The 114,847-nt window shown below is 44.4% G+C and overlaps 2 protein-coding genes across 6 annotated transcripts; both read right to left on the bottom strand.

Annotated features, from left to right (window-relative positions):
- Positions 1-5,267: 5,267 nt before the first annotated feature.
- LOC138117311 (monocarboxylate transporter 2-like) lies at positions 5,268-40,412 on the bottom strand. Of its 4 annotated transcripts, none has more exons than XM_069027452.1 (5): positions 40,158-40,412; positions 39,672-39,929; positions 16,378-16,521; positions 9,646-10,521; positions 5,268-7,196 (listed from the first exon to the last, which is right to left on the bottom strand). In XM_069027452.1, the coding sequence occupies exons 2-5, from the start codon at positions 39,886-39,888 to the stop codon at positions 6,904-6,906; spliced, it is 1,530 nt and encodes a 509-aa protein (XP_068883553.1). In that variant the 5' UTR covers positions 39,889-39,929; positions 40,158-40,412; the 3' UTR covers positions 5,268-6,903. The 4 variants fall into 4 exon arrangements, with proteins under 4 accessions (XP_068883553.1, XP_068883551.1, XP_068883552.1 ...); XM_069027450.1 differs by lacking the exons at positions 39,672-39,929; positions 40,158-40,412 and adding exons at positions 29,980-30,227; positions 30,741-30,845; XM_069027451.1 differs by lacking the exons at positions 39,672-39,929; positions 40,158-40,412 and adding exons at positions 29,980-30,227; positions 30,497-30,674.
- An 8,292-nt stretch (positions 40,413-48,704) lies between these two features.
- KBTBD8 (kelch repeat and BTB domain containing 8) lies at positions 48,705-58,079 on the bottom strand. 2 transcript variants are annotated; one of them, XM_069027915.1, is made up of 4 exons: positions 57,977-58,079; positions 56,450-56,660; positions 54,702-55,816; positions 48,705-52,436 (listed from the first exon to the last, which is right to left on the bottom strand). In XM_069027915.1, the coding sequence occupies exons 1-4, from the start codon at positions 57,990-57,992 to the stop codon at positions 51,973-51,975; spliced, it is 1,806 nt and encodes a 601-aa protein (XP_068884016.1). In that variant the 5' UTR covers positions 57,993-58,079; the 3' UTR covers positions 48,705-51,972. The 2 variants fall into 2 exon arrangements, with proteins under 2 accessions (XP_068884016.1, XP_068884017.1); XM_069027916.1 differs by lacking the exon at positions 57,977-58,079 and adding an exon at positions 57,067-57,688.
- Positions 58,080-114,847: the final 56,768 nt, after the last annotated feature.

Below are 114,847 nucleotides of genomic sequence, written 5' to 3'. Positions count from 1 at the left end.
CTAGGGATTAATGGCCAGACCAGTTTAATGGCTCTCTGCTGAACTTCAGGCTATCAACTTTTCACAGCCTATCATTAATCCCTGGAAAATATCTAGGTTCATAGCAGATATGAGTGAAAAATAATACACATGTGAAGGTAAGTCTAGTGTTATATATATTGGGATTGGTGAAGGTAGGTTTTTAATCATGTACTGGCCCTAATTGCTAACTCCAGATGCACTTCAGAATGCAAGTAAATGAGGTACAGCTCAGTTACACTGTAATTACAAAGCAGCTTCACTGCACTTCTATTTATATGGTGTATAATTACTATCTTCTCTGGCTGAAAGCTGAAATTGTAATATCATTGTCCCTCATGTTTCATACTGAAATGTGCTACAGAATACTGTATTTTGAAGGATATCTGTAACAGGTAAGTCAGAGGACAAATACCTACTCAGTAAGTTAATTCAATTTATTTCTAGCCACTGCACTCACAGTATTTTTTGATTTAAAAAAAAAGTCTAAAGAAATAAGAAATATGAATCAACATACATCATGTCCCAGGTCATGAGCTGTGAACAAACTTTATTATACAGTTTGTCCTGCCTGGAAGAGTGGAAAGGGGAGCCCAGACATGGAAAGCAACCTGTGTTCCTTCCTCAGTCCCTGGCTGTGATCTGGAGGTGGGGTGGTGCTGAAAAGAGCTCCCCTTTCCCTTCCCATTGCAACTGGCACCTGGCTGGGATCAAAGATGCACCACCAAAGATGCTTTGAGGATCCCTCCTGACACCAGATTTGAGTGACTCAATCTTTTAACACATCAATCCTGACATCACAGAGGAATGCAGCCCCTGCATCCCAGCCTTGAGCAGGAGGATTTTCCCTTCGATCTGTCAGAGCAATGCTGGGTGTGGGTGCATGCACGTGCACACAGGGTAGGGCTATCTCAGAAGCCTGAAGCACATCACAGAGATTTCCCTCCCCACGCTGCCTGTGCAGGAACAGGGCTGTGGAGGTTTCCATTAGACTTGTAGAAGTGCCAAAAAAACCTCCACAGTCTGCTGGGAGAATAATTAGAGTTGGCAAGTTTGCTCAACAAGCACTCCTTATACATAGTATTAATGGGTGATAGGTAGAGTCTGTGGTTTTTTCACTTAATAATGCATGGAACTTCCTAGATATTCTAAGGATCTCTCTCTGGAGTTGTGCTTTGTGATCAGAGGCATAACTAATGGTCGCGACTGATTACATACTGATTAAAACTACTTAAGAATCTCATCTGTCCAGGAAGGGAATGCCAGGCTTTGCAGCAGGAGGCAAGTCCCTATTTCATTTCAATTGTACCCATTCATCTGATTTGCACATCAAACAGGATCCAGGATTCATAAGGAATCTGATGTGCCAGGATTAGACCTTGAAGCTGGTATCTTTGGTGGATGAATATCTTCCCCTTCTTGGAAGCCAATGGATTTGACCAGGAAAGTGTAGAAGCACATTCTTGTTTGGTGCCTATCCCAAACAGCAGTGTTCCCACAGGAGGTGGGAATTTCTTCTTGTGACACATTTTGGTGGGATACCTTTGCGCCCAGCAGCCAGAAGTCTGAAAAACTCTGGAGAGCCTATGGAAAGCCTATGTTTCCCTGTGTCTCTCTTTCCATGGATTTAGTCTGGTGGGGAAAATGAAAAATTATGGGCTGGGGAGTTGGACCATGGGCTGGACCACTCAGAGATGATGAGGGTGTAATGGTGGGCAGTACCAACTGAGGTGTGTAGACCATTAGACTGTCATACCCTGTATGAAGTAGATCCAGGCTTTGGCTCCTAAGGCCAAAGTGCAGGACTCTGTCCTGTGTGTGCATTGAGGGACATCCCTGTCCTTTCCAGCATAAGATACACTGGCAATAGATCTATTTCCTTCTTAACCCTCCTAAAAGCTTCTGGGCACGTATGCCTTGATAGGTGAGACATAACACAGACCTGTGTTCACCAAAAGGCTTTGAACTCTATGCTGGCCTGTTGGGATTGCCTCCAGCCTTTTCCCCAGTGTGGGCTGGGAAGCACAAACTCTGCCACCTGCAAGCTTCTGGTGTGACATTAATAAGCCTTTGCAGAGGAGGTGCTGGACATGCAGTTTCTGAAGAGGCTTTGCAGCCCTAATGATCTCCAGAGGTCCTTTCCAATTTCAGCAATCCTGTGATTGTGTGATTCTGTTATAGCTGACACAGACAGCCTTGGGCACCAAGTATCTGTCACTGACTTACCTGTGAAATCAGAGAAATCAAAATGTGAATGCGTCTTTTGAACACTGGGAGGGACTGTTATATCTGGAGGCTACAAACCTGGGTGTCCATGCCAGACTCTCCGTGAGTTGCATGGTCCCTGCATGGTGCTGCTCCTCTGAAGCTGTCCCTGTCTGACTTGTGCTGTAACAAGCTTCTTAGGCTGTCCAGCAAACTGCATCTTGAAGAGCTGACTAAAATATGATCTACAACTCTTAAATGACTTTGTAGTGCTTCAGAAATGTTGGAATAGGGGGACAACATACTGTTAAAAAGTATGAAAACTGAACGTTATGACAGCCAAGTGCTGTGTAAAGTTAGTACAGCTGAATAAGGGAGTTTAAAAAGACTGAGGAGAGGGAAGTCATTAGAGGAAGCATTTGCAGTCCAAAATCATCAGTAATACTAAAGTTGAAGACATGTAGAGCACATTTCAGAAAGTAGTAACATATAAACAAACAAATACTAAAAAAAATAGATAGTTTTTAACTACTGTCCAAATTTGTGCCTTTTTAGAGGGAGGGCACATATAATTTTCCCCTTATATAGACATTCTCTCTAACAGTTTGATTGATGGGCTAAGGGCTTGGATATCTCAAGCCATGTGGGACTGGGTTTGTTTGAGCCTTTAGACACCTGCACTGTAAACATGGGGAGCTTCAGCCTCTGCAGAAGGTGCAGCACAAATGTTGTCACAGGGTCACACCTTGACCAGTGCAGGGCTCTGCAGGACAAAGGGTTGTAGAGTGTATCCAAGGGAATTTTGTGATGCTGCTACTGGTGATAGCAGGTTCTTGAGAAGATCCCATTTACCCATGGATGTTCATTTTTCTGGTGTCAGGATGTAAATGAACCTCTTTCCGAGCCCAAACTAAAGCACAGCAATACTTCAGTGAGTGTCAGAGCAGACAGAAAATCAAATCTGTGTTTCTGAGCTGCACTGCCATTGTGGCAAGCTTTGCTGACAGTTATGAATGTCACTCATCAAAATGCCCTCACACAGCTCTGATAAGTCTAAATAATACTATTTTATAGACAATGTCACTGTCACTGCAGAGGGCATGACAGTCATCTTTTAAATTCCTTCCAGATGTAATCTGAATGCACCTGTATTGTCTACAAGGTGTTTTCTGAACGCAGCCAAATAAATTTGGTGTCAGCTGCCATGGGAACTGTCCTTCTGAATAATCTCCTGTGTCACCTAAAATGATTGCATATTTCAAACATATAGGTTGGCACTTCATTTGTTTGTTTGCTTGCTTACTAATTTTTAACACAGTTACTACCAAGTTGCCTCTACTCATTCGTGGTTCTGGACTTCTCAAGTCTCCTTGTGTGTTTTGCACTTTCTAGACATGCTTCATTCTTTCTATTTAAATGATGTTTTTTGTGTGGGGCAAAGCAGCACCTGGCCCAAGGTGTGATGGCAGAAAATGTCCCCTTCAAGTATCATGACACTCCATTGTGGCAGAGTCACTGCTCTAACATGCTTTTAAAAAGGGAGGTGTACAAATTTTGCCACACCAAAGTAGTGAAATATTTGAATTCTACCTCTGTGCCTTTGAATTTGGAAAGCTAGATATGGGAAGGGTAAAGTAAGGGGAACTGTAAATAGAAAACAAGCTCATGGGATAAATCTAAATCCAATCCTTGGTACTTGTCACACCTCCCCATCGAACACCACTCTGTTGGCTTCTTTTGAGGTTGTTGGGAATGATGGTTCAGCATCCAAATCAGGTTCTTGATGAAGTTCAAGCAGCCCTGGAAACAATGGGCAATAGCTTGTAATAAGGTCACAAGTTAATGAAATATGAAAAAAAAGTCTTGTAACTGCACTCCAAAGAAAGTGTTTGCAATCATCCCAGCATATCTGATATCCCAAATATCCCCCACGTGCCTAGTACGCATATTTATGGCACAACACTCACACCTCTTGACTTGTTTACACAGGTGCTTTCCAAACCTAAGCAAATATGAATATTGTGTTCAATCTGCCACACAAATCACTAAATTAGATGCACAGGCAGCTTCTACTCCGTCACAAGAGCTTTTTGTAATGGTTATTTCATATTGCACTAGTCCTTTTTAATAACTAAAAATGTTCTTAGAAAACTTTGAGAGCTTTCCAAGAAAGGATTACAGCTTGAGTCTGCAAGGTGTTGCATTCATGGGATTTGAGTCAATGAAGCATTTCTAGGTCTACTCACAGGCTTATAAGTACAGAGTTATTTGGCATTGCTTTGCTGCAGTGATTAGTGGGATGTCATGATCAGGGTGTAGGGTGGCAGGAGGAACAGGTAACAGGGAAGAGTCAGGCCACCCACCACTGAAAACCGGCCATAACCACCAAAATTGTCTTAAAATAGTCAGCTTCCTACCTGACAGAAATAATGCCATAATCTCAAAGGCAGTGTAAGTTTCTTTGACAGGAGGGTGATTAGGTTAAATGAAGTAGCTGCTTCATGTTAGAAGAATTCTGAAGCTTTAAAGATCTACTTATCCAATGAAACATTTTTTGCCCTCGGGGGCAGTTTAACAAAGGCGTCTTTTCAGGAGGATTTTCACAGACAGCTGAACAGAATGACTTTTTATTAAAATTTTTATCTGTATTAACAAAGTTTTATGACTTAAAAAGCTTGCTTGGGGTTTCTGAGAGGCAAGGAGCCTGAGTATCAGCTCCTGCTGTAAGGACAGCTGGGCATCTGGGTCATTGCACTGAGGATTAATTGATACAACCTGGTGGAAAGGTATGAAAATAATCTTGTAAGGTCCCTGCCAGGTCATTCTGCACTGCTTTTAGATTGCTGGGCCCACACAACTGGAGGTGTGAGTCAGGCTGGCCCAGGCCACCGAGGATGTCAAAAGAATCCAAATCAACAAGAACATGAGGTTGTGACCAAGAGTTGTGCAACCATGTGCATGGAGCCAGGACTGGAAACTCTCTGAGGATAAACTCCTTACTGAATCAAAAGGCTGCATGACACACACAGGCAAATGTTAACTCATTTAATTTTTTAAAATAGTTTTATTAAGTATATGACAGCTTCCAGAAGGCATATTGGAAAATATTCATGACCTTCTATTAATGCCTTTTTTAATGAAATAAGACATAGATATTTGACAGAAATAAAGGATATTAAAAACAAGCACTGAAAGCCTAATTATTTCATATAGATTTTGGATTTTTCAGATAAAATAGAAGTTACAACATTAGGCTAAAATTTAAGTCCTACTGAAGTCAAAGACCACTATTCAAAGAAATAAAAAAATTCACAGAAAAGGTTTTGTACAAGAAGATATGAATGATTTAATTTTAATAGTACAGTGTATTATGGAAGTATTTTTACAAGCCTTTCTTCATATTGTGTACACAAGTGACAAGAAAATACAGTTCTTCAAAGACAAAACCATGAAAAAAAAATTATCTGATCACATATGAGTAATGTTGAAGCAAAGAAAAAGGAGAACTAACCTTTGGACTAGTTTTATATTTGGATTTGGGTGATCTGCCTGAAAAGTCCTTGTTTTCATCTAATCAAATCAATGAAATTCCTCAAAAGTTTGATGGTTCAACTGCATGATGTCATGCTCAGCATCCATGGCTCTTGGGCAACAGCTGCTTGGTATAAAATACATCAGAGTGCAGATCTTCCCAGCTCAAAGTTATCAGCACAGGATGAGAGCCTCCTAAGTGCTCTCACCTCCATCACTGACCTGGGCAAACTTTACTTAATGCAACAGGACAGCATGAGGCCAGCAGGTATTGCAGTGCCAGCACCAGGGAGGTGCCTACTCCAGCCCAAACAAGGGGGAAGCAGCTGGGTTTGGATTCCCTCCAGGATGGATGCAAGTTAAGCAGGTTAAAAAAATATAGCACAAGGTCCCAGCTCTGAGACAGTGTTGAAAATCACTAATCCTGAGTAGTATGAGGCACACAGTGAGCAAACTGCGCTGCAGAGTGGGCTGTGGTTTAATGCACTGCTATCCATGGTATTCCCTATTTTCTAGGAAGGGGATACCTGTGCTCAGCAGGGCTTTCAGGCATCTAACTCAGGGCAGTGGATTCCATTTCAGTTCTGCCACACCTAAGCTTTGTTCACTGACGCCCAAAGCTCCTCTGTGCTTCAGTTCTTCACTTGTACAATTAATTAATAGTGGCAACACTTACTGTCTCACCAGGGTGTTGTAAAGAAAAAGCTCACTAGAAATGACTCAGAAATTGGATAAGGACTTTGTAACCTCCTAAGGAAAATTTAAATTTGCACTGTTGGAATGTAGATCAACAGTTAAGTTTAAGACTAAATTTCTGCCCCGTGCACACAAAGCACCTGAAGAAGGATTCCTGTATCATGTTGTCCTTGTGCTGGCTGCCTGCACAAAATCACCTTTCCCTTTTCTCTGGGAAATGGGAAATATCTAAAGGAAAATCTTGCAGGAACTTTGCTGTGCAAGTGGATACTGCAGTGTCCCAGCAGTTTATAAGAACCAGGACTTGTTTCTGTTCTAGTCTTCTCCTACAACAAAGAAGAGGATGCACATGACAGAGAATAGAGTAAAATTTAAAAACCTAGTGTGATTTCACAGCTGGCACTCACTTGAGCAACCCAGAAGTCATTTCCCATTTAGCCCATGAGAACAGGTTTAAACTTCCTTTGTGCCATTCATTTCCTTCTTTACTTCTTCTCCCTCTTCACTCAAAGGTTCCAGCTCAGGCTCCTCCTGTGTGGAGTCTTTGCTCCAGTTTTTTCTGCCTTCATTTTCTGTCCTTACAGATTTAGGATCCTCTTCTTTTGTCTTTCTTTCCTTCTCCTCCTTGGCAAGCATACGATAATTATAATAATTCATGATGAACAGAAATGTTCCTGCCAGGACCATCACAGCTCCACATTTAATGAACATATATTTATAGTCCCCAAAGGTATCAATAAGAATTCCTGTAAAATATATATATTTAAAAAAAAGGAAATTTAGAGATAAAGGCAAGGATATCGTGTTTTTAGATCCTATATATAAATACCCTTGTGGCTTTAGGATAAGACATTCTCTGAACTTCTGATCTCTTCCACAAACACCCTGGGCCTGCAAATACTGAACATGTGTTGCAGTATACAGCCTGTGGGTAGTTGGCATTGGTACAGGTAATGATAATTTGCACAGTTCAGTAGAAGGGGACAGAACCTACACTGCTAAGTCTGGACTTTTCCAGCACACCTGTGTTTTCCATGCTGAACTATTCCTCTGATCACAGAGCCTGCAGGCAGCCTTTCCACTGACTCCAGTGATCAACTACAAGGAAGTCCATTTGGCTTGGCAGTCAAATAGTGGGAAGTCTTTTGGGAAGACTTTCATGAAAAGGCACCTGCCCACTGGGTCTTGTCTCAGGTTCTTGGCAGAGACCCTCTGATTTTTTCCACCATGGGTCACTCACCAGCATTAGAGGGAACCCAGCTTTTGGTCACAGCTGCCCTTTCTGCATTTGCACTCATGATCTTAAGTGGAAAGGGCACAGCGTGAAACTGGAAAACATTAGTTCCAGGGAAAGCAAAGATGATGCTGTCAATGTCAGATAATTTCAATGCCAAGACAAATGTGACAGGTTCCTCTCAAAGGTTAATGCCTCTGCTACGGAGTTACAGAGTAATTGAAGGGAGATGGCTTAATTGAAATGTCACCATTCTCCATTATGTCAAAATGTAATGCAAATCTTATTGGGATTATGATCCTGAGCATTAATTCCCATTTACTGGGCAACACAGACCATTCTTAACATTCCAAATCCTAATTAAAGTAAGACCCACTCCTAACCTGGCCTTCACAGTACAGACAATCTTCCCTGAAACTGGCCCATCATCCATTAGCTCTCTGACTTTTTGGAATATGTTCTCCTCCTCAAAAAGAGGGACCTTTAATTACTTCCTGATTGCCCCTTAATGTTGAAAAGCTGATGATTAATTATCCCACTGCATTGCACTAACAAGGGTTTTTATGGTCACCAAATGGATCTCCTGATCACAAAAATAATAATTTTTAACTGGTTTTGGACAGTGTTTTTTCCTGAATCATCCCTAGCTGACTTGGTACACCATTTTCAATGTGCTGTGTTTTTCATGCTACTGGTGAAACATCAACCAAATGCTAATTGCAACAATTTTTCCTTTTCTGCTCATCAGGATGACCTAGAGGTCTCCTAAATAGTTTGCAATGAGAGTTTTAATGAGTAGAGTATTGGAAAATTCAACAGTAGGATAGTCTTGCCTCTTTTCCTTTGAGAATAAGATAAAGTCATAAAACACACTGGGAACAATTTACTTAGTTCATTAAAGCAGAACCCTGCAGTAGGTTATTAAAATGCCAAAGAACCAATAAATTTCCTGCTTATTAAAGTGGTGGGGAAACCCTACAAAACTAATATTACTGATTATTACACAGAACTGTTTTAGCCTCATTAGCAATCTCTGGTCATTAACTTAATCTCCCACACAGAAAATTATATAATTCAGAAAATGGTCATTTTAAAACTGTATTTTCTTTTGTTTGTCATTAATTAAATAATGAATCTCTAAGACAGCAAGAGGGTACAGCTGCTTCTGTCACACTGTATGAGCTACATAGTAATATGAAGAATTAAACAGCTCTGCAGGATGTGTCATATGGAGCATTAGCCAGATCCCAGTTTTGAATCCAGGAAAAGGGTTCAAACTGCAAAAGGAGCACATGCTATAGAGGGAATACTAAGGCTGTTAAATCAGAGGAGATCACTGCCCTTACTTATCTTTAGATGACTGAAAGTCCTCCTGGAGATTCAATATTGTCCACATGGACCTTTGTGGGCTCTGCCTTTTGATATTTCAAACCATGCCATCCAAAATAAATCTTTCTTAAATTATTTTTAGAACAGACTTAAATTTTTCAGCTGCACTAAGATGACTGAAATTCCTAAATGGTGTACTCAGAGCCTTAGAGACAAACAGCAAGGTTTGAGTCAACAAGAGGCTTTCATAGAACTGCTGTGTTTTACTTAAATTGTGGTGGACTCCAGCCTTTTGCAAAAGGAGGAATCTCCAGGAGGAGTTGTCTGAAGTGCAAGGTTCTTGGTGTTGTAGGAAGTCCCCCTCTGCAAGTTTAGTTCAAGTGTTTGAAGGGATCCAGGATTAAAAGATGACCCTCCAAGACTGACTTCAACTACAGGACTACACAGAAAGGAGGAAAGAGGAAATGCTGGAGAAGACATCAAGGACATCCTTTCCTGTCCAGTCACTAGTGGAAAAATAATGATTGGGAGGCAGAGAAAACACATTTAGAATAATTTCCTGCAAACTGTGCTTGCAAAAGTCTAAATCCAAGTGACGACACAGTGGCAGCAGAGGAGGAAAACACACTCACCTCCAATAGGTGGTCCCAGCAGTATCGTGCAGCACTCGGCGATGGTGACGAGGCCGACAGCACTCGTGAACCGGGCAGCTCCCACCAGGTCCATCAGCGTCTCAAAGAGCATGGCACACACCATGCCAAAGGCCAAGCCAAAGAAGCTGGAGTACACCATGAGCCCTGTGTAGCTGGAGGCCAGCGGGCACAGGAGGTGGCAGGCACCGTTGAAAGCAATGGCGAAGCTGAAGAAGTACTGAATCCGTGGCCTCACCCACTTGCTGTTTGCAACGATGCCGGTGGCGGGGCGAGCAACCATATCCACAATAGCAAGGATGGAAAGGAGGAAAGCGGCTGAATATTCATCGATGCCAGTGTGCTTTGCATAGGGTGCCAGGAAAACGATGGGGGCAAAGAATCCCAGGAACATGAGCACATTTCCGATCAGGTAAATCAAGAACCCTCTGTGTTTAAAGAGGGAAAAATCAAGGTACTGATTGACTTTTTCAAAGCAGTCCTTTTCTCCTTCATCTTCTGTTTTGTTCTCCATGGGGACGTTCAGGGCTCTACTCATTTCCTTGCCATCTTGAGTGATCTTTCCTTTCAGAGCACCTTTCCCTTCCTCAGTCACCTGGGTTTTGACCAGTGCTGTACCTGCCCCGATGGGTCTGAAGAGAGCTCCTGCCACACAGCAATTTAATAAAATTGCCCCAAGAATTAAAAAGCTGCCCCTCCAGCCAAAATTGTCAAAAAGGAATTGGTTTAAAGGTGCCAGGGTGCAAAGCATCACAGGGCTCCCTGCCATAGCAAGGCCATTCGCAATGGGTCTTCTCTTCAAGAAGTATTTCCCTACGATTATCACTGATGGCTGAAGGTTGAGAGCAAGGCCAAACCCTGGGAAAAGGTCAGATAAACAAAGGAAGATTAGACACCCATTATCTCCTCAGCTCATTGTTTAAGGAAATTCACAGTCAATTGGTTCACTGGTGGCTCTTCAATGCAATAATCTGGATACAAATGTTGCTCTACTGAATGCGGGCTGCGGTGCATCGGTGCCGCGTTTGTCCCTGCTGGGTCCCTCGTGGGCCGCTGAGGCGGCGCTCTCCCGGCACCCACGCGTGCGCCCATCTCACCCTCGCAGGTGGTCACGAACAGCCGCTCACAGCCACAGTCTGGGCACGAACCGGAGACACAGAGGCGAGAGCAGCTCTCTGCATGCGCTTCCCAGGTGTTTAATGGCAACACCCCAATGGGAACAGAGGCAAGAAAAACACAAAACCAAAAGCACCCAAAGGCGGGCAGAGCATCCAAAACCAATGGTCTGAGGGCTCGGGGGCAGAGGCAAGGCTGAGTGACAGAACAGGGGCCATGGGAAAAGGGGTGGGAGGGAGAGAGGGCCAGTGACCAGCAGGATCCAGACAAAGGGAGAACTTTCTAGCACAGTGTTGTAGGGAGAGATCACTTATAGGGTAACTTGGGGGGTGTAAAGTGGACTTGGCCACCGCAACATCGTTCAGGGTGTCTCTGAGTTCTGGCTGTCACATTTGGGTAACCAGACCCCAGAAACAGTCAGTCAGAGAATGCCCCTTCCTTTTGCACTGCAAATCTCTTGGGTGGCAAAGCTAGCACCAAGAGTTTGCTTCAGAGTGAACACAAACTATTCCCTTATGGAATGCTGGTGGGTTCTGTCCAGATGCAGCAGCCTTGCTGGGGGAGAGGATGGTTCTATTTTTAAAAAATGGCAACTCCCAGTTTGAGGAAGGTTGTTTTGCTTGGCCAGTGCCAACCAACAAAGTACATCCATCAAGGGCTGGCCTTCCCTTCCATGGGCACCCAACTCTGCTGCCGGGCAGCCAGACCTGCACAGAAAATAACATCACCCTCCTCAGCCATGACTGATTTGGTGCTGTGAGCAATTCAGGTCTGATGCAAAAGATTAAGAGGTCTGCAAGTACACAGCAAAACTGCTACTGAGGATGCTAATTACACAGGACCCTAGAGTGTTTCTTTTAATTAGAATTTATTTTTATTGCATTTAGATATATAAACGCCATTTTAAATCTGTATTGCCAATTCAGTTGGCTAATTCAATTCCACCTTCTCCTGCACGGGTGGAATCTGAAGGCAGAAATACCAAATGCTGTGATGGTCTCAATTTTCTATGTTTGAGAGCACTGCCATATAGAACCATGGAATCACAGAATCAGTAAAGCTGGCAAAGACCCCTAAGACCACAGAGTCCGACCTTTGATCAAGCATCACCTTATCAACTAGACCAGAACACTGAGTGCCACATCTAGTTTTTTCTTGAACACTTCCAAGGATGGTGAATCCACCACCTCCCTGGGCAGCCCATTTCAATGTTTAACCACCTTTTCAGTGAAAAATTTCTTCCTGATGTCCAACAATTCTTCCTGATGCTCAACATCAACAATCAATAATCAAACATCAATAATATTTTCAAGCATTTCTTTGACATGCAGTATTTTCACAAAAAGTTAATTTTTCAGAACTCCATCAAAATGGCATTTAAAAGTCATGCCACATATTTTCCACTCCATCATCCAGGAAAGAATGAGCCACATTAGAACAAAGCAGAAATGTAATCCTTGAAGTGATTATATTAGAGAACATGAATCCTGAAAATAGGGTCATGCAGATTTTTTCTTGTTCATTAGTCGATATAATTAGTTTGTTTAACTGTGCAGTACATAATTAGGCATATTGCTTTACAGAAGAGAATTTACAAAGGTCAAGGTCCTCAAAATTAATTAAGGAGCACTATCATTAGTCACTGATAGAGTAGAATCCAACTGATGCAGCAGGATCCAGCTGATGCTGGATAGCTTCATTTTAAATGGGTTTACAAAATTATGATTTTTGCCAAGTCTAAATTTATTTTTTTAATTACTTTGAAGTTTACAACATTAAAAATAAATTGAAATGGCAACATATTAAAATAAATCTGGATACAAAACATTCTCAGCATGAACTTTTTTAGATAGTCCATATATTGGGCAGGGCACATCTTTGGGAAGTGCAGCCTGCTTATAATGCATTTAAGGCCAAATTCAGGGTGACCTGGGAACCACAGAGGAAAACCACAGCCCTGGTTAAAGAACACCCTTGGACAGTGCTGAAATAAAGAAATGCATCTTCTTTCACCTGAGAAGATGCAGCACAGCAGGTGAGAGTTTGCATTAACTCCCCACTTCCCAGGCTGGTCACTAAGGGCAGAAATTGAACCATCATTTCTACAGAGTCATTTTTGGTAGGAACACACCACATGTCTTCCAAAGGAGGAAAATCAGACTGGATGCCAGCTACCCACTTAAACAATAATCGACTCAAATTTTTTATTATGTGAACATTAATTTGCCAGTCAGACAAATCTAATTTAATATTACCTCATGCTCTTCCCATTAATTAAATTTGGAGAGTTTCAAATTGAATAACTGGAATTTCAATTTACTTTAAGCTTTTGGCTGAATTTAGTAGGAAATATTTACGTCCATTTTATTGCAGTTTTCAGAAACTACAGCAGCTTTTCCATAGCTGGAATTGTTACTCAATAACCACATTTTCTCCCCAGGGATACGACAGAGAGGTCTGTCAGTGGTGTTGCAAGAACAGAAGCAAACCTGTGCCAGAGGGAGTGTCCTTTCCTGTATTAAATACATCTCACTCATATTAGGAGGAAATAAGTGGTGCTACAGGACTCAGCTGTGTAGTTATTGATCTTGTTTTTACTTTATTAGTAAGGAACAATCTGACCAGGTATTTCAGTGCTCAACATTTACAGCCATGGCAAAGACTCTACTCTCATTAGTCCATATGCCTCACCTAAGATCCCATTTTATTTCATGGCAGTCTAATTGGTGCAGATTGAACTAAACTCTGGCCAGTCATTACAACCTTGCAATTTGCTTTGGAATTTGCTGTTTCTACCTCAGACTTCAGAAGAGGTTGCATGTTGAAACACCTATTTAATGCATTCAGGCTGGCATCTGTCCAGGTAGACAGCTTGGAAACCCCATTTCTTTTTCTAAGCACTGTAGGGAAACAAATGGGAAGAGGCTGTGGGGTTTCCAGTGCATGCAAGGTGCCTTGTGCAGCCTGGAGTGCCATCAAGGACAGAGCTGCCTCCACCAGCAGAGCCTGGTTCCTGCTCTGCATGCAAATGGAAACAGGCATAATCAAGTCAGGAACTGAGATTACCACATCTAATCCCTCCACTGCAAACAGATACTTCCTGCTCTGCTCCTCTGAAGAGATTTCTATTAATATGCCAAAGGCACAGGACTGTAGCAGACACCTCCTCGTACCAAGACCTTGTTTTTACCTCCATCCTTGTGATTTACATGAACACAGACTTTTACATCAGTCTGTTTTCTTTCCAGGCTAGTAGGAAGGAGGCTAGAAAGAGTGTGATGTTCACAGGTTGCTTTACAGTTGCTGCAAATGCCCTTTACAAAAGCCTCTCTCCTCATGCAGCAGCGCTGCCGCAGCCGCGGCGTCGTAATTGCCCTTGAAGGGTTCCGTGTTAGGCCTGACCAGCAAAAATACTTCAAGCTTAATTAGAGACATCAAGCATGTTAGCAGGCTTACAAGCATCTTCTCTTCTCTGTCAAGTTAATATTCCTTGCCCAGCACACACCCTGTGCCTGGAGATGATGGGTTATCAGCCAACACCTCATCCAAACAGCTGCCCTTGTTCAGCAAGCAGGAGGAAGAGATGCACACAACAAAAGATGTCCTCTGCTCAGAGGAAACAACACAGCATTGCAGAGAGAGAAATGTGGGAGTTTTAGCCCTGTACCTCGGGGCTGGCATGAGGGTCACCTGTGTGCACTGAGCACTGCCCACACTATCAGCTCTCTGCAGTGGGTGATGGACCAGACTTGCAAACACATTCAGGGGCAAGCAAGAGCAAGGTCTTTATCAATCCTAGGTCCATTGGGGTTATGCACAGAATTCCCTCCTGTCAGGTTTTTAGCCAAGTGCTTTAGAACAGAGAAGCTGGTGCCTTTCTACAGCCGTTTCTTGCCTGAGTCCTTCTGCTCACCAAAATGCATGGAATATTTTTTGCAAAGGACTTATGGTTTCCATGTGCTAATTCAACATTAGTCAACTTAGAATGAAAGAATGGCTTGGGTTGGAAGGGACCTTAAAACCCATCCCATTCCAACTGCCTTGCCATGGGCAGGGACACCTTCCACTAGACCAGGTTGCTCCAAGCCCCGTCCAACCTGGCTTTGGACACTTCCAGGGATGGGGAAGCTACAGCTTCTCTCTCTGCAAACTGTCCCAGGGCCTCACCGCCCTCACAATAAAGAATTTTTTCCTAGTATCTAACCTAAACTGCCCTCTGTCAGTTTAAAGTCATTCCCCCTTGTCCTGTCACTTCCCCCTTGCCTTCCTATTTGTTTAGCAGAAAATGATGCAAGCTCATCCATTAATAAATATTGGGAGACATTGGTTATTTTTATTTCCCATTACTTTGTTTCTGGAGTCTCTTTCAAGGAATCTGCAAGATTTACCCATCGAATAATAACACAGCTTCATTTAATTACAGTGACAGTCCTTAGGAAGAGTAAGGTTTAAGAGAGGGAGTCCTACACAGGGATTTATTCACTACTGTACAGATTTAATAAAGTAATATTGATATAGAAGAACAGGGTGACAAACTTTCTCTCCCAATTTACTTGCTAGTGGCTGGTTTTATTGATTTTAAATGTTGAGCTCACATTTTTACATTCAGAAAGCAGCAACACTTAATGCATCTGAGGAGAGATTGGGAACATTCATTAAACTATACACCTGGCAACCTCAAAAGCCAATTTTGAACTCATTGTGTCATGTTTTCAAGCAGATGTCCTAGCTGCACTGGAAGAAACTTTCACTGAACTTTATCCAAAATAATAAAACAAAAATACTTACAATTAAGCATCTATAGTCACACAGGTGGAGAGCTCTAATCCATCTACCTCTAAAAGCAATAACCTGGCACCTGCAGGCTTTAAAGACACTGGACTGAGCCTATGCCTTATCCCATTTGAATTTCCAATATAGAATTTCATATTTCAATACAGGCAATTCAAACTGGAACTTCAAGAAGGAAATACAGTCAGTTTTTTCACAACAGGGAGATTGTTGCCTATTTTCAGACTACTCCAGCAGTTCTTACCTTCACATAAAGGACCTCCTCACCTTACAAGCTGGCAAAGGGCAAGTAAACTAAAGCAAACCCCTGAAATCTCATTTCATGTATCTCACAGAGGAAAGATAACACACAGTAAAATAGGAACATGGGTGCTTTCTTTATAGCCACACTTGTATCCAGAAGGACATGCCTTGCCCAGGGCAGAGCACCGTCAACCTGGGTTTGCTGCAGGGGGAGCTGAGGGCACTGATGGTCACCAGGGGGACACCCCATTGTCCCCAGCACCCTGGCCCACAGCACTCAGCTGCAGAGAGTACAGCCCTGCCTGGATCCCACACAAGATGTCCAGGCAGGAACATGGCGCCGAGCAGGGAATGTGCTCTTTGCTAAAATTCATCTGGAGCATTGATAAGGAGGGCCCTTGTCCCACCAGCTTTTTACCTCACCAGATTTTTATCTCACGAGCTTTTTATCTCACCAGCTTCCCACTGTGTTTGTGTTGGTCCTCACATCGCCCAGGTGTGGAAATCCCAAGCCATCAGGAGGGAGCCTCACGTGTGGAGGGGAAGGAGATGCTTTGTTCTCACCTGTGATGAAGCCCACGCAGATGTAGAGCTGCAGGATGCTGGTGCAGAAGGCGGCTGAGATCATCCCCACACCACACAAGAGGCCCCCGAACATGACCACGGGGCGGCTGCCATAGCGGTTCACTAAAATGCTGCTGATGGGACCTGGGGAAAGAGGGCAGAAGGGACCTTGAGGTCGTATCTTCTGACAGAAGGGCATGTTTGACACAAAGCAGGTAAAACTCTGCAATATCAATGGCCCTGAGTGCTGCTGACAGCTTCTAGGGTGAGTTCAGGAAGAAAATGCGAAAGCAGAGATGAACCACATGGAGATGGCAGCATGTCCAATGCCACAGGTGACAGCTCCTGCCCCCAGGACTTTCAAGTGTCACCAGAGAAGGCAAACAGCAATAACAAATCATGTGAACACAGGACCCCAGCATAGGAGCTTCTTGATTTATGATGATGTTAAACTACACACACAAAGCAGGGGTTCATATTGCAAGGCTGATATCACCAATGCTGTTGCATTTTTAATGCCTCTATTTAATGCAATTCCAATACTGCTGACCAGAACTGAAGCTTCACAGAACAGTTGTTAATTAAATCTTAATAGCAGTCCATGTAGGTAGAAAAGGTTTGGGATGATGGATTAGCCAGAGCTCAAAAGAACCAGTTTGGACTTGCATATATGTAAAGAGAAGGTTCAAGAAAGTGCAAAATTATGAAAGAGGGAAATGGCTTGACAAAACCTGTGCACACTGAAACAAAGAATTGAAATTTGAGGAAGTGAGACCAGTAAAAATCAGAATCACAGTATGATATATTTTGGAGGGACTTTGATAGTACCTCAGGACCAACCTCCTGCTCAAAGAAAAGCCAGCTCTGAAATCAGAGCAGACTGAGAAGCCACAAATAGAGAAGGCAAACTGAACAGGAAAGAGCAGTCCAGAAGTCCAAGCTGTGAGATGTAAGGAAAAGATTCTGTATTACTCAAAAATCCTGAATTAAAATGCTTCAAAAGTGATACTGGAAATGAGGAAGGGGAATACAGGCAGATTTAATATCTGAACTTACCTGGCTATTTGTGGTGCTACTCATCATACAGTAATGGCATTTCAGAGCCCAGTGAGCCTGTTTGCCTTCATTCCTGCCCCTTCCCACACCAGCCACACACACAATACTGGAAACAGGTATTTTAAACTCACAGGCATCTCTGAAGAGTTGGGCTGTGGGACCCACCTTACCACAGAGCCATGGCAGGATATTTACCTTTGCTTAAATAATCTCAGCCAGAAATAGCTCCAGAGCTCTCTCCAGACCCTGCAAACCACAGCACTCCTGATCACAGGAACGAAACCCAGAAACCCCAACACTCCCTCAGCATGGCTGACAGCATCTGAACAAGTTCTCAGCTGTTCTATTGTGCAAGAATAGAAAACAGTGGGTATGGCTGGTTTAATCTGGCTTCATTCGCCCATAGAAATACTTTCCACTAGATGTCTCTACATCAAGCAAGTCAAAACACTTATAAATTAAATGCACACAAACACAGTCTCAACAACATCCCTGTAACTGTGTGATCTGTGATCTGGTCCCATCAAATGCACCATTCAATTAAAATTTCTCTGTGTGTAATTATGTGGAGAGTTTTTCTGCTAATCTTGTAACTCGATTCACACACCTGCATCCTTTTGCTGCACAGCACACTACAGAATTCAATGAGGGGAAAGAGATACATATTTCAGACCAGCACAGTGAGAAAGAGACCCCCTTCTGTCTGAGTTTCCCCCAGTCAGCGCCTAAACTTGCATCGTGCTTGGGCTGGTCTCAGCACGTCCTGTAATTCAATAGATCGAGCCAGTGTTCCTCAGAAAGGCACCAACATATTCATCTGCAGCCTAAGGGTATGCAACTCTTCCATTTTTCAATTTTCCACATGTCCGCATTTCTGCAGAATCAATCTAATTACTCAACTAAGAAAATGTGGTTTCAATTACCTTCACCCACTGGCAGAGGGCTTTCACCCTATAGGATGCTGTACCATGGAGCAAAGCATTTAAAGCCTGCAATATTCCTGCTAAGGCTTCTCTCCTGCTCTGATCTGGGACAGCTACCATGGAGAGAAGCCCATGAGAGAAAAAACAGAACTGCTCACATATGTCCCACTCTTGCAGCATCCAGCTTGGGAGAAAGGAAATAAGGATTAAAGTCCCTCTCCCATCAGTCCATAAATGGTTGGCTTCAGCCATCAGGAAGGATGTGTGTGGACCATGACAGCAGATAATAAACTGGAAGGGGCTAAGGGTAGGACACATTCTGCCCAGCTGTGGGGACAGCCAGGGTAGAGGCTAAAGAAGAGGAAAATAAATGTTTGTATCCCAACTACTGGCTTTACAAATGAGAACAGCCTTTCTGTGTCCCTGGGGACACTCCATGAGTGTGCTGTGTCCTCAGCTACATCCCAGCTTTCCAGAAATCACTTATTAAGCCATGAGTTGCTCCCTGTTCTTGTCATGTGTGATCTCTCAGCAATGTTTTACAGCAGGTCTGCATGACCTTCAGCAAACAACCTTCATCTGCTGTAACCAGAACAATCAGTTTTACAAAAGTCCCATGTTTGCCTGTCCAGGTGGGAGAGCTGTGCTCTCAAAGATGTCACCTGCCTGGGCTGGGCTGAGCTCACAGGGAACTGTGACAAAATTCAGATCCACAGAAGCCTTTCTCCTTCACAGCCTGAAAGTGTCCAGGCCCTGTGAGCCTGCTTCGGTGAAGAGCCACAGCCTACAGGATCACAGCACATGCCTGTGATTGACAGCACTTGATCTCCCTACCAGCCTCACCCACACAGCACTGGGGATCAGAGACCTCTCAGATACTGAGTGCATCCAGTTAGAGGAGAAAACAGGAGCAGAACATCTGGACTAAACCTTCTCAACCACAGATAATCCACAATGAAAGCCATGAGGAGCACTCAACCTGCAGAAAAAGCAGGGAAAAGCTAGACCTAGCAGGAAAAGCTAGACTTACATTAGACACCAAAAAATCCAACCCAAAGCCTCAAACAGTTGGGAAATCAAACTTCCCTGAGTTGTTGCTCAAAGGCTGAAGAGTTTGTAACAGTCCTGAGCAGACCTTTCAAATGCATTGAAGCAAATGCAAAATCACATCCCCAAATTTACTTCCACTTAAGTCATTTGGGCCTACAGAAACATCCACAGGCTTTAGCAGAGCCTTTCAAAACCTGTCCCATCTCTGGGCAGAAAGTGGCACACGCAATCTGTCACATTTGGGAGCTGTGCACACTTCAGCTCCCAACCCTGCCAGCCTGGGCAGGTGACAGCGTACACACACGGACCTCTTCACCCTGCCCAGGTGTCTGCAGCGATCAGCATCACACCCAGCAGATCTGAGTGCACCCTCCTGCCCTGCTCTGCCCCATGCCACCCGCAGTGTATTTCTTGGGGGGGAAGTGGATTAGACATCAAACATTAGATAAGTTTAACAGCAGCATTGTGGGGAGCTTCAGAAAACATTAAACAGCTCAAGTCGGGGCAGAGGACTGAAGAAGAGGGAACACAAAGCCAGCACTGCAGGTGTGGGAAATGGGAAACACAATTACTGCTATGCTTGCAGCTATGGCACAAATTAAAAGCGTGACAGGCCATGGCAGCACAGTGGAATTGAAAAGCAGGACCTGTCATTTACCAGTTACTCAGCTGGCATGGAAAGAATAAAGATATTGTATATTACCACAGAGAAACCATTTACGGTACCAGCGCGTGCAGCTTAGATCCCAAGGTACCTTTAGTTGCTAATACCTGCCTGGTCAAATGTGCAGGAACCACAGGCTCCCTGTCCTGGCATCCAAATGAAGTCATTGTTCCCTCCTGCAAGCCTGCAGTGGGAGAAGCTAACACGAGTCAGGGTGATTTTTGCTTCTTAATTTACAGCGTCAGGTGAGAACAGGGCAAGAGAAACAGCTGGCAAAGCTCTCAGAAAGCTCCCATTTTCCAGGCTTGACCTTGCAGGAGCAGCCACACAAATGCTGTGCAAGTCCCTGAAAAGTCAGAGCAAGGAGCAAAAGCCATCCCAGCTGCCAAGAACGTCCCCAATGCACTGAGGCTTCTCAGGAAGAGGAGCAGCCAGGGCTGTCCCCACAGCCCCACTACCATGACAGCAATGCAACTCCTAATGGTGAAATTGGAAGTGTCATTTAATTAACCCCTTGCACCCAAGGGGTGCAATACATTCCAATGACAAGAGTGCTGACATTCGGGTGGTGTGTCAGTGCAGGAAGGGATGGCATTCCCACCCACCCAGCCTCAGGAGACATGGCAGCCCCTTCCATGACCCAGTGACTTCCTCCCCTCTGATGAACTTCCAGCCATGGCCATCTTTTATCATCCATTGCAGGGGGACGACACAGGACAGAGAGGACACAGTGGGGACACTGAGCCTCGTCCTGCTGCTGGCTTCACTCAGAGCTCTGCCTGTGGCTCTGCACCTCCCCTAGCTCACACGGACACGCTCTCCAGTGTCTCCATCAGCCTGTGGTAAGAGCAAGGAACGTCCACTCAGAAGTGCTTCACTTTACACCCCAAGCCCTTGCAGAGTAGGGTGCACACCATGAGGCTTCTGCTTCTGCCCGCAGTAAAACTCTGCAGCCTGGAAAGCAACAGTTCACACCAAATATCCCCAAAAGATGCAGCTGGGATCATGCAGCCCCTGGAAGACTGATGAAATGTAAAGCACTATACTCAGCCCATATAAATCATGCTGGTTTAGTGCCTGTCCTGTTTAAAGCCTCTCTTTTCTCATACCTGTGGCAGATTTCCATTCTTTGTTAGTTGGTACATGAAAGGCCATGTCAAAGAGGCTGCTCTTGGTGGCAAGAGAAACAGAGACTCGCCAGTGGGGAATGCAGCAAGCCTGAACTCATTTGTTAGCTTGTCCAATTACTTTTCACCTTGAGTTTTGTGTTTGCAGAAGTGAAAAGGACTCTGAAGAGGAGACTGTAAAACCATAAAGAAAAGCCAAAATACCCTGGACTCTTCTCTCTTCTCCTCCACAAAGCCAGGCCACCTTGTCATTCATTCTTTTTCAGTCACTGAACTATGATCCAGAGAGGATCATATTGCAGAGCTGGCATATAACAAGAAATATCAATCCAGACTGGCTTAAACTCTTGCAAGTATGACAGTGCTCAAAAAATAGACACCTGAATTGCCTTCCTGTTTTCCTCAACAAGCCTTATGAATTTTTTATGAGCTGCAAAACTTCCAGTGCCAGTGTGAAACACTGATGTGTTTCTAATAGGGACTAAAACATTCTTCTCTCCCATACCTCTGACCCCATGTATATTCAGATATCCCTTATCTGTAAGGTTTGGTTTGTCTTTTTTTTCTGACTTAACCTAGTACTAACAGCATTCCTCCTTTTTGGTGGAACTTGTCTTGGATGAATTTCTGCTGAAATATTTCTGTGTAAGGCTCTCAGATAAGCAGCTAAGAGCTGAGGCCCTGAAAATCTGTAACCCAGAGGCTTCCAGCAATGTGTGTTTTTTTCCAGGTTTCACAACACTGACCTTCTGACAGTGTAAAGTGGCACAGAGCCACTGCAAATGTTCAAGGTCTGCTGGTAAGAACATTTGATGACCACACAGGTGATAACATAGCAACACTTTAAAATACTCAACTGCACGGACCACAGTGCTGGAAGATTTGGGACTACCAGTGCCCCCATTGCTGGGGCTGCAACATGCAGCTCAGCTTTTTCTGCTTTTCCACAGTGGCAAGTGGCTCTAAAGAGTTGTTCCTGCACAGGGACATTGGTCAGCACCAAAAGAACTGCTCAGACAGTCAATTTTTTCCAAATTATTATGAAAACACAAATAGGAACTCAGCATGCCATGATTGCCATTGACTGTGGGGAATCACTAGGGACATAAGGAGTGCAACATACTCAGCTGAGAGGGAAAGGGGGGGAAATCGTTTATACTAATGAAACAAAGTCTATTATTACACCAGTAGTAAAACAACGACAGGAGCAGGCCTGCAATTTCCTCAGTAATAATCTCACTCCCTCCGTGGAATAACAACACTGCCTTTGGCTTCGTAATTTATCCACCAGGGTAGCAGCCCATTGTAACAGAGCAACCTCCTCATTACCCCCAGAATGAAAGCAAGTGCCCCCACGTTATTAACGTGCTGCCAGAACACACCAGCCTCTGGAGACGGGGGGGATCAGCCACCAGCCCCTGGTAACAATGCACAGCCTGAAAGGCAGGTAGCCAGAGAAAACACGGGGCCCAGTTGCAAGTGGGGGGAAAAGGGATGAGAGGGTTAAAACCTGCAGCTTTTCACTCTTTGTCATGCCAGAAGAGACTTGGATAGCTCATGCTTTTAAGTGTTTGTGTCACCAGAGCGGGGAGAACTGCTGCTCCCCGACTGCCCCACAGTGACTGAGCCCTGCACCTGCCTTCTCCAGATCACCAGAGAACAACTGGTGGTACCTGCCAATAATGAAGTGTGTTATTAGTCTCAGCTGCTTGGTTCAGATGGTTTGGTTTGCACCTGCATTGGCTGAGGAGCCCACAGACAATCAGTCCTTCCTCAGGCAGTGCTGCTGGAGACAGGATGGCCACGCACCGAGGACAAGTGGCAAGCACACGCCCCAGGTAACAACCACAGTCTCAAATACTCCTCTGCCAGACCTGACAGAGCAGCTTCCAAAGACCTGTCCACACCCAAACCACCCTGATGCCTTCTATTAGTGTCACTTTGCATTGCAAATAATCAATTTTAAATAAGGAGGCTGAAATCTAGCACATGGCACAGCAGCTCCAACAGCTAACCTGGCCCCAGAGATGCTTCACTTGCTTCCTCATAGGTGAGGAAAACAGTCAGTTCATTTAAGGGGTAATGGCGGCAGCTTCAGCACAAACCCTGTGAGATGATACATAAGCCAAGCATGGGAGAAATTGTCTGGACACACATTATGCAGTCATCAAACTGGTCAGTCCTGTGGTGCTGGGTCCTCTGGGCAGGACTGGCACCTTATTCAGATGGGAAGGCAGTGAGGGCAATGATCCACTGCAGCAACCAGGCTGCAGCAATCCTTCCTCCCCTGCACCCACCAGGCATGCCCTTGGGAACACAGGGACCCTGACCTCCCATCAGAAACACTTACATTTGCCACAGCCTGATGTTAAAAAAAAAAAAAAAAGAAAGAAGAAGAAAAACAAAGCAGACAAGGCCCAAGCTTCTGAAAGACAAAGTGTTCTCCTCCTTATCCAGCAATCTTATCTGATCAGTGCTCTGGCATTTCAATTTCCAGATTACCCAGCTGACACGCGCTGCTCCTGCGGCACACGGAGGAGCCACAGGCCAACAGCTCCCAAACCGGGGCTGCAGCCAAGGTCCTTCATGTCACTTCATATTCAGGCAATTAAATAACCTCTCCTGCAAGGGGACAACACTCAGTGCTTTCCCCAGCTGCAGGTCTGGATGTCACCACACAGCAGATCACAGCCGCTCACCTTCACAAGGTCATGACATCGTGGTGTTTGAGTTGCTTTCCCGTGATTTCCTTAGCTGTCCTTTTGCCTTGGCAGGACCACTGGCTTTTATCCCTTCCATCACTGGAAGCCCAGCTGCAGAACAGGAGTTCCCTGTGTGGCTGGAACAGCCATTCCCAGAGGTCAACAGCTCTTCACTACCACTCTTCACACGCTGCTCCACGAGCAATTCAGCCCCTGCCTGCCTGTGATGTCCGAAGGGCTTTGCCCACCCCTGGGAAGCCCTACATGACTTGACCAAGAGACCAGTTACACTGGAGAGCCCATCCAGGGGCAGAAGAACTGCAACACTCTGGGACAGGTTGGCATCTGGGGAAAGAACCTTTCACATGTTTGAATTCCACTTGGGGGGAATGGATTAGAACTTACTCCTGTTAACACCATTAACAACCCCTCAACCAAAACTCTTCACTTCCTTCTTCCTAGTTCTTATTAATCTTGGTTTTTATTAAGTCCATCACATCTCTATTACTGCTGCCTGGTGACCTTGATAGCTCCAATGAAGGGCAAAATGATAAAGCTTTGTGACCAAGTCCACGAACACAGAAATATTTCACCTGAACCTATAGTGCTATTATCGCTCTTAAGTAGAACAGAGCTATTTAAAAAAATAAAAAATATAAGCCCATATGTGGTGACCTTGCAGAGCTGGAGTGCTCTCTGAGAGTTGGGAGAAGTATATGAATCTGCAGCACCATTCATTACAGAAATCAGATCATTCCTCATCCAGCTTTCTTATCAAAATCCAGGATTGTAATGGTGCTGCTACCCTGGGGATTGCCCCTGCACAGGAAGATGTCTTGTTTCCACAGCATGGGGACGCTGATTGAGTGGGACCCCAAGAGGTGGGGAAGGTAAGAGAAAGGTGAAATCCAGCATCAGGCAGCTCCAAGGAGCACCTGCCAGGGCTTAAGCCAGGATGCTGGGTATCCACTGTGAATAGAGAGAAAAATATTCCTCCTTTTGTTTCAGCCTCCAAAAAATACCCAGGTGGAAAAGCACATGCCTAGGGAAATCCTAGTAAAAGCCCCACTTGAGAATGAATGTTTGTTGAACCAGTGCTGTAAGTACAGCAGTACAGAGAGCTGACACAGGTGACGCTGCTGTGAACATAACCTTGTCCATGAAAAAACCCACCTTGCTCCCATGCCTCAGTTTCCCCTCGTAGTGCTGTGGTGCTTCACAGCCATTTGAAGGCAATTGGGATGGGTGGAGAGCCCTGGGTGGGCTCTTCTGGAGACAGAGAAGGTTTTGATAGAGTCTGGACCAGAGCAGGAGAGAACATTGGCAGTTTTGATTAAGTTAAAAACTGCAGAATCAAACTCATTATTAATATAGCTTTACACCACTGCATGTTGTAAGGCGCTTTCTAAACCTGTCACTGCAATTTATCATGCTAGCAGTGTAATAAAACACAGCTATAAAATTTTGGATTAAATGTTCAAGGTCAGTGGTGGACTTTCAGCTTCCCTATCTCTTCCTTGCTGCTTTAGCAGATGCTCTATTAAGCACTTACAAGCTCTGCGAGAAAGTTTCTTTGGAGAAAAGATTCTGTTGTGGAGCATTTCCAGAATTAAATCTTCAGGTAATTTGATCTTCACCAGATTACAAACCAATAAATAATGAGACTAATAAACACTGGTTGGTTTCAGGGGGAGGCTTTTTCACCAGAAACACTCTAAATTTTCTTGTGTTTGCGAAATGTGGCTCTCTGATGCTGTCTTTGTAAAATAGACAGAAGGTGATTCCTTAATTTTAATGGAAATATGGATGTGTTAGAGCAGCACCCTGGAGATTTTGGGGAGGCGTTTACAGCAGGATATAGTGAGGCTGAAACAAGACTCCACTGCAGTACATTGTAAATAAAAACAATGCATGGTGCTGATGCAACTGAGTTTTTTATGTATTAAAGGACAACAGAAGCAGCACATATTTATTTACCCCTATAAGCTGTATACAAACATGCACAGCAATTGCAAAAGAGTGAAATTCTTCAAAATTACTAAAAAGATGCTCCAACGTCCCCTGGTGTAGCCCCAGCTATTCAAGCCAAGCAGTTGAAATTACTCTGCAGGAGGATCTGCTCTTTCAGTTTCCCTTGGATGATTCCTGTTATTCCATTATAAAGATGAAGGAAGCATTTGGCCACACAGTCACCATCAAAAAAATAAAAAAATGAAAATGCAGATCCTATCCTAGTATTAAATTATTCCCTCTATTCTGGCACATGTGCCAGGAGGCTGACTTGTTGTTCAAGCTCTAACAGTTGGCCATAATAAAAGACATTATTTCTTCCCACAATCCTTACCTCTTTTACAGCCTTACAGGAGAACGTAACAGCTACAAGAACATTGCTGCTATTAAATTAGTGGCATCACTATTTCTTATTTTTAGAATGTTTGGCTGTTTCCCCTGATGCTGAATAGGGCAACTAATTTACTAGCAAATTAATACTGCTTATCTTTTCTTTCCTGAGAGCTCAGTTGCCTCCTGCTTTCCCTTGGTAATGGCTATCCCCAGGGACACATCTGTGGCCTAGCTTGAAATGTATCACCCTTAGAAGTGGGACAAGGGCAGCCCAGTTCAGTGTTGTGAACCTGGCACCACCACACAGCCCAAACTGGGAGGTGCAAAGGCCAAAGGCTTTTGGCTTTGCAATGAAATTGTTTCCTAAACAAAACTCACCCCCGAACATGAGGCAAAACCTTGGGAATCTTGGTCTTGTGTTGGCATAGCAAAGCCCAAGAAGGCAGCTTGCAAAAGAAGCCACGGCCAGGGCATCTGGCAGCACAATTAGTGCCCTGTGGTGCATCATGTTTTGGGACATTTGCTGGGTCCTCCTGACCCCCAGAGCCTGTTACTGAGTGCTGAGGTGCAGCTGAAAGCACCTTTAGGGAAGGATGTTGCCATGGCCCCTGGTCCCTTAGAGAATCATTAAGGTTGGAAAAGACCTCCAAGATCATTGATCAGATCCTTTTTCCTTTTCTTTCCATATATCAAAGACTCTGTTCTGTAATACCTTTCTCATTTGAGGTAAGGAATGAGCTCCTCACCTAGGACAAGGAAAAAAAAGAAGAAACACTGTAAAACAAATCCTTCTTTATCAGATTGATAGGGCTTCAGCCTGTGGGATTTGGTCAGAGGAAAGCAATGTTCCCTCATGCTCTTCACTCTCAAACCTCCCAGTCTGCCCTCTGCAATTGGAAATGTGGAACTGCTGAACAAGAGCTCTGGCAAGAACTACAAGTACCCCATCATAAAGTCTAGGCTATCCACTTTACTGCACAGTAATCTGTTTTACTACTTGTATTATAGTGACAGAATTGTTTTCTGCAACCTAGTTCAGATTAAGAAACTGGGGGATAAGACACATTAACTTCTGTAATATATATTGCCAGAGCCTTGGCTGGTATAAAACAACTTCCTGGGGGAATTCAGCAGAAAGTGAAGGGCAGAAACAGTCTTGGCTGCTGATTTTCAGTTTTAGTCTGAAAAACTGGAACTCCTCTGGTGCTACAAGCAAAGCCTCAGGTGGTCACTGTAAATCTGCATCCATGCTGTCAAAGTCAACACAGCTTCTCAGTGGAGATTTGGGTTAGTTCATGTATTTTCAGAAAATAAGCTTCATTTGCATTATTTATGAAATGCAAACATAAGCTCTGTTACACTGTAAGCAGCACAGCCAAAAAACAAGACCTTAGACCAATGAGAACACCCAGGAAACCAGGCACTGTGTCCTGGGGATGTTTGCAAACAAAAGCTGTGGTCAGTGGAAACATTGGCCTCTGCATGCCCTGCCAGGGCATGGGGCAGTCGTGATGCTCCTGGGGATGGAGGGAGCTGGGGTGGGTCAGTCCTCATGGGGATTTCCTTCCATGGCTCTGATGCCCACACCTGACACCAGCAAATGCACCACTGGCCCCTCCAGCCCCTTGGGAACATGTTCTTCATGTAGGAGATGCTCAGTGCCCCCACACGGTTCCCACATGGCTGCAGACAGCATCACCTGCACCTCCACACAGCCTGTGACTGTTCTGCATCACCACTGATTTGGGAAAGGAAGAGATGGACATGCTATGGCAATAATCACCTGGTCTAACAACTCTGTTAGTTATTCAGGAGTATGTTAAAAGCTTGGTGTCTTTAGAATTTCTTTTTTCAGAAAGATTAGCAAAAATCCAGTGTTAAACTGTTTTCTAGTTTTTCAGCAGAGTAAATCAAGCTTTGCAGCCTCACAGCTCTAACAGGCACTCCAGTAGAGCAAAACTTGGGCAACTCAGAGGAACTGTCCTTTAATGAGAATTTCCAAATCACTGGAGTCATTCATAAGCTAACCCCGCTCCAGCAATAAATGCCCAGTCAATCAAACCAGACGTGTTAAATACGCTCTTGGGCACCCACGTTTCATTGACTCTGTGTTCCTCCAGCTCCCACCACAGCCCTGTCTGCAGCCACTGTGAGACTCAGCACCACAGCCAGGGTCACTGTGGAAACAGGGAGGATCCAACAAGCATCAATCTTACTCCAGAGCAGAGCAGAGGAGGGGACGACCGGTAACTGGACATAACTGAGCAGCTGCAAGGCAAGTGTGAAGCTACAAAGGTACAGTCACCTGCAATTCAGCTGTATCATCCCCCACATCATCTTGAAATAGCATTAGGGAGGGTAAAGTTAAAGCTCCTGCAAAAAGGCAGGAGATGCTCAGTTAATTAGGATAAAAGTCCACTACAACATCCCAGGTACAGAGCACACAGCACTGACTTGAACTCTTGGAGAGACAGAGAAGAAGGTGGGGTGGAAAATGAGCAGTTGGAAGGAGGCAGAGGTGATCAGAGCAGCATTTCACCTGCTCCAGCACCAGCTCATTGGCCATGAGCTGAGCCCCAAGAGGCTCAAGCTCCCCATCTAAATCCCTGTGAGCAACTTAAGGTGCTGCCAGGTGCAAGGCTAATCTGCAGAGCATGTTCCTCACTTGGTCATGGTCAGACACAAAGCATCTCTTCCATACAGCCGAGGGGACAACATTTTTTATATTGGAAGACAAAGCAGAGCTGCGAACAACTCATAGAGGCAGCCAGGGAGCCCCCAGCTCAGAGGCGACTACTTTGGCACATTTACTGCAGTGTAATGGGACAGCCAATGGGACAACAGCACTGGCACAAGCTGGGGATTTCTCTTTCTAAATCACTGCTTGGGTTTTGCCCTCCAAGTGCTCCATTTGTGGGCTCTTGTATAGGAACTCAGCTTTTGCAGAGCTCATCTCTGTAGGAGCGAGTCTGGGTTACAACAGAGTGGATTACAATAGGTTCTGACTCAAGCCTCATTTCCACCTTACAAACTTATACAAAACAACTTTATTTTCTTTAGCAACTGTGCTCTTCAAAAAGCACTACAATGCATTATTAAGGGGAAGAAAAAAAGCCCCTGTAAAAACAAAGATTATTTTCAGAATTTGTTTAATAGACAGGATAAATATTGATGAAATATTTACTCTGCAATTGCAGAGTGTGGTTCCTGTCCACCTCCAATTGCAGATTTAATCAAGGGCAGCCCAAGTATTTCACTGAGTCATGAAAGTGATATTGAAATCATAAAAAAGAGCCAAGTTACATGCACTGCTTTACAGCTGATAAGAACGACTGACTCTGGCAATTTCATTGCCATGATTATCAGCTGCCACAATAAACAAGCAGCTACTTCATTTATTATTCTACTCCACGCTCAGCTCTGGCTGAAACCCAGACCCAGTTATTTCACACCAGCCTATTCTCAGGGCTTTTTCCCTGATGCCCATAGAAAGTTTTCATAGGTAATCTTCTGATTTCTGGGTAGGAGCCCCTTAGGCTCTACATATTACTTGTCTGCCTAAACAAACATTTGGAAACGTGATCAGAAGGCAAATCTGCGGATGGTGCCCATGCAGATGGACACTGTGGTTGCTCTCCCTCTACTCTGGCCCAGAGTGGAGATTTCTGGCTGTTGTAAGAGCTTTTTCCTGCTCTTACAACACACCGTGCCCCAGGGGCTGGTGCAGGATCACTCACCTGCACCGTATGTCGTGGCCAGCATGATGGAGGAGACCCACGCGATCTCGCTATAGGACGTGCCAAAGAAATCCTGGATTTCTTTGAAGAAGATGGCCAAGCCTTTGGGGAAGGCGTAGGCAAAGCCGATGGAGACAAAGGCGCCGAAAACCACCACCCACCCCCAGCCGCCATCCGGCGGGCCGGGGGCTCGCCCTGCCTCCGCGGGGGCCGGCATGGCCGGGGGGGCCCACGCTCCTCCGGGAGCCCTGGAATACAAAGGGCAGAGTTGCGGGGTCGGTCCCAGGGTGCTGCTCCCTTGGACCCCCTCGTCCCAGGATACTGCTTCCCAGATCCCCAGTAAGGAGATTCTGCTCCCCTGGACCCCCATTCCCAGAATGCTGCTCCCTTGGACCTTTAGTCTTAGGATGCTACTTTTGTCCCGACCTCAGTGTTGGGGTGTTGCTCCCTAGATCCCCAGTCCCGGCATGCTGCTCCCCCGGACCCTATCCTGCAGCGCAGCATCGCCCCAACACACCTTCATTCTAGTGAGTCCCGCGTAGTGTGGAGCCCACCCGAGCCCCCTGCGTGGCCACTGAACGCAAAGAGCCCCAGCCGCTGGCAGCTGTGCCGGGGCAGCGGGACGGGGCAGAAATGCCACGTGGAAGTGGGGAAAACCAGAAACAGCGGCTCCAACCCTCTGCTCCGCCCCCCCGATGCCTGCCGAGCTCCCGGGACACGCGTGGGACGCGGGAGCCCGCACACCCCGCGGCAGGACCCACCTGCGGAGCGCGGCGCTGGCGCGGCTCTGGACCCGCGGGACGGGACGGGGCGGCGGAGGGGCCGCACCGCCCCAGGCGGGACCAGCCCGCCCCGGCCCAGGGGACACGCTCCAAACACCCACGGGAATCACATCCCTCACTCCAGCACCCTGTCCCCTCGTGTTTCCTCGCCCCCAGCCGAGGCAGCAGCACCAGCCACGCCGCGGGCATTAATTAAACCACCCCCAGTTACTTAAACGCAAATTGTTCTTTTTTATTTCCCCTGTGTTTCCACCTGCATCCCCTCCTCTTGTCTCCTCCATACCAAGTTGCAGGCTGCTCTCCTGCCCCTATAACATGTATAACATATTTGTTTTATAAACAAAAAAAGGAGAGTGATTTTTCACACGGGTGGATGCTGATAGGACAAGAGGGAACAGTTTTAAACTGCAAGAGGGGAGGTTTAGATTAGATGTTGGGAGAAAATTCTTCACTACGAGTGTGATGGGGCACTGGCACAGGTTGCCCAGAGAAGCTGTGGATGCCCCATCCCTGGAAGTGTTCAAAGACAGGTTGGATGGGGCTTGGAGCAACCTGGGATAGGGGAAGGTGGCAGCGGGGTTAGAACAGGATGGGCTCTAAAGTCCCATCCAACCCAATTCAGAATTCTATGATTCTGTGATCATTGTAGACTTCTGCCCCCTGTTCATGTCCACCAGTTTGCTGGGTATTCTAGTATTTACATGGAGCTCTGGTTGGGAAAACATTAAGCCGTGTTTGCTCTGGCTGGGAAGGTCCAGTTTCACCACAAACATTGTGTCTTACTCAACCTTGCCTCCCCCTGGCTTAACTAACAGCCCCGTGTGTGTCCCATTTTTCTCCACGCATGATGAAGCAACTGAGAGGGGGAAAAATCAGGGCCTTGCTCTGCAGCTTACCTGGCACAGTTAATCTGGAGCTTTAAAATCTCCTCACAACTGTAAGATATTTTATTACTGCCCTTTCTTTCTTCCTATAAAACTGAGTAAACTCAAAATGACCAGAAACCTTTACTCTCATCTGTGGGATCACAGTGTGATGACTTGGAGAGTTTTTTTTTGGTACAGCCTTGACCCACTTTATGGGCTGTGAAGATACCAGCATTCAGTTGTTTCAGCAGCTGCTTTCTGTGTTCTGTTAAAAATCAAAAACAAGACCAAAACAAAATAAACACACCCAAGATTGAACTTGGCACATCCCTAACAGCAGCATGGAAGGTGGGAGGACACACAGAAAGCTCAGGGAGCAGAGGGATGAAGAAGCAAATACAAGTCCAGCCATGGAAGCAGCGAGAACTCTCAGCTGGAAGATGAGAATTTCCTTCTCCAGAACTACTAAATTGTGTGTCATGCTAAAAGCAGCCAACCCCAGCAGGGCACCTCTGGGTAAACTTTCACACAAACTCGTGGCAAACTCAGAACTGGGGCAGGAAACCAGTTGCAACAGGTGATATTGGGGGCAAACAAATGATTTCTAAAGATGTCTAAATGTGATAAGTTTTTGCACTGCTGTTGCTGCTCTGAAGAGAAGCTCACAAGCAAATCAGAACAGCCCGAGGGCAGGGGGTGGGAATGACACTGGAAATCCTGGGCTCACTAGGTCAAAAAGGCCGGGCTAGCGATTTAGGGAGTCTTGGGCTCAGCTCACAGCAGCTGCCTGTGGCAGTGCTCCCCCTCCCTGTCGGCACCACAGACTCTCCCCCGGGACCAGGCTCCGCTTTCTCATCCTCTGACAGCAGACACTTTCTAGAGGGCAGGTTTTTTAATTTGCTGGCAAGCAGCAACAAAATTGATTAAAATTGCAAAACACCTTTTCAAATGACTCATTTCCCTATCACAGCACTCCATGTAAATGAGTGGCTGCTGTTGTAATTCCCAGAGCTCCGCTCCAGAGCTGTTGAAAGAAGAGGGGTACGCCGGGAACAGGGGCCAGGAGCCAAGCAGAATCTGAAACTCTTCCTCTCTCCCCGTTTTCCAGTTTTCACAAAGCTTTCTGTGACAGTTCCCAGGTCATGACTTTTTAATCAAGTGAACTAACAACCATCACTTATTGAAGTCCAAGGTTTGATGAACAATATTTAAAATCACAGAACCACTGAATGGCTTGGGAGGGCAGGGACACCTTCCACCAGACCAGATTGTTCCAAGCCCCATCCAACCTGGCCATGAACATTTTCTGGGATGGGGAAGCCACAGCATCCCTGGGGAACCTGCATCAGTGCCTCACCACCCGTATAGTGAAGCACATAAGTTCCTCCCTCCAAAAGTGACTAGTGAGGACAACTTGAGTGTTTTTTCTTGTCTTGGAAAAAGAAGAAAAAAAACAGGGTGGGGGGAAAAACGCTGGGCTCCCTCAGGAATTGAAAACATTTCTATTTATTTTCAGTGAACCACTTTGGTATTTGGAAATAATTTTATTCAAAGCATTTTATGCAAAGCCTTATATGGTAGCCAAAGGTAAGAGCTACAGCTCTGTAACTCCAACAGAGTTTTTTCTTCATTGAGTCTTTTCAAGTCAACTAAAGTCTTTAGAAATTACTTCCACATTAAATAAAAAAATCCATACCTAGCTCTGCTACATGAAAACAGCATCTGGTTAAGTGCCAAAAGAGGCACCTCTGCACTTCTTTGAAGGGTCTTTAATGGCACACCCCATTTCTTAAAACTGCTCTACTGTCATGTTCCATTTGCTCATAAAATGCAGCAGCAGTGAAATCCAGTCCATAACCACAGTTAAAATGGAGCTCCTGAATTAATGAATGAGAATATAGGCAGCAATTTTCTGCAAATCCAAAGGGCTGGACCCATACAATACCATCACTGGAAGATGAGAATTCCCTTCTCCAGAAATACTAAATCGGGTGCCATTCTAAAGAATGGCCCCTGCAGTTGCCTTGTGTGACCTGTCTTAGGAAGGAGACATCCCAGTCCTCAAAAAATAGGCCCATATATTTATGTTCCTAATAAAATTCTTAACTTTTTCCAAGGGATCGCTCCATACAGATACAGATTAATACTTGAGAGTAGAGTTCAAGTCACCAAAATTCTTGTCCCTGGACCCCAACCAGATGCCACCACAAAATGCCAGCTGGGGGACAAAGCATCACTCCTCTTCCCAGTAAGCACAGAATTACCCTTATACCCTGTGTTCTCCCCACCACTGAGCACACAGGCTGATAAAACACATTCCTCAGTGTTTAGCCACAAGACTCCATCATTCAAGGATTTACCACTAATATTTTCATGCCTGAGTTTTTAATTAAAGGGAACCTAACTCTGGCTGGTGGCTCCTAGGGCACTGAGCAGCAGGAGGGGTGCAGGCAGCACCCCACCAACATGTTCCAAGTGGCATGTGTTGGTCAGACATGGTCAATCCACAGCCCCTGACATCTCTGTGGCTATTTGGGAGGGGGGGACCTTTAATTTCCATGCAGCCTCTTTGCTGCTGAGTGAGATGTTCTGCTGCAGGCAGAGCCACCAGCCCCTCACCCCCCTGTACCTGGTGATGGGGTGACACTGCACAAAGCCAAGTGACATCAGTGCTGGCACTGAAACCACCTGGGACGCTGGCAGAGCCTCCTGGATTTTTCACTGAGTAATGTTTTACAAGGGGGTCAAGGAGAGGTCAAAATAGAAAGTTATGAAATGTCAAAGTTGCTTTTTGCTAAACCCCGGTATTAATAGCATGAACTCCAGACAGGCAGAGGGATTCATGACATGAAATAAGTCTCTCCAGAGCCAGGAAACCTCTCAGACAGCCCCAGCCCTGTGTCTATGCCATCAAACCAGACAGGTACATGAAGCATCACTGCAGGATGTGCTGGTTTCCTGGAGAAAACAGAATAAACCAAGCAGTAACATCACTTCTGTTTTTCCCTTGTTGCAGGAGTTTAATCAGCAGCTCAAACCAAAACATTCTTGTTGGTAAAAAGATGGTGACAATCTAGATCTAATAACTGGAATGTTTTCACTGGGGAATTAAAACTAATTATTCCTTTGCTATTGCATCTTTGTCTCATTTACATTTTAATCCCAGAAGGAACTTCCTCTGTTATATTTGGAAAATGACTGCATAGAAATGGAAAAACAACACGGTTGAAGTACTCAGAGATGCATCAAGAATTTAGCTATTAACTTTTATGGCAGAAGTCTGGTTATGCCAAGCCCTAAATGGCTGAAAATGGGGAGAAATACTGTGTTTTTTTCCAACCACTGCTGAATGCAGAGCCTGAAGGCATGTAAGATTGTGCACACAAAGGCAAACAAACAGCTGGGGCAGGAGGTTGTGTTGAAGGTGTAATTACACATTAGCCAGAGCAGAGCAGGTCACTCTTGCATTTGTACTGGAAGTAAGGGGGACTCCAGTGGTGACACTGTGTGCCGAGGGAAACCTCTGCCTTCCCCACCCTGTGGCTCTCCAGTTCCAGACTCAAGCCTTGCTGTCCTTGCTGTGAGGTTTTACCGCAGGATGACGAGTCCCTACATTTTTTACAAGGTAAACTTGTAGTGAATAAAGACTCGTTAGCGTTGTTAAAGTAAAATCAGTGTGGTCTCCCACCTTATCCCAGTCGCTCTTACCCACTTAGCCTGCCTGTGATTTCCAGTGGAAATATTCCTGTGAGAGTTTCCTTACTCCCTTCAGTGAAAAGGAGCCAGGTTAGCAAAGATCTGCAGCTTATACTGCCAAAACTAATCCTATGAATTATGACACATCCAGCCTCCCCACAAGCACCATCTCCAAGGCATGGCCCTCAGCAGCTGTGGCACATCTGGGTCCAGAAAACCACTGCTGCCTCCAGCTCAACTCCAAGTAAACTCTCAAGTAGTTGTCAACAGGGCAGAAAAAGGATCAGCTGCCACAAGGCTGCCTGAATAACACTTCACCAAGTTGGAGAGCTTTAGATCTCATTAAACCCTCATGAGGTTTGAGAGAGGAGAGATGTTGCAGGATCACCATGAAGAGTGATTCCCACTCCAGAGCAGCAAAAACCTGGAATTGCACAATGTTGGCCAAGCCCGAATTGAGGGTCAGTGGCCTGGGGACAGGTGGATGGCACACCAGTTTGCAAATAGTCTCTGGAACACCACTGTTTGCAGATCATAGTACTCCTTGTCATTACATAACACAGGTATTTTCAAAAAAATTAACCCCACCTCACCCAAGTTTTAAGATAATGGAGGGATAGTCAATTACAGGTACAGAACAAACATCATAAAGCAGCAGCTGGGGCTTTGTTATGGGTTTTGGCTCCCCACCAAATAAAATTGTGACAAGTGATTGTAACTCCATAAGGGCATCTCCTCTTGGCATGAGTTTCCTCAAGACATCTTTCTCTGCAGTGTTCTGGGAGCAGGTACTGCTGTTTGCTGTGTGTATGTAGGACACCTTTGATCTGCTTCAAGGACAAGGATGCTCTGAGCAGGAGCCAGTCTCAGCTGGCACCGCACAGTGCTTGCCACCAGCGAGGCTCTGGGCACTGTAAGAGAGCAGGTGGGAAGCAGTACAACAGGATCAAGTCTGCAGCTACTTGGAACACAACCAGCTCCTCTTGGTGGGGTGAAGGAAAGCCAGGAAGTTCCTCATTACCCTTCAAATTTGGTAAAACGTTGGGATATGGAAATAAGAGACAGAAACAAACCTGGGAGGAGTTGAGTGCACAGATCACACGGTGCAGAGAGCTGTGAGTAACATCCCTGTGCCCTTAACACAGGGTGATGCAATGCACAGGATGGCTGGGGCAAACTCAGCCGGGCTCCTGGGCCTGAATTCTCTGGGTTGTTTTGCCCTTCTGGCTGACCATTGTCCAGCAGATCAAGCACGCTGCTTTAGCGTTAACTTTCAAGGTCTTACACAGAGAGAGCTTAAGGAACTTATTGAACTTTCAACATTGTACATCCCTGTCACCCCACAAGATCAAAAAGAGGAGAGTTTTTGGTCCAAGTGCAGTATTTACTCAAGCCTGCTGTAATCCCAGGTTTACAGACTGACCTTCCCAAGAGCCCCCTAAGTTCCACACAAAGGACTCCTTGTAAGACATGCTTTAAAGATGCACCTGTTATCTAGGTAAGGTTTACAGGGTGCTCCATTACTTCATATTCCTGAAGACCTTTGGGGAAGCCCCCTTTCCCAAAATGCTTAGGGCTGAAATTTGCCAGGCTTCTAGTGCTACAGTTCAGCAGATCAAACTCAGCAGCTCAAAGACGAAATCCTGGCTCCACTAAAGGTGATGGCAAGATGCCTGATTACTTCAGTGCAGCCCAGGCTTCACCCAAAATGATATTCAGCGTTTGTTGAAGCTTTCTTTTTTTTCCTATTTGCTCTAGTGCAAGCTGTCCTAAACAACTGCTTTATATACAGTTAGCTGCAGCTTTTCTGAATTTTGTGAAATAAAATATGAGGTTTGAAGGGATCCCCTGCATTCCTTCAACCACTCTGAGCAGGCTTTGTTGGTGCCTTCCTCAAACACAGCATGCAGCCTCACTGGATGCTACAGAATTGCTGTAGACTTATGCTGCTGTAGCTGAAAGGAAGATCAAACTGAGTATTCAATTACTTGTGCACTCAAAGATATTTATTCCCTGAGATGAAACTCCTAAATGTGTTCTTATTGCCATTCCATCTTCTATTATTATTATTAGCATGCTGCTGCTTTCAGACCTATGGAGATGTCAACACCAGTTACTGGCAGCAAAACTGAAAGATGAGAGCATGACAGGGAAATGTTCAGAATTATGAATCATGTGCAAGAACAGACGAGACACTTGATCTTCCTTAATTCTAGGAGAGTATGCAGGGATTTTTTTCCTCAGATTTGTGTTTTTCCAAGATCTATTTCAGATGCTGCAGTGATTTAAAAGCTGAGTGAGGTGAAGAGCAACAAGTACTGTCTGGGGGACAAAACCCCAGAGAGGAAAGGTGCTCTTGGAGCAATGAACACAGGTGTTTGTGAAAGAGACAGGACACCCCTACCAGCATTGAGTTCTTGGCCCAGAGTCTGTGTGAATATAAATGCAATGCTGAAAAGGAAAAGTCAACTTGCTTCACAGCATCTCATATTTTCCTGCTTGTGCTGCACCCTCCTGTTACAGGTGGTATCTGGGAAAGTCAGGCACTTGCACACATGGCTGTAGTTTATAATAACAGCTCTGCAGCAATATGACTTCATAAAAGTCTGTATTTAAAGATGGGAAGATCAGAAAGCCACAAGTCTCATCCCGTAATGGCTTCTTCCCCCATCAATACCACAGGCAGTTCCCTTGCTGTCCTCTCCTCTGTATTTCCATTTGGATGTCGAGGGCCCTCACTCAGGGAATGTGGAGAATAAAAAGCCAGAAGTCCCAACAACTCTGAGACACATCCAATATCTGGTGCTCAGTTTCAGACATCCAGCTTCCAGAGGGCCCTCAACAGCCACCCTGAGGAAATGAACCCTCTAAATGAATCTCTCTTCAGTCTCTGGCTCTGACTCTGTCAGCCCTCCTCAGCTCTTGACACAAAAACAGCAGAGCCAAACCGCAGCCAGAGGATACACAGCCATTGTTTCAAGGGAAAAATCAGTGTTCAGTAGAGCTGCTGATTTACTCCCCCTGGAAGTGACCCCTTCTGTCCATCTGCACCAGAGGGCAAAGCCCAAAGATCCCAGCAAATCTGCCTCACTGATGGTCTTATCCACTCCAGCCAGACTTGAAAAGGCTCCTTCTGCAAGCAGCTCATCCCTCACACCTCTCTGGTCACATACATCTCCTTCACCTTAATCCATCCCACACCAGCTCTTTTTTTTTTTTTTTGCCATGCAAAACCAGTTCCTAAAGTACATGAGTGTGTAAGACTTCTGTACACAGGGTGTACCCCTGATCTCTGCAATGAGTGACTGAGGGAGCCTCCAAACCACCCTGTCCTGAAGGTGAGAGGGTACCAAGAAGATCCCTCCATCTACAAAATTTTTTGTAATACTCTTGCCCAAAGAGTGCGAGCGACTTGTTTTAGGAGAATACAAGTTTGGGTAGGTGTGAGTTGGGTGGCTATTCTTGTGCTCCTAAGTGTTAATCCTTTTACCTTTCACCCTTGCAAAACAAGCTAAGAGCCACCAGGATCTGCTAAGAGCCCAGGAATAGCTGCCAGCAGCTGCACCTCACAGGCATCAACAGCCTAAAACCAGATGGTCTCTACTAACCATTAACAGCAAGATTAACCAGCTACTCAGATCCAAGGGGCAGACTGATAACCTGGCATCAGTATCTGAGGGAAACATCCCTCGGGGGGAAGCATTCACCTGATGGTTTCATTGTGAGGACAACAGATACCTTCCCACAACATCGACTTTTGCAGCCAAGGTTCAAGTACCCAGTGAACATTTTAATTTAAGAAACTGGTGTATGTATTTGTTCTTTTAGAAAGATTCTGCAAAGAAAAGCCTAAAATATCCTCCCTTACTCAGTTGAAACAAGATTTTTAGCAACAGATTTAGGGAAAAACATATTTCAATGCTATCTCAAGATATGAGTGCACATATTCCATGTCTGTACGTCAGCAAAACTTGGGCTTTGAGTTTCAGTGGCTTCTCTGCAATCATGAGTACAAGTAGCACATTTTTGTTTCAAGAGGAAAGACAAGAATAGGAACAGAAAAAAAGATTAAATTTACTGAAATAACTGCCCACACTCAAATAATTCCAAGCCTCCACTCACCCATGCATAGCAAGATTTCTGATGAAATAATAATTGATGACTTCATATATGTTGACAATATAAAAATCAGTTTTCTCAGTTTTGCCAATGTATATCATCAGAAAACAGAAAGCCAGACTTAGAGTAAGCACTTTCCAAGAACTTTCTCAAAGAAATACATTCTCCCCTTTTGGTGTAGAGATCAGATCTCCTCTTTCCAAAGGAGATACAGCCTTGCTTCACTTACCTCCTCCATAGGTGGTAGCACACATGATGGATGTTGTCCAGGCAATCTGGCTGTAGGAGATGCTGAAAACAGCTTGGATCTCTTTAAAGTAGATTGTGAAAGCTTTAGGAAAGGTAAATGCAAACCCAATTGAGATGGAGGCTCCAAACACCACTGCCCAGCCCCATCCGCCATCAGGGGGGACATAGCCCAGGTCTGAAAGGACTGGAGGAGACATGGTCAGAGCAGATTCCAGAGCAAACCCTGCTTCCCGATGTCCTGCAGAGCAGAGGAGATGTGTTGTACAGAATATGCATAACATGTAGTCAGGCATCATTTTAAAGCAAAATAAAATAATTTAGAGGTACAGAGAATCACCCACTCTTAAAGCCTTAATCCTTTTGCTGCCTTTTAACAGTTCTATTGTTCAATTCTAACACAACCAAGGTCACCCTTCCCTCTCCAGTAACCCTGTCCAGCTCTTCCACCTGTATTTTAAATACATACCCTCAAAATACTCCTATGGCCTCCATGTCCAGGGACAGACCTCAGTTCCAGATGAAGTCAATGCCTCCACTTTCTGTTCTCTCTCACACCCAGCCTGTGGCTCTGTGTCCACCTCAGGAGATGGCTTCTGGAGGTTACTCCTGTCACAGTCCCTCTGGAGAGAACCCGGTGCTGTGGTTGTACCTTTTTTAGGGTGAATCCTTCATTGTGTACTTCTCAGGTGTGGGTGGAAGTCCTCATGATTTCAGGTTATTCCTGCTCAAAAGAGTAATCCCCATGATGTAAACAGCAGGTGATCAGCCCCACAGTGGGCCCAGCTCCCCTGTTCTGCAGGGGGACAGGACTCTTTTGGCTGTTGCTTCCCTCAAACCAACAACCAAACTGAGCAACTGCTTGCAAAGGGGCTGAAGTTTCTTCCTTCTTAGGGGCAGCAATTCCACTTGTGCCTGATGCCTGCCAGGTTACCAGATTATGCTCAGGAACAACACAGATCAAAGAGGGCATTCACTCATTTGCATTCTTCCCATTTTCCCTGGTCATTAAAATAAAATGGGGATAAAAGGAAAAGTAAGTAAAACATACATTTCTTTTCTATGAGTCTTTCAGATACATCAGGGATGAGTTTTAGAATCTCTTTGCTAAATAGTCAGACCTCCATTGAAATCATTCAGTCCTGCCCTGAAAGATAATGGCTGATTTTTGTTCTTGCCATAGCCTGTCTTCACTGTCTTTGTTGCTAGAGTCCGAGACCATTCATCTCCATTTATTTTTAATTAAAGGAAGTTCATGTACGCCCATGTTCAGTGCTCTAAAGACACCACTGCTGGTTCTGGAGGCCCTCAGAGGGTGAGAGGGAGAGGATCACCACACACCTGCTCCATCCTCACCCTCATCCCTTGGCATCCACTCCCTGCCTCTGTGGGTGAGGAGGTATGGTCAGAGCCAGTCTAACAGGACAGAGACTGTCCCACACTTGGCTCCAAGCTTTGATCCACTAAAACCCACAAGAGGATTCACTGCTGTTTACACAGAATCACAGAATGGCTTGGGTTGGAAGGGACCTTAAAGGTCATCCATCTCCAACCCCTTGCCAAGGATTTCACTGGAACACGAGAGGAACTTGACTGCAACTGGAAAAAATATTAGCCCAAAATGTTATATTTAATAAATCCAGTCTTTAGGAACTCTAATGCTTATCTTGATAATATCCAGGGTGGCAAGTTGTTGGGTTTCCTGACATTTCTTTGCTGCATCAAGAGATGACCAACTAAGTCTTTTGCAGTAAAATGATAAATAACAAGGAAAATACCCCGTTACACTATGAGGAATGCTATGTTTTAATTTCAGGATCAAGGAAGATTGTACTTGCAAGTTTCCCTTGCTCTGGTAATAAAGTGGTCTGATAGATATTCGTGAAACATTATTTTTCCATTACAGGTATCCACAGTATATGGAACATTCTGATGCAGTCTATTATACCCATCACCTAAGTCTTTCCATAAAAAGAAATCATTTTCTTTTAGAATTACATTAACTCTACTTCACTACTGTAAGGTGAGATTTTAAAAGGAAAACCTAAGTTAAAAAGTAATAGTGCTGATGTTGGAATGCCTGTCTGTTGATGTTTAAGGGATTTTATTACTCATCAAATTGCACTTCATTTCACTGCTTCTTTCATTTGCGGTTATTCTACCCAATTTAGGCCACTCAAATATTATGGAGAATACCAAGATCCCAAAAATATTGACATATACTAGTGGTACTGAAATTAGGCAAAATAAAACTGATTAAGGGGTGGTTATAATGAGGACACGTTTCCTTATTTAACATTACGTTTGGTATTCACAAATATATTGTTTCACAGTCTACCAAAATTTAGGATATGCAAAATTCTCAGGCCCCTCAAATACAAATTTTTTTGTTAGTCCTTTAAAAAAGGTTGAGCCTGAACTTTATACATAGGATTAAAAAGAAAGGTTATTTTTTATTACTACCAATTCTAAAACTGTGACTAATTATACACCACCTTTATGATGAATATATTTGTGCATTTAATTTGATTTGATGTTTAATGGGAGATATATTGAGAAGACATTATCATAAAATCAGATTACGGTATCAGATCCTTGTCCATCTTTTCTATATCAAGGCAAATTCTTACATAATACAGAAAACCAAAGAGAGGAACCAAAGTTACATGAAAATGTAGTGTACAGTCAAAAATAAAAATCACACCAGCTGAATCTTACTTCCCCAACTGTAAAACAAGGCTTCCAGAGGAAGATTTAAGGGAATCCAATTTGGGGATTATAAAATTTGGGATTATTTTTAGAGGGTTCAAAAGGCTGAGCAATCAGCAGATGGTGATGCGATTCAGTCCCAGTCTCCCGTCATTTCTCCTGTGGCACTCTGCTTTCTGAGACATCAGCATTAAGGAGGGCTCAGGACCATTCTCTCACAGGCATTACCCCTGCTGTTGCCATCCTCTTAACCACAACTTTGCAGTTTTAAAGTGAGAGTTGTCTTTGTCTGGCACAAATTTACTTGTCAGCTCTTTCATTTTACCCCTATTTCCTTTTTGTGAAGTCAAACAAGTCTGGATGTCCCATTTCTCCACTAACCACTCCCTGTAGGCTTCCTGCTTTATTCCAGCTGGTTTATTTAGACTTACTCTTTAGACAGGTATCCTGGATTCTTTCTCCACTATTCTTCAGTCCTCTTTGGGAATCTCTCTAAGGCTACTGACAACAACTTGGAAATAAAGTAATTCCAGGTGTCTTGCACAATCAAGGCCCTTGCATCTCAATCCAGTTGACATTTACCATCCTCTTTCCTTGATTATTGAATTGCTGTCTTTTGGAACCAACACATACAATCACAGTCTTCATTCTGTAACCCAGATCAACTGGGGACTATCCTTGGACTACACAATTATTTTTCTACACCACTTGTTTTATTTGGTTGGGGCTGTTTTTTTGCACCGTGATAAATGAAACCTGAGTCTAATGCGGCTTCACCTGCTGATCCAAGGACTCCATGGAGCCAAGTTCCCCTCAACCCAAGCATGCCACCACACACACACTCACTGACCACTGTCTGATGGCACTGCTCCCTCTCTGGCCAAGGCAGGCACGGCTCGGGCTCCCGTCCCTCGGTAATGCTGGCTGCTGGCTCCGCTGGGAGCGACCTGCTCGCTTTTAAAGCCATCTGCTGACCTCGTTCCCCCACCCCAGATGCTGCTGAGATCAAGGGTTGAGATCAGAGGCTCTACCCTCAGATGTAAAGCCTTTCTGTAACTTGGAACACCCTGTGCCACCTGTTACATCCAAAGGCTACTGTATCTCACATTAACTTCTCTGGGACAGGGGTGGTCCATCACCCACCAGGAACAAATCCAGGGCAAACTCTCCATTTGCAGTGCTTGGAATGCTGGCATCTCTCACCTCCCTGTGGATGTTGATAAATTATTTGTCAGATATCGCTTTTCCTTGTACATATTAACTTATTCTTTCTTTACAGCATATTTTTGCAGGCTCTGCTCCCACTCTCCTCCAGGGAAATTTGCATATGGAGGTCTTTCCCCATCCTGCTACAGGCATTTTACCCTTCTGCCTGAAGTTCTCCTGCATGGCTTCTGGGTCACCCAAAATCCTGCATCAGATTGATTTTGATCACCCAAGAAGTGAAGGGGTTGGCAAGCCACAACAGTACATAGCAAGGGGTAAATGTCACCCTGGAGTGAGGGGAAAAGATACAGAAAATTCCTGATTTTTCTTTGCCAGGTACCAAGCAGTTGACTTGGACTATTAAATGAGCAATGTCCACAATGTGAGTCCATGCTTTGTAAAGGTTAATGTAACCCAATTTCAGGAGGAATGTTTCCACCAGATTTATGTTGCAAATCCCCATTTGAAGGATTTAAAACATTCCCCTGGCGCGTTTATAATCCCAATGCTGCAATGCACTACTGAAGCACATTAAAAAAATAGGGAAAAAAAATGATTGTAGGTGGGCTGGGGAAATGTTTTTATCCAATCTGAGTAGAAAATTCATCAGAAAGGTAAATGGAGACAGAAAAATGATACATCCAAGTTAACTTTGCCAGTCAGCATCTCTTGTAGCCCTATTTCCTGCCTTATAGCCACATGCAGTCATCCACACTCTTTCATATGGCCCCAGCAGAAATATCTTCCTTGTGAGGACACAAGGAATGCCCAAACCCACACACCAGTTCCCAGTCTGCACTAGCACACAAGGCTGCAAATGGTGCTCTCCCAGCCAGCTCAATGTTCTTCTCACAACACAGGACACACAATACACATCTCCCATTTAAAAAGATTTTCTACCAGGCAGTTGTAACAGCTTGATAAAAAAAGTTTCCAGTGGTCAAAAGACATCAAGAGAAACTCTGGGGAGAAATCCATGGAGGGCTATCAAACACAGAGATGTCACCTCTGGCATTGCAGATGGCAAATTGCTGGAGCTTGGGAAGTATTGACAGGCAGCTCCATGCTTGTCTCCCCAGGCACCCACCAGTAATTCAGAGTCAGGGAGAGAATTCCAATCGCACGTACCTTGGGCTGATCGATCATGTGGTCCAGCTCTTTCTGCCTCACCAGTCATGGCTCCTACCAGTTACTCTCTCTAAAAATGTTTTACAACCAGAAATATAAACGAGCATATCTGGTGCTTCTTCTGTCTTCTAAAATTAGTAAATCCTTAAAGGTAGTTATAGGTGCTGTGGGGATTGATTACAGACAGTTGGAGGTGCATGTGGTCCTCTGTGCTCCACCCCATGGGAGGGCACCAGGAGCTGCCTGTCGAGGAGGCTGCAACCACAGCAGAGCTAGAGTTCGTGGGAGTCATATATTGCTAAAGGTGTAGTGTTGGAAGAATGCTATTGTAAAAAAAATGGTATTGCAAAAGGTGGAGTTCCTTTAGATTTTCAGAATAAATTAACTTCTACACTTCCAAAAATGTACTTTGTATTTTGCTTGTGGATACTTAACAGTTCCCTTGGCACTGAGCCATTTGAGACTGGTGCTTTACCAAATCAAAACATGGATTTGCCTTTGTTAGATATTGTCTCTCCTTCCATCTCCGTGTTAATAGCAATTGCCTATTTTTGCTGATAGTTACTGGGCTGTGACCATTTTTAATGCACTTCAGACACAATAGCAATTCACACTATTGAGACTGCTCTTCAAAATCACTTCAGAAAACCTTGGACAACCTCCCTTGTGGCTGAGATGGACAAAAGCAGAAGAAACTCTCCTTTACTATTCCATTGGCCCATGCAAAATTGAAATTTGAATGACTAATCCAATGACTCTTAACACTTCCTCTCCATATACTAGTTTTGATATAAAATGTGGTACAACTTTTATTTAAGAAAAATGTAAATTTGCAGAGTAAATACAATTTCAGCACTTAATTTATTGGCTGTTGGACAAGGTTAATTTGATATTCACCAAATATTCCTGCCCCTGAACTTCTCAGAATCTATAAAGAAATCTGTTAATGAAGGAATATGAACTGAATCAAACTGGAAGGGTTTAAGGTAATTTAAAACATCTCTGCGATCTTTTTCTGCAACTGATGTGTCATATACTGTCTTGAATTCAAAATAATGAATCCAATTAAATTTAGAACTCCGTTTATAGATAAGTAAAAATTAGATATGTATCAAGTAAAAGGATCAAAAGTTGGCACAAAGTGAGCATACAGTTCACACTTCTCACACTTGGGCTGGATGTTGCCAGCATTGTGTGACAGTGAGGGCTGCAAAGCACAGGTCTGCAGATCTAAGGAGACATGGGAACACAGAGGGCATTCCTTAAAATAGACATATTTGGTACTGTTTTGGTTGATGTTTTACGGGTATGTTATCATTGCTAGCACTCAGTGACACTTAAAGGTCTAAATAAGCACATACCATCTGTAAATTGTGGAGTTGATCTGTTAAAAGACAGCAGCTTGAGGTTATTTGGGCACAACCTTCAGTCCTGTTACCCTGGCATGGCTTTGGGGCCAGGCTATGCCTTGGCCCACAGCCACAGAAAGAGGGAGGGCAGAGGAGAAACCTGTGACCCACTTGTATGAGTTACACAGAGGTCCTACCATGCTGGGAAGGCCTCCCCATCACCCAGGTACTACAAAGAGTAGGGCATCATGCTTTACCTACTTCCCTTTTGTTCTTCAGGCAGACCCAGGCCTTCTTCACTCAAAGCTTGTGACATGCAGGAATCCACCTAATCCTTCAAAAACAGCCAAACCCAGCCAAATGTTCTCCAAGTGGGGATTTTTAGCACTTTTTCCATGAGGAAACACAATATTCAGGGTTTTGTACGTGTGCTCAATCACTCTCAATGTCTGCTCACCGCCTGCCCCCCTCCCCTCCCCAGCTTCTCAGGTGGCAAATGCTTTAAATTGCATTTAGTAGAGGGCCAAAAGCTTTCAAAGACAGAGTCTATACAGAATTTGTGTCCTATTGGCTAAAAACAGAGACCCCCACTAGCACCTTCTGAAAGGGAAAGCCTTTGTTGTGCTTCAGAAATTCCACTTGGAGAGATGTTAGAAATCAGTTAGTTTTGCTGCTCCTACTTGTTAAGAAGTAACTTGATCACAGCATCTTTGTTAAAGTTAATAAATACCTGCCTCTTACAGTGGATATTTGCATCATTATTTGTGTAAAACACAAACACAAAAATCAGCAGTGAGGCACTAGGGGACCTTAGTGAGATATTAAGAAATGGGGGAGGTTCCAACTTTGTTGGTCTCACTCTTCCATCTTTGAGAGGCCCAGAGAGGAGAACATGCTGCAAAGAGATAAGGAGAAAGCAACAGCTGGATGGTTATTTCCCCACCTATTGGCTGCACACGAGTGCCAAACTAAGATACACCCCTGCACGCAGCATGCACTTCACAGCTTTGGGGCACAAACATAGTGGATAAGTTCATTTAAGTAATGCTACTTCATTTAAGGGGGTGTGCAGGGGGTTGTGTGTTCCTGTCCTTCAGCAGCAGATGCTTCCAAAATAACTCACTTCCAAAAGGATGCCTGAAAGGAAAAACAAGCCCAGCAAATAATTCCACCCCCAGCCTGCAGACAGAAATTTCTCAAGGGCCCAGCTACTTCTCTCTTCAAAAAAAACCATTGGAATTTACTTTAGTATTCAAAGAAGAAAAATCCTTATTGATGCTTAAAAGAGTGTAATCATCTGCAAACCTGTGGCTCCCCACGTCCCTCAGTTAGCTGCTCATGCTCCTTGCACCCAAGTAGGTTAACCTGACCTTGCAAAGAGATCTCATCCACCTGTTATAGCATTGGCATTGTAACACATGCAACTTTGAAAGGATTTCATAAGAGCTCCACAGGAACTTGGGGCACTGGGGGACAACCCATGTATCTGTTCTTTGCCATGACAACAGAAGAGAAATTAGGGAATCACAGAACACGTTTGAAACACTCCTGTCCCTCTTTTGTTCTGACCCTGCTTCCATCTTCCATGTGTTTCCTACTTATGCAGGAATTGAATTCCCTTTTTACATACACAGGTGTCTTGCCCCTTTGACCCAATTTATCAGGTTGCATCGTTTTAGACCCTGAAGGAAGTGATCTTTGAATATCAACCAGCTCTCTTGGACCCCTCTTCCCTGCAGTGCCAGTTCCCATGGGATTGTTCCAAGACCCCTGAAGAGGCTGCCAGTAGAAAGCCTCATCCAGTTCCTCATTGCCTGTAGCAAACACCCACAGCAGGTCACCCCTTACCAGACTGCCCTATGAGCAGAGCCCATAAGCTCTTGACTCACTCATCAGCCACCCACCCCAAGTGGGTGTATCACCCTTGATACATTCCAAGTGTTGCCACCAGAACCAGGGTGCCTTCCTGTCTTTCCCAAGCAGTGCAGCCCTTCACACCAACACCCCAGTCACACAAGCCATCCCACCCCACCTCTGCAGTCACAGTGAGATCAGAGCCCTGGGACTGCACACAGACGGTGCCTGGAGAACCTGACAACAGCACTGTCCCAAACAAGAGAATTCCATGTTGTTTTCCTAGGCTGCCATGACTTGGCGTCTCCACTGATCACAAGACAATCTCTGGAAGAGAACAAGGGTTCTCAACCAACCAGTATCATGTACAAGCAGCTCTGCTAAGCACCATCACTGCAGCAGAAACCACACAGAATGTTGGAGCTTTGCTTTAAAAGCCAGGAGCCTCTAGTTCTCAGCTCTGCAGCAAGGATGCTGGGAAATTCAATGTAAAGGGGGTTGGGGCATTCCAATACGCAGTATTCTCAGGCTGGAAAGCCTGACTTGACATTCCTGCTGGGATGTCAGCTGCAAACAAAGGCAAGGAGAAAGGGAAGGGAAAGACCATGTTGCCTGTGTGCAAACAAACGCAAAGTTAGACCTGAATAGCCACAAGGAATGAGACAAAAGGACAAAGCACCTTCCATCTTAAAAAAACAAGTGACATTACACACAGGTGAGGCACGAGTGCAGAAACAGAAGAACTGAACAAACGTCAAAAATACATCAGATTAATTTTCAGAAATTTACTAAAATGCACACAGATTGGTCACAAAAACAGTTGAACTCCACTGTATTTCAACAATAGGTTTATTTTAAGAAACATAACATGACATTAAGTAAAAATGCAAAATTGTGCAATTATGGCAAAATGTTTAAAAATCCACACATTTGCCCTCATAGGACTACAGTACTTCTTACTAACATACCTGAGCACTGAATGTTGGATGCCACTTCTCAACAGCCTCGAGAACAGGGAGCTCTTGGATCTCTTGTAGAACATACACACACTGCATGTCTGGTGCACCAAAACTGCTTTGAGTTATTCTCAATTTCATTGATGGAAGCAAGTGGAATTACAAAATGTTTTCTTCTAAAGTAACTAATAATTTTGGAAGAGAGTTACACTCGCCTAAGTTCTTACAATGCTAGAAATTCATTTCATAACAGGAAATAAACCAATGCAAATAAAATTCCAAATGAGCAAAATGTACAGATTACTGTTCAAATATCATCAGTACCTTTGGTGCAATTATTTTTTTTTGTGCTGTGCAAGTTGACTTAAGCCTGACTCTAAAGCAAAACTTTACCAGGAATCTGACTTCCAGCATAACATAGAAGCATTTAAGAATTGGCAAAATGTCACAGCTACTTTACTGTCTCAACAAACTCCTCATGCAAAAGATTTAGTATATTCTACTCCCACAGCAAGTTCCAGGATTTAGCTTTCAAACACATGACAGACTTGGATCACACCCTCAGTTTGAATGGTTAAACAGAATGGAGATCTTCGTACTTTAGTGCAGATAAACAAAATTAACAAACCTACTGCAGAATTAACCACAGCATATTGTACTTCTATACATCACATGACCAGTCAACTGCTAACTCAATTCTATTTCATAGTTTCAAGTAATATATTGAAATTTGTTCTACTAAATAAATATAGATTGTCAAAAAGCAGCAAGAAATCTTGTAAATATTCAACCAAGCTCGGAAAAAAAAAAAAGAAAAAAGAAAAACAAAGAAAGAAACAAGGAAAAAGTTACATAACACATTGCAAAAAAAAAAAAAAAAAAGGTCTTACACACAAATGCAACACTGTTAGGGAGGGTGCTTCAGAAAGCTTGCAGCTAGAGGCCTACAACAGCACAAAGAGAGCTAGCCAAGGACTAAGGATCATTAGTTAAAAACTAAATTAGTAGTACTTTTCAGAAAACCCCTTATTCTTGGCTATGCATATAGATAAAACTATCCAGAAGAAAACTAAACAAAGAAACAACACACTTCAACACTGTTGGAAAACGCAGTCTTAGCAAGAATTGCCAAATTCAGGAAAAAAAAATAAAACGCAGGTGCTCGCATTGGAAGAAGAGTTTGGTGAATCTCTGGAAGATGAGGTATGTAATGCAAAGAGGCATTTTTATTTTGCTTTCCATTTCACAGTTTTTTGTTTGTTTTTGCCTCTCAAACATTTTGTGCAAGAATTAATAAATAGAACCAGGCAAGTATTTTTGTGTATTAGGAAGATTCCATTTGGGAACAGGAAGACCACATAGTAAACAAACATTATCCAAATCCTCAGCCATTCCAGGGGGAAAAACAATGAGCTAAATATTTGGCTGACTGAAATGTCAGCTGTTAAGCCAGATAATGGTAAGCACTTTCAGCCAGTGATGGCCAGTGCCATGTCAAGTTAACTGGTTTACTTAGGTCAACAGGAAAAAATAGGAAAGAGTAAGTTAACTTAAAGCTCTGCAAAAAGTAGAGCTGTAAGAAACCTGGTAAATTACAGCTGATGCAAGTTTTAGGATTCCTCTTTTCCCTTTTAAATCCAATTTTCACTACTGAAGTAGAGGCTGAACTTTGAACTTACTTACTTTTTAAAAATAAGTTAAATGTTAAATACATAAAGAAAAGTGTTGCAATATATTCCTTATTGTGTATTTCACCTAAGATTATTTAAGCCATGGATGCTTGCTGTCAATTTTGCGTTAATACGCTGGATAATGCTGACAGCTCAGTAGTGCAACTTTTCACATTACAGATCAGAATGAAATAGAAGAGAGTTGGGGGCTTGACTGCAGAGAGAAAAGAAAAACAACTTGCAAAGTTAAACCACACTTTTCCAAATGCACATGCCAACTCTGCACATAGCACTGTACTGTAGTGGAGACAGAATGAACACTCCACACAAAGAGAAAAAATAAAAGAGAATCAGTATTATTAAGGCCAAATCCTGTCACCATTCTGTGCAAGAACACCACTGCAGTAAAAATGTTATGTTAGAAAAGACAATCTGATGACAGGACAGGGCCTGGAGACAGACACACACTCCATGGAAAATACCAGGCTGTCTTAAACGGTAGCAGAAGGCTGGCCCAGTTCAGACAAACAAGTATTAAAAATGTACTAGCACCATCAACTTTTGGGTTAAAGCCCTTTACGGGGTGAAAAAAAGGTTTTAATCAGTGTCAAAAAAAAAAACAACCAAAACGTTTTTACAGCACTACATCTATGTGGCAAAAAACAGGTGGTGGGATTTTTTCCCCACTATCATTAAGCTCAATCTCAACAAAAATCCACAGACAGGAACTGGTACAACAATATGAACAGGCCTCCATTCGGGGCAAGGTACTCCACAATCCAATTCTGACTTGAATTTTTCTCCCAAATTGCAGTGCACAAACAACATCACAAACATCTTAGCAGACTTCAAAAACAGTACAAAAAGAAGAGATCATTATGAATCAGGATCTACCATTCCTCTCTATGTACTTTAAATCTAAATTAAAAAAAAAAAAAAAGCAACAAAACTTAGTGATATTGCCTCAAATTTTACCCGTATTAAAAAAAAGAGAAAAAGAAGAAAAGTCACTTCAACACATCTTGGACATCCTTAACTATTAATGCTAGATTTTCTTTCACTGTAGTGCATAGTTATCCTGGCTCTTCCACTTAACTTGCTTTTACCACAAAAAAAAACCTTTAGCATGATATGATTAAGTGTTTACCAGAAATAAAATGCTGATAATTGCACTTTGTAACCTCCTTCTTATTTCCCAGGAAAATATCAGTAAATATGAAACTGAACCAACAATTCCCTCCCCGGACTGCAACCTTTAAAGAGCACCCATCCCCATATACAAAAAACTGTCTGTTTCATCTTACAATAAATACTGACAGAATTTCTTTGTTTTCTCTTAAGACATGTTTTCTCTAGCATCAAATTACCACTGAAATCACTAAGGCCTGTTACTGAAAAAAAAAAAAAAAAAATTAAATAACTTTCTGAAGACACTGCGGATACAATTTAGCAACAACACATTCAAAATGCCGGCCTAAATCCCAGAGCCTGTCTGGAGTCTCATAGACTTTCTGCCATTGGTCAGTGACCTCATCGTACTGGTAGAGTGAATTCTTCCTGCTGGTTCTGAAAACGTGTTCTTCAACAGTGACTTGAGTAGCTCTGACAAAGAGGTGGAGTTTGTTTTTGAGGAGAACAAGTTTTATGTATGGATTAATGGACTGATCGCATGGGAAGTCTTTTTTTCGAGTCCACTTGTTCTGTTCGATGTCGTAGGCCTCGACGGTGAACATGCGCTGATGGTTCCCACAGGTGCCAGCGATGTAGTAGATGGAGTCGTTGTACACTGTTGCCAAGCCTTGGATTCTAGGCACAGTCATTGGGGTTAAAAATCCCCAGTAATCCTTCTGAGGATCGTAGCAAAGGAAAAATTCCCCTGAAAAGAGAAAGCAAAAATAAAACATTACTTATGCTTCATTTCCAGACCAACAGTTCTGCGGCAATTAAGATTTCAAGTACGTTCCTCCACAGACAGGAACGCTCTAAGTTTTCTAGAGCCTGGATCCCAAAACAAACACACCAGCACCATCAACTGCTTTCCTTCTAGTGCATTACAAAATATTAATAGCATGAATAAAAACTACTTTGAGTTTCTGTTTCAGCTGAAGCAGAGGGAAGTATATCAGAAATACATTTTACATAGTTTCTAGGTATCCTCTGTCACTTCTAAATCATGCTTATTAATTTGGGACAAAACCTTTCAAGATTCCAGTCTTGAAATGTCTGAAGTACATCTGTTTAACTCTTTAGCATCTTCACAATGTGTCATCTGCAGATGGGGAGTCTCACAATTACTTGCTCAGGTTTAGCAGCTTTCAAACACTGAATTCTGTCTTACACTACACACAAGTTTTGAAGCCACTCGCATCAGGTGGCTGGGTTACACATTTAGGCTGATTTGCTTAAATGGAGGCCAGGTGAAAACCTGCGTGAAGCTACTGGTTCACAGTTAGGTTTATAAAACACCTCTGCTGCTCAGTGCACAGAGCAGCATCTACAGACTGCAGATGATGGAAGTTCAGATGACCAAAAACTCATGCTCTGTAACATTTCATGAAAAGAACATGGATAAAGACCACCTTGCCTTTTGCACAGTCCAGTGGAAGAAAGGCCTAATATTTGCCAAATACTAGCATAATTCAAATCATATATGATTTCACACAGCTATCTTAAGAATTTTAACCAAGCTGCTGTGTGACCAAGCACCTCAAGTATAACAAAGAATACAGAAATGAGACAGTAAAATTGGTGGAACAGAATTTAAGAGATTAAGTCTTACAGATAATACTAATTTTGATTATTCAGTTTTGTTTCACAGTGCAATCTCCTGTGACTGACACTTGCACTCCTTTGGGATTTTCACACTCTCATCAGTTCTTATTGACTGCTTCTAACTTATGAGTGTTCCCTAGAAAAATTACTAAAAGCTAACCTCTTTGTACTACAGCACAGGGTTTTATCTAGCCACCCATAACACTACTCTTTAGAATTTGCTGGTTAGCACAGGAAGTAGCTTATTTATATGAGCAGTCAGTTGTCACCTAAAGCACTGAAGCACAGAATCAGTGCAGCTAAAATTTGTAAACAAGGTGCACTCTTATTCTATAGATTATAATAATATCCACCTTTTACCAGTTCTAAGAAACATTTAAAGGAACAACCACTAAGCTCAATATTCTTCAGCACTCCTTTCTAACCATCTAAACCAGACATCTGACCCAAAAGAAAGAGATTTAGAGAACTTTTTAGCATAACAGAATTATTTAAAGCCACAACCAACAGGACTCACACATGATACAGAAATGACAGAAGAAGAAGAAAACTCTGCAAGTCACATGGAAGATCATGAATGCAAAGTCAAGAAATCATGTTAACTTCTTCTGGTAAATAACAAGGATCTTACAGTACCCACTATCCTGTTTCTCTCCTGTGGTCCAGCTCTGTATGGAAGTGACCCAAAAAGGATCTGGTGTGCATCTAAGACCCCAACTTGGGCAGGTATTTACAGAGATGGCCCTTAGCAAAACAAAACTGAGACACCTCCCTCTCTTTCTTCCTTTCCACTTTGTGGGCATCTTACCACAGCCTCAAACCAGTCTCAGCACTTTTCAGTGTGCACTGAATGTAAAAACAGCACTGTAATTACTGACCAAGAAACAGAGTTAACTAGGAAAGATGCTTTATCTCTTTCTAGTTTCTCGGGTGACTTCAGAAAGGAGGGCAGGGCAGGAAATGAAGACTTATAGTCATTAATCAACTTTTACAAGTCACCAAGAATAAAGACACCAGGAATTTTCCCAGCTTTAGCCAAATAAAATGCAAAGTGCTTTTTCATAGGACAGTATCTTCAACACTGGTGCATTCACCCAGGTAAAGATTTAATACAGAATTTTCAGAGTTAAATTTAATACTGTATTTTTGACTCAGAATACCACCAAAAACATCATCTGTACAATACCCCAGTACTACAACTTAGTGACACATTTCCATGGGAATTCAAGTAGCAACCTCCCTCTTCCCAGTTTCCCCCCCCCACCACCACCCCGGGGGTTTTTCCAAGTTGCTTAAGAAACCATAGTCAGTCAGAATGAACAATCCCCACTTCCAATAAAACACCACAGAGGCAGCCAAACCACCTTACCCTGTAACACATAGATGTTATCCTTATACTCCACAGCACTATGGAACTCCATTGCTACCGGCATGGGACACACAGCTGTCCAGCAGTTCTCACGGCTGTCATAGCACTCCACAGACTTGAGGGAGTTCCGCCCATCTCCTTCATAAACTCTCCCCCCGATCGCGTACAGCTTCCCACAGCAGTGAACCAACTTGCAGCCTATTCTGGCCCGCAGCAGAGGAGCCTTCGGAATCCACCTGTTGCCGGGATGATCGTACATCCAAAAATCACTCTCTGCTCGGTGGTCGATGGAGACCTCGCTGCTGCTCGGCCTGTAACCACCCGCAATGTAAATATCATTATCAGGAGACACAAGAATTCCAACCTCCCTCAAGTCATTTGGTGGCTTGCATAGTTTAAACACTCTCCCTGTGACCGAATCTAAACAAGGCACTGTTTGCTTCTTTCCTGAGTGTTTGTGGGCAGCATCAAAGCATATGATCATTTCGGAAGCGGTCATTCCAAGCCGTTGTGTGTAGCCATTGGCACTGGGCTGTCCCTTTTGTACACAGCTTTTGGCCATCGCCTGTGCAAACACGGGAGGGATTTTCTCTAAAAACGTCTCGTCCAACAGAGGCATACGGATGCATTTGGCAAATATTTCTGGAAGGTGCACTTCTCTCTTATTTTGTTCATGCTCAAACCACCTTATAATGCTCTCATAAACATGTTCTTCTTTATCTACATTTAAATCATCACTGTTGAGGATACTTATCAGTTGGTCTTTTCTCAACTGAAGAAACTCTTGCTCTTTGGTGACACTCAGAAACTTTTTGCGAATGTATTCTTGTGACCTGTCTTTAAGCTCCTGATGACCATAGTGATCAGCAAAGATGAACACCCCAATGGAGTTCTGTGGGTCCAAATGACTGATCATGTATTTAGCACACTGGTCTTGTATGAAAGGGATCTGGAAGATACTGGCTGCAGTGAACAAAGCTTGAACGTTGGCCTCTGTCAGCGCTATTCTGGAGGTATATGCATAGTTCAACACTAAATGCATGGACTCTGCTTCGACACCAACGATCCGAACTTCTTTCTGGGTACTCTCGGTAAGGCCGCTCGTGAACATTGATCTGCAAAACAAAAACTTTCAGCAGTTTGTCTGTAATTGCCTTTAACTACAGGTAAAAAATTAAATATACTGTGCAGCTAATCCCAACGCGATTGCCCCTCCATCAGCACAAATACATTTATCACAGGTGTTAAACTTTCCTGCTGGAGTACCTAAATTTAAGATCAGTTCTACACTTACTAAAACAAAAGTGGAACTTTTTGCTTAGTTATGTCACTAATCCCGTTTTAAAAGTCACTGGGTTTACAGGCAAAGCTCCTGACATATCCAAGTCTTCGCATTCAACTTTCAACAAGTTATTTCATATGGATAATCTACCATGCTAAAATATGTAACTTTAAAAGAAAAAAAGTAGTTTCAATATGCTCTTACTGTATCCCTGATACCCTCAGTACCGGAGGCAGTTTTATTTGGCTTAAAATGGTGTGACCTTTTCTCCAATGAAACTCTCCTTTGAGAAACAGACACTGGTAATTCACTGACCTTAAGAGAACAATAATCTTTACTTGCTAGGTGCACTCTATTATCTATAAATACATAGAACTTATTTTTGTTAAATGAAAATTTTAAAAAATCATACCTATACTAATATTCTATCTGCTTTGATCACCACTAGAACAACGGATGGTTGTACCTGAAGTAAGGACTGATTGCAGCAAGAACATTCCTATGACACGAAAATGTTTTCCCATGATCCACTTCCACTACAATATCTGTCAGCTGTCCTTCATCATACATGGTCTTCAGCTGCTGGAGAATACTACAAGCATGGAAGGGGTCCATTCCACTGATGACTGGGTTTGAGGGAGGAATTCCATTCAGTGTTTGTGAAAACTGACTTGGTTCTACAAAGCAAAAGTAAAACTTTAACAGAAAACAACTAACAACAAAAAAACACCCTCCAAAAAAATTCATACATGTGCCAAAAACCTGCACATGACCAAGAATTAGCACAAATTAATATTCCATACTTCCTCAGCATCACCATTCATCAACAACAAGCCAAGCATTTTCAAGGGTGAGTAAACATATAAAGATACCTCAATCCTTTTCCTTTTCACAATATACATGTCAGTTACCATTAAAGTATATATCCCTATAAACTATGAAGTTAATATCCATTAACATTAAGGAAAACAATACAAATACTTCATATCACTGGGGAAGAGGAAATCAAGTCAAGAAACACCAACGCTTATTGACTTATAAAACAAAAAGGAACAAGAAAAATAAAATAAGTCCCCAACTTACCCCACCATTACACAAGTCTGTATGTAAATATTTAACTTCACATTGAAACAGGAACTAGCTCCTGCCTTACACAAGTAATGGCTAGTGCAGAGGCTCATGAAGAAATAGCCCTACAGTAAGTCTGTTGGGCAACAAACCTAAACTCACATAAATCTGTAGACACAGTTACATGTTTTCGCTACAAATAAAACTGAATTATAATTTGAATTTTCTCAGGTGTGAAGGAGCTCATATATCACCGTGGAAACATATTTAGTAGAGCATATGCTGCTAAATAACATGTGATAAGCATAATAAAATAAATCCCAAAGTGAAAATTGAGCAATAGCTCAAGCACAAAAATCTGTTTCGTAATAGCAACAAATTTTTTACGCAACAACAACAAAGGAGAGCTCAAAAGAAAAACAATAGGTCGCAAGAGCTGCAAATCAGGTAAAGCTGCTGACTGCAACAGAGTGCTTCCAACAAAATTTGGGCAACACAAAGGGGCAAAGAGGAGAGAGAGCACACCCATTTTCATAGAAGCCTTTCATCAACCCCACTCCCTCTCCCGGCTGCGCTCCCCTCACACAGCAGGGGGTTCCTCATGGGACACCCTCCTTCCACCCTAACACAGCACACTGCCTCGCACACCCCCTCTCCCACACAGCCACCCGCTCAGGCGCCCTCTCGCCTCACGCCACCACCTCCGACACCCGAGCACCGCTGCCCCTCCCAGGGACCCCTCACACCCTCCCAGCCCGGGCACCCCCGAACCCCCTCACACGGTGCTCCCCCCCAGCACAGGCCCAAACCCCCTCTTCGCCCCCCCCCCCCTTTCGCCCAGACACTCCTCAACACAAAGGCTTCGATACCCTCACCAGGACACCCCCCCCCCGCATCGGGCGCTCCCCCGCCGCCCCGCACCGACCTCCCAGCGCTGCCATCCTGGGCCCCGCTCGGGCAGCGGCTCCGGGGGCGGCCCGGCAGGAAATGTCACCGCGCCGCTTCCCCCGCTCACCGCCGGCCGCGCACCCCGCAGCATCGGCCACGCCGATTGGTAGCTGCCCCCGCCGCCTGCCGGGATATGTAGTGCGGGCCGGCAGCCGCCTGCGCGCGGGGCATGCCGGGAGTTGTAGTCCCTCTGGAGCGGGACGCCTGGGAGTTGTAGTTCTCGGGAAGAGGCGGGCTCTGCCGGTCGCGTAGCAACGAGGCGGCGGCGCCTCCAGGCGAGCCGCCATTTTGGGCCCCTGGCAGGGACGTGTGGGCAGCTCCAGCGCCTTGTCCCGGAGTTTTGGATCCTGTTCCCTCCTCACCAGAGACACCCGGCAGAAATGGCTTCTCCAGAGGAATAAATTACCCCCTCCACCCCAAGGTTGTGCAGTTCTCCTGTCAACACTGAGCTGCGGCTCCTGGGGCAAACCCTCCCTAAGGGGAGCGGAGGTGTCACCCAGAGATGGCTGGGCAGCAGGCTGGGCAGAGCTGCCACCACCATCACTGCTGAAAACAGGCAGAAAGGGGGACAGAAATGCCTGCCGACGTCCTAATGCTTCAAGGATGTGGTGAGGGGCAGGGAAGCATCAGGATGGGAGATCCATATCGCTGCAAGGTCGAATTGACCTTTAATGGAAACCAATAATCGGCTACTTGGTCTGTAAGCTTGTTACACCAGGAATATTCTTAGTTTTTCCAGGGTTGGTAACCCCAGCATGCAGCCAGATCAGCCCTACCTGCCCCACAGAGCTGCTGAGTGACTGTAGCACACAAGTGACCATTTTGTTGCCCCTGACCCTTAATACAAAGCACATTTCTCTCTCCCTCCCAGAGGTCAAATGGATGATAGTCACCAGGTTTTCCAGTCTTCTGCAGCATTTAGCCACTGGTCTCATTCTTGGGAACTGAGTCATTATCAGGCATTTGCTGTGGAAGAGGTTTTGAGGTTTTTTTCTTTGTGAAACACAATTAACAAAAGAAGAATTAAAAAATGGAAGCATTGCAAAATCGTGTTTTATTTTTTTATGCAAAATAGATTTAACACAGCTTCACTGCTTTTAGCTGTGAACTTCTGTTCAAAAGAAAAAGCAAACAAAACCAATTTGAATAGTATTTTAAAGTTAATTTCTCATTAACTCTCAGAAATAGTAGCCTGAGTACCTGCCTACTTCTCCAAAGCACGCAAATTTAAAGGTAGTGCCACCCCACTGGTTTTACTTTTGCTTGCAAGGCACAGCCTTCCCCTCACTCGGCAATTATCAGTGGTGTCCAGGCTGCTCCGTTGATAATGCTGCACAAGGCGGGAGTGATGGAGACTCTGATGAAGGAGGTGTAAAAGAAAATAGAACTTCACGTCTGCAAATCGATTCTGCAGTTTTCCAATTTCCCCATTCAGCACCAGCACAGCCTGTGAAATTGTCCCTAGAAATATAAAATGAAGGGATGGAGAATTCCTCTACTCTTACCCTTTAGCAAATGACATTGCCTGATACAGTTCATTTCCTTCAGTGTGGGCATGTAGGCCAGGCTGGATTAGTGTTAAAATGCAGAAGCCAAATGTAGAATGGTTTTTAATACAGATCCCACATTGAACTGGCACTTTGGAGCATGAGCCTTTCTTGAAATAGCTTATCTTTGTATGGTTTCTGGTGAAGCAAGTAAATTGCCATACAAACAGGTTTAGATGTGCTTTAAGAGGCATTGATAGGAGCACTTTTGCTAAGGCTGAAGCCTTTCTTAAGTGGAATAACACCATCACTCTCTCCCCGCCCTGGAAACCCCCATTAGCACTCCCAGGATGTACTACCATGTAGCACCCCCATGGAAGTCCAGGGATCTGCATTTCTCACCCAGTTCTGCACACTATTCCCTGGAACTCTGAAGGGCAGAATGAGATGTGTTGCCTGGGCAAGCTGCTCGGAAATCCATGACAGTCGCACACCATGTTAAAGCTTCACATAAATGGCATTTGCATTACACGCAAATATTTGAGCCTGTTCTTTCAAAATTAAAAGATGCTTAAAGAATTCCATCTCCCTTCTGCCATGTTATTTTCTTTCTCCTGTCATTGTTTTGTCTGTGAAGCGATTAAGGCTCATATTTGAGTATAGACATGAAAAAAATGGGTTCTTAGCTTCATGCTGCCACAAATTTCTTCATGCTGTTGACCAAAAAATTTGATTTCATGAATTCTGGCTTCCCAGGAGACAATGGGGAGCTGTGAATGCATATATTCATGTAAATCCTTTTATCTTACAATATTTTTTGATATGTATTTTGGTACCTTTTTTTTTTTTTTTTTAGTTCTTCTGGCAGCAATGCACTGAAACCTATTTGATGATTTTGGAAGAATTCAAAGTCCTTGTTATTGAGGGACTGAGATGCTTTCACTTGTGCTTTAATTTCACACCTAATTTATCATTCCTGGAGATAGAGCTTGAAAACGTACACTTGGGGGCGAAATTTTCCCATTTGATATTCCAAAGGTTCAAAATAAAAATGAAATTATGTCAACTGATATGGAACACACAGTCCACGTCTGTCTTTTATAAGTGAGTGGAGACATTGGACTCCTTATAAAATCACAATTGGCACTGTGTGTTCTGGGATCCTTGCCTTCAGAATAAAAATGTCTTTGTCATGAGCCCAAGAAAGAAAAGAGGAAAAGGAAGAAGCCTCAGGAGAAAGTGGACAAAATACAAATGTTTTCAGATATTTCAGAGAACTTAGAAGATATCCATAAAAAGAGTTTGACCAAACAATGAAGTTATTGAAAATGTTTTCCTGCACCTGCAGAACAAGTTAATTAGAAAACTGGTTCACCGGGTTGCCTTCAACATAGGGACAGAGAGAACATCCTATCTATGAAATGGTTGGTTTGGGTCACCTGGAAGGAACCTGCCCCAGTGCTCCTGCTGCACAAGAGAGCATGCACAGAGCATTTGGAACAGGCAGCTCTTGCTGCACAGTATTAGGTGTGTAGGAAACTTCCCATGTTTTCTCCTGTCAGCAAAATGAAGAAATGCAACAGGACTAAAGTCAAAGAAATATAAACCAGGGTTTGTTCAAGCAGCTTTAAAAGATAATGATTTTTAATCCACTTGAGTATTCCCATTTTCATTTTGGATATCATGTTTATGTTAAAGCTGTAGGAAGAGGTCACTGCAGCCTATTTTCCTTTTTTTCTTTGCCCTTCTGTTTTTTTCACTGAAAAGAGGGCATAGCCTATTCCCACACGTGCCATATAGCCTGAAAAGAGGAAACCAAGGGCTGCAGAAGCTCTTTAGTTTTTAATGACAACGTTATGAATGGCAGAATTTTTCATGACTCAAGTTTAAACAAACAAACACCCCACCAAAATAACCCCACAGTGATTTCCAGCAAAATTGTTTACCTATAGAATTTAAATACAAACTAGTAAAAAAAACCCCAGTATTACTTGCTAACTCCCAAATATGTCTCAATTACTGTTTACATTTCTTCAGTTATTTGTACCAGTTAATTTGCACTGTGACACTGTGAGAAGTAATAGAGCTGATGCAGCTCCAAAAAGCCCTCATATTTTAATTGGAAAAATCTTGATATTCACTGTGGAACAATCTAACCTTGAAAAACAATCTTTTACCAGGTTGTCTTTAATGCATAAAACACTGCTCATTTTCTACAATTCTGTCACCAAGGGGCACATTAATTTAGTTGCACAATAATTTAATACATCGATCCATTGATTGAAGCAGAGAGCTTTTTCTTTAGTGGTTCCAAGAAATCACACACTTCTTGCAGAATCTGTAAAAAGAGAGTTCTGGCTGCAGTTTAAGTAGGGGGAATTGCTGATTATTAGGGAAAGTTGCCCTTCAAAGCCGATCGATCCCGCCATACTGAGCACAGTGGGCGTTACATCAGGAGAGAGGGCAGACTGGCAGGGGGCAATTAATGGGGCAGATATCAGAGTGCCTTCCCTGATTACCCCATGCCGGACAGTGGGTTTGGCCATGCTGAGCCAGGCTGGTAGAAACAAGAACCCTGATGAGCTATGGCTCTGCTAATGTCAAGAAGTGCCACTTCCTAGCAGCAGGAGCAACTTTATTGAAACCATCTGTTGTTTTGGAAGACACATGTGCACGCACACGCATACCTCCTCCTCCCAAAGTCTTTAACCTTTCTCTTAAGGCTGACTGAAATTGCAGAGCTAATCCCTCCTTAATCTCAGAACGACAGGCTCTGCTGCGCTCAGCAAGTCCCAGCAGCTACTGTAAACTGGGGTGACTGGCGCCATTTAGGTGACGTGACAGTGATGTATCCTGGAGCACTCACGGCAGAACAAAATAGCCATTCTTCCACTGTCAAAATAAAGTTTGGCAGGAGCAGTGTGTGATTACCAGGAGCCTCAAAGAGAAGGCTGGGGTACCTGCACAGAGACAAGAACGCGGTACTCAGCTGGATCTCACTGCTCTGCGCAACACAGGGAACAGGAAAAAGAGACTGAGTGAGTTTGGTCCCCTTGAAAACCTCATTTTTCAGCAGGTATAACCCAAAGCCATCTGAAAGGACACAGCCCTGTTCCAATTTGTCAAGTCTCTAATCACAGTTTTACGGTGATCCTTCCTTAAGACACCAGGACCCTTAAGCTTCTCACGGCTGTGTTAGAAGTGAGCATCAGAGCCCCGGCTGCCAACAGAAAATGTGGCACTACCAGAGCATCCTCTGAGACTGAATTACCTCCAGCCTCGTTGCAAGTGAAGTATGTTTGTTGGTATTTCATGCATATCTGTGTGCTTCTTATTTCTTGTTCCTAAAAATGGTGTTTAAAAGCACCACTTAAAAAACAGCCAGCTTCCCAGCTCTTTGGAACAAACACTTCATAGCAGACCTGGAGTCTCTAAAATCTCTCTTGCTGGCAAACATGACCCATATCCCCCAGGCTACTTGGTCACTCTGTAAAGTAAACCACACACAAACGTCAAATAATGCCCCATCCAGAGCAGGAAAAGATGTGTTTCTGTCCTTGTCTCCGGGATTTGAACAAGTGGTTTAATCTCATCTCCAAGCCCTTCTGCCTATGTCCTCCCTACTTCCAGACAGCCCAGATGAAACAGACCCTTGCAATGATGCAAGAGGTAAGAACAGAGAAGAGCAATGATGTCTTGCTGCCCCTTCTTTCCTCCATCCATTTTCACTTCTGCCTACATGTGGGTTACTGAAGCTCTGCAGTGTGCACGGACAAGCCCATACCAGCCTCCACAGAAATATGTCACTGGTGGCCTGATCCGTGGCAGCAGAGAGCTGGGACTTTAATGCACTACTGTAGACATAAACTGATCTCACTGTGGTCAGAATGGGATTCAACTATGGGAAAGCTGCAGCCACTTCCCGAAGAGCACACATGGATAGAGAAAGGTGAGAGCAAAAATAAAGTGCCATTGTCTGGAACAAGCCCAGAAAGTTAAGAGCAAACTAGTTTTCCTTCTTAATTGTGGGAGCCAGTGAAGCCAGAGGGATCTTTTAGCAGAAAGTAAACTTGAATTACTCAACACCATCCTGTATTCCTGGGCTATTCTGAAGTCATCACTCAGACCTGGTGTGTTTTTGAGCTCTTCAGTAACTTTTTTTTGGTTTTTTTGCATTTTGAAGAACTTGAATATAAAACATACAATCCCCAGAGCTGCAATAGGAAGGAATGTATCATTCCCCTTCATACTTTCAGCCTAAAGAAAACTGGAAGCTTAATAGAAGAATAACTGCAGTGTATCTCAGAATTCCTGTAGCTTAAAAACAATCTAACAAGATGGGGCAGTGTGGTGTTACTCAGAATGCAGAAAGGTAACAACCAGAAACAATCTTAACATCCTGGAGAAGGTAATGGACAGTGTAGGTATTTTGATAATAGAGGAAAGTCCCACATGTCAGCTTCCCTGAGGGAGTAAGTTTAATACAGGGCATTAGTTTGTTTATTTTTTTAAATAATGAAATAATGGGTGTGTTACAGACACCCCAATAGCTGCCCTTATTCGCTTGCCCTATCCAAATTCAGTTGCATAATTTTAATTCTATGGACTATGATTATATTCAATATGGAATATTTGACTGCAAAACTTCAGTTTACATACTTCTGTTTATTGGCAATTTTTACTTCCTGTTTGTGGCTTTAGATCCTTTTCTCCTTGTGGTCAGTATCTTTATTATTGAATGGAGGGACACTGAGCTGAGGTCCAGAATAAATAAGATAACTGGAAGTCAGACAGTGGCTGGATTCCTAGAAATTATGTGCAAATACTGAATTAGAATATACAAAAAGATAGATGACTGATTCTGAAATCTAAAGCAGGAAGATGGGTAACAGGGTTTTCCACCATGTAACCCCACTCTCCCACAAATAAGGTCACACAGGTTTTGCTCACTAATTCTTTTCCCAGGTAAGAATGTGTCTAACTGCAGTCACTCAGCTTTAGCCTGATCCAAGGAGATTCCAGCAACAGTAGAGCTGTGATGATGCCAGCTGGGATATAGACCTGTCACCCAATTTAGGCTCCTAATGCCTCAGTGACTTAAGCTGCTCTTCGGTCCCTGGGCTTGTCACAGCATACCTGGCTGCACTGTCCCCACACATCCTCCCACTGCATCTCTGAAGCAGAGGAACACTTCCAAACTGAATTCTTTTCAGTGTTTTCATTTCCCCTCTACAGCTCTGTCTTAATGATCCATGGGAGATAATTGCCAGTTTAAAAGGCCATTTTGAAAACTGCCTTTTTTAAAGTCCTGACACGGCACAGCTTTAAAGCCTGAAACTGTGTTCCACATACAGGAGGCCTTGAACTCTCTCTGGGCAGACCACTTTCATATCCTCTTGGATGGAACTCTTTCATATCCTCTGAGCTTATGCATTTCATGGTAATAAGCTGTGGGATTTAACTGTGCTGAGAGAACATGCCTACTCTTTAACCTAGTAGAATAAAGAAGAGCTTTCCAAATAAAAATAGTTAAGATGAAATGGTTCATATTATCCTTAGACCTGGCAGGGCATTCACTTTTTGCTATTGGGTGGCAAGGGCAAGACTGCCCAAGGTTTCAATTCTGACATTTTAAAAATTACACCGAATACCACTACCTTGACTACTGAACATCCCTAGGGTGTTTTGATAAACTGACATATAAATAGAAGTAGAGATTCATATATAGCTATCTGGGGGTGATTGGTGCACCCAGTGCACTAGCTAAGAGAAGCCCAGAGGTCTGGTTGTACCCCCACTGATCCAAGGCGGCTTCACCAAATGGGGTAAGCTCCTCACCTGTGGGAGCTGTCTCAAAGCTGGATGGAAGAGCACACGGGAGAAGGTAAAGAAGGAGGGAGGGGACTCCTTGTATAGATTCCACAGAGAAGGTTTATTGTGGAGGGACCAGGAACAAAGAGCCGAAAATGTGAGGGTGTCCAGGGACTTTATAGTGGGGCTAGGATAAGGCGGGGATAAAGGACACAGATTAAGGGAATAATAATAAGATTAAGGGGAAGGAGGTGGGGTTGAAGCTCAGGGAACCAATGGGATTAAGACATAGGAGGGACTTAGGGAAGGAAGCAATAGGGGTGGTGAGGGTAACAGAACTTTCTAGAACTGATGCATAGTTAACTAGGGGAAATGAATATGAATAACTTCATACATAAAACAGGAAGGGTAAAACATTAACCAATCATATAAGAATATGTAGATTACAGAACTGGAGGATTATGGGCTCTCACCATAACCTAAGGGTGTTGTTAAATATTGGTGTCTGATCACCAAGTTGTGGATTTAGGGCGTTCTTGGGGTTAGGGTGACTGTAACTACTTGCCCTACTACAGATACTTGTATTATCCTGCTGTAGCATCCCTTTATAATTTAACTTAATTGTTTTGGTTTGCTTCACAAATTTAAGAGCAATCAGTGAAAGCCCTACCGAAATGGAAAATCAGGATTCTTAGTTGCTCATTTTCCCCAAGCCACATGCCAGGCAAGTACAGGACATATAATTCCCATAGGAAATCCAAGACAGTCACTCTAGGGATGAGGAAAGCACTTGCCCTGGAGGATTGATCACTGCTACATCTGCACTTTTTTTAAAGCCTGATTGTGCCTCCAAAAGTAAACCTGCTGATCAGCCAGAGAGCCAGTGTACGAACTGGTCTGGCTGGGCCAGCGAGGGCCCTGTGTTCCCATGGACTCCTTGTGAAATCTTCAGGCCACTGCAGCAACTCCTCAGCAGGCTCAGCCTGCCCTGCCCACACCTGGCTTGGGAATCGATCCTCCCCCTGCTGGGAAATGACCTTTCTCTCCTGCTGGCCCAAACAAACGGGAAGGGAAAACTTGTCAGCCACGTAAGGAGGCCGGGAACTGAAGGGCAGGGAAAAAGAAAAGAATGTCTTAACTCATTTTCAGATTTGTCATGCTTGCTTGTCATTGGCATGAAAAATTCTGAGTTTGGTTCTTTTTACTAATAGTAGAATAGTACAAATGCTAAAAGGGAAAGTCATTTTATTGCCACTTTGCCACTTCCTTCTTGCAGAGACTGTTCTCATTTCAAGCATGCACTGTGCAGGCAAGATCTCAGGGCAGTACTTCTTATTCACCATTCTTTTTACATTTCAAATTAGGGGAAATTAAATTTTTCCTCTATTTGTCAAAGATGGCAATTGCACTTTGGGGATCTGGTAAGACAATTAAGTACCATTTTTAGCAGCCAGCATAGCCACTCAGCTAAAAGATACAAATCTTTATAAATAAAGATTTTATAAATTCAGATCTGAATAAAGGTTCATCTTTTTATCATTATATATATATATATATAAATGTCCCTTGGAGGCAAAGGGAATGCTGGGAGAAAATTCACTCTGGGCCAGATACTTCTCCACAGAGTAGTGGAGATGAAACTTGGGACAGAACTTAATTCTTTCAGTGACTGAAATATCAACAGTTGGGAAAACAAAAGCATGTACTTGTTGAGGGGGGCTGCTGTCTGCTAATGGTAGTAGTCTTCTGTGTCTTCCTGAATTTATATGCAGGCTATTGATCCAGGCATTGCAGCATTGTCAGGAGTAATGGACCAAAGCATACACACATTAGGCATAATATACATAATTTGGACATATATGTAATGCATTATGTATTGTACCTATTTTCCATGAAATACATAGGCCTGTCATTCAGCTAAACAGAGATAGACCTGGAATTAGATACAACACACATTCTTAAGCGTAAAGCATCTGTTTCAACTAATATATTGAACCCTTTACCTTCGAGCCAGGGGCCAGGCTCAGCTCCTGCCTCATTGTTCTCCTCTCGAGCTGAAATGTGGGATTAGTTCCACTCCTTGAATTCAATGCATAGCTAAGCTTACCTGATGTGACTTGAGGACAGCCCCTCAGCAGGGAGGTTTGAAACCTAATAGTGGAAGAGGAACAGAGAAACTCCCCAGCGCCTCCAGCGCAGCAGTGTGTGAAAGCTGGAGCTGTCACTCCAGCCGTGTGTCGGGTGGGAGCTGTGGACTGGCTCCTGGCAACCACACACAGCAGAGGAGGATGCAGCTCCAGGAGAAGAGGTTGGAACAGTATCAGTGAGGAAAGGAGGAGAAACTCAGTGCCAGCATTTTGGAAAATTAGCTTGATTGGAAAGTTCGAATTGCAAAGTTTGGGATTTAAGACAGGAGTCTTTTCCAAAAGCCATTTGGTTTTTCAAGAGCATCCCGGTTTTCTTTCTTAAATGTTACAGCATAGAGAGGAAAACAAAAGAATTAGCAATGGAAAAAAGGAGATGAGCCAACTCTGAGTGCCAGAGGAAGGTGTGAATGTCACACCACAGCTCTCCACACTCAACAGCTGTGGCCATGTCCTCATTCCTGCCACCTCATCCCCTGCCAGACCTTCCCTGGTGTGTCAGATGAAAATTCAGAGTTAAAGAAAGAGCATGGAAATTGAGGAAACACACAGACCAGTGGAGAGCATAGATGCCTTGCAGAGACAAGGAATTTGTGTCCTGTCCAGTGATCTCACTCCAACCTCTCCTTCACCAAATCTGTCCACAGACCTCTGCACATATCAACATTTCTCTGTGAAATCTGTCAGCACCACAGCCCAAACACTCTCCCATTCAGTGACGCTCTCCTGCCAGCAGGACTTGGCTGCTGCTGCATGCCAGTGATTTTAGTTTGCTCAGGTGCAAAGGGCTGGTGCAGATCCACAGACAAAGGGGATGTGTCACCAGTTTAGTGACTTCTGGGTCAGGAGCAGCTCCCAGACAAGAGGCCAGGGCAGTAGGCTGCCTGCTATCATCATTGTATCAGCCAGTGTATGGCAAACCCCCTGGGTTACCTCTGCTGGGCTCTTTCCATGAGGAATACAGGATGGATGCTTAATGGCATCACTAATTCAAATTTTCACTTTTAATTTATACAAACTAACAAAAAACCCAAAACCAAAAATCCAAAGACTACTTTGCATAACCTTAAGGTGGAAGCAAAGAAAACACACCCCAACCCTGTATTTGCCCAGGCTGGCATTTCCCCCTCACTTTGCTCTGAGCCAGACCCTTGGCTCTTACCTCCATCCTGTTGATTTTGAGGCTGAGTATTTCTGAACTGCAGCTGTGCAGCTCAGCATCACTTCAGAACCTAACAGAGCTTTGCTGTTTTACAGCAGTGGAGCATCCTTAATCAAAGGCAAAGCTCAGGAGAACTGCAGCATGTAATGAATGCAGTCCAGTTTCCAACCAGTAATAGTCATTTCGAGGCCAGGATCTTTCAGCCTCCCTGCACTGCCACGCATTACCTGCCAACCTTCCCACACTTGTGGACTGGAACAATACCAGCAATGTTGATTAGAGTTAGTCAGTAAATAACATGGGATGAAAACAAATTAGGTAGTAAAAGGACCCTTGAGAAATTAGGAAAAGAGCTCTCTAGCCTTTCAGCTTATTCATGATTTACCAGAAAGTTGTATAATGCAGCAGGCCTAAGAGCCAGCTAAAATACTTCTAAGACCAAAATATCCCAGTTTGAATTGTTATGGTACCTACAGAAAGCCTGGGGAAGTGTTTAAAGTAAGTTAAAAAGAAAACTGACACTCTCCCTTCCCCCCACCCCAAACCTTTGATTAAAAAAAAAAAAAAAAGCAGCAAAAATGCTAATCTTCTGTGGTTAAGCAGAAAGGCTTAAGAAGTGGCTGACAAACAACATTAATTATTCAGGGAGAAGGTTACTGCTGTTTCATACACATTGCTCCAGAATGCCAGCCCAAAGCCACACAAGCACAATAATTTCTATGAGTGTTACAGTGATAAAATAGTTTCAAGTAACCTCCTTTAATTGCATCCACATAATATAGCCTTTCTGGATCTTTAATGCTCCATAAAAGACTCTCTAAAAATGAAGGGCCTGATTCCAGCTGAAATTGAACAAGTTTTATATATTATGTGACTTCAGGAGGGCAAGTATTCCACTGTGTTGAATGGGTATGGTTAGAAGCAGTCCCCTTCTGCCATCTGTTACCATGAATCAGATTTAGAGTTTCCATGTCCATAATCATTACTATCTTCCCTAGGTCCACAAGAAACCTTGTCCTGTTGCAGACTGCAGTCATATCTATATATAGGTGCATAGGTACATTTCTTTAGCATGAAAAGGGGAGGAGGAGCAGCCAGTCCTGTTTTAGAGCTCAGTGACCAGAGCAATTACCCAGACCTCACACCACAGGAGGGAACTTGTGCAATACACTCCCTGCACGTTTGGGAGGAGGCATTACAGCCTCCACAAGCCTTCTCTTGGCCCAGCTCCCAACTCAGCAGCTTGGGGACCTGCTGAGAAGCACTGGGACACCTTTGTCTCCATTGTATCTTACTTTGTGACTCACCTGCAGGTCTGTAAACCCTTTGGCGTGCTGTGCCACAGAGCTCATTAAGGAAACGAGGTCTGGGTTGGAGGAATCAGAATAAGGGACTTATTAATGAGCTTTTCTAAGCAGGCTGCAAACGACCCAGCATCTACAAAGCAGGGTCAGGTCTGTGAATAGACCTCTGACCAAACCTACAGAAACAAAGGCCAGTCAGAACCATACTTGCCTGTTAAGGAGCCCCTCAGCCCAGAAAGACCCTTTATTGCCACTCATATCTACACAGTTGTGATTAGACTCTCAAGGGAAACAACCTGGTGCTGGTGTCTCAAGGAAGATCGATCACCTGATGCTGTCACACATCAGGTTGATGAGGAAGCCAATGTGGTTGCAAACAGCAATGCTGTTGGCTGCTCAGCTGTATGCAATGATTTGTCTTCTGTCAGTGGCTTTTGGAAGAGGATGGAAAGTAGAAAAACAGTCACAGAGAAGCTCAGTTACGAAAAACCAAAGGTAAAGCTTCCAATTAAACACATAGCAGTCAAGTTAAAATTATAGGTGACAATTACTGTAACTTGATTAGGCACAATAGCAAATTCACTTCCCTAAATCACTTTCACAACTCTCCTAGGAGGTCTGAAAGATGTAGTATATGAGGTTCATTTAATTTCTAATGTAGTAATTATCACTTCTGAAAAAAAAATAGCGGTGACAGACCCAGGAAATAAATTTAGCACTTGAGGTTTTAATAAAATTTTTATGTGCAACCCCGTTGCTTAGAAATTGTTTAATCAATCTTATCTGGTTCACAGACTTTCTGCTGAGCTTTTGCTTCATGTTATTACAAGGCAATATGCTGCAACACCTTCTCAGCATCCCAAGTTGCAAAGCCACAACACTGTTGTATCCAAAGCCAGTTCAAGCTCCTCTTTCAGTTGTGAACACCCACAGTTTTGTTCAGGTGCCACCAGTTGTTTTCAGGTTATAGAGCTCGTCATAAGAGCTGGTAACTCCAGAGTAGGGTCAAGTTCACTCTGCCTGGTGCTGGAAAGGGTCTCAGCCCTAGATGATATCAGGTATCTAGTGAGCTAAACCAGGTTTTCAAGACAGTAGTGTGTAGAAGACACTGCCAGTCATATCTTTATGTTCCGTATTTTGATACACCACCTTGAGAGGAATCCATCCCAGCCTCTCCTGGCCCCTCCCGGCTCATCCCATGGGCATACCTGGAGACCAGTCCAGTGGTTTGCTCAGGGGTAGTGGAGACAGATAAAAGAAACTAAGCCTCCACTAATCCAGGATTAGTGGAATTTCTGAGGTTTCCCTGACTCCAGAGGTTTTTCCTTAGAATTTGAATTTTCCCAAGCTCCTGGACATAGGTAAAGAGAATACTGAGCCTGGGTCTCCTGTCCTGCTACTTGCGGGGTCACTGGCCTGCATAAATTAAGCTGTAATGGTTTGTTTCTGTTTGCAGACCGGGTCAGTGGGAGTAGCAGAGAAGTTAAAATGCAGTTATGAGTATCTAGGAGGAAAAACCCAGCAGGATCCCTGGACTATATCAGTATTTCTCTTATTTAACCTAAAAAAGTCCAGCTCCTCTGTTACACCAAAGGATTCTCACTGCTGAGCTGCTTAAAACAGTTTTAAAGTGTGCCAGTGTGAATTACTTAGCACCATTTTAGTTGGGTTTTGGTACCATTCCGAAATCCGAGGAACAAGCATGGCACTCCATGGGCTTTCTCCATTTTTGTCCATCACTAAAAGGTCTCCCCTCAGCCAATGGGATTTACCTCTGTTCTTCTCTTTGCTGGAACTGTCTGCCCCAACACACAGAACAATCAATCATCCAAGTTGGGTACTCTCTTTTCCTGTTTGCAGTTAGTACAATAATGATTTCTGGAGTGGCTAACAGGTAAATTGATAGCCCCCGGATCAATTCTAAAAATTCCATAAATATTTGGGCATCACCATAAACAAAATGCATTCAGGGCCCCATATCCCTCTCGTGCAAAGGAGGTTTGTTAGGTGAGAGCATCTTAAAAAGACACAGCCTGTGGCCTCCTGGCACAGCTTTTGGTCCTTGCCACAGTTTCAGTGCTGAATCCCCTGGGGGCCTGGCAGGCAGGAGTGGCAGTGCAGGATTGGCACCAGGGCACAGTGGACAGGAGGCCCTAAAATGATGAAGCCAGAGCCATCCAACATCTTCCAAAACCTCATGAGACGAAGGGCCAAAGATGGAGGATGCCACAAATCCTCACTTACCCACTGGGAACTCCTCAGATGGTCAGTTAGCAATCACTTTAACCAGGCACCCCAAAATCCCCATGACCTTCAAAAATCCTAGGCTTTGCTTTCAGTTGTGAGTGCAGCATCAAAGCCGTAACAAAATGATTATTTAAAGCACACCTGAAGATAGGAATTCTCTTTCTTGACTTTCTGAGTTGGCCTCTGTGTGTCATTTTGACACACTAAGTAACTACAGCAGTAGATACTCGGTGCAATTTTATTTTGACGGCCTGTATGGGAGCTGATTGAGCCCCAGTGAAGGAAAGTACAGAGGGAAAGTGTCCTCGAAAAAGTTGGGATGCAGAGAAACATTCACCGGTGTCTTCACCCAGAGGTGGATCCAAAGGCCACTGCTGCCATCTGGTGTCACTGTCACCGATGAGGAGAGCTGGGACGTCGCAGGCAGAAGTTGCTGGATAAATGAGAGGTGACTTGATCCCAGACACTGAAGAAGGACAAATACTTCCCTGGCAAAGGAGGGCTCTACACATCTGAGCTGCCTCGCATCCATCTCCGTCTCAAAGGAACCAGTTTATGTGCTTGAAGGTAACAGAAGGAGACACAAGAAAAAAGGGAAATTGGTTACAAGACTTTTTGCTGAGAGGAGACACAACCTGGCAGTGTGAGTTACGGATCAGCAGCTCTGGACATCCTGCTCCAGAAAAGCCACCAGGAAATGCTCATGAAAAGGGGAGGTCTGCAAAGCTATGGAGCAGAGCAGGAAATGCAGGTCTTTGGGAGCTCAAATTGGAGCCATGTGGGGAGAAGGAGGCAATGTCTCTGTCGTGAGTCCAAGGTCTTCGAAGCCTTGGCCTTAAGTATGAAGGCAACATTCTCTTAAGGCTAAAATGCGTCCTCACATTTCCCAGAGTGGTATCTAATTATGCCATCCACCTCATTAGATGGGGTTATGGCTCCAGTGTTTTTAGGTAAGTCATGGTACCTGTCAGTAAAAAACCCAAGGGGGATGGGTTTCAGAACTCATCAACAGGCAAGGCCCCCCCAGAGTGGCTCTAGGTTTGGACATTTGAACATTAATCATAACCTGGGTTTTGGTCCTCAAATCTCACCAGGATTTGTCAGCCCCATAGCAACAGACACCTCTCTGCACTTGCATAGGGAAAAGCAGAGGGACACTGCAGCAGTGGTTTAATCCTACAAGGATTTAGACATGGTCTTTACTGTCAAGACAGTAAAGTCAAAACTTTACTGTCAAGCACTGTGAAGAGCTCCAAAAAAGTTGCAGGAGGGTGATAAATAGGGATTGGAGTGTTGGCCACAGGAGGAGCTCTGTTCAATTCCCTGCTTTGGCAGAAATCTCCTGTGCTGTTTAAAGCAAATCATGTAGTTTCAGTACCTCAAAGCCTCATGGGAGTCATCCTTTTACACCCCTGGGGACTTAACCCGAGAGCCACAGCTCTAAAATGAAGTTCCCCTGCCTTCCAAAGGTGCCCTGATGCTAAATCTCATCATGGGACTCGGGTGCAAAGCTAATGAGGAAAGAGGGACTGTCAGTCAGGAGGGCTTGGGGGACACTGGAAAGGCAAACAGCCTGGACAGCCTAGTATAGCCTGGTTAAACCATGAAACTGTTTCAAAAAAAGAATAAAATATCTCTTAGGAGAGTCTGTGTGGATAGAAAAGGGATTTTGGGATCATTCCCTAGCTCGTGTCTGCATCCTCCTCAGTCTCGGTGTGGCCGGTTCCCTGCAGCATCTCCCACTCAGGAGCACAAGATCCCAGTGCTGGGGCAGGATGGGACCAGGAGCACTCACCCCTCTGCTATGCTCCCTGAGCTCTGAGTGAGCTCCAGGTTCCCCAGGCTGTCTTGGATACAGCAGAGCCAAAGAACCCCAAAAAATACATACAAAATTTTCCCAAACCTTCCTTTTGCTGCAATTCCCGTTCTTCAGGCACTGTCCCATTAAAAAAAAAAAAAAAAATAAAGATCCACAAGTTAAGCATGAAATAAAACCAGCAGTAAGGGAATAGTAATTATTTGATCAGCTCCCAGGGTATCAAATGGCAGTAAATTGAGCTTCAGTTTAAAAAGCAGACAATTTTCAGTGTCATACCACGACATTTTTCAAAGCTAATTTAACTATTCCATTAAAAAATGAAAACATATTCAAATTAAAACACCCATAAGATATGAAAGGGGGGAAAAAGCCTTGTTGGAGAGAGGACATGAAATGCATGAGTAATTTCCCATCAGGCTACAGTTCCCTTAACTGACCATGACAGTCAAAGATGAAATAGAAATTTCTATATCAAACAGGAACACAAAGGAGAGCTGACCTTTGATCAAATGTCTGTTTGTAGTTTTGACAAGGAAATTTGCATTAAAATAATTTATGCTGGACACTTACAGGAGAAGTTAACTCCCAGCATGTAAAGGAAGAGAGAGGTCAAACCATCCTTAAACAGCCTGTCAGATGAAAGCCACGCTCTCCCAGCTGCAGAGCTATGTGAAGTTTCCAGCCATTCAGGCTCTTTTTCTAAAATCCCAATGCTGCAGGTTTTGTGATGCAATTTTTCAAAGTGCTATTTATGCAGGGGTGGGAAAAGCCTGTTTCAGGCAAACAAAGGCTTTCTCACACAAAGAAAACCCACTTTTAGTGTAGCAGCAGAAGGCATACAAAAAAATCGAAAAGCGCCAATTAATTATAATATTTAAGCTATAGGCTTAGCTAATCCTCCTTGTCTTCCAGCAAGAAAAAGAAATTTAAAAAAAAGAAAGCAGGCTGAGACAGGAGATGTGGATCTGTTTGGACCCAGAGCACTGCTTTGCCAGGGAACTGCAGAGGGGTGAGTGCTGCCCCTTCCTGAAAGCAAACGTGAGTCCCCAGCTTACAGCTGTACTCTGCTCTGTGAGGTGCAGGTGTTGAAATATGCAGCTGAGAAATAACAGTTGAATGAGGTATTTTGAGATGGTTACATAAATAAGAGGAATTTGTAGAAATCCATAAGAATAGGGGGATGTTTGGCTTATCTTGTCAGGAAAATTACTGCTACTGCTGCTGCTGCTGCTGCGTATTTGAATTCTTACTGCAACTGCACAATAACAACCATTTTCATACAGGTTTTTACAGAAGGTCCTACACTGTGCAGCTAAGAGATTTACCAGATTCCTTCAGGGAATGATGCCCTCCCAAATACATGTGATAACTTCTTGGATTTTCTCCTTTCTTCCTAATACTTATTTAATATTTCCAAGGTTGCCCAGTTTCCTCACAGGCATCATTTTGTGGCCCTTAGTTTTTTACCCCTAATTTTTCCCCAGTAGGAACTGCTGGACTGAGATGGATTTTTGGATGCTTCCAGGTCTCCTTTGTCCCTGTACTGTGATTTATTACTGCAATAATAACTCACAGTCACAGATGCTTTTAGTTTGTTAAAGATACCACAGAAGATCTCCTGCATATTCCCAAAGGGTTGGTTCTGCCTCTTTGTTGCCTTTTAACTGTAAATTGTGCCCTGTCGCTGCTTCCCAGCAGGAGTATTTTCCCAGGGAAGGCGTTCAAGGGCAGCTGGTTCCCAGCCGGCTGCGAGTTGCCTGGGTCTGGCCAGGAGAGGTCAGTGAACACCCACACACAGAGCCCACGGTCTGCAAACCGGCAGTGAAACTGCTGCATCCCATGAAAATGAGCGTTTGGCTGGGGCTGCCAGCAATGGAGGTGAAAATCTCATCCCAAGCCTCTGGGTGCCAGGTGCCCATGGAGAGAAAAGCACTCAACATTTCGGGAATGCTTTGGTTGCAGGCGAGACATGTGGAAATGATGTTTTCCATGGGACAGTCTCTGCTCCTTCTCTCCCTCCCAGTTAATTGACCTGCAAGAGCTCCAATGTCCAACCAGGGTAATGGTAACATTTGGCCTTTGTGCCAAGGGAGACATGGTGACACCAGGGGATTGCCCTCCAGAGAGGGGTGGGAGTGGGAAAAGACACTGAGCCGGAATTTTACAGCAACAGCTAAGTAACCAAGGTTTCTCTGCTGCATCTGTTCCGTGGGAGTCACTACTTTCATTCCTGTTCAATTAATTTTATAGATTTTGAGAACTCTCTGTGAGCCCAAAATGTCTGCTTCCTGAATCTATTATGGTGTGCTGCTTATTTCAAATGTTCACACACTTGGTGTTTCCTCTGACGGCGGTTTGAGATTTAATTAAAGATTTCTTCTATTTCTTAGTAAAAAAATCCTTTGAAATTATTGTAGTCTTTTAATAAACTTCAGTTGGAATCAAGCATCTGCAACACTGTCAACACAGGTCCTTCCTTCCATCATGAAGCCCTTTAAAGGACAAGGTTACAAATATCATGTTGACCCTTTAACATATTTAGGTAATAGATAGTAGATACATGCTGATAACAGGCACACACACTTGTCCTGGGGAGTGCCAGGATATTAAATTAGTGTTTCGGAAGTGGAGCAAAATGTTTCTGCTGGGAACAGGTGCACAGCTCAAATGCTACCATGGCATTTAGGTCAGGAGAGAAAATCTTCTGGTAAAGCTTACAGACAAGTTACAGCACCCTCAAAGAGGGAGGTTGGGACTCATGACTGAATTAAAATGAATTAAATTTCACAGGGCAGGATCAGGCCTGTGATCCCCAGGAGCAGCACAAGCAGATTTGCCTTCACTACCCTCTTTCTGCTGCTTGCTTAGTGCTCAAAAGGAAAGACTTCAGCTGAGCAACTTGAGCTGCTCTTCCTGCTGCTTGGAAATTAGAGCATCTCATTTCAAGCAGATATTATCCGACTTCATTTGAGCTATACCATTTCATGCCAGCAATGAATCTTGTTCTCTAACTCCAGCTATCAGAGCTGCCATACAAGAAGGAGATTCTTGCCCCAGTCCACCTGCTTCTTTACTGCAGGACAAGGATTTTCATTCTGTGGTATCTCCACAGGTACCCCAGTGATGGTGTGAATGGTGCCTGGAAAAAAAGTAGCCCATATTCAGCCAAGGGAGAGCCTTTCAGAAACCCCAGGACCAAATCTGTGGTCACTGGAAATCACCTTTTATAAGGGTGGAGGAGTCTCCACCTGCTCCCTGAGGTCTGAGTATGCACAAGGGTGAAGGAAGCCACATCCCAAGCTTCCTAAATTGCTGCAGCTGATTTCCTACCATAATAATGAGTGAAACTTACAGGTGAGAAATTACCACAGTGCTTGGAAAGCAAAGTCCACATTTAATGGCTGCTGCTTGTCCACAGTAAATGTTTTCCAGCCAAGCTCCTGACTGGGAGCTAAAATAAGCCAAAAATGGCTTATGAGTTATTACTTGCTGGCCTCTGTGGCACAAGCTCTTGGTGTTGTAGGAAAGCAAAGCCACCTGGAGCAGAAGGTTGGGAAGGGTGACTACCCAAGGCTATGGAAGCTCTCTGCAACAAACCACATCAAACCATAGAAGAACAATGTGTTCTGCTTAGAAAAACACCAACCAAACAAAATAAAAATAAAAAGTAAACCCACAGAAAAAGCAGCAGCACTTCACTGAAGAAGCAATGCACCAAGCTATGCTTAGGACATGTAGCCAAGTGTTTCACCTTAGTAGGTGGATGGAGTTGGAACAGGCTTTGCCTGCAGTGCTTTGGGAACAGCGGGCAATGTCACAAGCAGGAGTGGGTGGTGGCTATTGTGGCCAGCAGTCGCCCCTGCTGGAGGTTCCTGCAGAGGACGAGCAGGTACCGTGGGCTGAGCACAGCCAGCCTGTCTCTGTCACAGCAGCTCTGCAGCAGCTCAGAGCAGTTTATTTTGGGGATGAGCTGATCTGGCTTTCAAAGTCCAAATATTTCACTCTTAGGGAGGTGCTGTCTGCTCTTCCCCTGTGCCCTCTGTGTTCTTCATGGTCTGATTTGCAACCCAAAGCCACAGAAGCGCTGAGTGAGGACAGAGGGTCTGTCCACCTTATTTCAAGTGCAGCCTTCTGCCCCCGTAAAGGCACATCATAAATCACTCCAGCACTGTGAAGAAGCAAATGAGGGCCACAGGAGGTGGAAGGAAGCAAGTGGCCTTCTGTCCTGGCCACCCATCCTTCCTTCACCACCATGACAGGGACAGCAAAGCCAAGGCAGTGTTGGAGCTACTTTCATGTCCTGCCAGCCCAGTTGCCCCGGCCCCAGCTCCCTCCAGAGAAGGGGTGGTGGTTTGAGGAGCCCTTCCCACTCTGGCACCATTCCTGGAGGCAGGACTGGGGCTCGCCACCCCTTGGCAGGGCTGTGAACCTACTGGTGTGACTTGTCCCCACTTCATCCCCTCTTGTGACCACTGAATTTATTTTCCTCCCCTGGATAGTCCTTGGCTGTATCAGCTCTTTTCCTTGCATGTTTAGGAGGGTGGCCAGAGACTATTAAAACATAGAAAAGGTTCCAAATAATGTGGAAAAATAAAAGACTTCCAGCACACCCCCTCATAAGCACTGGTTGGGAAGAGCCTCATTAACCAGAAAACATTCAAGGACGCACTTAAGTCCCACTGACACCTGTGTTCTCCTGAAGAGAGACCACGATCCCAGAGCAAAAGGTAGAAAGCTATCACCTGGTCCCTGGATGGTGATGGTCTCCAGCAGGGATTTTTGGTTCTATTTCGTTGTTACCTCAATCAAATGAAGTAAAAAAATCAAACTTAGCTCAAACACCCCTCAGTCTGTCATCCTGCTGGCGTTCCCTGCAAATGTCCTGCTCAGAGCCTGGTGAGCAGTGACAGGCATTGTACAGGTCAGCTGCAACAGAGGGAAAGCATCAAAAACCAAAGCAGATGGGTTTGGTAAGGAAAACTGGCACATTCCTTGTCCTGTGTGTGAAGTGGGTTCACCTGGAGGAGTGCAGGAAGCTGAACCCCTGCCAGAGGAGTAATCTGGTAAATTTCTTAATGAATATTTCTGCAACACAAAGTCTCTTTGTGGATTTAAATTAATCTAAAGCACATTCATTAATTCATAGCTAGGAATTAAATTATATTTTGTTGCTGACCTCCATGTTGTTTGTCTGTAACTAGATTTCCCCTTAAAGGCAGCAGCACTATTTAATCATAATGCCAACCTTTGGATCTACTTCAGCAGCAATTACCCTGAGCTTTGACTTTGATATAATTTATATTTCAGAACACATCATAACTCTTTCTTCTCCTTTCAGTACGGCTGTGTGAATGTGCACAAACCCATGGAAATATGAATCACAGCCTATTTATCTCATTCAGGCTGCATGAGTGAATGCTGCTGCCCTGGCCACATATCCCTGGCCACCCCTGTCTGCCCCATGGTGACATTTTTGTGTTCCTGTGGTGTGAGATGAGAGCTGTGTGTGCTCATCATGGAGCTCCACCAACAATACCACCAGGCAGAGGGTCCTGAAAGTGCCATAAGGTGGACCAAAACCCCTCTCTTAGATACAGAAGGAAGATCAACTCAGTGCAGTGTCAGTTAGGAAGAGCCTAAGAACAAAATCTGAAAGCCAGCAGTATGAGATTCCCAACGATCCTAATAAAATTAACACCAAATCCTCAGAAATCCCATGAGATTTCTTCTGCTTTGGATCTGGTATCTACAGAGCTGCAGTTAGCAGGAAAGGTAACTTGTGCTAGAGCAAACCTGGTGGCAATGGGCACATTTAAATGCTGTGTGTTTGCACCCACAAGGGAGGGTTAATCCTGATCCTTCTGACTAACACTGCAGCTGTTGTGGAAACACCCTCCAAATGCACAGGAGGTTTTGCAGGCCTGTGTTCATGAGGGAAAATAACAGTGAAGGTGCAGCACGAGCTCTGTCACACTGTGCTTTTCCAGCTGCTGTCAGTAAAGTGCAGGATTTTAAATGTGTCTGTCAGGACTGGCAGGAAGGGGGAGAAAAACTGCAGAAATCTTCAGTGTGTAATGAGCAGAGTTGGGTCTTCACAGAAGAAGTGGGTGTTTACTGTTCTTTAGTTGTTCTGGGTGAGTTTCACCCAAGAGGATGGTAGATTGCAAAAATCATTATGCATTGATTTTTTTTTTTTTTTTCATTTTTATCCTAATGTGAAAATGAGACTACAAAGTGCTTCTGCAGGAGTCCAGTGTAGCCTTGCAATTAAATTCAAGTTGCTTTCATGAAGAATGACAGCCCAGTGGTGGGAAGAAACCTGCAAAAACAATGCCTAAGACTGTCAAAGCAACCAAATAGCATCTGTTAACTTCTGCTCAGGAGCAGAACTTCAGGCATCTCCCAAAACCTCCTTAATCTTGACAAACACACAATAAACCTGCATGATGAAGGCACAGATTTCATGAATCCCATAAAAAACCATGTCTTCCCACACCCCAAAGTGTTGTTTCACAGAAATGTTTGTCACAAAGCAGTGGTTGGGTACAAACCCTGCCTTTTGGCTATCCTGGGGCTGGTGCGTCCCAGATGAGGCAGCCCAGCCCAAAGGGGGACCTGAAACCCCAAACATCTGAGCCATAAATTTAGGTGTTTTTAAAGGATGGGAAATTCCCATAAGTCTTTCATGTTGTTCAGCCTGCACAAGGGAGGACCTGAAATGTGGGGCCTTGAGAACATCAAGATGCCCCTTGTCTTTACAGTGATTTTTCAAGGTGGTTGCTGTCCATTGTCTGCTTTCTACATTGACCAGGTGGGCCCAAAACCAAGCTCCCTGGCAGCAGCTGTGATTGTGACCAGGTTGTGTTGCAAAAGAGCTCCTGCCGTCACTGTCTGGCCTCTCCCGTCACTGGGAGAACTCAGCCAGTGGCTTCTGTATCAAGTTTAGCATTGTGCATCAGACTGGTGGGGCAGGAACCCCTCCTGAAGGCTCCAAGTGGGAGAGACATGACTAATGCTCATCTCTTCAAAGTAAAATTCCTGTTCAAGTCAAGTTTCTGCTTCTCAGATTGAACAAGGCTCCATCACCCTGTCAGGACATCAGTCCTGCCAGAAGTGCTTTTCCTGGCCACAAATCACCCAATGGCTGATACAGGTGCACAATCCTCTGCCACTTTTCACTGTCTCTCAATAAAAAGCCTTTGAGGTAACAACTTCTGTTTTTTCTATCTGATTATTTTTCATTGGGATGCTTATAAGTGAAGTGCCATCCAGAGACAGTGGCCATGGCCCATAAATTTAATTACTAACCTTTAATTCATGGGTGGTAGAAACAGTTCTTCAAGCATCTGAGTTAATCAGGCTTTGCTGACAGTGGCAATCAATTGTTCAGCAGCCTGCTTTTTGCTTAATTACTGTTGGACTACACTGCATTTTCAAAATGTCAAGAATCCTCTTTTAGAAATGCAATAAATCATTTCCATGTGGTGTGCCAGGCTGGGGTAGGAGACTATTATTCTCTCACACCTGACCTTGGTTACAAGGAAAAGAAATTGATCATTTACTGTACCAGTGAAATATCATTTAAGGAAAAAATGAGTATTAACTAAGAACTTCAGCTCAGTAAAAGACGAGTTACTTTCTGGCCAAGGAAGATGCTGGCAGGGGGATGTGTCTCTGTTAAAACTCTTCTGTTAATGAGGCACCATCTACACTGGAATCAATATCAGTATCAATTTCAGCAGGAATCCACAAAGCACTTGTGCCCAGGTTTTCACTGTGTCCTGGGAACAGACACTCAGATTCCTGTTCTTCTGGTATCAGGCCAGGATATTTATGTGTCAACCAAAGAGTTATCCAGTCCTCTAAGTTTCAGAAAGGATGTTCCAGTGAGGCAATTTAGTCAGTTTGAACTTGTTGAAGACAAAAAACTTGACTGTTGGGATTGCATAAATTAGAAAAATTAAGGCACTTCTCAGAATACATCTCTGGGGTGTACCAGCCCCACCTGGGAGATTTCCCTGCTGGCACCCACGTTGGCTCATGAACTGTGTGGGTGGAGGGACCATGAGTTGGAGCTGTGGCCTTCACAGTGAGGACCTGAGACAGGCAAAGAGGCAACTTTCCAGAGCTCAGCTCTGCTCCTGCACCTCACCTGGCCCCGATTCTGCCCTAAGGGACTGTGCCAAGGGTCCGTCCATTCCCATTGGTCTCCATCTCTAAGAAGTAGTGAGCAGTTTTAATTGTGTGTATTTACATCAACTAACACAGAAGAAACCTGCTCCCCTCTCAGTCCCCAGAGATCAATGGGGTAGAAGTAATAAATGACACCTTTCTGGCTGAGAAATGCAGGCATTTTCAGCAGCAGGATTGTGCTCAGGTATGTTGAGAGCAGTACATGGTTTGTGGCCAGTGCCAGCCAAGATGATATGAAGATAAAAGACACCCTCTGAGAATGCTGCCCGAAATAAGAAGGAAGAGGCTGTGTGGAATCATATGGATCAAATTTCCTTTCTCATTGTGTTTAATAGAAAAGCTTTTCACCTGCTCCCAAGGGTACCAATGAAAATTTTCTTCAAACCAGAGGTAGGATGAGGTTTTTTTCGTTTTCTTTTTTCATTAAACATACAGTCATCCAGAAAAGAAAAACCTTTTTTCCCTTCTGGAAAGCACAGCTGATTAGAGCCAGGAGCCAACAGCAAACAAGCTGTGATGAAAAAATGAAAATGTAGCAACAAAATGTTCAGCACCTGCAAGACAATAAAAAACATTTCTTAGAGGAAAAAATAAAAGGAAGAAAGATACAGAAGAAGTCCCTAAACTAAAATAACATTGCTGTTTTCATAATTCAAAACAGATTTAACTTTTCTCCCCATTTATGCCAATGGCACCTGTCTCACCAGGAGTGTGGCTGAGTGTCATCACCTGTTGGTAGAAATGCGGTGCTCCGGTGGCAGCAGAGCGTGACAGGTTGTAAAGGAGCTTCCCAGCATGAATTACCACAAGTTTGGAGGGATCCTTGCCACCAGGACAATGAGGCACCACTGGGAGAGGACATCCCTGCAGAGCCATCACCCATTATCTGTGCTCTTCCTGTGATTCCCATTCCAGATCTTCCTGTGATTCCAGGGGGAAATCCCAGTGTCTAATGGGCTTTCCTCTGTGTCTTACCTCTCCACAGTGGTCCAGTTTCTCCTCACCACTGGCCACCATGGCCACCACCAATGCAGCTCCTCCAGGGAGAAGGGCAACCACGGCCACCCTGTGCCCAGGGTGCTGGCAGAACGGAGGGATTTATGTCCATCTGTCTGTGCCGTCAGCTCAGACCAGAGCTTTGCTCTCCGTTTTCCTCGTTATTTAACATTCCCAGTCCAAAAGGCAGCAGCACTAGAGGGCACTGCCTGCACGTGTGAGAAAAGGGGACACATCTCCAGCCATCTCCCAGGACACCCGATTTTGGCTGTTTGCTGGCACCTTCCCTTCTCACCTGTGCCCTTTCTCTAGGGAAAAACATGGAGCCAGCTGAGGCCATTAATTTTCTTGGCTGCAGATGAGGTTAGCAGCACAAAGTGATGTACAAGATCACTCCGAACAAACAGATTTGGGAAAGCCAGAGTGAGACAAGTTTGTTCCAGCCCAAAGCAGGCAGTGAAACAGCTGCACACACGTTTAGGCCAAAAGATAAAGTCATGCTGGGGGGTGTCCAGGAGCACAGGGAAGGCAGAGCCTCACAGAGCCCCTTCCTGGGGTGTCCAGCTGTGCTGGGTGGAGTCTCACTGCTGCATCTCTGCTCCAAAGCCCTCCTGTGGACAGAAATTCCCTTCTGGATCCAGGCACACTGGTAAAAACAGCTCATACTCCTGCTGCAGCAGAAAAATACTCTTGTCTAGAGAAAGCTGCTGATTCAGATTAACCCAAAGTGCGTGAGCTAAAGCCTTCAAGCAGAGTCAAGCTTTGCAGGGCTGGCCTGGGTTACAGGGAGCTTCTATCAGCCCAGGTGGCAGGGGAACCAAACCCCTTCTGTTGCTAAAAGCATCTCCCTGAGCCCAGAAGGAGCCAGGCTCTGCTGCCAACACATGTCACAAGTTAAGAGTCCTCAGCAGCATGGCTGGTGCTTTGGTCCCTCTTTCTCCATGCCATGTCCAGCCTTCCCTTGCCCCATAGATCCTCAAAAGCTCCCTGGATGTCACTGTCCACACAAAAAAGCCATCAGGCCTGGATAGTCTGCCGTGTTAGATGGAGTCCAGACAGAGCCAAACTCCTCCAATCTTTCCTCTGGGGCCCTGTGCAGCTGAATTGACACTCCCATGACTGATTTCTTCCAGGCTGAACTATTTCCCTTGATGATCTGCCCTAATGGAAAAACAGCTTTTCCACCTTTCAAATGAAAGCAAGATAAAAAATGCCTTCCTGGTTCAAAAAGCACGTGGAACTGCTGCCAAAGAATATGCATGTTAATAACATATCCTTTGTATGAGAAGACAGTGCTGAAATTTCAAGTGAACTCCCCAGAATACAAACAATACCCAGAGAATGGCAAGGAGATTAAAATAATCATTGGGATGCCTTTCAGTTTTCATGGCTTTTGTCAAATAAATAAATAAGTGCAAATTAGCAGTGTATTACAGCCTTCTGAAAGCTGGTGTTTTCACCCCAAAGGATTCCTCTCTGCAGTTAATAAAAACTACTTGCATAGATAGCAGGTCCCTGAGGCAGAGGTGTTTTTTTCTAAAATAAATTGCTTATTTTAAAAATCATAGGGAAATCATTGTGTTTGGGAAGTTTGAAGACTTCTCTAATTAATCTGGGAGTGTGAGGGGAAGGCACAGATTCCCTTGCTGGAACAGGGTTTCTCCAAGTGCTCACAGTGTGAAACTGAGCCTGCAGCCCTGAGCAGTTTGGGGTCTTGTTCCAGAGGAGAACGACTTGTTGATGCTGTTAAGACACTTTTTTCACCAACCAGAATCAACCCAGCTATTTGTTTTGCTGGAATCTCGATCAGGGAATGCAGCACTGCAGCCACCTCCACCACAGAAGATATTTCTGTAGAGAGGGACAAATTTGCCTTCTCTGGGGGAATGCCTGGGCTCTGCTACAGGGGAGCATGTTTCCTTTTCCCACAGAGGGAAATGATGCTGCCTTGACACCCCCTGAGCATTCCTTGGCTGGAGCTGCAGGGCCAGAGCAGCTTCAGAAATCTTCACGAGCTTCACGATGATTTTTTTCTTTCTCTTGGTTAGAAAAAACAAAAAGAGACACTGGCATTCCCAAGACAGGGGGGTGACATCCTCACTCAGCAAAGTCATCTCCTGTTCCTTGTGAGAGTCCTTTCCACATCCTGGTGCTTTCCTGTAGAGCTCCCCCATGGATTTTGCAGCCCAGTGCCCAGCTCAGCCCTGTAGAAGATCCCTGGGGCTGTGGCACTTCCATAGGACGCCACACCACACATCCAGGTGAGTCCTGCAGCCCCTCCAGGACAGGGCTGTCCCTTAAAGACACAATGCAAAGGCTCAGGATGTCTTTTGGGCTTTGATTTGTTGAAAGAGAATATTATGTGTTAATTAAAAATAGAAGTGGTAGTCTGTAGTGAAACTGCCATGAGATAGTCCTTGCTGCTGGAGAAAGCCATGGGCAGATTCGGAGATCAAAGAAGTCCACACAGGAAGATAACGCCCTCCTTTTGGCCTGGAAATGCCCAGGTTCCTGTGAGTGACCAAACATCCAGCCCCTTGACTGCTGGGCTGAGGCTGCCTCAGGGATTTTGGCCTCAGGGAGATGAGCTCGCTGGGACACATGGCTACCAAGGAGCAAACACAGCCATGAAGCACAAGATACATAGGCTGCACCTGGAGATCCTCTGTGCTCCCACACAGCTCCAGTAGGTACAGGTCCTTCGTGGCAGGACCCACTCCTTCAGTCCCTCCACCACTTCCTGCCACCTGTGAACTCAGCCTTCTGGAAAGGAAGATAAAAGTAAGTGGGAACACTTGAAAATTTCTGTTGCATGGAGCAGTTTAAGGATACTGATATATGGAAATGACTGTGAACCCTACTGCATTTACTTTACAAAAAAAACAAAGCAAAACAAATGCCCCCTCCCAAAAAAACAAAACCAAAATAACAAAATCAGGGTTCCCATTTTTAAACGGATCTAATTAAAATATAAATAAATATGGGGCCTTGCTTTGTAAATGTGTATTTATAGAGACCACCCTCTCACCCTTCATCTCTGCCAGACTAAACAAGCTGGTTTAGCTGCTCCTCTGATAGACTCCCCATTGCCTGTGCATCTTCCCATGCATCCTCTTTGAGTCTGTGAGTGTTCTGGATGGTGCCTCACCCACTGCTTCCACAAGCTTGATCCATCCATTCCTGCCCCTCCTGGAAACACTTGGCCTGCATCATTCTCAGAGCATATTTGTGCATCACAGACTCTCTGCAGAACTTTTCCTCTAAGGACCTTCCAACACTTTTGCAATTGAGAAGGACGTTGAGAGTTTTGGTTTCCATCTTTTCCATCCCCTTGGTGTCTTTCTGGAGTCCAGTCTCCTTTCACACTAGTGGCAGCTGAGGAATACAGCTCACACAGGTATGGATAAAACAGTAGGATGCACTTGGACCTGTTTGTCTCCCAGCTCCTGAAATTCCCACCTAGCTCCTGGAGGCAGGCAGAGGAGACCATATTGGTCTGCCATGAATACATGTCATGAGAAAGGTGCAAGTGGACAGAGGATGTCCTCAGGCTCCTTTTAATTAGATGGAAATCACACTGGTTTGCCCACTCATGTCTTATCCCAGACTCCAGGTCTTGCCCCTTTCCTGGCTGGCTGGACCCAGTGGACAGGACTGAGAACTTAAACCACCAACCTTTACCTGTCCCATTACACTGGCTGTGCTGGGTTTCTCAAAATGGGTAGAAATGGTGTGCATGGAGACAGAGAAGGGACAATGTGTGTGCAGCACTGAGGAAGCCCATGGCCTCCTTTGGTTAATGGCCCCTGCAGTGGGCAGCACAGCATATTTTTACTCATTAAATCAAAGAGACTGCTCCTTGCCCTTCAAGTCCCCAGAGAGCAACTATTCCTGATAACAGTCAGTCCCCACAGACTCATTAAGCTTTCTGGAAGCTGTTTGCAGAGGCAGGGTGCTAATCTATGAAGATAAGAAGTCAAACCTTTCTCTACGAGGACGTTTTTACTACTTGTCTCGTGCTCTCCCTTGTAATTTCATCAAAGGCCAAACCTAAAAACCTATCTAATCTGTCAGAAAGGCCAATCTAATCTATCTTTATTAAACACTTTTATGGAGAAAAATGGATTGCAACATTAGAGAACTTGTGATTTAGCACATGAAAGAGATGGAAAAAATGTCTCTGAAATGACAAACAATACAAAATCTGCTTTTTCAACAGAACAGATTAGCTGGTGGCACAAATAAATAAGTAAATACCATTAAAACTGCTTAGATTTATGGCAAGAGGTATAGAAAATGCCTGAGTCTTGCCAGTGATAGCCTTTTATGGCAGAAGTAGATTTTAGTGGACTTACATTGAAATGAACCTTCACCTACTCTGGGAGCTCTGGGAGCTCTGGGAGCTCTGGGAGCCAAGTGCCATGAAGGCAAACCATGCAAGGTCTGTTCTGGGCTTGGAAAAGCCATTGAAAGGTGGTGAAGGGTGAAGAGAGGGGTGGTGTTTAATGTGGAAAGCATGATGGGGAGAAGATTAGTACTCATATAGTCTGTGGAAAACAACAGGCTTTTCCAGAATATAATCAAAGGCAGGGACAAAATCCAGCTCAAATGTCCTTGTGGAGCAGTTGTCAACTCTTCCCTCTCCAGGCAAAGACCTGGGAGAGATGGGACTTCTCCCTGTAGACACAGAAGAACTGTTTACTCCATCGTTTCCACCTGATCAGGGAAAGCAGAGACCTGGCCACAGCAGTTTGAGATGCTCTGGAGAATTCAAAGTCTGAGCCCTCCTTGCACCCACAACTGAGGTGCTTGGTGAGCTTCAGAGCTGCCCATAGCCAGCAGCAGGGCTCTGACACTCTGGATGCCATGCTGAGCCCAGGGCTTCTGCTAGAGTAAGGAGTCTGATTTCAACAAGGGGAAACTTGTCATCATCCCAGACAGATTAATTAGCCTTGGCAGGTTTCTCACTAGTTGGAAATGAGACCTGTTGCCATGAAAATGAAGGGAGAAAAGGAGGTACTGGATGATTTGTACAGGGGATATGTTTGCCTTGCATGCCCTTGCAGCCTGGGCACTGGTTGGGAGCACTCCCTGGAAGTCAGGGTGCAAAGCTCGGTCTGTGCACGGCCAAGGCTGAAGATGGCATTGGGATGTAGCAGCAGCCCCAGCCCTTTCTTCCCTCAGCTCCTGCACTGCTGGGGCAGTACCAGGGCTGGGGGTGAGTTGGCTGTTCAGCCATTCCTAGCATTGCTCCAACATGTGCTCATCCAGGGATTAACTCAAGCTCTGCCACATGTGTGCTACCAGGCCACCAAACTGCAGCATGAGCCATGGATGGCATCATGTCCCTGCACAGCAAATGCCCTCCAGCAGGGGAGGGATGCTGAGCCTGGCTGTGCCTGGAGAGTGCCGAGAGCACAACGATCCCACCTGCAAAGCAGGATATGTGCCCTGACCCCTCCACTGACATTTAGGTTAGAAAGCTGCACTTTAACTGCACTGAACACTTCCAGATTTCCAGCATTTCAAGGGAGATTTGGCAGGGCTCGCTTGTGCTTGATTTTATTTCAGATGCCATAACATTTGGGCCTTTTTATGCAGATTTTGGCTGGTGTTGAAGCAATTTCTGTCTGTTTCTTCTTTCTCTTCCTCCTCCCCCTTGCCATCCATGGTGGGAGGCTGACAAAAGTCAGTGACTCAGCCCTAGAAGAGAATGGAAAACTCCAACAGGGCTTTGAATTGAAATGCAGGCAAGGAAAGAGAGATCCAAGGGGAGGTTAGAGAAAGGGAAGGAAAGGGATTGTAATGAGAAAAAACATGAAGTGAGCAAATAAATTCTCTATTTGAATAAGCAAGCAAGAATAACTGCTTACAGGAAAGTCACTTCTACTTCACAGGCTGGGGAAAGATAAATTTACACACAAACAAATCCCAAATTATTTGAACAAACAAAGAATTTCAGAAGCTGCAGAGCTATAGCCTGATTAAGCACAAATTTATGTCTTCTGTGCCCTTACCAGCACCTCCTTTCTCTTTGGTTCTTACCAAGCAAGAAAGAGACTGTCTTAGACCAAAAATGTGCAGAGGGACAAGCAGGAAAGAAAACTTCATGGGGTGCAGGAGAGATCATATTAAAAGCCAGCAGTGGGTTTGAATGCCAGCCCAAGCCTCAAGCACAGTCGTCCAGCAAAGCTGTGCACCCCAGTGCATCCCAGTCTGCAGGGGCACAGACCACCCCCTTGCCCAGCGAATCAGGAAGGTGGCACCCAGCCCCACAGACACAGGTTTGTCCAGAGGACATCAAAGGACCTCTGTTCCCACTGACAGGGTGCTGTGTCTGGTCTCCCTGCGGCCACGTGGATACACAGCCTCCCCTCCAAAGCCAGCTCTGACCCTGCAGCAGTAACAGGGTGCTGCTCCAAAGCTAAAGGCTCTCCTTCTGTCAGATCCCCACCTATCACACAGGGGCTTTCCAAGTTTTTCAGTTTCTCAGAACAGCCAGTTTCTCTGCTATCCCAGGTACTTGCGTACACCCCAAGCACACAGTGTGATGGGTGTGAGGATATCCATGTCCTCTCAGGCTATCCCAGCACCAAATTACTCAGCTGTTTGCTCTTCTGGCTCCTTAACACGTCTGTCCAACACACCGTGGAAAAATTTCAAAGTCCAAATTTGCCATTTTTGGCCATGAGTCTCCCTCAATGCCTCATTGTGCCAAGGAAGGGCGACAACCAACGCATTGTCCTGGCAAGCATTTCTCACTGCTCTGGGGCCCTGGGTGAGCTGGTCCTGCTCTAAAGGGCTGTTGTCTTTTGCTTGCCACCACACCACCATAACATACCTCACACGTCCATGGCAGCCTACTCGCTTCCCATTCACAAATTCCTGCCCTGAATAACACCAAAGAGTTAAGGCTTTGTCAAAAGGTTCGCTCTGGGAAAGGAAACTGGAGGAAAAATGGCTTTCAATGCAACTCGAGCATAGACAATACTGTTTTGTAACTGCGCTGTTTGATGTGCAGTGACAGGAATTAATCATTTTACTTAACAGAATTACTCTTTGTTATGTAAACTTTGTAAAGTCAGTCTCATGTGACCTCTTTCAATTAGGAACAAATTGTTTAAAACTGTCGTCTTTCTGAAGGCGCAGTATTCGTAAGAGCAACCTCGGGGATGGGTTGTCATTTCACCCTGGAGTACTCACAGCTGTGCAGTTCCACACCAAATGGAGACCAAAATGTACAGAATTACTCTTTTTTTTTTCTTTTTTTTTTTTTTTCCAGCAGAGCAAGCAATCCCTCTGCACTTCTTCTAATATGGGGTGAACATTTGTTTCCCATTTCATTTTTTTCAGTTCTAACAGAGCTGGATATGTTTTTATAGGTTTCTCATCACCTCAGTCTGCAAGTGCCTCAGTGGTGAGAACAGACATGCACCCTGAGAGTCCCTTGGAGAAAAGGAAGCATTTTCCATCTACCAAGAGAGAACCCAGACCAGAAAAGATGAAGGACCCCATCGCCAGCAAATGAAAATCATTTCTTCACCAAAAAAAAAAACCAAAAAACTAGAGCTAATGTCATGCAGAAAGTCTGTAGCAGGGCCAAGAAGAGCCTCCAGAGGTCCACAATTTCACTCTAACATCTCAGCCTCCTCTCCTGGTTCCCATAACCTTGAGAGCTGCTGCAGCTCCCTTTGCTGCCAAACGGTTTCGCACAAACTATTTGACCTGGGAAGGCTGGAAGTATCCTCTGCTACACACAGGGATGCTCAGACTTTGCTGTACTGGCCATATTAAGATGCAAAGTGAGACTGCCAGGCTGGTGTGGGCACCACTGATTTGCTCTCAAAGCTGCTTGCAGAAGTGAGGCAGCAGCAGCCTCAGGATGTGCATGCCCTGACAATGCTGGGCATAACTGAGCCAGACCTGATGGGCTCTGAGTTCAGCCCTCTTTGGAGATCCCATTTCACCTCTGTTGTCCATGTTCCTACTCCAGTCTTGTTTTTCAGAGTGGAAAACTCATTGCACCTCATAACCTCTCTCAGCAGCATCAACAGGCCAAATTTTTGTCTTCTTAATGCTGTGTTCAGCTAATAGCCAGCCCTGATTGCTCTGGATGATAAAAGCATTTGCTCTGGGTGTTTCCCATGCATAATGCAAGGTTTATACTGGGTCCAGGCACTTTCAAAGGGTGGCTGTGCAGCTTTAGTTAAGAGCCCAATCAAACGTTACTCTGCTGCTTTGCTTTGAAAGGCTTCGGCTTAACTTTGATCTCATTTCCCTGCCTGCCCTGCCCAGCAGCATTGGCTGCATTAAGAAAAACCAACCTGCTTTGTCCAGATGAGGAGAAGGATCACATCCAAGGGCTTTCAAGTCCAGTTGAGCCATTATATATATCCCCCTGAAATCAAACATGGTCAGAGATTGCAGAAGGAGCAGTGACAGCTGCGCCTGTCAGCTGAGCTTGTCCCTCACATGGCACTGCCCTACAACTCCCTGAAAGGGGGTGTAGACAGGTAAGAGTCAGTGTTTTCTTCCAGGTAACAAGATAGAACAAGAGGAAATGGCCTCAAGTTGCACCAGGAGAGGTTTAGACTGGATACTAGGAAATATTTCTTCACTGAAAGTGTGGTCAGGCATTGGAACAGGCATTGGTCAAGCGTTGGAACCGGGAAGTGTTCAAATAGCAGTAGATGTCATGCTCAGGGACATGGTTTGGTGGTGGGCTTGGCAGCATTAGGCTAATGATTCACTCAATAATCTGAGAGTTCTTCTCCAACTTTGATTATTCTATGATTCTGTGCTGGCTCATACTGACTCCCCCAGCATGCAAATCACCAGCATGAATCTGGTATGGCCTAGGACTCACTTACTACTTACCCTAATGTAAAGTGAGGAATCTATAGGGTCTGGATTAAAGCTGCAGCCACGGCCCTATTAAACAGCAGCCCAGGGTTGCCCCAGGAATTCAGCCACTGCAGTAGGTTTTCCTCAGCATCTTCCCATGGGAGTAGCTGAGCACAACCCCCATCCCCTCCAGGTGAAAGGTGCAGAGGGATGAAGCCCGAGGAGATTAAGCAGGTGCATGAAGGTGTCTGGGGAGACTGCAGCACGGCTCATATCACAGCTGACACCCCCAGGGACACCCGCGTGGACTTTGCAGGATGCTGTCACAGGATGGAAGCCACGTGGGCTCACACTCTGCAATAAACCACCCTGCAAAGCCCCACGAGCAGCAGTTTATTGAACAGGCAGGCTGCAAGGATCTGCAGGAGCTAATAATAGTCCCTTCCTCTAACAATCTCATTAGCTTCTGGAACAGTGAAATCATCTCTGGCATATCCCTCTTGATCACTGTGGTTGTATCTTGTGTTTCTATCGAGGCATTACTAATAGCTAATATTCATTGTGGTATTTCAGTATGGGATTTACTCCCACTGCAAAATAGCCCTGGTTCAGCCCCAGGAAATAAAAACAACAGCAGCTATCGGAAGTGTTAAGTAGTTGAGAATTTTTCTCCTCTGTTTTTGCCAGTCTTTTACATCATTTCATCAGTTCTTTGTGAAAAGGAGCCCTTCCTTCCTGGGACAGAGGCTGTGTGTGCTGGGCAGAGCCTGGCCCAGGGGAGCAGCTGGGCTCAGCTCAGTGCCCCAGCATCAAGGAGGGGAAACTGCCTTGGCTGCACCATGGGTGGAAACAGGCTTTTATCTTGGCACTACCATGAATATATCCCTGCAAAGAACAGCCAGTTCTTTTGACCCCCTTGAGCCAAGAAAATCAGCTTGATGGTGGGGAACCAAGCACTGATCCTGTGAAAGAATAAGGCTTCAGCCCACCAGACCAAACTAAGTCACAACTGAAACACCAGACAAGAGGATGCCCACTCTGCAAAACCATTCCTCAGCCATTAGTGTCTTTCTCAGTCCTCTTCTGGTCATTTTAGGTGACACTGCATTTACATACCCAACTGCAGCCTTCATGTCCAGTCATGTTCAGGTACTCCTACAGACCCCAGACCACACGCACTGTTTGCTGAGAGCTCCAGCACTGCTCACAAGCTACACCATCTGACAGTACTGCAGTTTCCTTCACCCACAGCATGGGTTTTAGTGGCATTAACAGAAAGTGTGGACAGTTCTGGTTCTGCTGTGGAATCTCCAGCCGCAGCTTGGATCCTGCGGATGGAGCCAATGGTTATCAGTGGAGCCTGCCACCATCCCAGCCTCCTGCCCTGTTTTAAATTACAAGCTCCATTCCTCCTGGGTTTTATTTTCACTGAGAATTCTTCATAACTTGTATTTATTTGCTCAGTGTCAGTTAGATGTCTGCTTTTCTGCCTGAACTATCTTTAGCTTCCAAAATATTTTGCATTTCAGGGAAGTATTTGAGCAACTTTTCTGAGAAGAAATAAGGCAGAGCATCAGCACACAAAAACTGTCCTATTTGCTGTTTCTTTTCTATGTGGGGACATCCATGCCCTGTCCTGAAATGACTGAGTGAGGCTCATACCCAAGGTGAGATTATTGGGGCTCATGGAAATAGGATGGGCATGGCAGCGCACAGGGGAATGCACAGCCCAGCTCACAGTTTTTCACTAAAGGATTTCCATCTAATGCCCAGGGAGGGAATGTGAATAAAATTGAGCTCCCAGAAAACTTGTAGGATTAGTTTTCTCTTTTTGTTGTCACTGAGACTGTTGCTTGCCTGTAATACCTGCCACATGGTTTGGGTCCTGGTTTTCCTTCTCAAGCATTTTCCTTTAAGAATCAGTGCCTGCACTATTTACAGGCAATCATTAGCATATTAACTTCCATTTTTCATATGCAAATTAGCTATTTGCCTTTTTGATTTTAATTTTAGCACATAAAAATAACAGGAAAAGAAAATAACAGGAAAAGAAAATAACAGGAATATATTATGTTATAAATATGTTATGTTATAATATATATCATGTAATATGGGATATTTCAGGAAGTGTTTTGCACACAGACTCAGGCATTAATGGTAGGAAGTCCCCTTTGAGATAAGCGAGCAGGAGAGGTTTGACAGTGTCTGTCTAGGGCTGGGACAGTCCCCAGTCACCCATCCTTCCCATGCAGGTTGTCACATTGCAGAGCAGCTCTGGTGAATTCAGTCTGGGCTCTGTTTGGACCATAAGCATCACTCAGGGTGGGGGTTAACCCATTCCAGTGACAGCTCATTGGGAGCTGGACCAGATCTAGCTCTAATCAACCATCCCAGCACACACTGTGATGTCACTGCTGTGGGATTGCGCTGATGCCCAGCTCCATCCAGTGCCTCTCCCTGCAGTGCCCCAGAGCTGGCAGGACCATTACCTCTGCTGTAGCTGTTCATCAAAGCCCTGTGTGTGTGTGTGTGTGTGTGTGTGTGTGTGAGGGGGATATGCAGCGAGCTGCAGAGCAGCCCAGTGGAGCTTGTCATTGTTAATGAGATTACACTGCCCTAATCTCACAGCAAATCCGATTGTCATGCTGTGCACATTGATCGCGGATGGAGCCTGCAGGGCAGCGCAGAGCGGGGCTCTGCAGCACAGGGGATCCACTCGTTTGGTGACTCCTGGCTCCAGGAGGAGGGGCTGGTGGATTTATCTTGGAGCCCCAGGACTGGGAGCGGGTGTCACCATGCAGGAGAGGGGAAGGAAGCCCAACTGAGGCGCGCACCTCTGGCAGGGAGCAGAGCGCAGCTCTTGGCATGCTGTCCGGCACAAACAGCTGTGCTGTTTTCTACAGGGTTATGCAACTGTTTTGTTCCAAATAATATAACCAGTGTTATGTTTAAATTCATACCAAATATTGTTTATCTTGCTGCAGTTTCACAGAGAAATCATGTGTGAAATTTTAGCGGGGCCCAAGGATCACTGGCCACAACTGCAGCGCTCACCGCCTCCAGCGCGTCCTTCCAGGCAGGCCAGGGGCTCTTCCAGCCCTCCAACCCCGCGCTGGGGAGTGGGTCTGGAGACACAGCCTCTTGGCTGATCACAGCTTGTGCTGTCTCAGTAAAGGCTGCAATCCCAGAGCAACTTCCCCGTGGTGAAACCATCGCCTGACCTATGCGACACGGAGCAGGAGATGAGACAAGGCCTGGGGGGAAGGGCGTCCCCAAAAACACCCAGTGGAAGACCAAGTGCCCAAACCACACAACATCCCTCAACCTAAAGGAGACCTTTCATCTCCTGGTAAGCCCGAAAGCAGCAATTACATCTACCACTGGCTGATCTGACAAAACAGCCACATTTCTCTTCATGCACTCATGAGAAACATGGTAAAATGCCAAGGTCCTGCTTTGAGTGAGGAAAAGAGGTTCCTACAACCTCTCTGGGCTCCTGCTGCAGCCAAGCCCACGCTCCTGGGAGATGCAAGTACAAACTCAGTGTCTGTGGCATCACTGGAGGGTGGGAGCCGCAGCCCTGCATGTGCTGGGCACAAACTGCACAGGAAGTCATGTGTGTGCAACTGAATTTTAGGAGTCTGAGCCCAACTGTTCGGCTACATATTTAGGACAAAGTTGCAATAACCAGAGAGGCTTTTGAACTTGAGAACAATAGGAGCTATTTTAAATGGGTGAATAATGTTGAAAATCTGTCCCTTAATGTCAGCTCGCAGAATCATCTTTTTTCCCAGCAAATAATATAAAAGTTTAATTTTTTTTCAATGGATTTCAATGCAACATTTTCTCTGAGACTGTTCATTCCTCATCCAAGAATAACAAGGAGACAAGCTGAAAAGGGACAAGATGATCTTTATCATTTAAAATAGAGCAATTCCAATTTTTTTTGAACCATCTCACTGTAGTTCTGCATGTTTAAATGCATGCCATAAAAACAATTTTATGAAATCAATTATTTTCATGTTTTTCATCACATGCCTTTGATGAAGAGAAATAAAACTGAAACTCGTAGATACTGCTACTGTTGGTGTAAACAAAAAATAAAATAATTAGTTTTCTATGCAAAAATGAAGCATGTCCGAAGTAATGTACTTCAGGAGGCTGTTTTGATGTTTAAAGGAGAAGAAACATTATTCAACTGGATTATTTTTCATGGTAATAATTTACAAATGTTCACTGAAGACTTAAATATTGTAGGAGACATATTTTGACTGGCATAATGTTTTGACACTACTAAAAAAACTTTCTGAATAGACATGTTTCAGAAATCCAATTTGGAATGGAAACTAATTTTGAAATACTGGAATCTCTCTGATTTCAATGTAGGTCTTCTCATCACAGAGTGGAAGTATCTCATCTTAATTGAAAGAATACTTAGAAGCATTTTTCGTAGCCTGGCAGCAGTGTGCTGGGCAAATAATTAATCTTGCATTGTCTTTCTGGCAGTGTAGCCCTTTCCTGCAACACCACTTGGACAGAAGTGTATCCCTGTATGAACTAGGAGTGGGCTCTGCTGAAATAAAGTTCTGGTGCAGATCTATTACAAGGACTGAAATTTTATTGTCACAAAAGCAGCTTTGCACAACAATTAGAAAATAGCAGTTTATTTAGTCCTGTGTTTCATTAACATGGGTCTCATTTTGTCAATTCAGAGATACCATCCTGCTCGTGTCAGACTCTGTGCTTGCAGTATTGGCTTTTTTGCTTCTTGTTGTACACATTTAAACATCTGTTTTCTGTTACTGACCCCCCAAAATACAACTTGACACTGTAGCACAGGCAAAAGTGGTGAGGATGGCCATGAAACCCCAGCTTTTGTTTAGAACAGAGTTGCCAGATAAGATTATTTAAACTGATAAAACCCCACACAATCTCAGGGTCACTGATGTTGCCCTTCTGGCCCACTTCTCTTTATGAGGTAGTTTTGGCCAAGGAGCTCCTGCTGATCTTGTAGCTGTTGCTTGTAACCTCCTGCCCAGTGATGATTTCAGCTGCTTCTTGACACCATTCTGCTGTGATTAGAAATGATACTCTGATAACAGGTTTGAAACAGAGGGATGGGCAGGGCTTATGTCTCAAACAGATGTGGGCAGGGTTTCTGATGCAATTCTATGAGTGATCAGCTGTGGCATCCACTTCTATGCTGCATCCTCTGACACCAGCTTGGTACAACAGGAGTGTCCCCATGCCAGTGTGCCACCCTGCATCACCTTCACCTCACTGCTGACCACAGGTTGTTGCTGATATAAGAGGTAGTAAGAAGGTGGCAGCAAGGGAACCAGCAGTGTCCTTTGCTGATGTTCTGCACATGGAGGAGGCTGGAAATCCATTAAGTTAAAGCAAAAGGTGAGGAGGGGAGGGTTGGCTCCCTGCAATGTTCATCCCTTTAGGCAATAGCAAAGCAGAGCTGGAGCAAACTGCATTTTCCCCAGAGCAACAACAGCAGCTGCTTCCCAAAGCTTCTGGATGGCTGCTGTCCTTAAAAACCACCTGCTGTAGCACAGCCCTGGGCTGGGCTCACAGCACATCTGACAGCCACCCACCGAGTAATTTCCTGCCAGATTTCCACTGCCATGAGAGAAGGTTATAAATGCCCAGATAGCTGCTCCTCTGCACTAATTAACACTGTAACTCCACACAGCCCTATTTTGGGACAGCAGTTTCTCATGCTTTGTAGCCCAAATGCTTTCCCTGCCTGTTCAAGCACTTGCTTCTCCTCTGACAGGACATGACAGAGTCCAGCGAGCAGTTTCCACCTCCCCTCAAGGCACTGACACACTGGCAAGCAGAGAGAAGGTCCCTTGAGTTTAAACTTGAACAGAACTGACTGAATGTGGCTGACTTTTACCACAAGTTCAAGAACATGGAAATTTTTAATGCATGTTTTGATATGTCCTGGGATAATCTATGGCCTTTTGAGTCCTTTTATATCCAAAGCAAACTTCAGAACACAATCCTGGCAGATTTCTTGGAATCATGACGCTGAGTGATTCTGCAGATATCCCAAGTGATGCTCTGAGAGGAATGAAAATATTTTCAAATTATCTCCCATTTACCCAGGGATGAAAGTGAACAGTAAATACCGAGTGCTCATTGCATGGGAAGCTGTCAGAGCAATCTGTTTGTATGTCTGTATTGTGTGTCCTAGTCCCAAAGGAATTCCTTGCATGTTTCTGTAAAATTTAAATAATACCTGCTCTTCAGAAAACAAATTGTTTCACAGCCTTCATAGGCTTCTCACAGCATTTGGGGGTAGGGAGTTCTGCTCTTTCTCAGGGTTGCAGTTTATCTGAATTTGCCCATTTTACCAGCACCCAGAGTGTCCCAAGGCCAGCTGCCTGGGCACAGCACAGCCAGGGGTCCCTGCATGACTGTCCCCATGGCCAGAGCAATGTCTGCATTGTGTCCTTCACCCAGAGCAAAGCAAACTGCCCCAAAAATGGGTTGGGACTTGCTGGAGACAACCATGGCTGAGCAGGCTTTACTCAAGGACACCAGGACAGCAAGTTACATTTTCAAAGCTCACTGTGCATGCAGAGCATGAGGAACTTCTCATTACTGTCTCACTGTAAAAGTCAAGAATTATTTTCCCTCTCAAGCTATGACCTGTCAATCTCCTTGAGGAATTCCTCCGGCAGTATTACCATGGAGCAGAGCAGACTTGGTAAAGAGCCTCCAAATAAGAAGATTTTAACCAGAGATATCATTGCTCTCCTGTACCAGGAACAGAATTTCTTTCACCCCTAAACTCTTGTGGCTGTATCTAACCCTACTGATGGCCAAGAGAAGATCATTCAGGGTTCCTCTAATGCCAAGTACCCATTTAACATGTTCCATTTTCAATAAAACTTTAGAAGCTCTGCAAACATCAGCCAAATGGGTCACAGCTGAAAGCTCCCTGTCTGACAGAGTTTAAACATAAATGCTTGACTACGTGTAGGCACAGACCAGCACCTTTCTCGTTGATCCTGGTTGCTGGGGTGTTTAAAGGATTTTCCTAGACACCTGCCAGCTAATAATTTGGGTTGGATGAACCTTTCTTTAGCTGCTCCCTTCATCATTGCTAAGGGAAGTCCAAGGGTATTTGCCACAAAGAGGAAGAAGAGAGGACAATGATCTAAAACAAGACATAATTAAGACATAAACTCAGTGGCATCTGTCAGGAGATGTTGTTGTAGGAACCACAATGTTTGTGTGTTTGTTTGCCTCAAAATCACTTTGTTTAGCTGCCAGGAGGACATTGCATGAGGAACTTTCTTTCCAAACATCGTGTAGATGCCATCAGCCCCCACTCTTTCCTAATCCAGATGAGTTTGTTGCATCTGATTCCCAAGCAGAACAATTGGTTGAACCTCTCTATTGAACTTGTTCTCTTTCCCATAGTAAAAAACACAGTCTTGATTCTAGAGAGGACCATGTGTGAAAGTCCATCTTTGTTTATCAAAGCACTTAAGCTCATGCTTAAAGCTAAGAAAACACTTAAGTGCTTTGATAAAAAGGGAAGATCTGATGAATTGGGACCAAAGAGATGCTACAGTTAATTGATTTCCTTTGAGAGCAGCCTGTATTTTCCCCAAAGGGCTAATACTCTAGTTCTTCTATTCAGCTCTAAAGCTGTTCCAAAGCTGCAGCAAGTTTGATAAGGCTGGCATTTCTTAGAAGCTATTTATTCATCCATGACCAAAGTATTAAGACTCTCTCTCTGCAGTAAATATGCACAAGTGGACACACACTGGGAAATTCTTTGTCTTGTCCTGTTCTGCTGCTGAAGGAAGACACATGGTTTCAATGATGTCTTTGTTATCTGATCAAGCATTCAGTCCAATTTGCAATTTTAATGAAAATCAGACACCTGCACTGCAACTGATCTCCACTCCCAGGATTAACAACAACAAGGAAAAGAAGCATTCCCCCTTATCGGCAGAACTGAAGCCACAAGTATCCTGTTACCAGAGCTCAGGCTGTGATTTCAGATGTTACCCAGAAGAAAGGAACCCTTTATCCCTCTTTGGACAGTGATCTCCTCAGATGGAGAACCAACCTGAAATGGCCAGCTGTGGGTAACATTAACCTGAGAGCAGAGCCACAGGCTGGGGAGCTCTGGCTGCACCAAACCTCTGCAAGCTCCAGAGACAGGCTGTGCTGGCTGACCCTGGAAGCACAAGCATTGCACTGACCACAGAGACAGCTCTCCTTAAATCATCTTCCCAGAATTATTACCAGAACATGCAGCTTTTGGTGTTGATTCAAGTTTTTTCCTCTTTTTAAGTCTGTACAGGCTCATTTTTAATCTCTCTTGGATATGAAGATACCAGACCCTGTAGCACTGAGAAAACCCCCAAAATGAAATTGGAAGGGGATCTGGAAATGGGACAGGTGTCCTGGGTCCAGTGCCACCCAGGAGAGGTCCCCCAGCACGTCACCTTGTCACAGCTGAGCATGAGCAGTGCCCAGGAGGGGGAATGGACAGAGGCTGCATAACATGCAAACATCAGGGGTAAAAGAGCAGCTCAGCACGTGCCTGGTACCTGTTTGCAAAGCCACAGCTCCAAATGTGTGCTCCAAAAAGCTCCACAGCTCTCTAAAATGGGAGAAGGAGATGGTGTGTGCAAGAAATGGGAAAGCATGTAACAGACTGCATCAGAGTGTATCCTTCACTCCGAGATGTGAAGAAAGCCACTTCCTCAGAATTTTAGCCAATGTTTATTGAAGTGCTTTCCAAAATGTTTCCTGATTTCTGCTCTTGCCTGAAGCCCACTTCTTCCCATCATCTGGTTTGTTTGTGCTTGTTGGTGTTTTTCAGAGGGAGAGAAGGATAAGAGAAGGAAAGGAGGGAGTAACAACACTAGTGAGCATTCTTCAATGAGTTCATAAACTTGAAAGGCTACCCCAAATCAAGCACTTCTAATAAAACAGGCATTTTTTCACACAGCCTTTGGTGTTAAAACTTGTTTCAATGAAACCCCCGCTCTGCTGTGGGAATTCTCACGTAGATCTGATGGGATCAGGTGAGTTCCACATGCCAGAACTCTTGGGAAGAAAAAGTTTTCCCTTGTCCTGGAAAGAAAGTTTTATCTGCAATAGGACAAGAAGAAATGGCCTCAAATTGCACCAGGGGGGTTTAGATGAGATGTTAGGAAAATCTTCACTGAAAGATTTGTAAGCATGGAACAGGCTACCCAGGGAAGTGATGCAGTCGCCATTCCTGGAGAGATTTAAGAGACTGGGGGACATGGTTTAGTGCTGCTCGTGGCAGTGCTGAGGGAATGGTTGGACTCGATGATCTTAGAGGTCTTTTCCAGCCTGAAGGATTCTGTGGTTCTGTGATCTAGTGCACGGCTCGTTGTCTCCTTTAGCGTGAGCTCCCTCTTTTGCCCTGCTGAAGGTAAGTCAGGCAGCTCCAAAGAAAGCGCTGGTCAAATTGTTTCAAGACGTGGCTCTCTTCCTGTCCTACAGCAAGGCAAACAATTTGGAGACCCCAGGTCACATATATGGCTGAATTGAGCTCTTTATGTGCTTGGGCTTATGTTTCAGAGAGGCAATGATGCTTTTTATAGCAAGACTATTTTCTATTCAGCTCTGAGTTGGGCTCTGCTTCCCTGGTAAGGATTCTTCACTCCATTTTGCAAAGGAAATTGCACTATTTTGAAACTACATTTAGCCACCCCGGCCTCTGAAAATGTTCTTGAAAACACTGTGAGCTTGAACCTTCCACCCGGAATAACAGAGGGAGCTTTCTCCCCAGGCTGTTTCTCTTTCTGTGTGATTTAGGGACAGCCTCTCCACCATACAGAGGTTCATGTCCTGTGTAACACACCCAAGCCCAGCAGGCTGGTGCTGCTGCTGAGGACATGCACACTCATTTCTAACATGATCCAGGGCTCATGTAAGTTGATGAAAAAATTCTTCTGTTGATTCCAGGAGAGCTGGACACCCCTGTAACATCCCTGTGTGGCATTTGGACATACCAGTGCAAGTGCTGCAGCAGTTCTAATGCAAAGGAGCTCCTTGAGAGCCTGTTTGATGTCCTCCTGCTCATCCAAATTACACCCACAGCACCTCTCTCTTCCATCAGTTATCTTCCTGCCTCCTGTAAACACCAAGTCTGAAAAAATTATTAAACAACCACAAAAAATGTTTAAACACCACGTTCAGGTCTCTGTAATGTCTCAGATCTCTTCTCCAAGTACCACTGTCCCTGTGCATGTTGGTTAAGGAGCATTTGGGGAAGATAGTCAGGAACACAGTGGGACACTAACAGGCAATGCCATCCACAGGTGGGGTTATGTGACTTAGTGCTGAAACCTGGATGTTTGTGTCCTAAGGCTCAGGGCTGTGATTACCCCATGGCCAGGTCTGCACTGCACAGCAGTCCTAGGAGAGGTCCTGGAGGCAGTGTGGCTGTGTCGGCTCTTTATCCAGTGAGGAGAGGAGCTGTTCTGATACATCTACACTTCTTAACACCAAAGCCTGATTTTTGAGAGCTTCCAGGAGGATTTGTGCCCAAGATGAGCTGAAGTGCCCATTTCAGTTGTGCCTAACTAATTTCAGTGCCCGAAGTAGACCCTGTATTAAGGAAGTTTTAGGAAAATTCTATGCAAAGACCTCTATAAGCTAGAGTGGAGAGGATGTCACAGGGCTGAACACAGCTCCTGGGAATGTCCCTCTGCTCTGGGAAGGGCCAAAGCAGAAGCTAGCCTGTCTAAGAGCTGTGCACATGTCCTGGGCACCACCCCTGCTCACTTGTCACTGGATGTGCTCAGCATGTCCCTGTAGGCACAGCGGGGCCATCTGGATATCTTCCACCAGAGCCTTGAGGGATCATCACCATCCAAAACCAAATCAGCAACTTCAGCTCTGCCTCCATCCAAGGTTTTTAGCAGTTGTGGTGTAACCATTGGGAGGGAAAATTTAAAGCTTTGTTTTTATCTTCCTCTCTCTACTCCTTTTTTCTCTCTCCTTTTGTTTTTCAAGCAGGCAAACATCTGCAGAGCACTTTGAGATAACCATAGCAATGACATGAGGACAGTTGGCAGGCACTCTCTGTGCTCCTCAGCTGTGATTCACTGGCCCGAGCAGCCCAGCAAGGAGGGACCTCTCTGCATCGGGACCTTGCCCCGGGGTCAGAGATAGAGCAACGAGAACTTTCATTGGAGCAGAACGGGGGAATGCAGATATCAGGGGATTTTCAATGGAAATCACAGGTGTTTCTTCCCTGCCTCCTCCCTGTGAGAGGCCCCGCTATGTTCTGTTACGATTTGTTTTTCTGGCAGCTAGCGTGCTCTATTTCTCTTGCCTGTGTTTTTATGACTTATGTTTGGTTTCTGCTAAAACAACAGAAAACAGTGCAGGGCTGGGGGTGGTTTTTTGAGTGGGTTATTGTCTTTTTTCTTTTCCTTTTAGGAACTATGCAAAGGGTCATTTGGAAGCCCTGATTCCAGTGAAACTTTGCAGAAGGATTGATGGAGGTTTCGGATCAGCTGAAGGTCACAGGTCAAATGGTTTACCCCCCAGGTGGGCAAGAAGATGAGATTTGCAGCCACACAGCCACAGTTGAGCCCTGAAAGGGGACACAGCTCCACAGGACACGCTCAGCAGCAGGAGGAAGTCGAGCATTAAATGGTGGGCTTGCAAACAACTGTTTAAAAATGTCTCACTGAAGAGTCTGCCTTCCACCCATCTCAGCAGAGAAAGTGAATTGCAGCTGGCCAGAAGTGAGGAATTGGAAGGAAGCGGACATGAATTCAGACAAGAGCAGGAGCATAAATACCTAATTTTTTAAGAGGAAGATATTTTTTTCATTTTGATGGAGGACTAAAATATTTGATACTATGTTTAAAAGCAGAATCAATTGCAATTCAGTGCAAGCCTGAGCCAAAAATCAAGCGGGGAGTAAGAGCAAGTTAAAATAAATCTTTAGAGGAGTTGCTTTCAAAGGCATCTATGCTTTGCTCTAGACATGAAGCATTGGTGTTGGTAAAATGCATTATCCACACTCTTCCATCTAGCCAGTGAAAGATTTTGGCTGTTTCAGAGAAAAAAATCAGTGCCATATGGTCTGCATAAACCATAAACATGACTTCTTCTTTCAGCTGATTTTGGCACAGGGGAGGTCACGAAATCATCTTTCAGAAACCCCAGCTGGACCAAGACAGAGCCTTCTCCCATTTTCCTACTTCTCCCTACCAAGACCCTTATTCAGAACTGTGACTGTCATCATCATGAAACACCAAAAATTTGTTGTTTTGAGTACAGAAGCATCTTGCTTTTTCCCATGGAAGACAGGGATAGAGGATAAAAAAAAAACCAAACACACCAACAGATATTATTCCCTGAGAAATGCATGTAATTCCTCTGCATCTTTCATTATCATTATCAGTAGGGCTGGAAAAGACCCTTAAGATCATTGAGTCCAACTGTTAACCTGGCACTGCCAAGCCCAACCACTAAAGATGTCCCTAAGATGTGTCTACACTTCCTTTAAATACCTGCAGGGACTTCTAACATTTCAGATTTTTCCCCCAATGCATCTCTATTGCGGGGAGAGGACTCCAGGCTCTCCATGAGACTCAGGACCCAGCTCCTGTTGCACATTCAATATTCACAGCAGCAACTGCTGCCAGCTGTGCATCCCCAGCCTGAGGTAATGAGCACCCCTAACTTCCATGAGTAACCCTACCTGCAGGGCAGCTTTCAGGGGGAGGAGGACAGTGGAAAGTCTGGAAACAGAATATGGAAAGGAAAAATCCAAGGCCTCCATGCTATATGAGCTCATGAAGGCAAACTGCACAACTCTGTAAGCAAACCCAGCAGCGCTTGTTGCCATGAACAAGCATCCTTGCTCTGCCTTCACAAAGGGTTTGCAAATCTTTAAGAGTTTGGCTACTTGAGATCATGCAGAATGAACAAACCTTATTCCCTCGGTCCTTGAGATGGGAAGAAACATATTATCCCCCAGCCCAGCTGAGAAATGTGCTTGCAGGATAGCCACGGCATTTACATTGCTGGGAGGTATTGCAGAGGGTTGGTTCCTCAAAACAGAAAAAGAGGCTAGGCTGCCTTTTTTCTCTACACAAAAGGTGATTTATTTAAAGCCAAAAAGGTGTGAAGGATTTTCTTTTGAACCTGCCAAACTGGCTGCAAACATCCTGAAGAGCAGATTTTATTGTTATTATTTTGCATTATTATCCTTTTAAAAGAATGAAGGAAGCACTAGAAGCAGAGAGATGAAAACTGGCTGTCCCTTGACATATTTATTCCCCAGGTTAAGTGTGTGTAACTGTATGCTATACACACAGCACTGCAGATAACAGAGGTGTGAGCTGTGGGACCCTGCAACATCCGGGATGTAATTTATATCTCTCCCCACGTCTTCACTCTCAAACACGTGGTTCGTCATATTAGGCATTGCTGGACTCTGGCAGGCCCCAGCATTTCAGCAGTCACTGTTCTTGAGGGGCTGGTTTGTCAATAGCCACTTCTGCTGTGTTTACCCAGGCATTATTCAGCTTTGTACCACTGAGACAAGCTGGTTCACGCCGATTCTGTTCCTCGTATTGTTTATTCTCTGGTGTTTTTAACCCTTGAGTTCATCTATGAAACGTGTCCAACCAACACTTCTAGAAGCTGCTGGGAGGCTGTAGAGAGTAGGACAGGATAGGGTAGGGTAGGATAGGAGATGATGTTTGAGAACACCAGTTAGAAAAAGATGAATTTGACATTTCTATTAAACTTGATGTCTGCAAATTTAATGCACAGCAGAGACATCACTCCTCTGTCTCTAAACCTCAGAGCATGAAGGTCAATCACAGCTTTGGCAGACCGTTGCCAGTCTACTGAAGATAAGGCTGAGATATCTCAGGAAGGTATTTTATTCCTTGTTTTACATGTAACGATCACAGATTTTATCTCAAGGGGAAATTATGCCCTTTTCCAATTCCAGCCAAGTTCAATTCCAAAGAAAACTAAAGCATCACAGTATACCAGGTAATATTTGGAGACCAACCCCTCTGCCTTCATGGTGCATGGCTCTGGAAGAGCATCTGAGGATGCCAGTGATGCTCCACCAAACCCAACCTGCAACTATGAAAGTGTCAGCTCCACAAAGACCTACAAGGACTGGGTCCAACATTTGTCAGATTTTACAAGCCCAGTTTCAGAGGACTGATATTCAAAGCTTTCTGAAAACCAAGACCTGTAGAAGTTTCTTCAGCTGGACACCCAATAGCTGCGGCATCCCAAATCCCAGTCTATTTCTGATCATCTTGACACACAGTGCTGAACACAGGAAATGCATGAGATTAACAACTTCAGCTCACACATCGAGCAGGATATGAAGGGCTCCATGTGCTATGTGCTATGTCCCTTTTGCCAGTGTCAATCAAATTTTAAAGCACAAAAAAGACATGGTACCCACTTGAGACCAAACATTTCACTTCTCTGGGTCAAAACTTAAGGCAAATATCCTCTTTCTTCCCATCCTCCTGCCATCATCTGAGCTGGAGAATACAATTATCCAATATCAAAAATAAAAGTAAATAGACCAGCATATTTGCAAGGTAAAAATTCAGAGGGAACTTCTCCCTCTCTATGAACTCCTCATGTTTTTGTTTCCTGAGAGAAGATTGAGGCTTTCCAAAGGTGTATCCAAGGATCTCGTACAAACACGTTCTGCTGCACCAGACATTCCTTATCAGCCTCGGACTGCGAGAGCCGTGATAGGAAATGTGCCATTCATTCACAGGGCTGCTGCTGCTGCTGGGGATCTGAGGCATATCTTGAGCGTGTTATCACATGCTTTGTATTGTCTACTCCATCCTGAGAAAGAAACACTGTAATCAGCCCGACATTTTCTCCTTCTGGAAATCACCAGCTCGTTTCTGTGCCTTTCGCGTTGATTAAACACCTTCCTGTTGAAACAGTAACTAGACAACCACAATAGCAGCAAAAAAAAAAACCCAAAAAAAAAAAAAAAACCACAACAAACTTTGAAACTCGGTATCAGCTTCCCAGACTCCTGTTCTCTTTCACGTGAGAACAGAGTTATTCTGAATGCACGGGCAGGGAATATGTGGGGAAGGACTGGAAGAAGAAGTTTTGCTGTTTGGTTTAATAATGCTCACCTCTTAGTGCTACCCTGTACCGTGTACAAGTGGCTTGGATTTGTTTCCTTTGGGTTTGGATAGTTGCTCCCATGCATGACCCCGAGGAAAGGATCCCCTCTGCAGAAGATCTGCTGCTGCTGAACCTCAGGGAGATTTCTGCCGTGAGCAAATTCATACCTACTCGAAATATTGAGGCCAAAAAATTGAAATCTGATACCACCCAGAAATTCTGGGAAATTTTACAGTTCACTAATTGAAACCAAGTCTGAAATTTTTCCAGCAGAATGTTTTTCCATTTTACTATGGAAAAAGGTTTTCCCATTTTTCTATTGAAAAGGTTTTCCCTTGCACCAGCCACACTCCCCATTTAGATCTGCTCGTTCTGATAAATTCCAGCTTTCTGAATATTTTTAACTGCACTTTCCAGCATGGGATACTTTTGCTGTGTCCTTTTACATTAGCTAAGGTGTAAAAGGATATTTTCTAATAAGGAGAACTCAGTCATTAGAAATGTACACACACAAGCCTCTGAGGCGGTGCACATGTAAGAGTAACATTTATCTAATCACACCAATATCAACCTAGTGTGACATTGCCTCCCAGAAAGGGAAAAAAATACACGAATGTTAACATTGCAGTAAGATAAAGGAGATTTTAAAAGTAATTGTGCCTTTCAATTAGCTTCTAGCACTTATGCTTCTAGGCTGCCCTCTTTACAATTGTCCTTTCCTTAAAGGCTCTTTTTAACTTTTCACCTCACTAAATTTCAGTGGAGGAAAACCAAAACTGCTCATCTTTTTTTCCTACACCAGCAAGCATCTAGATCTCAGGCTGCTGCTGGGAATATCCAAGAAAAAAATGCAAAAATGTAACATCCTGTCTATACGGGAAATTAAACATTCTGTGGATAACAAAATATCCCCTGTATTACAATTCTTGTCAGCAGAAAGAAGATAAATAATACATTCCAGAAGTTATTTTTATTTCAGAAAGCCCATAGCAAAATTCTAACTGCACAGGGAGAATCCTTAACCCTCTCTTGCTTATGTCTGTATAATAACCAAGTTGAGGACTTTCTCTCCTTCCCAGGCAAATCCTGCACTGAGCTTCAGGATGCTGCCCTGGGTTTGTGTCAGCTGCAGCTCTCTGACAAAGGACCCTGCGTTCAGTGGGGCACAGGGGCTCTGTGAGCTTGCAGGGCAGTGATATGCAGAAAACAGGCTGGGTACAGGAACAATCCCATGAAAGTGAAAAGGCAGTCCCAACAGTCTTCCCTAGACATTGTTCAAATCCATGAGGACATTCAATTGTCCTGGTAAGGAGACATCCCAAAACCATGTTCCCCCAGAATTCATCTCAGCTGTGGTCTGGATCTCTTCTTCATTCAGTGCTCATGTTCCTTTAACCCTTATTCCTACCAGTTGAAGGTTTTCCTCATGGCTACAACAGCACTTGCTGTGGTATTCTTCAAATGACAATTCAGGATGAGCATGTTTAGCTTGGGCACTGCCATGTATTAAATATATCAAAAAGTCAAAATGGCTGATTGCTCTACTCAGTGCTTCATACACTGATGAAAAATAGCAAAAAACAAACTGTTTCTTGGTCAAAAACTTATTAGCAGTCACTTTAAATCCTTACAAAATTCACCTTATACCAGAGCTCAGCTGAAATTACTCATCAAATTCCACTCAGATCTGAGGAAGATAGTTCCCTAAGTTTTGCCTGGAAGGACTCCCCCTGGATGCTGAGCAGGAAGATGGAGCTGACTGCTACATGCACACGTACACACAGACATCCAGGGAAGATTTAAGAGCCACCTTCTGTTGCAGCTGTTTTCATAATCTAGACCCAATGTTCTCACTCATTGCACGTAGTTGTATCAGTCAGGCTTACAGGCATAAGGAGGACCTAAAGATGAGTTCAAATCTAAGCCCTCCTCATCCATCTTAGTCATTTTACAGGCTTACAGCAGGAGTTTGTCCTCAGAAGAGCACATACAAGCCTTTCCTCAGTCAGACCAGAGCTGTAATTTATTGCAATCCAGCCACTTTGGGAGGATGACAGTGTGATGACAGCAAGCCTATACCATCAGTCTTTCTGGAAGCACCATGGTGATAACATCTTTGATGTCTCCTGAAATTCAAAGCTTCTTTAGAGCACATTGGAGTAGCAGTTTAAAAAGGGGATGAAAGTTTAGGCCAGTGAGAATGATCTGACCTCCTGAATTAATGGGACCTTGTTATCTGTATAATTCCTGACATAATTTGCCTGTCCTGTGACCAGTCCTAAGCAGATTTTGCATCAGTTCTTGCATTCTTAACCAAACTAGACACCCACTTTATAGCAAATACTTACCAAATTATCTATTGTTTCTGATTTCTTTACCCCCCACAGGTGCTGAGTTCCCTCTCAGAGCAGAGGCTGTGGATGAGGGGTGACTGCTGTGCAGAAGTCAAAGCTCACTGACAGGAAATCTCACAGTAAAATGATCCCTTTGATCCAGTGCTTAAGATCACTCCCTAATATTACTGATAAGCTATCGTTTTGAGAGAGACAAAATAAATAATACCAGAAGAAGAGATGGAGAACCCCATAGAAGAAGAGAGCCTTAGGCATAAGATTGAAGCTGTCTTTGGTCTGATCCATTTCCGTTGAAAATTGCTGGGTTTTTCTGGGAAATCCTGACCCTTGAGACATCAGCATAAGAATGAATTCCTTGTTTTGTTTCTATACACAGTGCTCTCCTCTTGATCTTTCTTCGCAAACTGTGACATCTTCTTCCAAATGCAATCTTTATTGTGGGTTTTTTTTGCATTTGGGTTTCTTTGTATTTGTCCACAGGCCTTTGCACATATATTGAGTGTAATTCAGGTTTAATCATCAGTGATAAGGGATGAGTCATTCCTAGAGAGTTTGCCTTGGTATAGCAGTCCAATTTTCTATCAAGGAATATCTGAGGTGGCTGTAGCTGAGCACATCCTCTGTGGATTCAGCCCTGGCTCAGGCAGGAGAAGCCAGGGTACAAGGCTGGGTCTCATTTCTTGTTTAGATCACATACAGCAAAAGGTTGCATTATTGCTGCATATCCCAATTACTTCTGCAGTTCTCCTGGGTACTACTGGCCTGTAAGTCAATATGTTGGATATGTGCAGGATGCATCAATTCACTGCAGCATCTCCTCTTCCTTCTGTAAAAGGAGGCCTTGTCCAAATGCCAAAATTCCATGACTGGATTTCCAAAAGCACCATTTCTATAACTTTGTCCTACTGATGGGCCAGTGAACTGTTAAAACACCAACCTCCAGGTCTAGAGAACAGAATGGTGGGTGATTTCTTGGGAAAGATCTGGCTTTTAATGTGGGAAAATTCACAAGTTCAGTGTTTGGACTGTGAAGGCAGCTCCTCCTTTCCCACCAGAGACCCAACTCTGCTCCCTTTTTCACTGACTGCAGGAGTGGAAGGGACTGCATCCCTAATTTAATATCCCAGCATTGGCTGACCATGTCTTCAGAGGGAATGGGCCATGTTATGGTGTGTGCCTAGAAAATCCTCACCAAGGACAGTATCACATCCTGCTGTTTTTACAGCTGTCAATTTTTTTCTTCCTAAAATGGAAGCAAGCCTTTGCAGACAAGCTCATCCCTGGTGTAAGTACACTGAAGCCAAGTTCAGTATCAATAAATCAGTGCCCTCATCAGGAAAGCAATCACATGGTTGTTTTTATCTGCTATTATCTGTAAGTTTAATTGGAGTACAAAAAGTAAGTAAATTTTTAATGACAGCTGCATTCCCCAACCCAGCCTGTTGTATGACCTTCAGATATTGAAAACAAATGAATAATTGAAAACAATTCGATCATGCAACTTTTAGGTGTTTTTGAAGCTTGCCTAAGAGACCTCAAAAGACTCCTTGCTCCTACCAGAAAGCAAATACTTCAATCAATTCTGATATTAACCATTTCTTTTTTTAAAATAATTAAAATCTATTCCTGTACTTCTCTGATATGGAAAAAAAATCTTTACAGAAGCTAAATTCTGCTGGTTTTCCTGTGGCTTAAGTCAAACAAATTGCTGCAGATTTACACCAAGAATTCGCTGTCTTTATATTGGGGGATTTCAGCTTTGGTACTCATAAAGTCAATCTAAATTTTATGTAGAAACACTGAATTTTCTTGCAGAAATCAGAGAAATTTATTTTTCCATAAAGAAATTAGACAGGTCAGAGCTTCTGAACCAGCTCTGGACCATTTTAGCTGAGACTCTGCATGTCTCTCCCAGGGTGGCTCAGGCTGCCCCAGGAATGAAGCTGCAGGAGGAGCATCAGGGCCACACAGGGAGAGCTCAGAGATGTGGTGACAGTCAGGAGGCATCACACACCCATTCCTAAACATGGTATGTGAAAACCAAACTAACATCCAGCTTGTAGCACTGGGAAATGCAGGGAAATGTCAGAGGGAAATGCAAACAAAAAATGGCTTGTGTCCAGTGACCACTTCGAGTGACCGGGGGACCAGGAAAGCATCAGCCCAGCAGGATGCCAAGAGCTTCTTCCATCACAAGCCAAGCCATCACACCTGGCAAAGTGATGCCTTGTCTCATTGCAACACTGACTGTGGGCTAGATTTCTGCCCAAACCCTCTTTGTTCAGGGGTGCAGGGTGTAGGAGCAACAACTCTGCCCATGAGTTGTTTCCTTGCAGGAAAAGGAACACACAGCCAGGAAGTTCACCTTCTATATGCATCCCAAAAAAATCCCCCACTTATACAGAAACCCTCCTTTGCTCTTTGCTCTGGCTCTGAGTCTCACCCCAGCACTGCCCATCCCAGCTGCTCCCCAGCTGCTGCCCGAGAGGCTGGGACACATTTTCCAGTGACGGGGCCGAGCCAGTGTGAAATGCTGCACATTGCAGCCAGGCCCAGGGCACTCACCAGGGGTTTAGAAGAAGCCCCTGAGATTTCCTAAGTTGGAAGCAAAAACATTCTCTGAATTCCCTGCTTGGGCTTTTGCTTTGTCTTAAAGGAAAATAGCAGGGGGCAGGGAGGGAGAGTCTCCTGCCCACTCTGCGGCGAGGGAGAGAAATGACTCCTGGAATTGTAAATAATCACCTGTGCATGAAGCACAGAGTGACAGGCAAATGCTGCCATCAGCAAAACCTGGACCTGGTGACAGATGACCAGGGAGAACAGGCTGTTGACAGCAGCATGAGCATGTGCTTTAATACACGTGCAGTTCCTTGTTGCAGATAAACCCCGCTTAGGTGACGTCCATACGCTTGATTCAGTGCTCTCAGGTGTCGTCATCCTGGCTGGGCATCCTGCTCATCCCACTCAGAATGCCTTAAAACTCCCTGTTCCTGGAGTTTTCTTGATTTAAAAACCTCTTTAAAAGGCTGTAGATTTCTCCTGCAGGTCAAGTCTTTCCCAGTGTTGCACAGCTGGAAGTTGCCCTGGGCAATGAGCAACTGAAAAGGTTTTTCTGGCAAAGCTGGCATTTTGTTTTCACTTTCTGTCTTTTAACTCTGAGGTGTTAGAAGAAAACAGTGCATGTAATAATGAGAAATGTAATATATACATATGCATATATATATGTGCCATTTAATGTTTGATATTGGGTAGAAATTCAGTGTCACTGAGAAAATCATTCCTCAGGGCAAAACAATTCAATTTCCCAGTGTGGCAGGAGATACTTCTAATATCTATAGCAGATTGGAGCACTTTTACTAGTGACAGTCTCATGTAATTGCCTTGTCCCTCTTTATGCCAGCAGCTGTGAATTCACTATCGGATTAATCATTATCCTTGGCAAGGACGTATGGGGTTTTATTGGAAAAAAGTATGAAACTGTTGGGGGGGTTATTTAAAGTTTTGTGGCTTTTTAAACTGACTAAACAACTGGTGTTCCAGTTATTAGAAAGGAATATATTCTCCTTTTTACCTACTGGATCTCCCTGATAAAGAAAATTACCTTTGTTTATTTAGCTAAATCAAGGAGCATTTATCCAAAAAGGAAAATGCCGCATGCAGGATGTGAGTGATCAACAGCTTTAGAAATGAACAGGAACTGAGCACTGTATTCCTAAAATATCCTTGCAGACTTCATATTGAAACCATATTTATATACCTTGACCGCAGTCTGAATAAGGCTTCCAGCACAGATTTCTCCCCTTATCCTGATTTTTGTTTTGAATGTACATTTTACCTTTAAGAAATTAATCTTTTAAATATGAATTGCTCTTCTGAGATGCCTGGCTACGATAAAATGTTCCAGACACTGCCAGGAATGAGATTACAATGGATATTGGTATTTGTCATTATTTGCTGCCTCTTTGCCATTTTATTTTATGCTTTGAACATGAATAATCTGGGCCATGAATATTAAGCACCTGTGGCTTCTGCATTCAGATGCGCACAGGACAAAAAAGACAAGTTTTGTTTCAGAGCTGCTGGGTTGCACCCCCAGCCCATAGCTATGGGAGTAGTCATTTCCATCTGTTCAGCAGGAGATTACTCCCTCCTTTGTCAGATTTTGAGGAAACTTGGAATTCCTGATTTTGAGCACAGCTGGCCAAAACGCACCGTGCCCTTTGCCAGATTCCAGCCTGGTTTGGATGCAGCATCGCAAAAACACGCATTGCAATTGCAGCTCAGGCCACGGGCAGCTGGCAGCACTGCTCTGTGCCGAGCAGGAACCACAGCCTGGACCCAGCAGCAGCTCCCAGGGCAGCCCTGCACTTGGGGGATGCGGCACAGGCAGAGCCCAGGTGCACCTGGTACCTGGTTCTGACACGATACCACAGGCTCTGGGTCAGGAAGGCTCTGAGTTTCAGCTGGCTGAAGGCTGAGGAGGCAGCAGCTGGGGGGTCCTCCTCGCCCACCCCATCCCCACATGTCCCCCAGCCCATGGGGCACCAACCTGCCCAAACACCCACCAGCTGTGCCCACAACATTCAGAAATGGGCAAGCCAAAGCAAATTGTCTTTTGCCTTCAGTGAGAGTTTCTCAGGCCTTGCTGGCAAAGAGAATATATATTTTTTGGAAAGTAGATGTGTAAAGCCCTATCAAGTGCCCCTCCTTCCTTCCTGCTTGCTGGCCCTCATGTGAGTTTGGGCAGTCATGTTTTACACATTTGGTCTGTTCCCCATTCACTGTGATTTCTCTTGATTAAATAAAGCATTAATAAGATAATCAAAACAAATGCCACTCTTTGTCCCTTAAGCATGTCTGAAGCTACATAAATCATTTGACATGACTGCTGGAAAATGGGAATGGTGTAAAACTGTGCACATGGTGCCATATGGCTTCCACGCAGTTTCACGATCAATCAGCATCAAATTAAAAGCAGGAATTATTATTGAAGTTGAAATGAAGTACAGATAGAGAATGCAAGTTCTTACAACTTCTGGGTCATGCTTGAGCAAGGAAATGATGCTAAGAGCTATAATTGATTCTTTTTCAAAGGAACCTTTAATAAGAGCTCAAAACATTCTGAGAAGGAAAAGAGTCCTATGGTTTATCCCCAAAGAGCAGCAGAAGGCAGGGAGCTGAGGGGGTGAAAGCTGGGGCCTGGCTTTCCCCACCTGAACCACTTTTTCTGGTGCTGCCCCAGTTCCTGAAATCTGTAAAATGGGCTGATATTCCCAGCACCTTTGAGAGTGGATCAAAGCAAGACTCTGGAAA

The sequence above is a fragment of the Aphelocoma coerulescens genome, chromosome 12, assembly GCF_041296385.1.
Source record: "Aphelocoma coerulescens isolate FSJ_1873_10779 chromosome 12, UR_Acoe_1.0, whole genome shotgun sequence".
In the NCBI taxonomy this organism is placed as follows: domain Eukaryota; kingdom Metazoa; phylum Chordata; class Aves; order Passeriformes; family Corvidae; genus Aphelocoma; species Aphelocoma coerulescens.
The sequence above is the reverse complement of the archived record's forward strand: the minus strand, read 5'-3'. Positions and strand labels throughout refer to the sequence as shown.

Excerpts from the sequence above, each read along its gene's own strand:
- KBTBD8 (XM_069027915.1), bottom strand. Across the intron at positions 55,817-56,449 it reads GCAATCAGTCCTTACTTCAG|ATCAATGTTCACGAGCGGCC; the intron begins GTACAACCATCC and ends TTTGTTTTGCAG. Across the intron at positions 52,437-54,701 it reads TAACATCTATGTGTTACAGG|GGGAATTTTTCCTTTGCTAC; the intron begins GTAAGGTGGTTT and ends TTCTCTTTTCAG.
- LOC138117311 (XM_069027452.1), bottom strand. The coding sequence starts at position 39,888 with ATGTCTCCTCCAGTCCTTTCAGACCTGGGCTATGTCCCCCCTGATGGC. Across the intron at positions 16,522-39,671 it reads TGCTACCACCTATGGAGGAG|GTCCCATCAGCAGCATTTTA; the intron begins GTAAGTGAAGCA and ends CTCTTTCCCCAG. Across the intron at positions 10,522-16,377 it reads CTGCGTGGGCTTCATCACAG|GGTTTGGCCTTGCTCTCAAC; the intron begins GTGAGAACAAAG and ends ACCTTTTCCCAG.